General features: G+C 42.8%; 2 protein-coding genes across 7 annotated transcripts; both read right to left on the bottom strand.

The window, feature by feature from the left end:
- Positions 1-277: 277 nt before the first annotated feature.
- On the bottom strand, positions 278-53,296 carry LOC116939861 (uncharacterized). Of its 6 annotated transcripts, none has more exons than XM_032948787.2 (14): positions 50,954-53,296; positions 40,693-40,735; positions 33,122-33,247; positions 24,426-24,578; positions 22,341-22,434; positions 19,353-19,435; positions 17,624-17,764; positions 12,006-12,099; positions 10,639-10,787; positions 9,982-10,050; positions 7,619-7,711; positions 6,741-6,769; positions 5,081-5,474; positions 278-3,264 (listed from the first exon to the last, which is right to left on the bottom strand). In XM_032948787.2, exons 1-14 carry the CDS (start codon positions 51,107-51,109, stop codon positions 2,885-2,887), a joined length of 2,004 nt encoding a protein of 667 aa, XP_032804678.2. In that variant the 5' UTR covers positions 51,110-53,296; the 3' UTR covers positions 278-2,884. The 6 variants fall into 6 exon arrangements, with proteins under 6 accessions (XP_032804678.2, XP_032804677.2, XP_032804679.2 ...); XM_032948786.2 differs by having other exon boundaries at positions 5,081-5,477; positions 50,954-53,294; XM_032948788.2 differs by lacking the exon at positions 50,954-53,296 and adding an exon at positions 50,825-50,896 and having other exon boundaries at positions 5,081-5,477.
- Positions 53,297-99,328: 46,032 nt separating this feature from the next.
- LOC142924016 (uncharacterized) lies at positions 99,329-114,917 on the bottom strand. Its single transcript, XM_076065268.1, has 2 exons — positions 113,798-114,917; positions 99,329-107,475 (listed from the first exon to the last, which is right to left on the bottom strand). The coding sequence occupies exons 1-2, from the start codon at positions 113,825-113,827 to the stop codon at positions 106,228-106,230; spliced, it is 1,278 nt and encodes a 425-aa protein (XP_075921383.1). The 5' UTR covers positions 113,828-114,917; the 3' UTR covers positions 99,329-106,227.
- Positions 114,918-121,896: the final 6,979 nt, after the last annotated feature.

Genomic DNA, 121,896 nt, shown 5'->3' with positions numbered 1-121,896 from the left:
TTGCCATAAATGCAAACCAATATAAAACGCTTGTATAACCTCATTACAAATCTGAAACAATTGTTTGTATATTTCTTAAATGATAAAATGTATATATTCCTCACCAGAAAAAAAATGTTTTACGAACTACACTTTGAAAAAACTTTACAATAATTTCCATAGCATATAAACATAGCAGTTATACCACAATTAAATTCTGGCAGTTGGTCAATTGCATTTTTAAATGCTTGCAATCAGTGGTAGTGTAAATGTTTTGCACACTTCACAATTCTCATGCTTCTCGGTCTCAATTCAATTCAACGATTCTTTTTTTTTTACCATTTGTGGTGAATGTAGCACCTCCAGTGGCTGTAAAAATGACATAAAACCAATTGAATAAAAAAGGTAAAGACGCAGCCCTGCAATTGCTTGCTCACACCACTGCGGACAGAAGAGCCCTCCACCAGAAGGCGCTCTCGAGAGCTGCGCTCATGGATATGTTGGTCTGTTGGTCTACTCTTCCACCCTGCCAGACGTTTTCGAGGTGGGAATGCCCACACTTTACTCCACTGCACACGACCTAGACGGTCGACTAACTTACAACTTGTGTGAATCTAAATCCATCGTATGAACTACGCAATATAAGAAGCATTCGTTACGTACAAAAGTATATTCTGCACTACGTCTTTCACGAAAAGTTCACAAGTGCGGAGGGTGAACCCTACCTCACAAATCAGGGACATACATGGAGGCCATGCCACATGTCTCATGGAATATTTGCTGTGGATGTGTCCACAGATTTGGCAGTGAGATCTCCTCACCATCCATTGATCGCTAGGGCAACCCTTGTGTGAAAAAATATTGACTCTGTTACAGACAAGGAGACACTGTAGCCGAGGGGGTAGGATGTAAAGTGGCCTAGCTTAACATCTGCAGAGTACAACTTTCAATCCGCTGGCTCATGTTATAATGTGCTTTTTTATGACTCAGACACAATTTAATTTGTAATCAATTACAATTAATTATTGTTCAATGTGTTGTTGTTTCACAGCTCAAATTAAGTCGAATGTCTTGCCCAAACCATGTACCGATTTGATATATTTTACATGTCGAGCAAAATTCCCTCTTGTCCCACCTCCTTGGCTATGACATTGCAGGTGTGATCAACACTGTCCAACAGCTGGCCTTGGTATCCCACGGCTCTGAGCAAGTGTGTTGAAGGCAAGCGTTGATAGATCATATATTCCCAAAGCTGCTGGACTGGTATATAGAGGTGATGCAGGCGGAGCGTGATTTTGAAACCGGTATATAGAGCTGGCCTTCGGCTGTGATCCTCCTGTAAGCAAGGTGGGGTTTTTGTATCCAGCTACTGCAGTTTAGTGCCATCCCTCATTTAGTAATTTGGTGATGTTGCGCTGACAGTTGTGCACAAACACAGATAAAAAAAACTCAACACATTCTTCAGTAACACTGCCTTAGAAGGAACACTATATGGCGTGACGTTTCGGGCAATGTCCCTACTTTATGGCACATAGTTCAGAGATGGCGTGAATGATAGGAGTTGGGGATGGCAGTTTACATCATAGGAGCTGATTAAAATATTTTTTTTCATCTGGGAAAAAAAACTTCAGAAGCCATTTTTTATATTTTCAGGAAACATTAAAAACATTTTTAATCTGGCCCCGTGGTATAAAGTGCAGTCTCCCAATTGTCATCCATCATACCTCTCTGGCCTCTCAATTTATGTGCTACAAAGAAGGGCCATTGTGCAAAACGCCACCGATTAAATAGTTTTATTTTAAGACCACACGAAGTTATATATATTCTTAGTTCTTTCGGTAAAGTCACGTTGCAGGGAAACAACAAAATAAGAATATGAATTACTGCAGTCACGAAAGCTTTAAATCAAAAATACCACACGAAGTTATTGACAAACTTGTTGAGATTTCGTAATTTTAATACAGGTGTTGATCTAATATCCCAATGCAAGACACTCCTGAAAAAATAATGTTGACACTCAGTGAAACTCTCGGATAAAATGCCCAAGTGTAATTATTACCAGCAAGATAATACAAACAAAATTAATAAACGTTAAGTTGACTCAAAGCAAGTGGTTTAAAATTATGAGTATAAAATACATTTCTTATCAATTAAACTGGAATTATAAAAATTCTAAATAATTTCACTTAAAATAACCAAAATAAAGATTATTTACACTTTTGAGAAGTACATTTTTTGAATGTATAATCCTAAAACTTACATGTAACTAAATATGAAAATGTAATGGTAAAATTGACGGTTATTAAAATGTAGTCATTTAAATTTATCCTAATTTTTTTAATAAAAACCCAAAATTGTGGCTAAAACATCCATACATTTTAAACATGACATTTTGAATCACAATCCAAGTCGTGACAAAACAGCTACTGTATATCCAAGTGCTAACACCGAAGTGCGGGCAACTTATATTTTAATATATCATGATTCAGCTTTTACAGTGACCTATAGGTCCACCCTTTGTATGTAACTCATGCTCAAGCATATCGTTCAGATGGAGGGTTTCTTCCATTTATATTTCATGATAATCAGGATTGTAGAATATTTTTCCCAGAAATCCTCACCGAGTCTTCACTCTCTTCATCAGGAGTCGCATATTACAACATTCGACTAATCATTTCTTCCTGAGAATTTGAATATCAGTAGAAACTAGATTACATGAATGAGACCCAAAAGTATGTGGGTTAACATCCAAAACCTGGTAGCCCATTTTCTGCACTGCCATCACCCGGCCACTTCTCTTCCCAGCTGGTCGGGGGTCTCACAGCACATGATGAGATCCATGCGACGATTCCACCTCCTGGATTGCAGGTAGCCGCCACAACGCTTGGCTTCGTCGCATCTACGGCTACACGACGCACGTCGCCCACTCGTGTTCGCAGGGCGACTCGGACTCCACGGGGTGATTCCGCACCAGCCCAGCTCCCGCTCTCAAGAGATCGCCCTCCTGGGCACCGCCTGCCGGAGCCAAATTATTCTCGCACAGTAGCAGAGGGCCGCTCTGAGTCACCGGGGAAGTGGGCGATGGTGGCGGTGGCCGGTACTCTGAGGCTGTGACCAACTTGCCGGAGACATGCGGACTCTGCTCTGGCAGTGGTGTGGTCATGACGGCTTCGGTCCCGTCGCCAGGGCTCTCGTGGGGCCTCAGCGCCAGGCTGCTCTCCACCAGGTTGCGCTCCACGAAGACCGGTCCGTTGATGGTCACCGTGATGAGCGGCCCATTCGGTGCTGAACAGGTGGAGGGGAGGGATGTGGGAGACGGAGTAGAAGGTGAGGCAGCATTGTTTATACTGAATATGCCAAACTCCATCATCATGCACCACTACAGTCTGCCATTCTGTTTGCCGATCTTTTTTGAAGTGCAAATCAATTAATTATATGATATAGCTTATAAAAGATGCTATTTAAACCTGCATTGCAATGTTGCATGACTTGGTATTGGAAAATAATACATTGCAAGTGAATTATATGCACAAAGAGATTAGTAGTATTTAATTACGTGCTTTTATGCTAAAGTAAATTAAATGCTGTATTCACAGAATGTATCGTATTAGGACAATACTGGTCCCCACCATATGAATGTGGAATTTCCATCACTGGCTCAAATTTTTGAATGGAGGTGAACACTACCCTTCTTTCAAATACTATATATAAATGTACTGTGATAAATGTAACTTTAAAAAATTGTGCTCATCACACAGAAAAGTCCGAATGTCTCTCTATTTAAACGAGCAAGGGCGATGGTCGAGGTTAATTTGGTTGAATTACCATTGGTACCTTGTACACAGCGCTGCCCGTTCTATGGATACCAAATTGAATTAAAAACCGCAATGACAAAGTGTGAACAATGAAGGTCACACACGTGGCTCAGTGTTTCCATCCATGAACCCATGTCATGTTGCCACGGTCAATTATTGCATTAAAAAGTATGCATGTAACATTATCGAATAAAATAACATTTAAAATTGTGATAAATTGGTGAAGAACATTTTTATAATTACAACATACACATTAAACATACCAACATTGAAATCACGAATTTCTATTCTCGTGTCCCAAAGTAATTTACGTAATTTTACAGGATCTTTGTCTTCTGTTACATTATGATGTTTGCATAAACATGGCATAATTAGTCCCAATCTTGGTCCAATGACATGCATCATTTTCATATTTTTTTGTGTAATTGGAGGCAAAGCAGTAATTATAAAATAGAGGTTTTAACAAGTATTGCAAACATAGATTTGGCAACAGCCAGGAGATTATACTATCAAAATAATGTAATTGCAAGTGGAAATGTAAAATAAAATATATGCAAGACAAGACATTGGATACCTTAAATAAGCATGAATTCCATGTCAATGTCAATAACGCAAATAATTTAAAAAGTGACGCAGGGTGTCTGTATCAGGTTAAAAAAAAGATTGTATATCGATGATAAATCTTAGTTCGGTGTCAACTCAGCCCATCATTCTTCCAGGGTCATTAAATTAGTACCAGTTTATTGAAAATCAATGGCAGTTATCCTATGTGTAGTGATGTATATTGAGTTACTACGGCGTCTAGCGCCAGCCACTGGAAGAAGAGTGGTACTGCCCAAGTTAGCGTCTCTGGCACCAGAGTGTGTATGGCATAGAAGCAGGCCCTGGGGGGCATGCTTCTGGTGACGGCCAGAGAGAGGGCACTTCAGGACATGACAGTCTGGGTGAACCCGAGAGGGCACGTGACCAGGAGAGGGTAGCAAGGGGGACCAAGGGGTGGCGAGAGGGACACGTGACATAAGACCCAGAACCTTCTAGTAGGATATAGAAGGGGGCGTGGCCTAGTGCGGATCCAGGCCACGCTCAGGGGCATAAAAGGGAAGTCCCGAGCGCCGATCCGGGCTGTCTTCTGGAATCAACTCGCCCTGCTACATCTCCTCGATCTTCGCTCTTCAGTCGTCACGTTCAGCATCGTGGGTCAGGCAGTACAACTATGCCATCACGCAAGTTTGTTGTTCTTCCCCCGCACCTCCGATTCAACAGACACACTCACACGATGTGCTCACCTGCAAAGACATCGTTCTCAATGCTGCTTTGTTTCATTGGGGGAAAGTTATTCTCCTTTTGGTCGAGCGGCGACGACGACGACGCCGTCCGACCGCTGCCACCCGACAGGTTGTTGTAGCAGCTGCTGTGCGTGTCCTCGTCCACTAATCCACCATTCATAATGCCGCTGCCCAGGCCACTGTCTCTCCGATCCTTCTCGTATGTGGACATTACCCGGGGCTCCTCCGCCGCCACCGGCGGCAGGGGGGGGAGAGGGGGGCGGCCGTCGTCGCTTCTGAGCGCCACGTTACGCTCGATGCGCGGGGGCTCCTCCCCCGGCCATCGGGCCACCACCGCGTACCCCTCGTCGCCCACGTTCCGAAAGTGTTGCTGCTCCATGGGAATCCTGGGCCTCTGCTGAAAGAGGATTGAGATGTCTGTGACGAGGCGTCCGGCACGATGACTGGCTGTTTTGATTCACCGTCACAGAATAAGCGGTCGTAGGGGGGCTTCGACTAAGGCATGACAGGCGATCGTTCCCGTCACTTGTATCCTCTTTTGGGTTCTTTCCCGACACCTCCCCTACCTTTCCCACTTTAACCACCAATCATTGGGTCCTTCCTGTTGAAATAAATTCAATCTAATTATAAAAAGCTAAAAGTTACACGAACTGCCCTCAACCAACACACTCTCCCTCTTTGAGTTTTGGCGGTCTTTGCCCTCAAAATACTCTCGGCCAATTACCATTGAACACCCCTGTGCTTCCACTAATCAGTCGAAAGCTCCACAGCCGGCCAATTGGTATGGGCAGTGTGAGGCTCGCTTTGACAGGGTCTCAGCATGAGATGAATGGCGGCTTTCCTATCCATTTTGCATTTCAAACAATGGAGCCATCAAGCTGCTGTTTGGACATGGAGTAATTTAGTAAATAACAAGATACGCCTGTCAGCGATCCTATAAATGTATGTGAGATTCTGCTGTCAACAAGTCATCATGGCCATCATGACTTTCTTTTCCATCTACCGTAAACATGACTATTTTGTCATCGATACCATGTCTGCCTCCTTTGTCTTAAAACATGTAAAAAACTACAACACTTTTTGATTGTCAAAATCAAAATGTCTCCCTGCTCAAATGAGGAATGGGGATGTGCCCTGTTATAACTCAGTCCGGAGCCAGTTGTGAATGTTCTTTACAGGACAACCACTGATGGCTTCACCCAAAGTCACACTCATGTCATCAATCTCAGAGGTATGACAGATCAGTCAACCGATTGCCAGGATTTTATTTTACACATGCAACTGTAATGTTGTGTGGTTAGGGCATAAATGTATATTATTGCCATTGGTTGCAATAATTCGCAGGTGATTGCCATCATATTTACTCAGCTCGTCCGTATTGCTGAATTACTTGTGCACTTTTTAGAAGTGCCATTAAATATTACACAGGCGTTGCTTGCATTTCTTTGTGCATTGGGAAATAAACATACTATTAAATACATGCACCAAATGTACACTATCAATAATAATATTTAATATATTACTGTCACAAAAGTAAAATGTTCCTTTCCAGCAGTTAATCAGATGTTGTGCAAAGAAATGTACACGTTTGATGCTTATAATACTGCGTGAAAAAAATTGCAGTTACACGTCTGTTTGTACTCTTTGCAACTTTACGTACCATTTCCATGGCGATGTATATTCCATTTTCTAAAAGTGAAAAAAACCCATGTTAACAAATGGTTAGCATTTCATTAGTTCATGCATGAATTTAGCGATCTGAACACAAATTGCCTAGCGTTAGAATATGCACCCTTTTGAAAGCTTTCCAAACTAAGGCTGTACATCTGAATTATATTAGCTCTGGGTGTCTGTCCGTCTGGTCTGTTCGTCTGTCTGCAGCATGGGGGTCACGGTAACGTTCCATTCAAGGATTTACCCAATAGAAAGCCAGCCATAAGGATCAAAGGGTTGCCTACATCCAGTGACATCTAAAAAATGTAAAAAGGAATTTGTAAATGTGTGCAATTTTTGCCCTGAATGCTGCCCTTCGACGTCTATGCTGCATATTTGAACACGTTACATAATCCATGGGTGGCCATGTATTAGGATAACTTTTCAATATCTTACTGGCACAAGCCTGGCTGCCGCCACAGGCTTTGATTACCTGAGGCAGCACCTCCAGGCCAAGGCAAATGCATTCTGTCCTTGGTGTTCACACTGATTACAATAGAAATTTCAAAACAAAAATACTCGCACCATCGTTTCAACTCCTGCAGTGATAGATCAAACCAATAACGTCGAGGTTGCAATTCCATGGTGCGAACCAATCCACCTGGGCTGCAGCATCCTCTTCGTGCAACTTTTCAAGTACGAATGTCATATATAGTACACAAGTGTGTGTATATATATACAGCCGCTCATGTCAATAACTTGCTATCCAAGTGTTGTACTCTCTCGTCAGACGATTTTTAATCAAATTCAAACAGAAGGGTAGGGTAGGGACAGGGTGTTGGCGGTTGTGAAATGAGTTCAAGTGTGCACACATGGGTAGCTCACTTTCATTATCCATTCGTTTCTTGAAGAACTTGTAGATCAGTATGCCGACGACAATGATCACAAAAACACCTCCTCCAATTGCGATTGTTTCGGCTGAGAAGAGAACAAGTGTGGATGGAGTAGCAGCCCATTGAGACGCCGGCATTACACGGTGTTTCCGACGTGCGAACACCCGAGTGAAATCTAGTCGTTAGCGTACACGTCAAACAAGACGCAAGAGACAGATGGTTTAATTCATAGCAGTGGCAGCAACTAACCCCAGGCATATATGCCAAAGCCTCCGCATCAAGCATACACCCACACACATCACTCTGGCTGCACGGCTTAGCTGGCTTTACTACATGGCCCTGGTCACACGAGCACAAATCATAAAATAATAAAAGAGTTGCCTCGCACAAGTGCAGCACTTTGTCTCAAATTCACTAAATCGAGATTAAGGCCGAAATCGACATCCAATGGCTCCTTGCTCATATGAGCGCGTGGTAGTGCTCATCTCCATTGGGTGCCATGGTGGCGAGATGGTACCTGCCTTGCCTGCTATGTAAGGAGGTCGTGGGTTCGATCCCGACCCCGATGTCTAGATATTTGGAGTTTGCATGTTCTCCCCCATGGTCACGTGGATTTTTCTCCAGGTCCTCCAATTTTTACCTCCTCATTTTGAAACGCGCGTTTAGAGTATATGGCTGCACCACTTCGCTGAGCTATAATTTGTGGCCAGGTCACTTCTGAAAAATAACTATATAGCTCAGTGGGCCTTACCATTTTAAAATTAAACATAGTTTATAGTTGTATTTTATATCCCTGAGCCTGTGCTGGAAATTCCACACTCACTTGGCAGAGACAGTCTTGCAGGAGTGCACCATAAAAGAGTACTCATTGTATTGACCCCAGCTGAGTTTTCCCCCTGACTCGTTAAAACTCATAACCTTTCAGATGTTAATCTGCAATAGAAACACCTGGCCAGATATTATATATGGTTGAACACATCTGAAATCAAGTTACGTAAGTTAAAGACTCACACTTTACACTTCATTGTTGTACCCTTAACATGAATTGACCCTTCATACTGTATGAATTGTAGATGCAGATGGAATTTGAAATATTAGTCTGCCGGATAATTGTGACCCAATACAGTATACCATTCTCATAAATGTTTGCTTGCTCCTCCTGTATTTATATGAGATACATAGCGACACAATGTAAACAGCAAAGGTATTTTGACTTGAAATATCTTACATAATAAAACCCAATTAAAATGTAGATACTACTGCATTACCGATATCATTTACTTATATTTCTTCACTGTCGCATCACTGTCACTTGAGTGCACAACATTGGCTATCTCCACTGTGTGCCATTGCTTGTGTCTTGGTTAAAAAAAAAAAAACACTGTATTGCTATTCCAAAGCCAATCGGTTAGTTGGTGGTGTACATTTTGATTGCACGGGAGGTTAAACGACCTCTTTGTAGCCAACGATCAGCCCGAATTCACAGCACGTGCACTGCTATCACATTGAATCTGCACTGAACTGGAGAGCGGCGAGCCCAAGCGCTGCAACTTTTCTTGGACCGTGGTGCAACTTTGCCAGACCGTGGTGCACGCAGACCCACTCGTGGCAAAATTGATGAGAAACAGCTGCTATGAAGCCGAGCGTAAAATAAGATGTTTTTCATCATGAGTTGTTCACTTCAATGGACTGTGCACGTAGCATTCAGGACACTCGTTCCCCCTGTCACACTACAGGCATTGACAAATTGGCGCCAATAAGTGGCGCCATAACATAAGGGAGAAGCCCTGCATAGTGTCAGAGGACGTGAGGCAAAATTGTATTTAAATACTGTACATTATATATGAAAAGTACGTGAAGCATATATTTGCAAAAAAACATAGTCTTCAAATTACATTAAGCGAATCGTCTTCATTGTCCAACTGGTCTCTCGTTCGGGAGGAGTAAAACTATTGCAGATAAAATTGCAAGATATTTGAAATCTACATCATAGCTACTTCCGTGCCTAGTTACATGCTAATTTCTCACTTTAACATCACTAGACCCAGCCACTCCTTTATAACCCTTAGGCCACAACCATTTCAAACCTTTAAACAGTCTGCATCAGCAGCAGGCCACGCCTTCCCACCTGATGATGGACGCTTGTGTTGCGCCCGAAACGTCGTGTGATTTATTTTAATTTCATACCGACGCGACCTTACCGCCAGCATCCAAAGAGTACGAAGAAGGCTTGTAAAAAGAATCCAACAAACGGACGCACAAAAACGGAATACGCGTCAAAAATAACAACGGAGCACAGAGGGGTGGCTGCGGGTGCACAGAGTGTGAACTACGGGGGCCACCGGCACTCATTACCTGCCACACTTGGAGGTTTCGCTGGCACCGCTCCACCGGTGGTGGGAACGAAAGCCGTACCCGGTGCGGCTGAGCAGAGAGGGGCACAGGCGGCGGTCAGTTGTTGACGGTGCAGAGTGTGAAGGGGCACAAAATGCAACTCGCGGGGCCCACAACAAGTTTGAAACAAAGGTAAGGGTGCGGCGCCGCAATTGCTCGCTCACATCACTGCTGGCAGAAGATCGAAAACTAATTTTTTGAAAACTGAATTATTTCGAATCGCTTTTTGTGTTTAGTTTGTTGTCCTTCCCCCGCACCTCCGATTAGCACACTTGGCCACATACGGTGCGAAAGAAGTTCAACATACATACAAAATACAAAAGGGCCTCCACAAGAGACAGTTGTAGACAGTCCTTCTCAAACATATTTTTCTTCCACCCCAGAAAAGAAGGCAAACACACGACACGCTTTACACCACCACATGCTGTGACCTGCAGATTGACTAACTGGCATTAACCATTTATTATAAGGCTGGGTGGACAGAGGCAGGGGGGGTTTAAAAAACGCGCACCGTTGTTTCAACTGCATGAATACATAGGATGAATGGTCGAATTTCCAGATTCCTAGTCCAGTGTGCTAACCGTTACACTGCGACAGCATCGCAAACCACACTCGTACCTGGCGCATTTGAAGGCTGCCCTGGCACTGCTCCACCACTGATGGTCGGAATTAAATCTGTCCTCCCGGTGGTTGAAAAGAAATCGGCACAGGTGACATCAGTGGTTGTGGTTCCTTGGATAAGAAGATCCCTTCCTAGGCTGGAGCAGCTGGGGAACATGAATGCAATGATCAGCACAGAGAGTAACGCACATCGTTTTCCCAGCGGGGAGCATACACACTTTCAAAGTTCCTGTGAGAACTCCTTGTTTTTTCTTCTTCTGAAGTCCTGTTGCTCACATTGACTAGCTCATTAAGTACAGTAATTTACAATGAAAATATGCTCGTTTAGGTCGCCTTTATTTTCTTTATGTCATGTGTGTTTTGGTTATACCCTTCTGTCTCCCTCCTTGTCAACCCTTCCGGCTTACTTAAAAAAAAAAGTAACCCTTTCCTCTTTGAGTGGGACCCCATATGGTTTGGGGCAGCGAGCCCGTTCCCCATCTTTTTATCCCATGATTTTTATAACCGGTTTGGCTAATGTTGACAGTGTGTACGTGCGTCACAACGTGTTGTAACGGGCCCGCAATATGCCTCAATAAATAAAAAAACATTAAAAAGTACGGTAATTTCCAAACCTGTTGCAAGTAAGTAAAATCAGAGTGTGTTTCTCCTCGTTCAAATACACGTGGGAAGGCCAAGCCCTAACACAGTTTTGGAAATTCCACATTCTCATGGTGGGCGTGGGGGGGGGTTTTAGTTTTTCCATTGGACCTAGCAAGTACGCTTGTGATGAAGACCCATTGTGCACACTTTGTGAATGATAAATTCAAATTTTTTTAATACTTTTATATCGTAGCATTACTGCAAGGTGGCCAGATAAAACTGTCCTAGCACAATATAAATCATTCTACAGAATTTGATACTCACTTAAGAAGTATAACAGTTCTTATTAGATAATACAATCAAAATGTTTTCTACATCTGATTATTTATTAAAGTAGTTATTAACTTATTTCCCCGTTTTACACTCGAGCCATACCTCAGCAATATAAGGTCATGTGTCGTTAAATTTGCTTTGTGTCTTATTCATTGTATTTTTTTTTTAAATAACCCATTATGATAATTGATTTGATGGGCATTGTCGCCAATCTGCATAGGTGCTCGCTAATGACAGGCGTCCCCACAGTCTGTCTCGGCTATATGGGGATCGTTGTCTTTGTTGATGCAGGTTGTGTTACTGGTGTTTGTGATGCTGGTGGTACAGACGCTGATGCTGATATGGCTGGGAGCTGAACTCATGATTGGGAGCCTGCTGCCTATGAAATAAGAAAAAACCCATACACCATGTTATGGTATGACTTGTTCTTTGAAAGGTGATAGGCTTACTTTGTGTGAGGGATGCATGTCTCCACTGAGGACGTGGTGTTGGAAAAGGTCCCAGATGGACAGGGCCTGCACTGTGCATCTGAAGACTCTGTTCCTGTAGAAAGACATCAGATGGTAGTAAATTACTTCCGTATAAAAGTGTCAGTCAAGAAATATGTATTTTACAAATTCATTATTTATGTAACATTCCATTGTGGATCAAACACATACTCGTGAAAACTGTTTCATATGATTGTATTTATTAGGTTAAATAAAAATATATAAAAGCTGCATATTTCTCAGTCCGAGAGAAAATGAAAACAACGATATTTCTGCCATTTTTTTCTCACTATTTCGGTCACAGTAACACAAGCCTGTAAGCCAGAGATCTAGACACAGGGCCGCAATATAAAGCGGTTTACTTAATTGGGTAACACCACACAGCTACATCAGCCGCTACTAGCAGGCTATTTCTTTCTGTAGCACAGGACCTTTGTGATAGCCTTGGAATAAGAGAGGCAGGAATACCAAATGAACTAAATTATGATTATTATTTCATCAAGCATTCTGAAATTCCCAATAAGCTCAACTGTGCAGTGACCATGTCAGGAAGTAGGTTCATAACCTGCCTCTGCAGACCTGTATGTATGCATGTTGAACCTATTTCGCACAATATGTAGCCATCCGTGCTAATCGGCAGTGCGGAGAAGGACATCATTGTCACATTACATAAGTAGCTCTCAAACATTATTCGGATAATTGCAAAACACTCACTAAAAAGGATATGGCCAAGTATCTCAAAGCAGGACACTCCTGAAACTAAATAAATCGTAACATCCTTGGGCGATAGTATATCTACACACACGAAACAACAGAATTAAAGGACTAACGAAGTTATGTACAACTCGTGGACTTGTGCACGCCACACCTATGCAGACGTGCCTTCCGATAACACAAAAAACTGTCTCTTTACATTTCATTAATTTTTATTCATTTACTACTTATCTTTATTATGCTGTTCGTTGTGCACGGTTGCACTTTATTTTCACGCGGTTGTAATTTACTTTGCTCAGGCGGTGTTAGCCGCTTAGGGCGTGACGCGTTTCTTTTATAATTCTTGTTGCTCTCTGCCCCCCTGCACCGTTCCCGTTCTGCTGTAATGTGCACTGATGCCTACTCTTTAGAGGGCGATATTGGCACATAAATCTGAAAATTGATCGATTGAAGTCAAGTAAATACATTTTTTTTGCTTACACACCAGCGCCTTTCTGGCACAAAGTGCTATCGTCGTATTAATACTCAAATATAAAAATAGAACATTCTATACAATGACAAACATCTATACTATAGTCGTTTAAATTAACAAAAAAGGTAATCACAAGTTGTGGCTGTTGTTGTATGCAAGTGCTAAGAGATGTGTTGTTGTTGCTGTTGAGTTGTGACGTGAATGTCGTGATGATGGAGTCGAGCGTGCGGATTGCTTCGAGGAGGTTGTTCCAGAGGTGTGGTGCTGCAAATGAGAAAAATCTGTCCAACCACGTGGTTTGTGTGTTTGTGTTTTGGTGGTTGGAAGGGTGTTGGGAATGAGGGACGACGCGTTTGGTTGTTTTGCCTGACCTGTATAAGGTGTCTGATGTAAGGTGGAGCTTGGTTGTGTATTTCTTTGTATGTTAATGGGATTATTTTGAAGCGTATTCTGTATATGATTTAGAGCCAGTTTAAGTTTTTTTTAGAGTTTTGTGTGATGTGGGATGATTTCTGGAGGTTGAAAACTGTAGCTGTGTTTGAGGTACGCTGAAAAGTAGGGAGTTGCAGTAATCTAGCCGTGAGGTTATGAATGCACGTTCAAGGAATTACCTCTCCTTCATGTAGATGTTTGGGGCGATCTGTTTGACATTGTGCAGATGGTCGTGTGCAGTTTTGTGATTTACAGTTACGGCTGTATTCTTGAGACAACGATTTATTTATAACTGCATTGGTCAAAAGAATAGTGGTCAGCAGTTAACCACCACTGAGCCAGTGGCAATTACATAACGCTTGACAGTTTAGTTATCACAACAGTCTTGTAACTGAAAGGCATCAGCAAAGAAAATGAAATCTAACATTTGCTGTAGAGAGGACAATGAACACTGTGATGTTTCACAAGAATCTGACTGCTTTGTGCCAATGTCAGAACTGCATTTTAAAATACCCCCCCCAACACACACAAATTATGAATAATTAATGACTGTTCATCTGTAGAGAGGACAATGAACGCTGTGATGATTCACAAGCGTCTGACTGCTTTGTGCCAATGTCACAACTGATGTTTCAAATAAACCCCCACAAATTATGAATAATTAATGACTGTTCATCTGCCCTTTTCTTTACTCAAAGCTCTGCTGAAGACAAAAGACCAGATCTCAATTGGTTCCCATCTCATTTAAAGCATTTTTTGTAAATAAGTAATTTGCTTTGACTTCACACTCATCATGTAATGTATCAAGCATAATGCTTGTACCTGACCATACAAGGTATTAAATTACATGCTATTGCATTGTATTCCAGGGGATATAATTTTTGAATACGGTTTGTCTGCAACAGATGTCACACACTACGTGTCATGGAAAGCTCATAGTTGCGTGTGTCTTCATATTGGCACACCTGATGCAAGTTGGAAAAGGTGTTGTAATGTGAGCACCCACTTATAGTCAGTCATCTTTCTCCTTAACCTTTCCAACATGCATGACACACCGAGACCACTCAGCTCCGGATAAGCCTTCTCACGGAATAAATTAATGCCACTTTCATCTCAGCGTGGCCTAAGTCCAGTGTCTAGGCAAAGTGAAAGCTGCTGAAAAGAAATGCTCCAGTCCGTTCGGATAACAGGAGCTGCTCAGTTTCACTCTTGACTGGCAAACACGTATTTTTTTTCTCCGCAGAGATGACACACTCGATCTGCGCAGCATAGTGTCTCGGCTCATTTATAAGAGACCTTGCATTGCATGCTTGAGAATCAAACCCATTATTGCAGCGATTGTGAATTCGCTGGCTCAAGGAAAGCGATATTGACTTTGTCAGATCAATGAGTCGCAATGATGAGATTTTAGACGAGCCTTAGATAGCAGCCCACTACAAGGCCGATTCGCGTGTGCATTGAGTTTGATGTTCTTAATTAAAACAAAGGACCTCAGCTTAATTGGATCAGTACTTTGACACAAAATTTGGCCAGTGTTGGAGAGTAATGTATTAATAGTAACGTGCTACTTTAATCAGAATACAGTACTGAAGAAGGCAAGTACTGGTTATTTCATATTATACATTTGTGTAATAAGATTAGAAAATGTTCTTACATATTGTATTCCAATTGTCCTATTGCTATCAAGTCACGAGACCACGTGGCTAAATGTAATTTTGCAAAGCACTGGATAACCTCGATTTAAAGCTTTCGTGACTGCAATGATTCATCTTCTTTGGTTCTTTCGGTAAAGTCACGTAGAATGAGAATAAAATAATAAATTGATAAAATAAAATAACACAATAATATTCTCACGACGTTTCGGCCACAACACAAGCGGCCTTCATCAGGTGAAGGGAGCGAGACTGTCTGGTAGGACAGCGCTGGAGTGAGAGAGCCACGTTCAGATCACGGCTTTTAAGCTGTGTGAGAGGAACAAAGAGCCCTCAAATTTCCGTACCACGGAAATTTGGAACAAAGAGCCCTCAAATTTCCGTACCACGGAAATTTGAGGGCTCTTTGTTCCTCTCACACAGCTTAAAAGCCGTGATCTGAACGTGGCTCTCTCACTCCAGCGCTGTCCTACCAGACAGTCTCGCTCCCTTCACCTGATGAAGGCCGCTTGTGTTGTGGCCGAAACGTCGTGAGAATATTATTGTGTTATTTTATTTTATCAATTTATTATTTTATTCTCATTCTACGTGACTTTACCGAAAGAACCAAAGAAGACTGGATAACCTGTGTTAGAGAAGAGCCCGTGGAAGCAGATACTATAGAAGTGCTTTTGAAACTCCATTCAAGTGACATGTTTTGTATTCACACACGAGAGGAAGCACCTTCACACACACACCTTATTCTGGAAAAATGTTATGTCTAATTGTTAAATCTAGAATCTAGTCAAACTAAGTGAAAGCATACTCTTTGGTTCTTTCGGTAAAGTCACGTAGGTGAAAAAAAAGTGAAACCTCAACTTGTTTGTGTGTGAATTGGTGACTGCGCTGGTTGGCTAAAATACTGCAAGTGGGCACAGTAGGGGGTACAGCTGGTGTGCATCTACCAATCATCTCAGTCAGCCAAACCGATGGCTCCTGGGTCTGTCCCAAGACCTCCTGTCAGCGAGGCCTTCGACACTTCACGTGGCCTCAAAGTGCACCTGGCCTGGCACAGGCGCCGTGGTGACGTCACCACCACTTAGTGGCGAATGGTGGGTATTAGTATTGAGCTGGGACTATCAACTCACTACACTTCAGAATCCAGGTTAATCACAGGTGGCTACCCAGATTCGAACCCAGGATCTGTATTGCCACCTGGTCTCCTCCATTGGCCTTGTTTGTAATATTACTATGTTTTTTTTTTTACAAATATGAAAACGTAATAATAGAGAGATTCGTCTATTTGCTGACTGGATTAATTTGAGAATAGCAACTCATGAGTATAGACCATGCTTATGACCTATTAAGTGTCATTCTAACACACCAGGGTTGATTGCTATTACAGATGCTTTCCACCTCGATCATGTCACAAAGCCAACAGCTTTAGTGCCGTGCTATTATTACCAAGGCTACATCAAAGTAAGACCATATTTGTTAATTTGAAGAAAGTGATCATACAAGTTATTAAGTCAGCAAATTATATCGATTTTGAAACCGCATGCATGTGATCACGTTACTACTGCTAAAAACTGCAAGTTGTCAGTAATAAAACCAATTTTAATGGCAACATTTGTGATACTGCATTTGCAGTGTTGCACAATTACAATAAAAAAAACTCAACACATTCGTTAATATCACACTGCCTTAAATGGAAAAGGCAATGTCCCTGTAGCGGACATTCTCCATGTGCTATGCCGAAAGGGCCATTGCCCAAAACGTTGCCTGTTATACATGTGTAGTGTTATAGCGCCGACTGGTGGACAGCAGCGGCAACTGTGATGGACAGACAGTACACACACCGGTGAGGGTGTGTACGGTGTGTGGGCAGAGAGGAGGGCAAGGGTCACGAAGGACCCCATGTGGAGGCCCCTGGAACCTGCTAGCGGGTTCGAGAAAGGAGGCGTGGTCAGGGGCGGAGCCAGGCCACGCTGGGAGTGGACTCGTCTCGTCGTTGCTGTCGTCTCGTCGCCGTCGTCGCTAAACGTCTCCGCCAGACATTGCGCTACGAAGGAGAGCAGTTGGCTATCTCGGTCAGCGCCGTCAGTGTTAGACGGCTAGTGTTGTGTACAGGCTAGGCTAAGTGACCGTGGAGAGTGTGTGGACGAGACCGTGAAGTTGTTAATAAAGAAGGAGCCTCCCAGAAACTCTTGTCTCTGAATCGTTGACGCTACATATATATTCTTTAAGGGCCACAATGTGTTTTTTTGGTTATCTGTAAAAAAAAGTAGCCCACTGCGAGCACAGTTCTAGGGCATGGAGCCGCATCTCACCATGACCGGAGACCTCAAAGCCAGGGCCACAGACGCTGTATTCCTGACAGCGCAGACAGCTGCCATGCACAGCGCCACTCTCCACACAAAACGACCCTTCCCGACAAATCACTGGATTGTCACCAGCGTCTTGAGTTACATCTGTAAAACCACATGCAAAATATACGGAATTATTAATGTGGCAATGACATCATCTCAATATAAAAAAAAATCGTCAAATTGCAATGAGCTTCGGGAAGTACTCAATACCATTGATAGCCATACATTAGTGGTGATGGAAATTCCACATTCCTATGGTGGAAGACAGTCTCTCCATAACTATGATGCTTTAGGGCACTTCACTTCCCAATGCAAAAGTAATTTTGTTGGCCCTGGAGGATAATGGTATGAGTCGACTTCCGATTTTCAACCCACGACTATTTTGTCGGTCGAGTGCTTGTCACTGTCACCTGGTTAGACAACTGTCCGTGTGCTCACAATAAATCTCGAATCTGCATGTATGTTTTCTTGCAATATGAAATTATGCAAACATTGTCTTGCATGAAAAGTTAAACATTTGCCAAATGGTGGCATTTAGCACCCATATAACGCTGATAAGCATGAACACGCATGGCAAATGGACATTTAACAACACGATAAGGTGGTGAAACAAGCACCACATCCATCCATGATGTGGCCACACTGCTCCGTATATCTGTTTTGACCAAGGTAATGCCTAACTCAGCCTAATGTCTTGGCTCATATATGAAATGACACTGATATTCCTATCACTGGAATGTGAAATAATTGCAGACATCTAGAATAAAATGACTCGCTAAGCACGTCCCAGTTGTTGCTGAAGCAAAATAAACAAAGTGGAAATGGGCAACGCACACCATAAGAAAAGCTGAATAGAGAGAAATAGATAACATTAACCAGGGAGTGGAGACTGAGAGAAGGCAAGAGACGCAGAGGAATCAGGAAGAGATAGCAACACCTATATCCAGCAGAAGCTGGGAAGCAATGGTGTGATATGTTGGCATCAATGGCCTAGACGAAGGTCACATCTTTATCTCTCGATCTGAAATATAAATAAAGCAGTCACCAAAATAAAAATTAACATTTGCTGTCGTTATAAGAGAGTACTTTGCAACGTGACTCTTACTACAGGTATTTATTTCGATTTAAAGCTTTCGTGACTGCAGGGATTCATCTTCTGGGTTCTTTTGGTAAAGTCACGCAGAATGGAGGTAAAATAATAATACAAAAATAATAACAGAATAAAATTCTCACGACGTTTCGGCCACAACACAAGTAGCCTTCCTCAGGTGAAGAAACAGGACTGTCCGGAAGACAGCGCTTTAGTGAACACTGCCAAGCTTGGCAGCGTCTTTTAAGCTGTCGGAGGAACATAATTTTATTCTGTTATTTTTTATTATTATTTTATCTCCATTCTACGTGACTTTACCGAAAGAACCCAGAAGATTCCTACAGTATTTCAATGCCTACCACAAGGCACGATTGGTTAGCCATCATATAAGGTGAGATGTTCGAAAACCTCAACTCGAATTAAGCTTCACGTAAATGAGAGTTAGACAGTGCTATTTATAGTACACCTCTTGGAGGTGAAGTCTACTCGAAGCCATACGACCGTTGATTGGGAACAGACATCAACGCGTGACATTTTTAAGTAAATGTACATTGTCGCATATTGTCAGTCGCTATCGGCTAAATACTTGGGATTCCTTACTTTCTGGGACTCCTGTCGTGTTTGAACTTGCACAAATGACGTCGGCCTTGCTTGTCCCAGCTTGCTGCACACCTGCTTCACATCTGCCACGAAACATACGCAGCATGTAGCTTTTTATTCATTCATTTAAAGCTTTCGTGACGGCAGGGATTCGTATTCTTGGTTCTTTCTACGTGACTTTACCGAAATAACCAAGAGCATGTAGCTTGTTATATTTTAGGTACAGAACACGATTGTCATCCTTCCGAATATATGCATTGATTGGTCAGTATACTCTTTGGTTCTATTCGGTAAAGTCACGTAGGTAAAAAAATAAAACAACAAAAATCACGACGTTTCGGCCACAACACAAGCGGCCTTCATCAGGTGAAGGGACGAGACTGTCTCGAGGACAGCGCTTGTGTTGTGGCAGTCTCGTCCCTTCAGCTGATGAAGGCCGCTTGTGTTGTGGCCGAAACGTCGTGATTTTTGTTGTTTTATTTTTTACCTACGTGACTTTACCGAATAGAACCAAAGAGTTTGGATCCTTGCAGTCACGAAAGCTTTAAACCACCTGATTGGTCAGTGCCTAAAATTGTTCCAGAATTTGTATATATGTAAAAAAAATTATACCATCACATTTATATATCATTTTATTGACAAACACGAGAAACAGATGAAAGTAATTATTACAGTCACATGATTTTAATAATAAAAATGTGTGAATGCATATGTTGCCTTTCATATGTCTGCCCACGTTGAGATATTAAATAATTATTTACACAACCACGTTGACTCCAGATCCTTCTGGGACATTAATCATATCAGGCGCATTCATTCAGGACATGCACACTCTGGATCGGTTTTGACACTCAGTGTTCTCATCAGCAGGGTTAGGCTTGGTTGAATCAATGCTGGTGAACCGCCAGACGTTAAATGTAAGGTCCCTCGCTTCAAGAAATCGGTCCTTGTTCAACGTACAATTACATAAAATATGACTCAAAATAATAATTAGCATCAGAATTGTGATAGATTGCTCAGAAATAGACCTCTTGTGCAATTATATATCCCATTCAGAAGGGTGGTTGAGTGAATCAGTGCGCTAATGCCTTCGCAATCCGATGTCTTTGCCTGTGAGATAAGAATGCAGAGCACAATTTCCAATCCCCTCTACAGTATTATGGTGCATCCAGAATGCCCGCCTCCACACCATTCCCACCATCTCCTTAAGGCGAATAATTTAAGCAAGATCCCATGGGTATCTCACTCTGCTGTTGCTCAATATTTGGCATTTGGAAGGAGCAGTAGGGCACTGCATGCGATGTGTAGTCACTATATTGGCCTGCGGGGTGTTAATGGATAATCCCTATTCTCTATTCACTGAAGCATTTTTCATGACAAGAATAAGGTGTAAATAATCCTGACAGAATTTGCGTTTGAAACATGGCATTGTCCCTTTACTAAAGGCATTGCATAGGTCCAACTAATGAGCCACATAGGCTCAGTATTTCAAATACCCTACCTCAGCATTTAATAAAGGACCACACATAGCATTTCCTCTGCCACTGCATTAGTTACACGTTAAATATTTGTGCAGAACTAATATGGCACAGTACTCATCCCACAACTAAAATATAATGAGTTCAAATCCCAGTTCGGGGTTGACAGTCTCTTGTCCCTACCAGGTCGATTAAATATATACCAATATATGGCAAGTTATGAGTGGTCAGACCGAGAGAATGCCTTCTGCCATAAAAAAGTGGAACGTCCAATGGTAGTTTATGGCCACGAGCTCAACCCATTACCCAACTGAGTGTGGAAACACTTTTATTTTGACTGTTTTGGACAACTTCAGAGGCCATAATTAAGCTTGAAGTGGTAGCAGCCCATGTGTAAAGCCTGCAGTGGGCCTCACCAAAGATGATTAACCTGCAGTCTTGAGCAATCACCCACGTGTATTTATCACAACCTACCAGAAAATAAATGTGTACCTTGTTTATTAATCTGCATAGAAATGTAGGTCAGAGGAATACATTAATATTCTACTTTTGCTGCTCACACCACACCGAGCTGTGATGATCCCAAATACCTGGAGGTCACTCGCAGTGCTGTGGATAGGATGGACATGTACCCTGAACCAAGTGGCTGTATTTATTTACATAGTTATTGCTGCACAGCTACATGCAAACTGTCAAATCACACCTGGCACATGAACATCACTACTGGCAAAATATACACTCAGGATAAAAATGCAGTAGTGGGGCATTCCCAGACATCTGAAACTGTTTAACCTTATGCAAAATGTGTCAGCTTGCACCATGTAAATAAAGCGGGTTCTGGTAGTAGTTAAATGTTTTGATTGTAAAAAAATGTGGTGTTAATGTGCTTTACGCTGAGGGTGTGTATTGCCAAATATTTGGCAGTTGAATACCAACTTTGTACCATATAATGGTGAATGGTTTAAAATATATATTTAAAAGTCTTCACTATTACAACATAATTAATCAGATTTATGGCCCAAATTCCCAGCAGTCATATCATATAACATATGATAAAGTGATCAGAGCCTTATGATATCACAGGGTTGTGAGAGATAGTGCTGGATTGGAGAGGCATTTATCCAGCAGTTAATTGACCATGGTTGATTGATGATGATGGCCACAGCCAGCTTTCTAAAGCCGGTTTCTTGGTAATTAATCTTTGCTCATATGAATGCCCCTTTTAGAGCTTGAACAAAAAAAACACATCGCAACAAAATATCCATGTCATACTTTTTTGGGATTACATCATTTTGTGTAATCAATAAGTGTTGCACAGACGAATTATTCTTCACACGAGCCTGTGCTGTACGAGCCGCAATCAAGAGGATGCTACTGCTCTCGAACAAACACGGGCTCCACGTTTGCCAATGCAGTTTGTGTTTCTTCAAGGCCTTTGTAACACGGGAGGCTGAGGCACAGACATTTGTAGCCTCAGCCTTGGGGTTAGCGAAGCGTTCGTTATACCCACCGGGAGTGTGGTTGGCATGGCTCCGTCTTTGAATTCTTGTTGGAGAAGCTGCCTTTCGGACATTTCTTGCAAGTTGTATTCATTATCCGGGTCCCTGAGAGATTGTGAGAAAGTGTAAAAGATCCCTATTGAGAATCTTACCACTTAAGTTAACATCACTATAATTGCAAGTGCCTCTATAAGGATGCAATAGGCAATGCTTGACTAGTGTCTTGTTATTAATGGGTGAAATTGCTATTCTTGTTACAATCACCTCGGGCACTTTGTATCAGGGCATTACAAATCCTGTATTTAATTCCCATGCTACAGGTTAACGTGATGTATTGCATTGTGCATGTATTATAATTGTTGCAGGGCGGTGGTGCAGGGGCTGTGAGCCCGTGACCCGAGATTGAGTCCTAGGCGTGACGAGCATCAATGGTCCACATCCCTTCCCCAACCCACACTAACCCCAATGACTGTCACGGTGTGGGCAGACCTTCATCCAGGACGGGGCTGGCAAAGGGTCATACATTATTACTTTACTTATTTTTACCTTTTCATGTAACTATTTTGTTTTCATCAGGTAAGCCCCACTGAGCTATATAGCTCTTTTTCATAAGCAACCTCTCCACAAATGATAGCCCAATGAAGTGGCTCATCATGTGGAAATGTATAACAGCCAAATACTCTAAACGCATTTTTTAAAAATGAACAAGATGTAACATTTATATATATTTTTATACAAAAGTCCTGATAACCCAGAACATTGATATTTTCACTGTATTGTATATTCCAAATTGCATATGTCCTGGTTAAATTAAAAACATTGCTCACGTCACATTATGGAAGCAGATGCATTTTATTTACTTGTCTTACTTCACTTGTCCTCTTTTGGTTTCTTTCCATGAAGCCTCACGCAAATGAATAGCTATTAGGAGATGGATTCTGGCTTAGCAATCATTGGAAGTATTTGATACACGATTTCAGGTCTTAATTGATTGTTCACGCTTATGGTGGCTTTCAGACCGCATCCATTATTTTCGGCTCCCCCCTCCTCTTTTCTGAACATAGATGGACTCGTCCATCTGAACAAACTGTCAAATTGCTCTCCGTGGTGCTAACGTTAAAAAAACGCCACTTTTTTCAAATTTTCTTGCTGTGGTTTTCACACCTGATGATGATTGCTTGTGTTGCAGTCGAAACGTCGTGAGAATTTTATTGTTTTATATATTTATTATTTTATTGTTTCCCTTCTATGTGACTTTACCGAAAGAACCAAGAATATGAATCCCTGCAGTCACGAAAGCTTTAAACGATGTAAATCTGTCAAATTAACCCATGTGACCCTGTTACCAAGCAACCACACTGTTTTCTCTATCCTTATTATAACTACTACTACCCACTTTCAACATGTAGGTGTACCCGATTACAGATGAATCAGAAAATCAGGGCTGGACATGAAATATCGACCTGGTATTGTGACGTCAGAGAAAATAACGTCGCCCATCAGTTCCGTGCTTTTTCTGACAACGCGTGCCATCGGGTGACAGCACCTTCGTGCCCGTCAAACTGTTGCATGATGTGCACGGTCTGAGAGGCTTGAAAATAAATACATCTGGAAGTCTCCATGAAATGGAAAAAATATTCTTTTACCACTCTTTAAGTGGTTACGTTTGGTTTCTGGTTTAAGCTATTATACTGTACTGGACATCTATGAAAAACATGCTTTATAGCTCATCGGATTCCTCCAGTATGAATACATATTCGGATTCAGTGCTCAGCACTGGATGACTACTGTATTATACCAGGTTACAGCTGACTGTGGAAGCACCACACACGAGTCCAGCAAGGGCAACCGAGTTTAATTTCGGCTGCAGCAGGACCCCATGAATGAGATTTGGGAACTGTTAATTTTTTTAAATAAAAGTTACACGGGTAGTGACCTCTTAATAACAGTAGAGGACCTTGGTTGTATTTACAATGTGTATTTATTTTTCGCAACATGAGGCTATGTTCCACAAATGTGCATTTTGTTTTGTGTTCAGTTAAAATGAATGTTGAACTTTCATGCATTCAATGCAATTGTTTCCCTGACACACTTACCTCGACTGACAACGCCCTCTCCACTCGGGCAGTTTTTATGGGGAGAACACTGTTTGCAGCTGTTCTCGGAAGAATATGTGCAGTACATTCCATCCTTGCACTCACAAATGGTATTTCCTTCAGGACTACATTGCCTCTTGACTCTCAGGGAGGCTGTACCACGACACACAGCAAGAGAAAAAAGGCGAGCATTGGGCATATCAGGAAACCATTTATGTGCAAGTGGCATTCATTTGCATGCATATCGACCCCGGGTACATGTGGTTGTCACACCTGATGATGATTGCTTGTGTTGCAATCGAAACGTCGCGATTTAATTTATTTTATTTTTTCACCCACGTGACTTTACCAAAAGAACCAAAGAATATGGATCCTTGCAGTCACGAAAACTTCAAATCTAGAATGGCATTCGTTTGCATGCATATCAGACCCTGGTACATAGAGACAAGAGAAACAGATATAGAATGCTGAATAAAGCAAGCAGCCAAACCAGCCCAAGACAACTTTAATTTCTTGTTAAAGTCAAAGTCTCCCCCTTCCCATAACGGGCAGCACACGGTAGTCACCTGTTTTGTTGGTCATGAACCATTGCTGTAAATTACACATTCAAGATTTATTTAAATCAGGCCGAGCCTCCTGTGAATCACGTGACTTGTGCGTGGCCCTCAGACTCAAAATCCCTCCCCTATCCCCACGCCCTGTGCAAATACACGCTCCCCCCTGTATCTTACTTCATGCTCGCTCCTAATCTCTCCATCTCTTCCCTCTCATCACCTTCTCTTCCCCCAACATCTTGGCCGAGTCATTCCTTCTCCCACTCCCATGCCCAGTGCTCCTTCTCTCTTCCTGCTGGTCACCTTAAACCGTGTCCTCTCTGTCCCGGCATCCCTTCCCATTTGCCGGTCCTCTTGCCCTTTCTGCCCTTTTGCACAGCTGATTCCACTTCCCTTCCCATGGTGTGCCACGGGTAAAATGTATTTTACAATGCAATTTTCACTGATCTTTACATTGGCCAAAGCGTATCACCTAGTCTGACTTAAATGCAATTTTAATGTGGCATTTCAATTTTGAAATCATGTAAAATAATAAATATATTCATGCCTTGCTTCGTGCTTTTATTTCTACTGAGTCTTGTACAAGTGAATTGGCGATACTAAGGCATACATGAAAATGGATAAAACATTACCCATCTCAAATTTGCTGATGACATGGTCATTGTAACACCAATGGCAAGGAATTAGAGGAAATGTAAAAACTTTTTTTACGAAGCATACAAAGTTGGATTCCAGATTTTTGTACATATATATGAGCAAAAGACAAAATCGCATGCGACAAATACACTAATCGATTGGAAATAACTGAGAGAGACAAGTGGAAAACATGGCAAAAGATTTATACATAGGGAAGTTATTCAATGCTTATTGAGATCAAGATGTATATAAAGATGAGGATGAGAGAAAAGGTTGGAGCTCTTTTGGAAATCTGAATTTAATCATGAAAAATAATCCACCAATATCCATAAGAAGAAAGTTGTTTAATCAACGTCGACTACCTCCTATGACATATTGTTCACAAACATGTCCATTAATGGAGAGCATGAAATGAAAATAACTGAAAAGTGTACAAAGAGGCATGGTGAGATGCTTGCACTGGCAGAAAAACTTATCTTCCCTCCTAAACAACAATTGATTTCCCATCATACCTGGCCGGCTAATTAGATAATCAGTAATTAGATAATCAGTAAACTTGCCACTGTTCAATAGGAAGCACTCAAAAGATGGCTCAGGGGTAAATTGTCAGAAGACCTTGTGCGAAGAACCAGCACGGCTAAAATCCTGGCTTCTTCGGTGGTCACCAGCGATAAAACATTCAACTGTAGTTAAAATTCAGGTCTGCCGCCAGTTGCTGAAGAAAAAATCCATTGCACAGATTATTAATTTTAACTTCACCAACCTAACCCAGCTCAAAAATGGAACATGCCACACAATCCACTCTTAAAGAAGCGTGACGTGGAGCAGCATCTGGCGGCTCAATGAACGCGATCCAATGATGAAACCTCATTTTGTAAGGTGACAATTTTGGAATGGTAAGTTTTAGTCAAAAGGCCGTGGTATGGTAAGTAAAATAAAGGCTATTAAATCGGGTGGCATGGTCCCCCCCCCACTACCACCCAACCTTAAAGCAACCCCCACCCCATGTTTCACAACTTAAAAAAGGATTGTGTTCATGTATCCCCTTATCTCGGTGTTGCTATCTCTGTGTCTGTGCGTGTATCTCTGCGGACTGATTGGCAGGGCTGGTTTTTTTCCACAGGTATAATCCTGGAAGCACCTTATCTCGCGTGTTTCATCAGCCAATGTTTCACTTCAGACTTTCTAATTCACGATTTACATGGCCAGAGTGACCTCCGTGACCAATTTATAGCCTTAAGTCATTGAGTCAATATTGTTCTGTGGATTTCAAACATCGCACATCCACGAAGTGCATACATGCAAATTCTAAACACGTGACTTCATGTTCTATCATCCAATATTTAATCAGTTCTAGACATTAATAACTGTACGGTAATCAAAAGTGGCGTTGCATTTAAGCAGGTTTTCATACGGAAAGCTTCAAATTGCATACATATAAACTGACAATTGCACACATGCAGTTTAAATTCAGGCAAATCCTTGAGATGTTTACATAAAACATTAATCTATGAATACATGCACGTTTGTATAAAATACAATAACTTAGTGTGACATTATACACTATCTTTTTAATACGTATATACACACAGTATGTAAGTGATTATTTCAAACGTGTATAATGAAACGTCAGTGAAATTGTGAAATTGAATTTAAATGCTCTGCAAACAGAATATTATTTGGTTATATTTAAAGGTCATGGTACAGTGAACGCCAAGTCAGTGTTAGAATCTGGCCAAGCATTTCATTATGGAAATGTCAGCCCAGCATTGTACACAGCAACAACCAAGCAGAGAAAGGGTCAGCCACAACATTTTACTTTGAATGTCAATTTCCCAAATGTCAATCACTGTGGGTGAGGCCTCTGTGCCAAGGTTTTTCAGCTGTTGGCACTTCATTAAAAGTCATCATCGAGCAACTTGTGAATTCGTCAGTAAAGCTATCAATCGTGAGCATGACACTCAAGCTGCTCACTCACGTGTGCAATCCTTTTGTGCTATTATTTGATGTTCATAAAAAGGCAACGTCTCTAATGCTGAAGAGCACATGCAAATATTAGAATGCAAGTAGCACTTTATCGGAGGTGGTTGAAATAAACACAGTTGTTTCGTGCTAACTAGAACGGGGCATTCTAACGCTGGCTCAGGCTCACCAATCAATCAGAATCTTTATTTATCTTGGAGGAATCCGATGAGCTATGAAGCTCTTTTTTACAGATGTCCAGTAAGTTACGATGAAGACTGGCACCACCAACCAATTGGCCATGGATATACGGGCATACTGCAGCAAATACACAGTCTCCATCCACACAGATATCGTGTCCTTAAATTAATGTAATGACTATACCTGGGATAATCTTCTAATATTGAATCATTAGTTATTCACGTTAAAAATAGGAATAACTACATAGCAACATCGCCCCTTACTGGCAGACTATTTTGCATCTGCTGTCCCACACAGGGACAGTTGACACTGGGATCCCCTTGGCTAGACTGCAGCCGGGCATTGGAATGGTTAAGGTCAGATGTGATGTAAGGCAATTGGCATCGCTGAGGCATTCAAACTCTCCGTAACAGAAACCTTCCCACTGTTCCAACTGCCCCGCTGGGAGCTTGAACCAGCGGCTTCTGGATTGCAAGTCCGCTGTGCTGATCATTAACACCACGGCAGCCTCTTAGTATTAATATCATATGTTAAACTGTTGTTAGTTTTGAGGATGAGACTTTTTTTACTTTAAATGGCAAACAGATATGGAATAATCAGTGACTTTCTTCATGTAACTGAGGTTTCCTACTACAAGGATGTGTTTGAAAACAATTCCATAACACATTAGCATGTTGTTATTTAACCAATAAACACGTCAACTGTGTACGTATGCCCTTAATAGTTTACATTATTGAAACACGTACATGTGAATTTCCAATTGCGTCACATCTCACCATTCATGTATTGTGGAAACGTCCATAACTCAAAGTCATGTAGCAAGGTGACATTTGCATGATGTGTAGGCTTCCACACGCAAATGGAAAGTTCATGCTTCGTTAATCACGTCCAACCCACCCGTCACACCTCTATGCTTACTGCCTACGCACGTTGCCAAACGATTCGCTGATAAGAAATGCCATGCGACCATAAGCACTGTAACACTCATTTATATCGTGTGACGCTTGTGTGAGTGACAATTTGGCCATAGGCAATATCAGAGAGCTGAATGTCACTCAATCGTAGGTCCATGCCACATTCCTCCAATATGTAATCCAAACATCAATTGCCACTGTATTTTGTTTATTGTAATGGAGTGGTGCTGTGATTTCCAATCCTTCGATGAATACTTTTCTTTTTCACAAAAGTATTTTTTTCTTAACAAAACGACTCAAGTACACAACACAGACGATATGAAAGCAGGTTGACACCAGCACAAACACACCACGGGTTACAGTGTAATGGAAACCTGTCTAAACCGTGTGTTTCAACTAACTGGTTTTCGATTTATACAATTAAAACTAGCTCCAGGACAACTATATTAAATACATTATTATGCATACATTCTATGACTTTTAAAATTATATTATTATAAAGCAACGGAGTATACATTTACATTTTTATCCTGTATATAAAAAATAACGAAATGCTTTCCCACTCAGGGTGTCAGTCATCTCAAGTTTCCAGCTGTGAAACAGGGGTAGAAATTCCACATTACTCTGATGGGGAGGGTAAGAGCTGCGGCTTATGTCCTGCACAATGAACCCAGCCGTCTGAGTTCGATTCTCAGTCAAGGATAACATCAGTGGTACTTCACCATCTGCAGTGGTGGTCTTCAGCTTATGGAAATTCCAAGTTCCTATTTGGAGGGCCGTAATTCCACAGGAAACCGTTATTGTTGTTCACAATGGTCTCTTCTCTAATTGGCCGCCTGCAATATTCGTGGGCTGCTAATGTGAAACCAAAGTGTTTTCCACTGAATTGCGGTTTTGTGACCTCTCCACACACCAGCAGCGTGCTTCACCCGCCACAGTTTGACGTCACATCAGCTCGTTGATAAGGCATCACAAATCAGCACTTGGATTCTGAATGCAGTTTAAATGAGGCAGCCTTGGGCGAGGCCTGCGGAAGGAATTTTCCCCCTACGTTTACAGTTGTATTTGCCTCGTGGTAATGGCGTTAATATTCATCACAGTGTGCGCATTACATCACGAATATTAGTGAGCGGCACGGGTGCAGCCCTAATGGGCGTTATTGACCTGTCTTGCATGGCTTACAAAGAAGCGGCATGGCAGGCACACGTCCATGAGTGTGTCAACCGTTCATTATTCACATGGCCTGCTGCATGTATGTTGAACTTCTCTCGCCAACCGTGCTCATCGGAGGCGCGGGGGAAGGACAACCCGTGGTAGCGAGGATTTGTCTCCAGGTCCTCCAGGTTTTCCCCTCCCACATTTAGAAACACGCGTTTCGAGTGTTTGGCTGCTATAAATGGCCACATTATAAGCCACTTCATTGGGCTATTATTTGTGGCCAGGTTGCTTCAGAAAAAAGAGCTATATAGCTTAGTGGGCCTTACCTGGTCAAATAAAACAAAAAAATGTTTAGTTTAATATGAGAAACTGTGTACGGCCACCCTTAAGTGCTTTCCTATTACGGTTGGTATGCTTGAAGATAAAACACCAACGACCCCCACCTCTGAATTCGCTCTGGCGGCTTACAGCATGACTTCAGTCCTGGGGGAAGCGTTTGCACTCGTGGGTAATCCGTGGAGCCTCTCCGAGTGACACAGAGCGAGTGCCTGAGCGATCGCGTTTGTCTGTACCTCGTTAAAACAGGTGACGGTGATCATTTGTCTCCCATTAATGCGCCTACACCATCTGAGGTTTTGTCACACTGTGGCCTCTGTGACGTTTCCGCACACGGTGTTGACTGTTAGTGCCACACCGCAGACGATGCTTACACGGGGTGGGGCTACTGTTGAGCTGTCCACAATTACATCTCAATACGGGTATCAACACTTGCAGCCTCCCACCCCCAACCTCCTGACTCTGCACATATGTTTCGAGTCTGAGTAAGCATTCAGGAAGAGGCAATTTGATGAATCAGTAATTACGAGTAATTCTACTATTCGGCCATGACACTGGCACATAAATGGTGTGCTGTTACTAACAACATCATGGTATTTGTTAATGTCCTGCACATTATACATCAAATGTTGGTCTTGCTTGATACATTTCCTGATATGCATTCTCGGGGTCGTGATATTTCATACGAATCTATGCCTGAGCTTTGAACTCAAAAGCCAAATGCACTGACCATTGAGCTGCCATGACTAGGTTTGAAAAAGGAAAACGTAAGCGTCAAAATTCAAATGTACTGAGTCATTGGAAAGAAAACCATGGCTTTATTTGAATGGGGTTGGTTGAAAAAAAATTCATTCCATAATCGCAGGGAATTATGTTTGCTGAATGGTCCGATGCATGACGCAGCAATAGGCAGCGGCAGAACATGGTCACTGCAAACTGAACATATGCTTCTGTATCGTATGGGGATACAATTCAAAGTTAAACATTTTGGCGCCTGCTTAATGCGCTTCAGCTCCATATTTTAAAAGCAAACGGTATCAGTGCGAGATTTAAATTTCACATTTGACTTATCAAATACTCCTCCATTACAAAACACGCGTGTGTATGTATATTGGACTTCTTTTGCACCGTACGTCGCCAACCATGCTAATCAGAGGTGCAGGGGAAGGACATCAAACTAAACAAACTAAAAAAATCTGTTCTAAAGAAATGCGTTTTCATTCTAGATTTAAAAGTGCATAGCTCCAGTGTCTTCCTAATAATAACTTCATTACATACCGTAATTTTAAGAGTGAGCGAGAATACATTTGGCTCTGCTATTTATCTCCTCCTAAGACCCAGCATTTCTGGGAACGCACTCTCATTGCCAGTGGCCCCGTGTGGGGGGCTGGGCTTTGGGGGAGCCTTGCGCTCAGATTGTGTCATAACGCAGATTTCTATTCACACGTGGTTATCGACATTGGTGTAATAATAACAAATGTGTCTCGACTTGGCGTTTTTTCCAATGATTTAAATTCCATTTGCATTTACGCGGTTGGTAAGCGATCCTAACTGTGCACCACATTTACATTGAAATTAGATTTTCACTCCAGTGTGTGTGTGCGTAAGACTCTGCGGGGCATGAGATATTGAGCGTGTTGGTTTAGTAGACTTGTGCAGCTGTCAACGTGGAGTAATTCCATTTCGGGACACCGAGCAGCACTTGTAAGTAATGCAATCCACTGTGATCTGCGCTCACGTGATAGTGTGTGCACGAACGTTAATGATCATAATTGTATTCAACAGCTAGTAATTAGTACACTTCGTTTGGCTTTGTTTTATATACGTGTTACGAAAAGTAAAAATGCCTCTGATAAATAATGAAAAACCATTCAATGGGATAATTTTCCATTTAACTGCAGGTAACATATTGTCGAGCAAAATTGATTTCATTCGTACAGTTTTCCATTTGAAACCTTATTGTATTTTTAATGGCATACATATAAATAAATGTTGTAATTTATTTCTTATACGTAACTTTATGGTAAACAACCATTTCACTTAAAACTATAAAATCAATCATGAATCTCAAAGGTGCTGATTTAATATTATTAGCACTGGCATAGGCTTTTATTCATATGCATTTGTATTTAACACATTTGCGTCTCTTCTGTGCGAAAGGCGTTAAGTCACGAAGTGAATAAAAACATTCCTTCTGAGCCTTAACTCAGCAGAGCCACACATCGCCTCTAGGAATCGCCGTGGATGATGAAGCCACAAAACAAATTTTAAATGTGTTTCTCTTACTCACAGCCACACGATGCTCATTCCTGCTCTTTTAATAGTGGACACATCCCATTATCACAAAAAATATACCGAATAAAGGGCATAACAAAATGACTGTGATTTTTTTTTAAAGGATAGGATCAATGTTGCATGTGAGAATTAATTTTATTCACAAGTGGCTATGCTGGTTTGAATTCTTTAATTTAGCCTGTGCAATGAAACAGATATTCCCTCTTATCAACAGGCCAGTCATTTCCAACTTAATTTGTATAATGGGCGAGCTGGGTTAGTGCGTGGTGCAGTGATAGATTGGTGTCTTGCATTCAGAAAAATACGGATTCATATCCTTGCAAATTTTCGACAACCCTTCATCCATCTGGGGTCCATAAAATGAGTACCACTTTTTTGGGGAGGCCAACATTAGTTGTCCTATGGATATACTCACTGCCCACCATAGGAATGTGGAATTTCCACCACTGGCTCTTGGGCATAAAGACGAGATGAGAACCACCCAACCCTTAATTCTGCAGGAGAGCAGTTTAATAGTTGTTGTACGTCCTTTAGACTAACGTGGCATGCTAACATTACAATAAGAGTTACCAACATATGAATGTGTGAGTGTGAGCACGAGAGATTGAAGCAATTGAGTGTAGCCACAAAGCACGCTCACCATTGTTGCATGATGTGCAGAGCCAGCATTTCGTCTCTGAATTTTCGTATGGTAGATAGTGGTTTGGTGGACAAGGCAAGCACTTGACGTTTGAGGTTGTCGTGCAGCGACTTTGTAAAACGTAGCCTGGGTGAAAAAGAAAACACATGTCAAAACACATTGACAGATAATTATATGTTTATCTGTTATCAGTTTAATGGCGAAAACAATTAAAAGTGTAAACATTCTGATTTCAGCATGTATTTCATTGTATTGCTTATATAAGGTAAAGGTGCAGCCCTAAAATTCATTTCTCACCCACTACTGACGGAAGGGAATCAACCAGAGGGAGCTTTAAAGGGCTGCACTCCAGAGAGAAATGTAGCCGACACTTCCATGAGAGCCAGACATCTTGGAAGAGGTGAGAGTATCCACACTTTATCCCACCACACACGCAACCAGCCTTAGATTAATTCTGGTGTACCCATTTATATTGCTGGGTGGACAGCGACAGGGGGATTTCAATGGTTCCAATGGCGAGCCAGGAGTTCGAACTGGTGACCTCTGGATTGCAAGTCGAGTGTACTAAACATTACACCATGGCAGATTATGTATAGTTCATAATTTGAGCTCCACCACTCACAGCAGTTTTGATACTTTCAGATGCACAATTGAGCCCAAACTCATTCGAGCGACACAAATTAACACAAACCTCCCCTCTTGTAATGTTATTTGCCTGTGAGTGAAGGACACAACTGAAAGTGAATCACAAGCAGGGTTTGAAAAAAAATATGAGTGTGGACATTGCAATGTTTATTTTTGTCATTAAGGGTAAAAAATAAATGTGTATGATATGTCAATGCATTGCTGTGGGTAGGCAGGAAACACTGGTGTTTTCATGAAGAAGAAAAAAACCTGGACAGAATGTTTGACCCTAGGCTTGTTTGTGCACATTTGCATGTCTGTGGAATACAATCAAACCAAGTGGCATTTCCTTGACGTGTACCTTGATACAGATCGGCATATACCCAGAAACTGGTGGCACAAATAGCCCCCGAACCAGTTGACGTACATTTTATAAACATGCAATAATTTTTTTTCAGTGTTTTTTCATAAATGTTTTTGTATTTTTCTTAACTTTATCCCGATTATGCCACCAGCATCTTCAGGAGACAACTGATCAATGTGGATCTCTCACGGACTGGTATAAATAACCCTTTGTGACAGCAAACGGCCTGCAAAAGTGGACATGACAGAGCTACCACTGAAATCCCTTCAAGTGACCCACGTGGCACATAGCGGGGATGCAGCGCTTCCCAGTTGGCTATTTAACTTCGTCGCATCACAATTCAAGCAAACAGTTTACATTCTTAGGGCCAGAATTTTGCCAAATTAAGTGGAGAACAACATTTAATGTGGTGAGTATATTTTTTGTTTGTGCAGTAATTGGTGCCTGAGATCAATCAACTAAGAACACTTGAGAATCCGGTTTAATCGCAGGCAGTTTCCTGGCTTCGAACCCAGCATTTAACCAGGACCAGATCAGTGGTCTGACCTCTGATCCACCTGGCACTCTCAATGTCAGGCATTATTTGCATGATATTTATTAAATACAGGCACATTTTAAAGTCATACAATCATTCATCCTGTAAGGCTAACCATAATATACGCATAACAAATATACGATTCCAACTATTTACCCATGATAGCCTCATCGAGTCTCTTTTCTGTTTTGCAAAAAGTACTACATTGGGATGTTTGGTCAATACCATTTGGCATTGTCAGCGTATAAAGATGGGGCATCTAAATATGCCAAACATTTGGCCAATGCAACTTTGTTTTCCATTGATTTTGATGTGATTGTGGATCTATCTGAATATTTCACCTGATTTTTAGGAATGCTCTTTAATACGAGTACAATACTCCCCCTCTATACGCGACCATTGATCACATTGCAATGCGTCAAGCTAAAACGCCTTCGATCGTTTGAAAATTATGCCCCTATTAAAGTGGTTAATTTCTGAACAAATCCAAGGTAGTTATTATACGGTGTGTGATTGTAAATAAAAATGTTTAGTGCACTTAAATTACGATAAGTACACCATAATTTACGAGGCTTTAATAGCACACAAATGAATATCATGTTTCTTGAGTCATTTCAAATTGTATCTTGCAGAGAGCAACTCTTATTTTACATGATATATTTTGCATGACTTTTCAACCCTGCATTGGGGTTTTTTAAAATTCATAATTTAGTCAAAAGAGGTGATTATTATTGTTGCTGTAAATGTCTCCAATGACATGGACACATGCTGAGTAATGCTGCAGTGTGTTTGATGTCTCATCTACAGAAAGATGCATATTTCAGCAGTACCTAATGACATTATCAGGATGACAGTGTGCCAACCACAATGAAACTCAGAAGTTCAAATTGAAAATATACACATCTTCGAGATAAACCTTCATATAAAAGTGTAACTTTACTCACTCCACTGCAACACATTATCATGATATCAGGTACAGAGTAGGCAAGCCTTTCCAAAAGCCAATATTCATGAATGTATTATTATTATTGCACAGAGTAGCTATGTGATAGCAGACTGAGCCATATGCACATTAATGTGTTTAGAACAGGATCACTCGCAGATCCGTGTTGTGTTTGTGGGTTGTGCTGCGGACCTTCTTCACGAGTTCCCAAGACACACACCGAAGGGCTAAGCTGCACAACCGCAATAACCAAAATAAGAGGGCGGCGTCTAGACAGAATGTTTTGGAGAACATGACTAGCCTCCTACCTTTGATAGTCATAGTGCCACACACTGACTGACATTCTCTGCATAGCATGAGGGTATTTGTGTTACAATATTTCACACGTTGCCTTGATAAAGCATTATTTTATGTCAGTGTTCTTCCCAGGCAGTCCTTAGCTAGTTCTGTAGAATTTACGATCCCATGGGGGGAACAAGTCGCTCCACATGATGATCTTCACTCTATCACAATTGGATAAATGAGAGGCTGATTTAACCATGGCCGACTCATGGCTATTGATTCATTGCTGCTGTACAATCTTCCGACGTAGTAATGTACTGTATATATGTCTTCTCGTGATATCACAAGACAGTTTAACATCATCCTAATTAAAATCTTCCTGTAATAGTACTGCGGTAGAATTAAAATTCTAAATTAGTTAATTGTGTTGATTTGTGATGTTCTTATTATCCTGTACACATATATTTTTTAAATCAAATTCAATTGGCCAAATTAACCTTTATGTTCCATTAAACATTGTACTGAGTGATAAAAATCAGAACACCCCCATATGGTAAGGCAGGCAAGCCCGCGAATGAAAAACCACCCCATCCATTATTGGTACATTCTTGAGCGCTACCCTTCAAGTCACTCGAAGTGAATTTCCCCACGTATCTTGCCATCCTTCTCGCCCCGTGCAACTTGACATGTTTTACGTCCCAGATGAGTTCACCCCTTAAATGTCCCTGCTACTCACTCACAGTATTTATGATTGGGGTCAGGGCAATTTCTGTGTTTGGCCAACTGTATGGAATGCACTAAGTCTTTTATAGTGCTCTACTAGGTACTATTGGTAACTAGATGCATATAGAGCATATTTTGTCATGGTCATTTAAGATGAGCTAATTTTTCTAGTTTCATTATTAAGTAGTATTTTTTTGTTTATATCGACACTTATGAACGTTACTATTTTTATTTTACCAGGTAAGGCCCACTTAGCTATATAGGTCCTTTTCAGAAGAGACCGGGCCACAAATGATAGCCCAATGAAGTGGCTAATCATGTGGAAATTTATAGCAGCCAAATTCTCGAAACAGATGTTTATAAATGTGGAGGGAAAACCCAGTGGACCAGCAAAAAAATCCACACGACCACGGGGAGAACATCCAAACTTCAAATATACAGGCGTCAGTGTTGGGATCGAACCCATGACCTCGTGTATACCAGGCAAGGTAGTCGACATCGAGATATTAACACCTTTTTAGTATCACCATGAATGCAGTCGTCTTGCCAATGACATCTGATACACCAGCAGCATATATTTAACAAGCCTGACTGCTGATGATACTGTTAATGAGGTTTAGACTCCTCCAGAGTTTGCTTCTGGATATTTGTCTGGAGAGCCAATAGGTCGATGAAGTTCTGCTCAGATAAAAATGCCTGTGCTTGTTATTCAATCGGTGCTTATGTTTGAGAGATTAACTTTGACATTCATATAAAACTGATTAAATGCTTGTTATTTATTCAGTGGTATGCAAAAGTGCTTTAAGTTATATTCATATGATAAACGTTTGTGTCCTAGATGTTGGATATTTAATAGGCATGGTTCAAACCGATGATAAAAAAATATAGAATCTGTATTTATCCTGGAGGAATCCGATGAGCTATGAAGCTCTTTTTGTTACAAAGAACCCAATAAGGCTGAACTCCAGAAGATGCGTGGATAATTATATATTGGTTAGAGTGCTAATCCTGCTAAGTTTGAATGTTTTACTCGCTGTGCTTTTTTCTGTGCTCATGCATCATTAATAAAGGTGATTTATTTTTTACAATTTACCAGACGATTCAATTGTGGCGGAGGAAACTGTGTAGCGAGTATGTTCCATACAATATGATGGTCTAAATTTCGATTTAAAGCTTTCGTGACTGCAAGGATTCATCTTCTTTGGTTCTTTCGGAAAAGTCACGTAGAAGGAGAATAAAATAATAAAATAACATTGAGGGAGCTTATATTTTTTTATTGGTTTACTATATGGTATTCATTATATAGTGTAATGTATACACAGTTGCTTTGTGATTAATAGCTCAGCTTAATGAAGAATATATAAAGTACATTTATTATATTGATGTAATATAGATTTCGTTTTTTCACATCGGTTTACTTTATGATAGTTGGTAGTTGGAGGCCTTTAGCGTCCATATACTAAATGCCTCTGTTGATATGTAAACTTTGACTTTAACACAGCTATTTCTGTCACAAGCTAATCCCTCAGCTATTTCAATGCTAAATTATCCTGCTTTGATAGGTAAACTCCTTTGTCAAGGCTCTCCACGCCTCTCACCGAGCTTAAAAGACGCTACGAATCTTAACAGCGTTCATTCAAGCTCTGTCGTCCCGACAGTTCTGTTCTTTCACCTAAAGAAGGCTACTTGTTGTTTTTTTTCGGTAAAGTCACGTATGTAGAAATACAACAAAATTATATTAAAACAAATGTTTTAATAATTTTTTGTTTTAATATAATTTTATTGTATTTCTACATACAATAAAATTATATTAAAACAAATGTTTTAATATTTTTTTGTTTTAATATAATTTTATTGTATTTCTACATACGTGACATACCGAAAAAAACAATGAGTAATTTTATGCAGTCACGAAAGCTTTAATACTTTATTAAGGCTACTTGTGTTGTGGCCGAAACGTCGTGAGAATTGTATTCTTATTTTATTTTATTATTTTATTCTCATTCTATGTGACTTTACCGAAAGAACCAAAGACGATGAATATGATGGTCCTTTGTTAATCTGAAAATGATTTAGATACCGCATTACTCATGTGAAGCTTGACTTCCTCTGTAACGTCAGCAAAATTTACAGAACCTCATAATATTCTCAACGGCTAAACACTTGGCTCGAAATTCTGCGTGAAGTATAGTACGGTACTGTGGCTGTCATCGACAATGGAGAACTCCAAACGACTAAAAACCAGAATCCCCTGTGTCACACACCAGTGAGTAACTGTGTGCCAATTCGGTGATTGTGCAGATTGTTGGGGAATTTTTTTTTTTACAAGGTTTAGTCATTGCCTCTGAGTAAAAATAGACAATGGCACCACGTTGAGCGTTATTTTTTTATATTAGAGCAGATGTATTGCTTACGGATACAATACTATTTTTCACGTGTAACAGCAATCGTGTGAATATTACCATGGTGGAATAGTCAGCATACCGGACTTGCAAACCGGAGGTCACCCGTTCAAATTGATCTCCCGGCATAATCAGATGAAACAACGGTACAGCTTAAATTCCCTCCTTCCTCTGTCCTACCCAGCAGTGCAAATGAGCACAAGCACAGTTCGTCGATTGGCTAGCCGCATGTGGTCGGGCAAAGTCTTGGTTTTCCCCCTTTTCCAAGACCTCTGGGCAGTGTGGAAGAGTAGGCCAAATACCCGATAGACGGTGGCTTTCTACAGCTTACTTCAAGTTGTAAATATTTCGTGTAATGTTGCCAGAATCTATTATAATCAATGACTTAACGCATTGTCAAGCGCCTATTAATACCATTTTGCATGGCGTCGCACACTTTGCGATGCAGTAAATTGAAGGACAGGTTGATTGATCATTTGGAGATGAGTCGTGGGATTCTTGAGACACCACCCCTGCTGGACATTGAGGTCCCTTCAGGACACAGTACAGCAAGTCACTTTATGACCACCCGTATCTTGTGCGCAATTTGAGTATTTCCAGCAATGCAGGGTTTTTTTACCCCACTGGCAAAAATACAGAGAGAAAAGGGCCCAATGTCTCAAAGCAGGTATTTCCTCAAAGAGTCCCTGGAGGCTTGGTGAGGCTTTTCTGGACAACTCCCCCTCCCGCCCACCCCAAATATATTTACAGTAAAACCTTGGATTGCGAGTAACTTGGTCTGCGAGTGTTTTGCAAGACGAGCAAAATTTTTAAATAAATATTAATTTGATAAACGAGCGAGGTCTTGCAATACGAGTAGTAGTGCGTATACGCTTTGTACTGCCGAGCGTCACGTGATCACAACTGATATACGAGTGCTTTGGATTACAAACACGTTTCCGGAACGAATTATGCTCGCAATCCAAGGTTTTACTGTACTTGTGTTACTATGACACTCTCTCTCCCAACCACCATGGTGTGCTGAAGTCCATCTGTGTTCTTCAGCATGATAGTCACAACCTGACATAAACGTGTGTCTTCTTGTCTCTCTGAGTCACCTCAAAGTACAGGTATTCTATGCCCCGCCGTGCGTAGTTTTAACCTTCATGGATAGCCGTTGAAGCCATTCGCTATAAGATGGAAAAACAATTTACATTCGCATGACTCTCTTTGGGTTTTCTGAAATGCATTGATCCTACATTTATTTTATTTAATATGCGGTCAAAATGCAATAACTCAATGCATCACTCATTGGTTTTTCCGGTAGTCACGTATGTAGAAATACAATAAAATAATATTAAAACAGCTCAATGCATTCCAATTAACCTTGGGTACACATGTGCCAATATCCAGCTTTCGGTTAAAACTTATGAAGAACATTTAATTTACTCTATATAAATTTTGTGTTACCTATATCTACCAAATTATTTGGTAATGCTACTGCATTGGCAGTGGTGCACACGCACAATAAACAAAACCAAACTCAACACGTCCATCAATTCCAAAGAGAAAAATATAATAGGCGATATTTCAGAATTACAGGTATTGCCTTTGGTATTTTGAATACAACACCACATACCGCATCACCAATTACTTCCCACCACTGGATACACATCAAAAGACGTTTCAATTCACAAAGTACTCGAAATAATACTGTACCTTTTGGACATTTATCTTTGATGGGATCACACCTTTTAGCCATCTTGAAAAAACACACAGAAAAAAACAGAATAACGTTAATTTGACACAGTGCAGAAGATACGCACAAAGTTACAGTTTTATTCCCTGCAGGCAAATCCCCAGACGTCACGTAGAGTCACGCTAATACTTGTACTGATGACACTCAGTTAAACTATACTCTAACCTGCGATCAGGGCCCACTCAGCCCTGCCAATTGTACATCGACCTTACAGCCCTGGTGGTAAAATGACCTTCTACATGTCAAACAATCAGCGTCATTAACTATTTTTCATTCTTCCCTAAAAACGCACTTATTTAACCCTTGCTAATCCAACCTCCCCCCCCCCTTCCCCCTCCCTTTCCCAGCACGAACACTATGATCCCTCTTCCCAACTTTCCGACCCATTCACCACACTCGCTCAACAGCAACCACTCATTATCACTCTCACCATCGTTTATTTCACCCATGATCATCATATTCATCATGCACTACCATCCTTGTCATCAACTCATCTCATCACGCCGTTTCAATGTAAAATTGCTAAATTCTCTATTCAGTGCCTTTGGTTAAGGTGCCTATATATAAATGAAAATAAGATAAACCCCGAAAAATCCGTAGCTTTTTCCCAAGGCACAAGGGAGCAGCTTACTACGGCGTCGCTCCTTCAAAACCGACTCACCCCTGGCTCCACCATTAGTCCCTCAAGTCATTTGAAAATGCTCGGCATCACCTTGGATTCCACATTCTCACTCGACAACCACGTGCTCAGCATAATAAAGATGTGGCAATCACCGTCTCAACAGGGGGCCTTGCGGCAAATCCACCCAACGTTGACGACTGCCGCAGCAAACACTCTGGCTCGCAGCGTTGTTGGCACTCGCCTTGATTAACGCAACGCCATCCTTACACGGACTGAAGTAAAACGCCTCGGCACACCACACAGCGGCTTTAAAAAACAACCTGTCCTGGGCACGAGGCACGGCCGTACGGAGTCCGTGGCTTCACTAAAAAAAAACCTTCCACTTGCATCTACCATCAAATCAAGGACACGGTGCAACATCGCTACCATGTCGCCAGCTCTCTCTCTCAAAGTCTCCCGCCAGCCCTCCCCAACCTTCTCTCGCTCCACTGACCACGGCAAACCGCCACGTCCTGCAGAGTACGTTGAACAACTTAGTCCATCGTACTCAGAACCACGACTGTCCTGCCTTAGCCATCTGGAAGAAATCTACCACTGCACATACTTAGCATCCAGGCATCATTGTCCACCTTCAAGGGGCAGCCCAAGACTCACCTGTTCAGACTCTCGCTCGTTCAGGCTACCTTACGAGGATACTTTAAGAGCCACGTTTCTTCCTTCTCGATCGAAAATTGTGCCCATTTCATGACAATATGCGTGCTATGTCATGATTGTTTCAGTTTACACGTGTGTCACAGGTATGTCAGGGTTTCCGCAGGGAAGGGTGTGTCATTGGGGTGGGTACCTGCTGGTTGGGTTCACCTTTAAACAGCTCTCATTTGTAACCGTGACTAATGCTCCACTTTTATTTCAATCACATTTAGCGATATTCGTGGCCGATGTGTGTGTGGGGGGTGGGGGGAACGATACTCTCGGAAAGATCAGAGAATAAGATGCGCCAGTGACCCCCACATCCTGACTATACGTAGAGCATTTCCGATTAAAAAGAAAGATAATGTGACGCTGCCTTCGTGTGCCTTTTTATGTGTGCATGCTTCTCTGTATTTTCGTGTGTACCTCCGCGTCTTTGTATATCTCTGTGTCTGTGCGAGTAAGCCCATGACCCGTTCTGTATCTCAGTGTCACTCTCTGTATATCTCCGAGCGTCTCTATCTCTCTGTGCATCTCCATGAGTTTTAATGCTCATGGTTTTCATGGCCGGTATAGACGCCAGTCCAAATCTGAAGAAGCCTAGTCTAACGTATCTCAAGTTTTCTGTGATACACCATGACCACCATGACAAACCTGCTGCCTTAAAAGTAAACAGAGAACGTATCGTATTACTTTTCAAAGTTGGTGTGGGAATGAACAAGGATACAGTGCCACAATAATAACAACCGTTGGCTTTTTGATTGTGTAGGCCACACTGTCAGGCCTAGATGTGCCATAAACATGTATTATAAATGTTGCAGAATAAATAAAGCATTCGTAACTCGAATGTATCCCTAACAGAGTCACCCATTGCCAAGGTGATGCGTTTGGCTCATTAAAGTAGTAGAGAAATTCACGCATTCCTTTGGTCAAAGACCGATTATGTCCATGCAATGATCAATTTAAATTGTCAGCAAATATTGTCTGCATGCGGAAACTTCGGGAATTATGTTCACTAAAGATGTTAAACCCATAAAGTGCCGAAATGAAGAGATACAAATATATTTTTGTTACAGTGTCTGTTTGGTAAAAGTTCATGCGCGGTGGGGCGAATTGTGGGTAATCCTGCCTCTGGTCGTCCATACAGCCCTCTCGAGGGGCTCTCCAGAGTTCCCTCTCGTGGAGGAAAAGTCACAAGTAGTGGCGTGGCCAAGCAATGGCAGGGCTGAACTTTACCTTTCTGAGTGTGATATTTCCCAAACTTTTATACAATAAAAATTACTGTACAAAAAATGTATTGTGATTTTACACCAAGCATTTCAGAGCATATATAATAAACTTTCCCATAATACACTGCTCACTTGCGTGAAATTGAGAATGCAGAAGTGATCGAACTCCTGCCATACACACAAAAAGCCCTCCGAACATGACCAGCTATTGCGAAAGATGAGTTTTGTTTGAAGAATGGCTCATATTACTGAACAAAGGGGGGAGGGGGTGGGAGGGTGTCCATTATTTCTAACCAATTTGTCCCCTTTCAACCACGTCAATTTGTTATTTAACAAAAATGCTACTTGAAAAAAATAACCCTGGACACTTCTGGGTAGTAGCATCGTCAGTATACAACCGACCAATTCCTGGTCATCCCGCATAACATACCTCGTTGAAAGTCAAACTTTTCCCCATTCAAATTAGTACTGTATAGGGCAGATATTAATATTCGTCGGCAGTCCTAAAACAGCAAAGAAAATACCACAATCCTATGATGGGGCCCAGTCTCCGCTTAAGACACCCAATTGCTGATGTCCCACAAATGAATGGTACAATTTTAAGATAACGTCATGAATATTTCAATAACTTGACTCGTCTTTTAAATGTATCTGAAACTTACACCACGGGCTCAAGGTCACCACCAGGGTTTGTGTACCGCCTCTTCCACAGTCGGGCGTGGTGACACTCTTTACAAGGCTTTATGATCGTTCATATTAAACGCTGGTAGACTTTTACAATCACCATTTAAACATATGAATGCTGTTCTTAATAAAGGGTTTTTTGAGGTCTGATCGCGTAAATATAAATGTGCCGTTTACCCACCACAACCCGATACAGCCAATTAGGAAGGTTTGCAATGTAAACAAAACGTGCCAATTAGTCACTATTCCAGCACTGCATTTATATGCTATTTAGTATATAACTACGATACAATACATAGATATTTTTGTATGTCTATAAGCTATTTTAGAAAAGCTATCCCTGTTAATTTGAACCCTTTAATTATAATAATTATTTACATATTTGCTTTCATAAGCTGCTCTTTCAGTAACCAAACATTGTTAGTGTTACATTTTATAAGCTGTCATATAGTGATAATAAATATATAAATAATGCCACGGATGCGGTTAAGTCTTTGGACAAAGAGGTTTAAGTATTTATGTTTTCAATACATAGTTCGGGTTATGCTCATGATTGGCTAAAAGTGGTCTTGCCCACACCACTATCAGTCATAAAATAAACAAACCCAGAAGCGGTCATGAACTCATTCTTGCTCACCTCATGATTTCAGGAATTCGGATAAGAAATCCCAAGAATGTATCTCCTCACTTTTGAGAATTTTCAACAATCTCTGAACACAGCCGTAACATGTTAAGCTGCTATCACGTCCCCATAATTCACGATTATGGGCACGTGATGGTATCTTGCCAAAGGGGTGGAGAAGTGGTGCAGTGGTGAGCACAAACGCTACTGAGCACAAGACCTGTCAACCTCAATTTGACTTCTCGCTACGGATAACATCAGAGTCAAACGGCATGTGAACCAGTGTTGGGCCTTCTCCCTTCAACTCAAACAATGACCAGTGCGGTAGTGTATAGTTAAACAATCCCCTTGACCAAAAGCAGTGGTCTGGAAAAGAACTCAAAATAATGGCTGCACTGTCACATTTTACTTTACAAAACTGCTTACACATGATGGTGAAATATTTGTTTTCAGGGAATTTGTATTCAATCGTATTCGCGCGAGTACAGAACATCAGCAATGCACGCTGTAGGATTTACAAATCACATGGCAATCTTGACTATTCAATTGAGTTTTTTTTAAACTATAACTGAGAAATCCAGTAATTGATCAAGGCTACGACTAAGTCACCCTGAATGCGTCCAATCGCGTGAGATTTCCAAACCTAAGCAGGTTTGGGCTTGGGCAGTGCTCAGATGGGTGACCCATCAAGCTTGACAGAGGGGAGTGCGGTAACAGGTCCCTGCAGGGTGGGCTGGTAGGAACATTGGAATTTTTTTTACACCCAACAGCACGATATTTCACTTCGTTAAAGTATTGAAAGGGGACGGACGGACGGACACATTAATCTATTGCAGGCTGGTACACTCAGTTTACAACTTCGTTCCTACCAGTAAAATGTCCCCCGACTATGATCCCCACCTTCATTATCGCACAATGATCAGCATGAAGTATGCCCAAATAACCCCACAAACTGCACAGCGTGGGGAGGGCCTCATCCAGCAGTGGACTGACAAAAGGCTTTCCATATGCATATGTACATGTATGATTGGTATGAAATGCTAATGCCTTATATTGTTGTCACGATTAAGTACATGAACACTTAAATGTGAATGCTAAAAAAAGTGTATTCGGCATAACACGGACAACACCCTAACTATAATTTCCGAAGATGCTTTCCAATCTGCATACAAATGCTGAAATATCAACAATTACAGTAGATTAAATATGAAGTACATATGACCGGAAAGCCATGTTATTCCTGCGAGGCCATATGGGTTATTTGTTAAACTCATGACCCAGCCTTTTAATGAGGTTTTAGATAAATAAACAAACATTTCACAGGAAAAACACTGTAAAACATGTTAACAGACGTTTGCTTGGAACAAACACGCAATATTCTGTGCACAGCTTTAATTTACAAATGTGTTAATTGGATTTTTATTATTCCTCGCAAATGTTTACGGTCAACACACAAGGAAATTTCAAACGCAGTCTTCTTACATGAAGCTTAAAAATGTAATTTTGAAACGATAAAAAAATGATTCTTACCACAATTTCCTTCAAGTCTTCCTTTTCATAAAAAAAAGCAAATATAACACAGTGATACCTTTTTCACTTCGAAGACTGGGTTAAAAACCAAAAGTTTCCTTCGAATGTGGAGCACATGTTTTTCAATTTTGCTAAACTTGACGGCGGAATTCGTTTCGCATGCCACCACTGCCCGCAGCAAATGCTAAAACTGTATGGGGTGTCCTTTCGAATAACTCGACGATGTGTGAAATGCTGTACGAAGCTAATGTCACGCACAAAGTTCGTAATCAGGCTCCAAGCACCCCTACTCTTACCAGAAGCCCACACCTACAAAATGCAGGAAATGCAAATCATATCCTTCCGGGTATGTGCGTCAACTGAGTCACTTACGCATGACATTTGAATCGCAAGTTTGTAGATAACACTCGAGCACCTCCACTGGTGTGAAGCCAACAAAGAGTAAAATATATATGAATGAGGAAAAACCCAAGCTTAGCTGACTGTACAGGTTTTAGACCCTTCAAAAATAATCAATAGGACTTTCAAAGAGTGATTGATAGTGCAACTTCCCGGCTTATACAGAAACCCCTAAAACGTACCACTTGCCAGAAGGAGTACAGTTTAAAGGAACCACACTCTTTGGTTCTTTCGGTAAAGTCACGTTTAAAGGAAGCTTTAAAATAAAGTGTCTACTACAACTAGTTCAATATGTAACAGTCTGAATATGCCTATATGAACGGATGCCTCTGTCAGCAGATTAGCAATTATAATATTTGATCAAACACATATTTAGCATTGCTAAATATATGTGATGAGCAGTGGTGAAGTGGCTCACGATCTGTGCTCTTAACTCAGTGAACCTAAGTTCGACTCCTGCCCACTGCTAACACCAGCAATAAACAATATATTCAGTACATTGATTATATTGATGTAGTTTATATTTAGTTCTTTCACATCGGTTTATTGTATGATAGTTGGGTAGTTGCAGTTATTTAGCGTCAATATAATAAATACATCTGTTGATACGTAAACTCCGACTTTAACATAGCTACTTCCGTGACCAGTTACATGCTGATCCCTCACACTAACATCATGCTAATCTCCCAGTTACATGCTAATTGCTGACTTTAACATCCAGCTAATCTATCACATTAACACAGATACTTCAATGCTAAATTCTTCTGTTTGATATGTAAACGCCTTTGTCAAGGCGCTCTGCTCCTCCCACCCAGCTTAAAAGACGCTGCCAAGCTTAGCAGTGTTCATTGAAGCGCTGTCTTCCCGACAGTTCTGTTTCTTCACCTGAGGAAGGCTACTTGTGTTGTGGCCGAAACGTCGTGAGAATTTTATTTTAATGTTTTATTTTTATTACTTTATTATTTCCCTTCTACGTGACTTTACCGAAAGAACCAAGAAGATGAATATCTTAATCAGTCAAGAGCACCGCCAACCCACACTGACCAATATGAAGTACAGCACTGTACAGTACGTTCAACTAAGCGAATGACCAACACTGCATGGAGATTCTTTCTTCCAGCAGTAACTTGACATCAGGCTTCACATTACTAAGCGTTATAAATGGAAAAAAAATACACGTGACGGTAAAAGAGGTTTGATTTTGTGTTCGGTAACATTTTCAAGATAGCAAGGTCATTGAAAACATATTTTTGAGGCGCAATATGTACCAAGGCAGTTTTGAATCACTTCAATATATTCAACGAGAGGCAACAGGGTCCATCCACACTGGGGCAGATGCTGTGGTGGGCCCCGCACGACCCAATGTCCCTTGGCTAACCCGAGTTGGCTGTCTTTTGTGGAAAAACACTGTTCAGAATCATATCGTAACCAGAATCTTGATTTATACTGGAGGAATCCGATGAGCTATGAAGCTCTTTTTCACAAGATGTCCGGTTGGAGTGGGTCAGAAACTTCCACCAACAAATAAAAAAAACATGATAGAAGAGCAACGCATTGGAAAGGTAAGCAAATCACAAAAAAAACATTGTTTTACCAGGTAAAGCCCACTGAGCTTCTTTTTCAAAAGAGACTTGGCCACAAATGATAGCTCAACGCAGTGGCTCATCATGGTGCCCCCCCCCACCACGCAACAGCTGTGCTGTACCCTCATCCGAGAGGATCTGGAGCCGGGCCCGTGTGGCAATGTCAATCCATGTGCCGACAAGTAAAATGTGTTGCACTCTGTAGCATAACCGTTCAAATGATTGGGTGGCTCAGGGTACTAATGCAATCATGTCTCTCAATTATGTCTCTCTGCGCGCGAATCCAGGCAGCGGCCTGTGAATGTACCCGATTGTTAATTGTAGCGAGTGGATTATCTCAGCCCGTTAACCAATGATTGCACAACTACGATTAAAAAAAAATATTTATAATTTTACGAGGCTTATTCCAGCAATGAGAATTTTTTTTAAAAAAATCAAGTTGAATGGGATGCACCGAACATTAAGTATAGATGAAAAGACATGCTGAGCCTAATGCAGAATTATATCAGTGACATCACCTTCTGGCGTTGTTCACTGACACCGGGTCTTGCACTGGTATCAGTTCCAAAAGCAAATGTATCGCTCTTGGCACATGATGCCAAAAGCACAATTGGAATACCCAGTAAATTTAGAAATGCAAAATATCGACAATTTCACAGACGTCTGATTTAATTCCCTTATTTCCATGCTTGTCAGGACGACTGAAATGCAAAATCGCCACAAACTAATACAATTTTTACCATCTAATGCATGATTACGAGAATGGAATTTTAAGCGGTTGGAAGAGATTGTCAGTGCTCGGTTTCAACTGAGTCAATCTGTTAATGCTAATTAACGAGGTCAGTGTCCATTGAGATTCATTGTCTAATTTGCAGCGGCCACTTGGATAATCATCGCTCATGAAGACCATTATATTTTGCTTCCAGTGCTTTCCAACTGAGCTTGAAAGTATTGAATTATTCACTCTGTCTATCCGTAGTGGGGGTGTGGGCACGGTAATAGTCGTAAAAATGTTTTATCGAGTATGCATAAAAATCCCTAATGGGAGTATGTTGTTGGTGGGTGCAGGGCATGTGAGGAGTGCCAGTGAGTATTTTAGTATGTGTTTGTGTAGGTTTAGCGTATGTTCCCGTGTGATTGCGTGATATGCCATGAGATGGCCCATCATTGCCATGCACGTTGTTAATCCGTGGCGAATGATGGATTAATTAAGCTGATGATGATGGTGAAATGATAGAGCATATAGCTTGATGATGGCGATGATGAAGATGGATTAAATGGTGGTGAAGATGATGGTGATGATCGTGACGATGCCTGTTGCTGGGCCGTGTCCCAATGAGCGTGAATGCGACCTAGAACATGGCCGTGTGTAAGCTTCCCATTCTGCTCTGTCAATTTCGCTTAAAAAAAAAACATCTATGATGGTGGTTGGGATTTCGATGGAATGTCAAAATAATATTATTGGCAAGCAAATATCTCGCCAACAAGATGCTCCTTTTCCAACCGGAGTAATTCCATATCTGGACGTTTCGACAGCCAATCCTGAGACATTTAATCCCTGGCAGTCCACGCGCCAATTCCCGATGGTTAACTGCTGATGAGGTCTGCATCATGCAATGTTGACCTCTCCTGAACTGTTACAGTTAACCTTAGACAACTGGCGGGTGGACTTCTAGAAAATAAAGCTATATTTTATTATTTTATTGTTTCCCTTCAATGTGACTTTACCGAAAGAGCTAATAATACGTAATGCGGTTGTTCGTATGCCCTGCTGGTGTCTGAAAAAAAATGGCCACGAGTTTTATTCTTTTGACTGAGTGATCTAAAGTAAAGCTCATAATATCGATTTTTTTTTAGGTTGGATCACGTAAATATAAATGTGTCGTTACGCGATCTAACCCCAAAAAAAACAATATTATGGATGATATTAGTCACGAAAGCCTATGTGTTCAACTAAAGTAAAGCTGCGTGCATTACACAGCAGTGCGTTAAGGTCAAATTACACGCACGGCATACACGTACACCGATATTAGACACAATCGCGCACCCTTCTCTGATATAAACCACCGTTTGCATTCGTCATTACCTTTACTGACCAACTGGCGTGTTTAAAGGCATTCATATTTTGCTTCACCTCCATATTGGCAAATGATCAGCAGTCATATAAAGCCCTATTGAAAAGAGTCCAAACAACTAGCCTACACAACTGACCAGCGAATGCCCAAAAACAAACTCGCGACACAGTAGTCCAAGTACTGCATCCTAAATATACCATTGCGTTATACTGTGGACTGTTCTAAAAATAGTACTGCTGTGCAAGCGCAATGTTTCACCGCATTCATGTGCAAGCAATTTTTTTTTTAAACGCCGCTTTGGGAAAATGCAGAAGTACAACTGTAATTAACTACATGTAGAATAATGATCAGCATTTTTCCCGTAACAAACCCAAAAAAAAGCTATCAAAGCCAGATATGGACAGTACATACATATACTGTATGCTAATAATCGTCATTATAGTTAGTACTTTAATATAGTAAAGAGTATACGTTTTACAAAACCTGGTATGGCAATTACCCTCCATTAACAGATCACGTAAATATAGCTTTGGCGAGTTAAAGTTCTGCTCACACACTGTGGTTCTCATATTGAAGACTTAATAAAGCACAACTTGTTTATTGTACGTGCTCTAGCCAACATGTGTCCCTGCTTCGTAGAAACTATTACTGAGCTTACCTTTTCATGCGCGCTTAGTAGCCGATGTCCAAGCAGAAGGGCGGATACTATTCCTTTTGTCGATTGTCTTTAAAACTCCCAACACATTTAATTTTGGGAAAACCCTCTTCCCTCTCCCCGCCCACTTACTGTATATTGCAGAACTCGAGGAAGCCTCTTGCTTCCACAAGGAATCGTCGAGAGACGCACGCTGGGAATTACAATGAAAGAAAGAAGAGCACATGAATCAGTCAAACAGCAGAGAAACATCACACTGACTGCTAAAGAAGTGTTATTTGTTTTCATTGACCGTTAGGGAAAGTAATTGGGCTTAGGATGGACACGGTCACTAGAAGGGATATAAATGACCGGATGGGGCGAGACTGGTGACAGAATGGCAGCTAAAGAATGGAACACACTTGAGAGGACAACCACTGTGAAGATGGAGCATTGAATGAGATCAGCTCATGTGCATGAGAGGGATGGATTGTGACGTTTGCAAGACCATGGGACGCCAATATTTAGCACCAATGTCAAAAAATGTGTGGCACTTGAGCACTTGCAGTGGCATCAGCTGTGTCGGTTCTGTTTCTCCACCTCGCCTGAGGATGAAACTAAAGTCAACACGTGATGTCGACGGGGACTTTTCACATGGCAGTTACGTTGACAGAAATTGTGTTCATGGGTCAATGCGGACATAATCCTGTGCTTCATGAGAAGGCAAGAAGACCTTGAATTGACACAGCGATGTATCATAAATGCAGGTGTCATGAGAAATTATTTAATATGAAAATTGTCTAAGCAACATCGGTGTATTGATGGGCCACGTATGGCCCTAAAATTTAAATACAATTTGTTGGAAAATTATAGGAATTGTAAAAGCAGGATTAGCATTTTTTTATGCAATGCAGAGCAAAGGCTGGGGAGTGCTATAGACCACCCTTAACATCTCTGTACAGTAAACCCTCTCTATCCACCAGGGTTACGAATGTAGAATTCGCGAACAGAAACCTTGTTCCAATGGGGAAGATGGGGTTATGTTCCTGGTAGGAGTGAACATGGGGACGGGGTGTGGCAGGGGTGGTAAATGTTTAACAGCAATGAGTACAAAAAATAATAGGTTGTAAAGAATAATTATTTTTAATTACCTTTTTATGATGATGATTTGATGACGATGGAGATGGTGGTGAGGAATTCAGGAGGATGACTCATTGGAAGATGCGGGCGTTTCATAACAATGGAGAGCTGTCTTCATTTTAGCACCCTTTGGAGCATTAGTCACACGACTTTCCCAGATTGCAATTCGCGTTCCTTCCAATGGACAGTCGACTCGTTTATATCAAAATGTATAAACAAGTCGACTCTAAGTACGTACATGGCCTCATATTTTCCATGTTTTTTCTGACGGGGGGTGGGGTTTCCAAGGGGGAAATTCGTAAACAAGATTACGCATTTACGGGGTAAATTAAACTGCATGGGGAAGTAACGGCTAGGCTTGATAAATTAACCACGACTAAAATAGAATGCGTGCAATACATTTAAGTGTCTACTTTGTAGTGGACGTGCGCTTGCTTTACCGCCACAGCATAATCCGTTTCCATAGCTTCCATCCTTTCATTCGTGTTTAGTGCAGGGATGTTATACAAACACGAATGTAGACGACACCATGAATGTGCGGTCAGACACAACAACAAGATGCATTTCTGTTGACTGTGCCTCCATAATTTACTTGCATCTCTTTCACTAGTGAAGCCTTGAAACGTGTTTGACTCTCACAGGTCCATTTGCTTGTGGTTTGTAGTGCAAACTAAAGTAATGTGCGTGTCAAAAAAATGACGAGACAGCTGTTTGTTAACTGAACACCGAGGTTTCCGCAGCCAACGTTTTGTTTCATTGTGGATTTTCGAGGTCATGACACCTCTTTAAAAAGCCGTGTCAGGTGACACGGTTATTCTAACTCCCGGATTTTATCCTGACTTCCTTGATTTTCCTGAAGACGCCTGGTGCAGTTTCAAGTGTAAAACCACATCTAAGTCCAACGTTTTAGTTGTGTGAAGTGTTCTTAAACACACCGGTGAGCCAGAACAATAATATTTGGTACTCGTTAAACACGTGTGCACGCGACAGTTTAATTTATTTGGCTATGTCGGGTGGTGGATGGTCAGTTGACAGACATTTGGTGAGATCATTGCGTGGCCAAACTGAATTTTTTTTATAAGACACCTTATTTGTAGTTGTCACTCGAAAGGGTTTTCGCAGATAATTTGAATATTGCAAAGGGAAGCTGTTCTGAAAGCGATTATTCACGAAGCTCGTAAATGAATTATCACTAACTGCAGTAACACATGTTATTGACGTTATGGGTTTCGAATTAGTAAGGATGTTGAATGTAATGGCATCCCCTGCTTACTTACTGATCTGCACGATATGGCGTGTAAGAATCAAGCAGGAAGTGTCATAACATCACAACAAAGCATGGGATAGAGCACATCTGTGTTGGCATCCTCGAGTTAATGGTACAACTTCAACAATCCTTTGGGGTGGGGGTATACGGGTGGGTGGATGTGGTGGTGGGGGGTAAAGGTCAGGCACTATTTACTTTCCATTGCTATTGTTTAGATCTATTTACCACAAGATCTTTAAATGTGTTTACATGCTGGCATGCCGTATAACAACACGGAAAACTCTAATACACGGTGCAGTGCAAGCTAACGTGTGTCTTCCATTTCCTATAAATGGATAAGGAGCAATGATAACTTCCTACTGGCAGACATGTTCCCGGTCAATCTAGTGAACGAGCCAATCGTAGTAACTTGAGCTGTCACTCGGTGAAACAAAATATACGTGAACTTGGTATTTTATGGGATGGCTGGGATCTCATGTCGGGTGTTGATGATTTCAATTGGTCCATCGACAAATCAAACAAAAATCACGCACAGACTCATTGGTACAGATAAATTAGTGGGATGATGTGGTGCAAAAAGCTATGATTCCTTTCATTTGGTTCAAGGTAAGTGACTAATATTGTCAAGTCCTGAAGTGAAAACAAAGAATCGTCTTCAGCTTACAGGCCGAAATCACATTGGGGAAAAAATTACATTCTAAACTAGAGACAAAGATCTCCAGTATAGCCTTAACAGGGGCAAGTGCTGGTTAGCGAGCACCAATGAAGGCTGGTATGGCACACAAGGGGGCGGGTGGACAGCACCACGCCGCACCAGGTATTTATTTGAGGCTGAGTCGATCTAGGAGAAGCCCTGCAACGTTTCAGAAAATCATCCCCAGTGGTACCCATGAGCGGGAATCGAACCCGGGTCGCCAGGTTCGTAGCACAGTGCGCTAACCACTACACTACGGATCCCACTGCGTCTCAGTCATCATAGAGGGCAGTGCATATTAGTGTAGCTAAATGGGTAGGCATTGGATGGGGGCATCATTCCAATGTGGTTTTGGACTGTCACGCGTGTTGTTTGGCGCGATTTCTCAGGTTTCGCTCCAACACGTGGTACAAGCCAATAACACATGGGAGAGCTTTGATCTTAATTGGATTGAATCGCACGCCTCCATGCACACGGCTGTATAAATACAGCAACGTGGCAGCATTGTGGTCTGCAACATTTAAGAGACGTTCCATACGAACCATCGTGCTGAAAGATTAAAAACTCTAACTGCAGTGTAATTCAATTGGTGATTATAGAGGCCTGCATGACTGATTAGTAGGGTTACCACGATACCCTTTTTCAGAATACGATAGACAATGTAATCATATGATTATCGGCAAAGCAATTTTGGATAATTTTGTAATTGTATTTCACAATTTAGATGTTTTTTTTCCCGTAATTTTATTACGAAGAAAAAAAAGTTACGCGACTGCAGTGGACTCAACATAAGTTTGCCGTAGGTCTTATCATTAAAAACCATAACGCCAGGGCAGAAAAGAGCACGTGCTTTAAATAGGCATGGCATTCACCCTCGATAAAAAAAAACATTGTACCTTAAAATAATGTCCTGGGCCCATATGCCAGCCATTTATTTATAGAAAGTGTTTGTTATATTATACACCTGGAGTACATTGCAGGAACTAAATGTTTAATTATTTGCCTTTCTTGTGAAAGAGACTCATGCTATGTTTCCACGGCAATTGGAGAGCAGACCCCGGCCTCGCTGGAAATTGTCGGACATCGTGCCGAACAACATGTGGTACCGTCGTGATCATTGGCTGTAATAAATCCACTAACGGATGAAGGCCTCCTCTATTACTTCCTAAAGGCAACACTTCATTTTTTAAATTACAGTTTTCATTAAACGCTTGCCTCCAAAAATCTGCTAAGTGTATCAAACAAATTTAAAGTTGTTTGAGCAAATACCAGTCCCATACGAGGTGACTCATTCCTCCACGTAAGCTGACTACCACTTCGTGGGAAGTCAACAATAGTAGTCGTCTGACACAAATTCGCCTCTGGCATGAAACTAGCTTTTTCTTTGACCAGTGGCTCAGGGCCGCGAACTAAAACTGGCACCATCTCAATGCCTGTTGAAGCAGAACGACACATTACCTTTGATATGGCTGTTCAATAACAATATAAAAGTACTGGAGGCAATAATCAAGGCTCTGCATTGTGATGGCAAGATTTGGGGAAATGGCCAATTTGTGTTGTATATAAAGCATTGTAATCTATTGTACATGAAACTGATTCAGTGGTAAAGCCCACTTCTAACCACTATGATATACAAACCCACTTATATCTGAGCCTGCTAACGTTTGCTAGATAATGCAACCATCATGTTCATTATCATGAATACAGCAGGACTCCCAACAATCGCGGATCCTGTAATCCACGGCGCACTACCGAGGTTAGTCCGGAACATCTGTTCGTGCCGGTGGGGTATGTGACAAGTGCCTCCATTAATCTGCTATACATTTACGGATTATAGGATAAACTATTGTCTTAAAAATTGTAATGCTTAAAATGAAACTTAAAGTTAATTAACCAAAATGCGTGCAATTTACAAAACACGAACAACCCTGTAAACGATACCTAACATGTTAAACAAAGTAAAAATCACTCAAAATGTATATATATTTACTGAACCATAAAGACTATGAAAGAAATTACAGGCCACGACATATCTATACGATGTCGTATTCAACGTTTGCTGTGTACTGCAATGTACTAACGCTTATGTGCAGTACTCACTACTGTGCTAATTCAGCCGTGTCCATGCCAAAAACTGAGCGAGAAACGAATGCACTGGGTACAACATGGAGAGAATAGAAAGAATACCCCCCCCCCAAAAAAACGTACATAGGCATTCAGTGAAGTGATTGCTCTGTCCAGGCACGGTTGGATACATACAGTGCGTTAAAGAAGTTCAACATGCATACACACGTAAGTGCAGAGTCCAAGAAACCGGAGTTTCCCAGTATTCACGTGTCCACCAAGTGCATATAGAACTCCCGCAATGATGTGGGACAAACATTGCGAGTCCTGGTATCCGCAAAAGGTAATCTAATTTCGCCTACACTTCACCCAGTGAAGAAAATGGACAGTCGCGGATAATAGGATTAAATTTAAGATGATCTCCATTAATGTGGAAAATTCATGGATAATTGGGAGTAGGGATGGGGATGTATGGACTGAGGTCCATGCTGGAAAAAAAATCCAATTAAGACCCGCAAACAACCCGCATTTAAAATACATGAATATTCATGCACAATGTGCGGATAATGAGAGTTAAAGTTGTGGATAAACACAGATAATCGGAATATTTTTTGGGGGGGGGGGAAGTAATATAATTTGTGATAGAACCTACAGCACTCGTGCATAATAGAAGTCAAGGGTAATATGGTCACAGATCAATACAAATTTGACTGTACTTTTAAAATAAATAAAAAATCCCTCGACTTTGTTCATTTAATCCTAGGAAACAGTTATGTAAATATATATCTGCTACACATGAAGTCCAGATTTACGTTTGGGGGAGGTTGTCTGAAGTTTGGAGGGAATTTCCGTTGTTGTTTTCCGAACACGTGCAGCTCATGCTCGTTACAAGTGTAGTGGAATAATTAGGCGCATGGGGGTAAATGGTGAGCAGGACAGTATGGGTCATATTGGAACAGCCAGGTGCGATGGTTGGGACGATGAGGTAATGATTAGGCCAATTAAGCTAGGGAGCCAGAGACGGCTGTGATTGGCTGGTGTTGTTGTCAGGGCTGAAGTGGCGTCTCAAAGTCTGGAGAAGTAACAGGTGCACGCGGAGCGTCGGTGGGACGCGGGTTAATTAATTGGAGAGTAATGAGAGCGGGGATAAATTGGGGAGACGCGAGGAGAAAGGGGAGTTGGATTCGGGGGCTGGACGAAGTAGGACGTGGAGCAGAGCTGAAGTGAAGGCAGCCAGCAGTGGAGAGAGGAAAGCAGGAGCTGAAGTGGAAGCAGCCAGCAGTGGAAATAACACAGTGATAGTGGAGAGTGGAGAGCAGAGACGAAGCAGTTAGCAGTGGAGAGAGCACAGTGATAGTGGAGAGCAGAGACGAAGCAGCCAGCAGTGGAGAGAGCACCGTGACAGCGGAGCTGACGGAGAAGCAGAGATTGGCGAGACAAAGGCGGCGAGTGAGTAGAGTGAGGCGCGGCGAGCGAGCCGTGGCAAGCAGCATTGACGATAGATAGATAGATCCTTTATTGTCATTGTCACCAGTACAACGAAATTTAAAGTGCTCACCAGTCGGTACATCATTAATAAATTTAAATAAATAAAACGAGAAATAAAAATAAAATAAAAGATTATCAATAAATTTTTTATATAAAAACTACCCAAGTATACCCACATAAAAGTACATTTTATCATTGCACATCCTTATTTTACAGTCAATTCTACACAGTATTACTTAGTAATTAATTAGCAGTATTGAGTGTGGTAATTGCTGGAGGATAAAAGCTGTTTGACTCTTGTTTGTCCTTGTTTTGACTGATCTGAATCGTCTGCCTGATGGCAATAGCTCAAACAGAGAGTGTCCAGGGTGAGAAGAGTCCTTTATAATGTTCTTCGCTTTTTCGATGCAACGGGAATTGTGTAGTTCCAATGTGGGGAGAGAGCACCCGGCGATTTTTTTTTGGGCCGTGTTGATGACCCTCTGCAGTGCTTTCCTCTGAGCCACTGTGCAGCTGGTGTACCATACACAGATGCAGTATGTAAGAATGCTCTCGATGGAAGCTTGGTAGAAGGACACCAGCAGTTTCTGTGTGATGTTATTCTTCCTGAGTATTCTCAGGAAGTAAAGTCTCTGCTGGGCCTTTTTCAGTAGCTCGGAGGTGTTGGCGCTCCAGTTCAGGCCCTCCCCAATGTGGACTCCCAGGAAGCGGAAGTCTGCCACCCTCTCCACACAGTCCCCGTTGATGGTTAGTGGTGGAGTTTCCGTTTTCTTTCTCCTGTAGTCTATTATGAGCTCCTTGGTGTTAAGGAGCAGGTTGTTGCCCCTGCACCACGTTGTCAGCCGCTCCACCTCGTCCCTGTAGGCAGACTCATCCCCCCCAGAGATGAGCCCCCCCACTGTGGTGTCATCAGCAAACTTCACAATGGTGTTGCTATGGTGGACGAGGGCACAGTCATGTGTGTAGAGGGAGTAGAGCAGGGGGCTCAGTACACAGCCCAGGGGGAGCCAGTACTGAGGCTCAGGGCTGTGGATGTATGATGGCCCACTCTGACCGTCTGTCTGCGGCCCGAGAGGAAGCTATGTATCCACATGCAGGTGGAATGTGGAAGCCCCAGGTCGCCCAGTTTTACCACCAGTTTGTGTGGGAGGATGGTGTTGAACGCAGAACTGTAATCCACGAAGAGCATCCGCACATAGCTCCCCTGCTGCTCCAGGTGTGACAGTGCAGCATGTAGTGCTGTGACCACAGCGTCTTCCGTGGATTGGTTCGCTCTGTAGGCAAACTGGTGGGGGTCAAGGCTTCGGGGCAATGTTGCAATGATGTGACTCCGGACTAGTTTTTCAAAGCACTTCATCACCACTGGTGTCAGTGCTACTGGCCGATAGTCGTTGAGGCTGGAAATGTGGGTTTTTTTTGGCAGGGGGACTATGGTGGAGGACTTTAGGCAGGGTGGTACCATGGACTGTTCCAGAGACAGGTTGAAAATCCTTGTGAAGACTCCAGCCAGCTTGTCAGCACAGTCCCTCAGCACATGTCCCGCGACGCCATCAGGTCCCGTAGCCTTCCTCGTGTTGACGGCCCGCAGCGTGCGCCTCACCTCATGCTCCTCTACTGTGAGGTTCAAGCTGCTGTGGACCGTGGGGCTTGGTGATGCTGTCCCTGGTGGTGTCACCTCAAAGCGGGCAAAGAGGTTCAACTCCTCTGCCAGAGCGGTGTCACCATCAGCAGCTCCGAGGTTGGCCCTGTAGTTGGTGAGGTGCTGAACTCCCTGCCACACCTGCCTGCTGTCGTTACTGTCCAGGCGTTCCTCAATCCTCCTCCTGTAGTCTGCTTTGGCCTCACGGATGCCTCTCTTCAGGTTAGCTCGAGCTGTGCTGTAGAGAGACTTTGTCTTGGGATTTGAAGGCGATGTTCCTCTCCTTCAGCAGCTGCTGGACCTCCCGGGTCATCCAGGGCTTCTGGTTGGAGTAGACCAGAATGCGTTTGTCCACAGTGACAGTGTCTATGCAGTTTTTAATGTAGCACAATACACTATCTGTGAACACCTCCAGGTCCTGATGTTCGAAGACCCCCCAGTTGGTCCTATCAAAGCAGTCCTGCAGCTGCTGGGTGGCACCCTCAGGCCAGTGGCGACAGTTTTTGTGATGGTAGGAGCCGTTTTCTTGATGGGGGCGTATGCAGGGATCAAAAGCGGGGACAAATGGTCAGACTGGCCCATGTGTGGTAGTGGTCTAGCCCTGAAGCCTAGTTTGATGTTGGTGTAGACCTTGTCCAGAGTCTTAGTTCCCCTAGTAGCACACTTAACATGCTGGTGGAATTTAGGGAGTGCTGCCTTTAAGTCTGCATGGTTGAAATCCCCTGCTATAATCTGCACAGCGTCAGGATACTTGCTCTGCTGAATGCTCATGCTGCCATGTAAAAGTCCAATAGCTGAGTTAGCATTAGCATCCGGTGGGATGTAAACAGCAGTTATCATGACCACAGTAAACTCTCTTGTGAGGTAAATGGGCCTGCATTTTACAGTCACATACTCCAGATCTGCTGAGCAGTGGCTGTCTACAGTCACTGTGTTAGTACACCAGCTGTTATTCACGTACACACAGAGCCCCCCTCCTCTGCTCTTACCGGAGTCTACTGTTCTGTCATGGCGCTGTGCTGTGTAGCCTGCTAGCTCAATAGCAGAGTCCGGGATGGATGAATGTAGCCAGGTTTCTGTGAAAAGCAAAATGCAGCTGTCCTTCACTACATTGTTCGCTGTAGTCTGTAGCCTCGGTTAATCCATTTTGTTCGCGAGGGATCTGGCCTTCGTGAGAGTAGCGGTGGTTTGAGTGTCTGCCTCTGTAGCCTGGCTAGCGCACCGGCCCTGCAGCCTCGCTTCTGCCTTCTCTCTCTACGCTGCCTTCGCCTCCTCCCCGCCGGGATGATAATCCACGGAGAGCCTTGGCTCCTTGCCAACTCCATCGGAATCTTGTGAAGACGGAGAAACTCGCATGTAACACTCCGTTCGTAACATAGTCCGATCTTAAGGAGATCGTGCCGACTAAAGGTGTTACTCGCCCGACAAAGTGTACACAAAACAAGACATAATGCGCACATAAACAACCATACAAGGCACCGTAAATAAAGTGGTGTTGGAAGGAAGACAACAGTTGTCCGAGTGAAATCAACCATTACACAAGTGCTGTTACCAGCAGTGATGCAGGCGAACGACTGCAACACCTGCAGTGCGTGGAATCACCACGGGCATGGAGACTCGCTCGCGTAACTCGCCTTCAATGAGGCGGGGAATGGTTCAATTCTCAGTATGGCGAATAAAACCTAGGTGATGGAATGTGCACAACTTGTACCGTACAGTGAAGAGCGCCACAACGAGCCTACTCGTCGTCCCATTTAATCTAGCGAGGACATGAGTGAAATATTTCAGGTTCAAATGATTAGGTGGCACTGGCATAGTGAATTAACGAAGAAGAATCAGAAAACCGATGCGAATCTCAAGGCAGCTTTGCCGGAGGGTTTAATTTGTCATGGAGTGTTTTCTGGTACCAGTAACTCCTGATCCCCCGGGAGTGGGACAGGGGGAGGTGATATTGCCTGGAGCTTAGCCCCAGACAGCTCCAGCTGAAATGCAGCAGCACTGAACCTCGCTGTTAGTGTTGAGAGTGAACAAATAATTCAACACATTGTTGGGTTTACCAGGGCCTTCATTATGACTTTGCTCCCGTTAACGAATGAATGGTAAGTGAACTCAATATAATTACATACAGTTCATAACACACTGCTTAATTCTTCATGCACTAGGATCTTACAATCCAAAACCTACATTGTGTACATTTACATTAATATTGTGTTTGTCTTTTGGATAATCTCGTCCCTGCCACATGACGTGGAATGTCTATAACTGGGATGCATTCTCTCAACAACAGTGTGCTTCGTTACATTTAAACACATACATACATCCAATTTACACAGTGTTCCCATCAAACATTAAAACATCACAAAAGGGCAGTGCCAAATAATATTTCACAGCATAGGAAAATAGATATTTCAATTTTATGCAGCCACAATACATAACCAAACACAGTTCTTTTCAAGATAAACTCATTTGATAGATTTTGTAATTCGTTTTAGCATAACTTATATTTGAATCAAGTGTTTGTTTTGATGTAACATGAAAGCCATTCCATAAGCACATCCAAAAAGGATGGAAGGTTAAGCCATTGACAAACATGTTTACCAAATGTGCAAATTTGTATGAAACTGGTTTCAGATAGAGTTGTATATTTAGTTGGTGGTTTCCAAATTTCCAAAGCCCTCGATAAACATTTGAAAAGCTATGAATCATTGCTCATACTTACACCTACGTGTGGCATGGGATGTGCGTTGTTGTGATGGAGGTTTTTCCAAGTTAGTGATGCGATACTTAAATGCGGATTGACAATTAAATGTGGATTGGCATTGGCTGTGCAATGAGATACTAGCATGGCATCAAGTTAATTTTATTCCCATATTGGTGGGAGTTTTAAAGCCCCTTCTTGAATTCTGAGTTTAACTTGTGCATTTTTATGCAGGGTGGTCCAAACCAATTAACTTTACTGAAATAAAATACATGTACAGGCAATCCTCGACTTACGAATGTGTTACGTTCCTGAGACCCGTTCATAAGTCGATTTATTTGTATTTTGGAATTCAATATTTTATTGTATATATGGTCAGTGTTATGAAATGTGTTACGTTTCAACAAAAAAGGGAAGCATTAAATCTTGACTTAAAGCTTTCGTAATTGCAGGAATTCATATACTTGGGTCTTTCGGTAAAGTCACGTAGATAGGTTTTGCTATTTTTGTTATTTTAATTGAACCTATCTAACGTGACTTTACCGAAAGACCCAAGAATATGAATAAGGGAAGCATTGTTAAACTCATAAAAATTGTAGATTTGCATGTAATACTGTATTAAATTCTGTATAGTAAATGAAATATCAAATAAAGTAATATGAAAATTACAGAAAATCTGTTTTATTTTAACTTACCGTGAGTCCTGATGCTGGCTTGCATGTCAGAAGGGGTGTGTAGCGGTTAGCATGCTGCGCTATGAACCCGGCAACACGGGTTCAATTCCCGCTCACGGCCAACACCAGTGACAAATATCTGAACCGGTTCTGGGCCTCCTCTAGGTCGACTCAGCCTCAAATGAGTACCTGGTGTGGTGTGTAAACATCGCCACTGGGGAGACAAAGTTGGCCAGGTGTGGTTGTTGGCCATCCACCCCCTCGTGTGCCGTGCCGGCCTTTACAGGTGCTCGCTAACAGCACTTGCCCCTACAGTCTGTTAAGGCTATATGGGGGATCTTTGTCTCTTTGTCTTTGTATCACGTAGGATGCTGGAACTCGTTACATCTCGTGAAGGATCGCTGCCTCCAATTGAAATAATTCCGCAGTTCGGTTCGTAAGTAATACCGAACGTTCGCAAGTCGGATGGTTAAAAATAATAACATCTTATGGGATTCGTAAGTGCGTACGTTTGTAAATCAGACGTTCATATCTCTGGAACTGCCTGTACATTTGCCAGACCAATGCTGGATGAAGGACTCCCCAATCTTCACCTTGTTAGCACAGGTGTTGATTGAGTATACTTCACCATACTGGTCAAATAATTCTGAAAAGTCCTTGTGACGTCCTATAGCTCTTTGAGATTGTAATACTCGGTTAAAAGTCACTTCCCTCTCTTAGCAACATAGTAGTGGGTTCTAAATAGGCCCACATCGAGTCTTGGAGGCAACACATTTATTTACTTACACAACTCGAGCCGGCTAATATAACAGATAACTGCACAATGCTCCGAGGTTAACGCTGTACATCACGGGTTAATTATGTACATTTCGGGTTAACTACATAGGGTGGTGGCCACTGCTCCTAATCACCTAACCACTTGAACGGGATCACTATATGGTTGGACCAGGACAGCTAACACGCTGCCTGGCCCTCGTGCGCGAAGACCGAAGAGCGAGGATCGAAGAAAGCGGCTTAATTTCTGGGTCGAACAGCCCAGCTCCCTCTCGGGACTGGGCTTTTTTCTGCAGCGGCGTTACCGGGCTCTGCCCCTGGCCACGCCACCTTCTAGATCCTTTGTGGAGGCTCTCGATTCATACCACGTGCCCCCCTTGCCCCCTCGTCTGGTCACGTGCTCTCGCGTGTTCACGCAGGCTGTCATGTCCTGACCCGACCTCCGTGACACCCGGACCCTGCCCTCTAGTGAGCCCCTTAATGCAGTACACACACTGGTGCCATAGAATGGCACCCTGCTACAGTACCACTCTTTGCTCGGTACTGTCACTACACTGTAGTGATACCATTTATGTCACTACAATTCTAAGCGTTAAACTGAATATGTATGTTTTAGATTTGATGCTTTTGTGACTGCAAGGATTCATACTCTTTGGTTTTTCGGTGAAGTCACGTAGGTAACATAAAATGAAAACAACTAAATTAAATCACGACGTTTCAGAGGCAACACAAGCTTACGTCTTCAGGTGGAACAGTCACAGCAGAATAGCTGTATCAAAACTTTATACCATAGGTCTCATTGCATGCCTGACCAACACCACCTGGCCAGTCAATTAAAACATGTACATCTGGCCCTCAAGATGAATGGATACTCTGACCGTACTATCTGCCAACCTGTTTCTCCCACCATACTGAAACAACCACCTGATACTCCGATCAAAATCATCACGTTACCATACATAGCAGGCGTTACCAAAAATATTTCCAAAATTCTAAACAAACACAAGATCCAGGTCCGGTTCAATACAGTACACAAAATCTGTGATCTGATCCCATCCGTAAAGGATGTCATTCCTGACTTACAGTACCCCGGTGTTTACAAATTGAGTTGTACCTGTGGTGACTACTATATCGGGGAGACGAAGCGACATTTCTGACCGAATTCGCGAGCACAAATCAGATTTGAAACACGGCAGAACAAATTCTTCGGCCGTGGCTGATCATTGTTTCAACACAGCGGGTTCTCATGACATTGTTTTCTCCGATACCAAAGTACTATGCAAACGTCCCGGTTATTACCAAAGATTTGCCCATGAAGCCATCCAGATATACAAACATAGACACAACTTCAACCGATAGGATGGTTTTAAATTGAGCAACCATTGGAAAGATGTTATAAACCAAGTCAAACTTTAGTTGCCTTATAATTGTACAGCCATTTACATTTCTACCAGTGGGTTGTACTCGCTTCCGTGCAGCGCGCCATCTCTTCCCCCGAAGCCCCTGCAGCATAACAAAAGGTGGCTTAATTTAGCCCTCCCCCCCACCCACGTCCCTTCCTGGCTCCTCCCCCCCCTTAACCTGTATATAATCTTGGGTGTCTTAGAGCTCTTCACTTGATACAGCTATTCTGCTGTGACTGTTTCACCTGAAGGCAGAAGCTTGTGTTGCCTCCGAAATGTCGTGATTTAATTTAGTTTTCATTTTGTTACCTACATGACTTTACCAAAAAACCAAAGAGTATGAATATGTATGTACTTAAAATACGCTCACATGCACATATATCATTTATTATACATTTCTGGAAAAGCCACACATACAACACATTTGGAATCTATCGCAAGACCGAAAAGAGCACAGCTCTTCCTTTTGGTAGAGGCCAGTCTCAGACTTTCTTTGGCCAGAAGGCCATATGTGGTTATAAAATGCCAAAGTCGATTGGAAGAGACTGCAGCACTAACCAGATAGCCTTAGCTGCAACCAGTTTATGCATCTGTCCATTTCCCTTGGAAAGCTAGTTCCCAGCATCCCCCATCCCAGCCTTCTAGACAAGTGTGAGTGGAGATGGTGACCGTGGGATCCACAAATCAAGCAGGTGACAACATTCAATCTCTAGTCACCAATTGAGGCACTCCCAAGTGAATTGATGCACACACACCGACGCATCATAGTCCACTTGAAATATGTGTAAAGTACTAGATGAAACTCGTGCTCTGACAATTCCTCCTCCTCAGTTTCCTCCTCCACATGATCTGCTGAAGTTGATGTGCTGGTCGGTTCAAGTACAGCCGACCGCAGCTCCCGGATCTCAATAATGAGGTTCTGAATAGAGTGCTATTGTGAAACAGCCAGCTGAGAGGTTGGCCCGCTTCTAGCTGGGATGACGAAGTCCCCGTGGGCATCTTTGGGAGCGATGCTCAGTACCAGTCACGCCAGTTTGTTAGTAAGACTGTTCAGCTAACTCCTGGCCCACAGACTCACGTGGAGCCAGAGTTGGGGCTGCACTGGTTACAGCCTGCCCAAGATGGCCACATCCCACACTTTTTCAGGTGGGTAAAACTGGCACAAAATGGCATGTTGTTCTAATATGTCTTTTGTTTATTTAATTTCAACTCCTTTGCCTAGAAAAGCCACACTGACTCTCAACACTTTTTTCAGGAGGGTGCTGTCACATTTTCACAGTAAGGGAGCGATGTTGCTGTGTTTAATCCAATTATGTAATTTGCAGGTCATTTTCATCATTTGGTTGTTTGATCCAAAGCCAGTTACGTTCGTTTATTTTAGCAGATGTAATTGGTGAGTGTCAGCGTTGACATTCCTTTTACACATGAACAAGTAATACAAAATGGTGGAATGTTCTTTGTCGGGCTGTTGCGACCCCTTAAATTAACAAGCATGATGCACATAACTAATTTGTTGTAGCTGATATAATGTAACAATAGTTGGTTACTGTAATTCTCAGAATCCATTAATTCGCACTTAGTCTGGGGATGTTTTTGTGCGCTTCTTGTAAGCTGGAGCCAGCTTGGTTGGATGTAACATTTCTCTTTGTATTGTATTTACAAACAAAAGTGACAGCCAGGATATCTGTTCTTGTATGTTTCCTCCTATTCCTGGATGTGTACTGCGTATGCATTTATAGGACGCTGGAATGGTGCCCACGTATTCCCCTCTGTGTCCATGCCATATCCTGGAAATTAATGTTTGCTTACGAATTCAGAAATAGTTTTCGGAGTAAAAACAAAGATTTCCACATTCAACCTTAGATGCCCTATGAACACAAATCCGATTAGCATGGTTAGCTACGCAATGTGCGAAAGAAGTTCAACATACATACAAACAGAATAAGGCAAGTGCCATTAATAAGCACCTGTTAAAACTATTGTGTTGTAAGTAGAGGCCCAGTGCAGCAAGAACCATTGTTATTCAATCTGATGCTCTAACATCTATGCTCCTCACCAGCGTGGTGAATTATGGTCGATAGAAAAAGCATGAATCCTATAGAGACACAGAAACACTGAAGCGCGCTGTGTTAAAAGCACAGCAGGGATGTGCTTGCACTCACGTTTGTCCGAGCCAATGTGCACACTGCATCCAGGAAACATGGAGACATAGACACGCAGAGATGGAGACACTCAGAGACGCTCAGAGTGTCTCTGTCTCTTGTCTCTTATGGCTCCGTATCTATCTGTCTCCTCCTCTGTTTGTCTCTGTCTCATTGTCTTTATGTGTCTACGTTTCTCTGTATCCTTGTCATTATATTTGTCTCCCTGTATGGATGTATCAATATCTTTTTGTCTCTCTGCGTGGATCCCTGTGTTCCTGTGTCTCCATGTCTCTGTGTTACTCTTGCAGTTAAGTGGAGTCACACTGAAGATGAATCCAATTACCCGCCGCCCATCTGAAGGCATTGACGGGCTCTTATTCCGAGCATACACTTTGGGAAAGTATGTGATAACTCCATTTATCTGTACATTTTGTGGACAAGAGGAGTTGAGTGGCAAATTATATAATTTGTTGTGATCATCGGAAACTTTACTCACTGATAGGTGGTGTAAATTGGCAGATACCCCGCACGTAATAGAATCCGTGATATTTTACCTTCCGTCACCATGGATATGAGAAGTTCTCCAATATTCATCTTTGGCTGAAAATTACCATGGGAGGCTTAAACAATGTTCATATTCTAATTTTCATTCATATTCCATGTGTATAATAAGCAAACCCTGGATATTGGGATCATAGCTAACAGAGTATAAGTCGTCACACTCGTACAAAGTAAATTACACATGTGACCAATTTTATTATAATTACCCTTGTAAGTTTGGTTACTGTTAAACCAAAGTATCCTTTTGAATTTTTTAGCATATACGTATCCTACGAACAGCAGTTTTCCTCGTAGTATCGTGTTCATAGTTGAGACTAGAATGAGTCGAAACATTGTAGAATTACAGTGATACGCAATCTTTATTGCGCCTGATGAATCATACTTCTGTAGCATTTTGTTCTGTACACAGAATACAATCGTGTATTTGTTTTATTATGTATTCTATTGCCATATCAATATTGTTCTGAGTGTACATTCACAACGGTGTGGAATTCCTGTCTGATTTGTTTCATGAGAATATTAAAAATATAGAAGGTGCCAGACACTTCCATTGAAGAAAATAAAATTCACGTCATTCTGTGTGACGTAGAATTGTTTTATGCAGGCAAAGATTTGTGTCAAAAGAGAGTTACATACAATGCTTACATTACAAAACATATCCCATGAATTAATGGGTTACATTCTGTTTAAAGGGCATTACTTAATTCACTATACCTTGTAAGCTACCAGCATACGTTACAATAATGGTTTGCCATATTTGTTTACTCAGCCAGTTTAGTTTAGTTTTTTTTTTATACAACTACATAACATGTTGATTTGAAGCTTTCGTGACTGCAGGAATCCATACTCTATGGTTCTTTCGTTAAAGTCACCTGATGGCAGACGCTTGTGTTGCGACCGAAATGTCGTGTTTATTATATATATATTTTTATCTACGTGACTTTACCGAAAGAACCAGAGAGTATACATAACATGTTGTAACATAACATGCAAATGAACTTGCTAATGCAAATTACGAACCTATAACATCATGCAGTGACTCAATAACATGATGCAGTCTGTTATTTTGCCATATCGCTTTTCGGTGTGCTTCTATTATTTGATTAAATATATATCAGCATCGGTATACCCATGGCATGTGCATCAAATTATACACATAATCATTAATTATTGTACTTTTGATTTCAACAAATCGTGTTTACACGATTTTTGGGTTTAGATTGTGTAAATATATAAATGTGTCATTAAAACCCGCCATCACCCGACACAGCCAACTAGTAAGGGTTGTCACGTAAACAGAACATGCCATTTCGTCACTAGTACAGCACACCGGTGTGTTGGAGAGCCAAGCCACAACATTTACAATCTGAGTACGACGTTTTGCCAGTAATTAGAACTAGCTTCGTCAGGAGACAGCCAGATTTGTGGAGTCCACCTGTTTCGTTCTTTATATAGAGGCGTAGATGTGGTGCACTTACGTGACAACCCTTACTAGTTGGCTGTGTCGGGTGGTGGCGGGTTTTAACAACACATTTATATGTTTACGCGATCTAACCCAAAAAAAACCTCTATTATGGATGATATTGGTCGCGAAAGCCTACGTGTTAGAACTGACAGCAAAAGCACCACCGATTATCACGGTTGACTATGCACGATGCGAAAGAGGTTCAACAAAAATACATACAATGCACATGAAACACTGTAGACAATAAAAAAAGAGTAAAACTTGAAGTGATTTCTTGCTCATAATGGAATTGCATGAGTGCTCATCTCCGATTTACAGCCCTGAACCAATGGGGGACATTGACATATTGCCATGACATGGGCGAGTTTATCCATATGCAGTGTCGTAGGTCTCTTCTTCCTTCTGCGCGAGGCTTGTGTGTGTGTGTGCGGGTGGCGTGCATCGCACACACACTCTGTCGGAGACGAGGTAGTCGCAGGAGGCACCGTCCTCCCCTTTTATTGTTGTTGTGTTCACGCCACCAACTCAAGCCCCCTCTCTCTCACGACCATGCTGCCGCACGACCCGGCCCAGCTACGACCCTGTCCGCGTTGCACTGACGGCGTCGACAGAGACAGCCAACTACTGTCCGGCCGTGCAATGGTTGGGCGAAGGCAGCAGCGACGAAGACGGCGGCGGGTGAGACGAGTCCACTCCCAGAACCGGCAGCCTGGAGCTCTCGCTCTGCTGCTTTCTCCCCTCGGCGCGGCTTGGCTCCTCCTTAGCCACGCCTCCCTTCTCGAACCCTCCAGAGGGTTCCAGGGGCTTCCCCACGAGGTCTACCGTGACCCTTGTGCACTCATTTGGTTCTCAATCGTAAAAACATGTTAATAAATACATAGGTTTAATTAAACAAAGTACTTACGTGGCCGTGCATAAGTTGTGTTTCAATGCATTACATTCTAAAAAAATCTGGCCATGTCTCGCACCCCCAGAAAGGGCATCTCGCACCTCCAGGGGGTGCGAGCACTCCAGGTTAAGAACCATTGCAATAGAGGGAGACAGTAAACACATACTATAGCCAGGACAAATGAGACATCACAGCTGAAACCGTACAGAGATTACAAGCCAATCCAACAGACACAGTGCAGACCGTACAAATTGTTGTTGATGACATCGACCATATTTACAAATTGAACAAGACAGTATGTACTAGTCAGAACAGTACGGACAGTACAAGAGAGCACATTAATGACAGCACAAACAAGATAAAAAACAATATATTCTCCATTCCAATAGTGACACTAGGTCATGACAATTTATCAAATGATGGGGAAAGAGGGATATGTGGGTGAATTGGCGTACAGTATACCTAATTTCCCTGCAATGCGACAATTAGAATGTGCGTCTTATGATGGCGCGCGTGTGCTTTGCTGAGCCGATGCTAATTGGCGTTCCTGCCAGAGGTTAACACTGCCTTCGAGATTTCACGTGGCCTCAAGGTTCACCTGGCCTGACACAGGCGCCGTGGCGACGACGCCATCACTTCGTGGCGAATGACCGAGTATTTGTTAACACCGCGAACCCGATTCCCATAGAAGGCAAATTGATCTCCGATTGTGATGGAGAGCATTTTGTGATCAACTCGGCCCAATTCTGAGTTTCCACCCCCCTTTGTACTCTGTGTGAACATCGGCAGTGGGGAGACAAAGGCCATTCAGACGTGATGGACACTGGCCCACATCCTCTCCTTGTGTGCCATGCTGCCCTGTGTAGGCGGTCACCCACAGCAATCCGCCAGGCAGTTGGGGACCTTTAACATTCGCATTGTAGTTTGCTCGTTTCTCAGCCCGTTCTTCTGGTGAGGGTCGTAGTGGCGGCGTGTTGAGTAGGGCGGTCCAGACCTCCCTTTCCCTGGCGACAGACTCCAGCACTACTACACTATACACAACTATACACAGACTCTAGCTCTACATAACCATACACTACTACATTATACACGACTAAACGATACACTCCTACACTACTATACATTACTACACTGTATAATACTATACACTCTACGCTACTATACACAGACTCTAGCTCTAAATTACTATACACTACTATTCTCTACAATATTACACTACTATACATTACCACACTATACACTAGCACACACTACTACATTATATACGATGACACTACTAAACACAGACTTCAGCTCTTCCTGGGGAATTCCCAGGCCAGCAGAGCGACATGGTCCCGCCAGCGTGTCCTGGGGCCGGCCACAGGGTCTTGTCACGTGATATTTCTAAAGTACCTAATACAGTATTGTCTTCACGAATAGCTCTGGTTGGTTCCCCATTCCCTGTAACGATAGTACGTTATGAGTATTACATGTCTCACCCAGATTACCTCACTGCAGACATTTTTTTAGCAAGTAAACATTCGAATCCACGTGCATCAATCTACTTGCACGTTCTATGGTGAGGTTTAAACGAGTCTTAGTATATTAAGTAAAACTCTAATCTGTACAATTTCTTTCCACTCGTCTGTGTATATTCAACTAAGAAAACTCATCCACAAGATGCGCTGGGATTGATACCAAATCTTTCTTATTCAAGTTGTTGACTGGATTGGTTTTAGGCTAGCATTCAACAGGATATCCTCAGGATCTCTACAAAATGTGGAACATGCATGGCATTTCCAGAAATTGTTGTTAAGCGAGCTTGTTTGTTGCAATAAGTAGCTCTTTTAAGCAGCAAATTACAATGATAACATTTTCCCCTTATCACAAAATGTATATAACCAGAGTGTTTAAATATGTATTATCTTATTTTAAATGAAGACCTGGATGACTATAGTAAGATCTGAATATTATATATAAATTAATGTATTGTCCTGGCGGACCAGCTGAAACAATGGGCAAAGTCTTTTTGGTTTAAACCATCCCCTCCCCCTGGCTCTGTCCACCCAGCATTATAGATGGGTACACCACGGAGGTCGATCGACAGACAGTTCACGTGTCATAGGGTATAGCGTTGGTACTCCAACCTCTTCCGAGGCATATGGCCAGTGCGGAAAGGTCGCCCAAAATATCATTATCAGAATAAGCATGTATACTGGAGGACTCTGATGAACTATAAAGCTCCTTTTTTACAGATGTCATGTAGGGGCACAGAGTCAGAATGTACGTATCCTCCAGAGTGGCTTCTCTAAAGCTCCCTATGGTGAGACCTCTCCTGCTAGCAATGGGGCGTGAACAAAAAAATTACTAAGGGCTGCACCGTCACCTTTACCTTTTGCTTTCAAATTAGTTCTGGGAAGTTGCGAAAACCATATGTAGATATGAGCTTTGATGCTGGCACAAAATTGCCACCTCTTGCAAATGATGTCACAGGACCTTTGATGTGTACTTTACTGAATGACGCACTTTGGTAAGTCCCCTTTGTAAGATAGTAGGTGACTGCTGGAATCGGAGTATGGGTTTCAAGAAAAACCGTCCAATTTCCCAGCACAATTCCTGCTAGGCCATCGGCTTACCAAAATGCACTTTACCAGATATTGAGTTTCAAATACTGTGCACAGGAAACTTTGTAGTGTGTTCAGATATATTTTAGAACTTGTCATAAACCACTCTTTGGGAACGTTGTATATTGCTCCCAATGTTGAATGTAATGGTTAATATTTTTCTCGTTGCACTTTCCAGTACAAATATGTACCTGCACTTAAACATATAGAACCCAAGTGGGGAAACACTCATTTCCATATGTAACCCTGATGCCACATTTACTTGACAGGGACCAGTCTAGCCATATGATGACCACTGTTGGCTCCCCACAAAGTGGAAATAATAGGCTACGTTGACCCCTTAGAGGGATGTAAACTACTACTACTACTACACTATTTATAAGAGCTGGGCGAACCTCATGGTCACGATCCAAGGGATCGTTGAGCCCCATTCAGACTGAGGGCCGGCCTTATCTCGGATAGTGACCGTGAATTCTTCCAAGCTTGTTTTAGGGAGCCCTAGGAGGGGGTGGGATGGGAAGGGGTGTCCGTGCCTTGACAGCAGTCTCCGTAAAAGGAGCTGCAATCCCGGCCGACGATCTAGCTGAGGATCGCTCGCTATTGAGATCGCTAGGCCTAAAAGTAAAAATATAGAAGATGTTTCCCTAACCTACCTATAAGTGAAAGCGTAATCGGTGCAGCTGGCAAAGGGGCCCTACATTTTACATAAAATATTACTCATAATGAAGCCAGTGTAAGCCGAGCCATGTGTGTGTTTACAACGAGGCCCACAGTCACATGCACAGACGGACATAGGCCTGCTTGGCGCCATGATATGGCAGGATCATTGGGACTGATAGGTAGACTGTGAAGATCGTCAACCATGGAGAGTGAACCCACGGTCCAATGATTTGAGTCCTGGCCAGGATCGCTTAGCTCTTCTGTATACATTCAGAGTATTTGGCTGCTGCTATACATTCCCACGTGATAAGCCACTTCGTTGAGCAACCATTTGTGACCAGGTTGCTTCTGAAAATAGCTATACATCTCAGTGGCCCTTGCCTGGTAAAATAAAAAAAAACCATTTAGTTAAATTTTAGTTCATACGTATGGGGTGAAGTGGTAGTGCAGTGGATAGTGCACTCTGCTATGAACCTGGGCACCTGAGTTTGATTGCCACGCATGGCTAATATCAGTAGAAAATTATAATCGCCATGGATGGGTGACCAGTGAGGTGAAGTATTTTAAAACAACCACAATGGCCGACACAGCATGGGGAGGTCTTCACTCACTTTGGATTGACACATTACTATTTTATCGGGATACCAAGACAAATAAATATCAAGCGTTCATAGCATTTCAAATATTATCACACATTTCACAATAACAAAATAGCAGGCTTTTTAGTTTTTCTGTGAAGGTTTTCAGATTTTTAATGTTTTACATCATTTAACACAAGGCACTGACGTGTGTGTGTGTTCGAGCCGTAATCATACATGGCTAACATTCCCAAGGAACTTCAGTAATTGCACACTTTGCAATGTTGTCATGCACTGATTGGCATGTGTCAGTGCACAGTAATGACCAGAAAATCTGCAATTTCCTATCTTCGTAAATTACTGGTGATTGACAAAAAAAAACCCCACCACACTAATTAAAATAATTTAATTAGCACGCATATTTAGACACATACACGCCAAATTTAACACAAATTACGCGGCTATTACATTATCAAGACGTATAGGTAGTCTGAACGGATTTAATTTGTTACATGGATGGTCCCGTTTAGCCGGCCGACCGGCTATTTTGCAAAGGAGATCCGTGGTGCTATGTAAGCACAGCAGCAACAACAAATACAAAAGACAAACATTGCATAGCACGAGTACAGGGTCCTTCAGGACTATTGCAAGCACTAGCCTCGCAATAAGGATGCAACATTTTCACCACAGAACCACTGATAGAGATGAATGTTAACAAGATATGTTGTGAAAAACATAAAATGTTAGCCGTTATATTTTTAATTCTCAGGATTTTGTTATAATACATCAATGCGCCATTTGTTTTTGTGCAGAACGATAACATGTGACGTTTTTGTTTTGGCAGAGATCATGTGCTGCTTATAGAAAGAGGAAATTGTTAGCTCTTGGATCATTATGGTGTCACGCCACATGACATGATCTGTATTTTTATTTAGCGTGCTGATCTTAAAGGTGCATTGAAAAATGTTGATACTCCGGCTGATGCTCCTGTTGTTGTGGAGTGACTCATGCAGCCAGCTGTGGCTCTAGGGTTTGGTGTTACATGTTATTATTTATGTAGTTTATTGTTAAAAATTCAGTCACAGTCCCTGTGATCACTGTTACATTGCATTTATGGCTTTATTTTGGTGATTTTGAAAAAGTTTTATGGTTTGGCCATGTTTGTTTTGTTGTAGTACGGAGTTAGACTGATGGCCTTAATCTAAGTTGTCTTGTTGTTGTTGTTTGACTTGCATCCCACTGGGATTTTTGCACACAGCGTTGGTGTACGGTGCTATTTCAAGGACTATTTTGCTGTTTTTTCCTGGATTTTCTGTTTGCACAGTCACATAATCACTGTAAGATGTTTTTCTTGTTTGTGTTTTTGTTTGTTGCGGTTGCACCCGATTCAAGAGCCGAATGGTTCACAGGGCTACACCAAATAAATGAAACTGAAAAAAAACCTGAAAACATGATTCTAGTGTGAAACACCCAATTATATTATTATTGTGCCAAGGGGTCTTTTAACATAATCACAAAGCATGCCCAACAACAAAACAGTACAACTGGGGACAAGATTAGTGTATTATCCCCCCCTACAAGTACTCATTTATTTTGTGTAGAAATGAAGCTGACAGCAACATATCCAGCGAACGGCACATGTTATAGCATCGCTCTTGCTGCACACACTCGTTTCGTGCTGCCAATACTCCGTTTTTGAGCGAAATAAAAAATGAGAGCCCTCATATGTTTGGTTTATATCCAACTCAACATGAATATTCAACTGGGTGGAAACTATTCCAGGAAAACGATCGTGTTAAATGTAACGTAAAGAATGTGTCTTGTTGAGTTGTTGAGGAGAAAAGAGACCGACTGAACTGCTGAAGCCACAAAGAGCTTCTTGTTGAACAGTTTCATCCCTGGCAAAGTATTGCATGTCCCTGTATAAAATGTTTACACTGCACGTTAAATGTTTATTTACATTTCGTGACGTTTCTGCAGTGTCTTAATTTTGTTTTTAAAATTCAGGAATAGTATAACAAACAATTACGTGAATTATGACGTGCGACTTGCATCAGACATCACAGTCTGGTAATACATTACAGCAATACCCGGTTACTGCAAGAGTCAAAGCATTCAACCCTGACTTCATTGGAGTGTGGTTGTCAGCGGTGGTGCGAGCCCATTGTGGGTCTTAAGCATTCATGTGTTTTGGGACCCCCCCCACGCCCCATTAAAGCCATACAATCTTAGTGATATGAAAGCAGAGATATAGAAAAGAGACATAAATGTAGTGAAATAGAGGAATATTGACATTTCCTCAATATGCAGCTCATCGCTTATAACTGCAGCTAAATAATACTCATAGATGCATCAAATGGTGAGTGCATCGTTTTTTCCAGATATGAAATTTACTGATTGACAAATAGGACCTGAAGAATAGTTGAATATACTTCAATTTTATCTTTAAAAACACAATAAATGGATCACGTAACAAAGATAAATACTGAATGAGATGTGATGAAGATACTCTTGGAAAGAATGAGAAGTGACAGCCGGTGGAAAAAAATAATAATGTTAAAGGTTTCATGAATGTAATATTTTTAAAAATCAAAACGGACCAAATCAAAGTACATATACTAAATGTAATGCACAACACTATATACAATGGTAGTAAGATGTGTCAGCTTTCATCCTGCAATAGCTGAATAGTGGCCTTTGCTCATGATGTAAACGAATGTATTTACATGGGCACAACATATGTTTTAATACAATGATGTCTGACAATGTGACTAAGATAAATTAAGTCACTGAAATATCTCAATATCATTGTTTATATTCTTGGTTATTTCGGTAAAGTCACGTAGAAGGGAAACAATAAAATAATAAAAATATAAAACAATAAAATTCTCATGACGTTTCGACTGCAACACAAGCAATCATCATCAGGTGTGAACAGCACAGCAAGAAAATTTGAAAAAAGTGGCGTTTTTTTTACATTAGCACCACGGAGAGCGATTTGGCAGTTATTCAAATGGACGAGTCCATCTATGTTCGGAAAAGAGGAGGGGGAGACGAAAATAATGGATGCGGTCTGAAAGCCACCGTAAGCGTGAACAATCAATTAAGACCGGAAATGATTTATCAAATCCCTCCAATGATTGCTAAGCCAGAATCCATCTTCTTGGTTGAAATTGGCTCTATGTTTGTATATGTGGATAGCCTCATGAACGGATCTCTCATGGTAGCCAGATGGCTTGCGGATAACCTCTGTCTTGGAGAAGTCAATGTCATGTGAGCCTACTGAATTATAACAGTGATCTGCCATGGCTGAGGTGTTGGTCCTACCGTGTTTTAGGTCTGCTTTGTGTTCACGAATGCGGTCCGAGACATGTCGTTTGGTTTTTCCAATGTAACTACTACCACAGAAGCAACTTAGTTTGTAGACGCCAGGGTACTGTATGTCCGGAATCACATCTTTTACAGACGGAACCAGATCACGGATTTTATGTAATGTGTTGAATAGAACCTGGATTGTTATTAATCACAGTAGCACCCCGATTTCGGACAATATGAAAACAGTACTGGCTAAAGGACTAAATTTCGCTGTCACCCCAAAACAAATACCAGTAGAGGATATTATCTCTCAGGTCGATGTAGCCCTCAAAGGCATAGGACACATCCAAGCGGACGTTGCGAGAGCTTAAATAGCCACTATTCTTAAGAATGCTAAGAAACCCATTAGCAACATTAGCAAAAGTGAACGCTCAACTCGCGAATTTAAAAAAGAGAGATGATATAGTCATCCTCTCGGCTGACAAAGGCAATGCCACTGTAATTATGGATAAAAATGCATACAACAACAAAATCCAGGACCTACTCAATGATGGGATTTACTCAAAAATTAAAAATGACCCTACTAACAGCCGAACGATGAAAACCAAGATCATCACTGGTTCAACTTCCCTAATTTAACCAACTAAACATCCCTCCCTAAAACCCTCCGCTGCAAGACCTCCCAGATTCTATGGTCTTCCCAAGATCCATAAAGAAGGTACCCCACTACGACCCATCGTGTCCACTATCAACTCCCCTACATACAAGCTGGCACGTTTTCTGTCAGATACTCTGCTTCCCTTCACTGGCAAGACCAGCTCAGCAGTACTTAACTCAACCCAATTGGTCTCTATGGTTAAGGACATTCACTGTCTCCTGATGATATCCTCATCAGCTTTGATGTGGTCTCTCTGTTCACCAAGGTCCCAGTACCTGATACCATCACAATAATCGAAGATTTGGTCCAACATGGACTTGACCCCGATGTACCGGCGTTGATTAAGCACTGCCTCACTAACACCTACGTTATTTGGAATGGTACCTTCTACAAACAAAATGAGGGTACCCCCATTGGTTCTCCCTTATCACCAGTGATAGCCAATGTTTTCATGGAGAAGTTTGAATCAGACGCCATCCAGACATCCACCCTCAGCCCTTCCCTGTGGAAGAGATGTGGATGACACGTTCGTCATTTGGCCACATGGCCTCCCAGCTTTGAACCTTTTCCTAGACCACATCAATTCCAGACACCCTTCCATCAAATTCACCATGGAAGTGGAGAAAGATAGCAAGCTACCATTCTTGGATGTCCTGTTTGAGAGAAGGCCTGATGGCTCTTTGGCACATTGTTTACAGGAAGCCCACCCACACAGACTCCTACTTGAAACCTGATTCCCACCACCACCCGACTCAGAAGAATTCTCTCATCAAAATGTTAATCCATAGGGCTCATTGCATTTCTGGCAAACACCACCTGACCAGTGAATTAAAACATGTACATTTGGCCCTCAATATGAACGGTTACTCTGACCGTACCATCCACCAAGCTGTTTCTCCCACCATACAGAAACAACCACTTGATACTCCGATCAAAATCATCACGTTACCATACACAGCAGGCGTTACTAAAACGATTTCCAAAATTCTAAACAAACACAAGATCCAGGTCCGGTTCAACACAGTGCACAAAATCTGCGATCTGATCCCGTCAGTAAAGGATGTTATTCCTGACTTACAGTACCCCGGTGTTTACAAATTGAGTTGTACCTGCGGGGACTGCTATATCGGGGAGACGAAGCGACATGTCTCTGACCGAATTCGCGAGCGCAAATCAGATTTGAAACACGGCAGAACGAATTCTTCTGCCGTGGCTGATCATTGTTACAACGCTGTGGGTGATCATGATATTGTTTTCTCCGATACCAAGGTGCTCCACAAACCTACCGGTTATTATCAGAGATTTGTCCACGAGGCCATCCAGATTTACAAACACAGACACAACTTCAACCGAGAGGATGGTCTCAAATTGAGCAATCACTGGAAAGATGTTTTAAATCAAGTCAAAAGTTAGGAGCCTCTCAATTTTTTTGTACAGCCATTTCCTTTTCTCAGTGGTTGTATATCAAACTTCAGCTACCTTATAATTGAACAGCCATTTGCACCCGCTTTCAAAATCCCCCCGACCCCCCACGCAGCTTCAGCTGTTTGCACCCGCTTTCAAAATCTCCCCGACCCCACACGCAGCATAACAAAAAGTGTTTTTTTTTACCCACTCCCGTGCAGTGCGAAGTGGTTGTTACCCGCAGCAGCCTATCAAAAGGCTGCTTAACCCAGCCTTCCCACCCACCCACGCCCCCTTACTGACTCCTCCCACCTCCCTTAACCTGTATATAATCCCTGTTGTCTCTGAACTGTGCTCCTGACACAGATATTCTGCGTTGATTTTTCCACCTGAAGACGGAAGCTTGTGTTGCCTCCGAAACATTAATTATTTTGTTTTATTTTGTTTTATTTTATCTACGTGACTTTACCGAATAAAACCAAAGAGTATGAATCCTTGCAGTCACGAAAGCTTCAAATCTAGAATGGCATGCAACAGTCAGAGTGTGTGGCAAAGAGTTATCCCTACCGTGTAAAAAAAGTCACTCAAAGGATATTCAAGGTGTAGTACTCTTCTGCAGCCATTCTTTAACACATGAGGAAAGATATCCGAATTACTTCTGCAACTCATTGCATGATACTGATATCATAAGGCCAACTATAAAATCAGTAAGACTGCATTTCATATTATGGGTTTTTTGTGTGAATGAGTTGAGACCACTAACTTGTTACACTTGAGAATGTGGTATAACATGTGGCTGCCTGGAAGGCAGGATCTCAGTGCTGCTGGCTCAGTGCAATGAATCATGGGGCCACCCCAACAATTGTAAAAATACAAATACAATCCTCTATTTGTACAAATTATCCCCCTCAATTATCAATACATTTACACGACAGGTTCCCGTCATCTCTGAAAACTGCAGTTCCACGACGTTTATATGGGGTTTTTTATACCAAAAAAGTTTAATCAGTTTATATATTTTTGTTGAACAAGTTTAAATGGCACCTTGGAATGTTCTTTTGCAGAGCCTTAGTTTTAGCATCATTGCGTGCTGTGCTTTTTACGGAAATTTTAATCGCGTTAGTGTGGTGAGTTTGTGGTGGGAGGTTGCCACTTATCTGATGCAAGAGAGCTCTAAGGAATCTAATGGGGCTGCGAATATGAGATAAATTGAGGCATGATTCAGGAGCCACAGGAGGTGACGCGCTAAGGCAGCTGCTGCTATTGTGAATGGCATATGTTCTTGGTCCGCTTTTTTTGAGCGTCTTCTCCTGAATAAAGTTATTTCATTAGTTTGTGTCTTCAAACTTGATAAATATATACTCATCAGCTGCATAATTGTTTTCAAGATGTTCTTTTGTTATTTAGATTCATATTCAGTTGATGAAGGGTGATAGTATTAATATTTATTTTATTTACCAGGTAAAGCCCACTGAGTTGGAAGCTTTTTTGAGAGGTAACCTGACCACACATGGAAGCTCATCGAGGTGGCTTATACCATCATAATAATCACGTGTGAGAATTTATTGTAGCCAAATAATCTAAACGCATATTTCTAATGGTGGAGGACAACTCCAACTGGACAGGCATCGTCAGGGCCGAAAGCGAACCAAAAACCTCCTGCCTACCAGGTGAGGGACATAACATTTCGCCAAAGAAGTCATATATACTGCAAAACAGTGTGTTTTCAATGAGCAGACAAATAGTTAGTTTTGATGGGTGTTGAAACCTTGGAGAATCAATGGATCAAGTTGACCATAAATAACACAAATTCAGTCCAGGCAGTTCCTGTGTTCTATGTTATAGCCTCTGATTGTTAAAATGTTGAAATTAACAAGCAAAGTGAATTGGGTTACTCGGTGCAGACATGTCTCATATAAACGCTAACGCTGCCGTATATGCATCAATACATTAAACATGAAGCAACAAATTACGGAATGTTGAAAATCAATGCTCATTAAACATTTTTTTACAATAACATTTATGGTCAGAAAGTTTAAAATACATTTTAAATAAATCATAACTACAGTGACAGTAATTAAATTTGCGGCCAAACCATTGTAGATTTCCATCGCTTTGTCAGAGTATGTTTGGCATTGCACAAGGCTTTACCCATATTTTATTGGATCAAATATGCAATCCACGCTATTTTAAAACGTACAATATTTACTTCCTGTGTGGCATAGATTTGCCTTTGTAAAGCACTGTCGTACACCAACAAGGACACATTGATGTGCTAGCATGAGTAAACGGCGAAGTAAAAATGCGGAAGGAACATAGCCAAATACATTTTTAAATATAGAATTGCCAATATACGTTTGTGAGAGAGTTGAGCAAGAGTGACTGACTACAAATCAACCACAGAGTGGATACCGAGAAAAGGCAAAAGACGCAGAGGAAGAAGACCCAAGAGATGTCAGACAAGGTCATGGAGTTCAGAGGCAGGAGCAATGAGGCAAAGGAAGGAATTGGAGTGAATTGGGGAGCCCTTTACCTAACACTGGGAAGTTACAGACTGACATCAACAGCAGCAGCAACATGTGTTTTTGAAGGTGTCCGTGCATTGAATGCCCTAGAGTGGGTGAAGAAACAGGCTGTATTGGACCTGAAAACACATATGGTGAACATGCCATGGATTTTCTAGAAGATAAAGCCAGATAAGCCACCACCAAAGATTAACGAAGTTTAAGGGCAACAAAACATGCAGTGTACTTGTATACACTGTATTTCCTTTGAAACTTAAGAGAAAAAAATACATTTTAGAATGCCATCTTTTCATCCAAGATAAATATATATGAAAACATTTAATAGATTTCAACATTGAAATCTATAGAAGGTTATTGTAGCTACGCAAACATTGTTTGCCAAAGTAGAAAGTTATAAATTGCAGCCAAAGTTGAATAAACTATTTAGTGAACAAGGTTGACTCGAGACTGAACTTCAAAGGTTATTATTAACTGCAATGAAGTAACATAATTTCCTGATATATATATTTACATGTGCTCTTCCAAATAATAATAAACTCGATAATAGGGTTCTCCCTTTTTTTCTGGCAACAAAACAGGTGTCAAGATGTTAAAACACCAAACTGAAACCTTTTACAAGGAATCATGTCTGCATTAACCACAATGCCTGTGGTCAGAATGCAAACAAAAAACATACTCTCATAATATATACATTGTCCTTGAAACTGATTGGACCACACCAGAGACAGCTTTCTTTTGAGCCTTGTCTCAAACTGTGTTAAACCAGCGGACGCCAAAAGGCGTACAGCCCAAAGACAATGCACTGTCAGAGTAATGAGAGCTCGGGGTGAGCATTACTCTGATAGTGCATTGTTCTGTTTTGTCACACATCGCTGTACCCTGACCCAGAACACTCTCCCGGTCAGCCGACTGGCTGATTTTGCGAAGGCATCGCCTGTGCTGAAGACCTAACTCTTAAGCACACCGGGTAATATATAAGGGGATTACTTGGGTCAGGCCCTAAACACCTTCGAACCACTAATTTTATCCTCTTATAAATAATTTGGCACCACGGTAGCGAGATGTAAACTACTTCGCCTGGTATACAGGAGGTTGTAGGTTCGATCAGAACTTTGACGTCTGTATATTTGGAGTTTGTATATTCTCCCCGTTGTTACGTGGATTTTTCTTCAGGTTCTCCAGTTTTTCCCTCCACATTTAAAAGCATGCGTTTCGAGTATTTGGCTGCTATACATTTCCAAATGATGACAAGCCACTTCGTTGAGCTATCATTTTGTGGCCAGATCGCTTCTGAAAAAGAGCTATTAAGGTCAGTAGCCCTTACCTGGTGAAATAAAAAAAAGTTGGGTTCATTTTTTTCTGAAACTTTCCTCAATCTCCACCAATCCTCTTTGTTTTTCTTCCTAACGGTCTCCCAATCTGACCCCTCATTTGCATTTGTTTTTTTCCCAGGCTCTTTAAAATTACTGTACACTGACTACCAATCTGATTTGAATGGTTCTCCACCTTCCAATCAGATTGTGCACGACCTCTGTCGGTTTCCCGAGTGATAGCTCCTTGCCAATGAGCCGTTAGACCCGGTGAGTTTGAATTTATTTATGAATTTGGCTCGCCTCTCAGTGTACATCACACGAATACTAATTTCAATTAAGAGAATGGAATCGCTCTCAAAAAGAGAAGACGACTCAGAGGCGTGAGGAACCACAGATGGGCAGGAAGGCGCCAACTGTGGTCCTCTATATATTAAGGCCTCATCAGCCAATTAATGAATATTCATATGGAGGAGGAAACATGAGCATTCGGATAAAACCCACGTGTACGAGGGGGGAACACTCTATCCCATATAGAGCGGAACAGGTGGAAGCCATGTTTTTACTGTACGGCCATCTCCTGGAAAGCTAGGGTATGGCTCATCAACACCCACTGGCCGAGAGTTTCGCAACATTTGAGCAATCCACCAACCCTCCGCTGCCAAAGTGTTGGAATATAGGCGTGCGCCACCAGCTCTGTTCTCGCCTCAACTAGGACTAATGCTGTCGTTGGTGTCTGACACTCCAGTGAATCCAAGTGAGAGCCTCAAACCAGGTTCCACCGCTGGTCTTTATTCTTTCCCGGGTCCTCCCATCTCCCTCAAGGGTCCCCGAACCTTCACACCCACTCTGGAATTCAGGCTGCAACAATTCTCTACAATATTATCTCTGGTCTCCGCTGCTCCTTAACTTCAACCGTTTACCACTACAGTATAATTCCCGTCTCCCATTATCCATCCTCAAGCAGTCACTCCATGCGGGTCATTGTGTATATAGCACGTGCTACTAAAATTGCCCTCTAGCCAAGACCTCTTTCTACTGGAGAAGAGTAGGCAAAACACCCCCAGAGGGGTTCTTTATAGCTCTCTCTAGTGCAGGCCTTTCTGCCAGCATTGGCGTCAGTGAGCAATTTAGGGGGCTTTTACTAAAAATTGTAACCCAGAGCAATGATGCTGCATAACTATAAATGACTCTTTGTCAAAGAGTGTTAAAAACAAAGCAATTATCTCTTCGTGCACACTTATAGAGCACCAACACCTCAAAACACGTGAACTATGTGTCTTACTGCAGCGAATTAACTATCCAGCTGGGTGACATTGTGACAGAGCACCTGGCTCACAATCAGTGGGTTTAAATTTCACCATTATGGGGTAGACTCAGACCTTCATCTCCCCTAGTGGATAAACTAAGTCAGTGTTGATTTTTCAATACAGAGACTGGCCCACACGATAAGACTGTGGGTTTCCACCAGTGGCTCAGAGCCAATAATGGAGTTAAACACCACCCAATGTTTGATAACGGGGATATATTTGTATGCGTTTGACCTTAAATATGTTGAACTTCTTTAGCACCGTGCGTAACCAACCGTTGCTAATTTAAGTGGAATAAACATAATGAAGCGTGTTTCAGACCATAACAATTATACATTTTTGTTCGGAATTAAATCACATTACCTACTGAGCGGTGGCACAGTGGATAGTGCACTGTACCACCTGAGATTGGGTTACATCAGTGGCGTGTGATATCAGAACCAGCTCCCAGTGCCAGTGTGGTGAAGTATGGTCAAGCGATCCCCATCACTGACATTGTGGGTAGGCCTTCATCCAGAAGTGGATTGATAAAGGACTGCAGATCATTATTTTCAGCATTATGTGGGTATTTTTGTGATGCAAAACAATGCAATGGAGTATGAAGATATTCAATAAATATAATGGATTTTTGTCTCGATTCGTTTAATCCTTCCTTAATTACTCAGATAAATAATATTATGTATAGGGCTGCATTGGAAGGTTGCTGTTGCATGTGCAATAGCACTATATTTTGTGCTCGTGGCAGTCTTGACCCAGTAATAATTATATTCAAGAAACGAAAACTTCAAGTTGTTTTGAAGAATAATCATGATAAGTGAGCCTTATATAACATAGACATAGATAACAGTGTCAACAAATGAACATCTTGCCATTAAGTTTGTCTTCCCCATGGGATAACAACCTTAAATAAATATCTATATGGACCTTGTAACGTTAATGCTTTTTAAATGACATTTCCACGATGCAACTGATGTATTAAAATTGCACTCAGTGAGACCGAACATTTCCCAGCTGTTAGAATGTGAAGTCGTATAAAGTAACTCTCCGACACGGAGCAGAGCACAGCTTGGCGTCTCAGCACACAACACAGGGAGTGTGCACAATGGGAAAAAAAAACAATACCCATATCTTTTGTGCAACATATCAAAGTAAGAATGCATTTCAAACAGACATTTTCCTCAAATCATAGAGAGCCTACTGAGCCAATTATCTGAGTAAATTTCTTTATTCGTGTTTTACAGCAATGTGGAAGGAATTTCTGTGTCCTCCAGAGATATATATAAAAATAAAATCGTACATTGGCTCCAAAAACTAAGTTTCCAAATTAGAGTGAGGCAATCATAGAGTACATCATTTATATTGGGAATTGAAGTATTAAGATATACTGTAAGTGCACCTCTGCATGATTTATGCTATGGGGAAATTATTATACAATGTGAGTTCCATCACTGCAAGAATTGAAACTAAACAGTTAGGCTTATGAGTTCTAAATAGATAACACACCACTGATTGAAAAACAAGACATCGGCTAATATTGCATCTCAATGATAAATGAAAATAATATGCTGGCAAGAGAGAAACGTTCATGACTCTCAACAGGAAAACACGCGCATGCTCAAGATGATGTTGCAATTCATCATTGCTTTTAAAAGTGTGCAACGTTTGTACTAAATACATTCACAGCTGATAGTAATTTGACTGTGATACCTGTTTTTAATTTATGCTTTTTTGTGATATAGCAAAGTACAGACAATAACTTTTCTCTGGAGTCTGCCCAATTATTCTGCAAGTTGCCAGAAATGGTCAGGTTAACCTTTAAAGGATAAAGTAATCCCATTGGTTATAAATAACTTTTACTGGCCACTAGAGGTAGCTATCGGCTTTTTATTCTGACTCTCCGATTTTATTGCCACAGGTATAAAAAAAAGATTAACTTCAACATGACTGAAGGATTTTTTTTATATTTTGCACCATTTGTTAAGCTTTACTGATTAAAGTGATTTATAGTTTGGGTGGTGCGTGGGCAGGAAGATAAAGTGAACAGAGATATTAACTCTTTCACAAGGCATTTATCATGTATTTATGCAGATGATAGATTGTTAATGTATGCATACATTTTTAACATGATATGACTCACGATAATGACATTTGATAAGCGTTCCAAAATCACATTCTTAGCTTATTGTTAGATGGGTGTAATGGCGCAACCGTAACGGAATATTTTGGTGGGAAGTTGGTGGAACACCCAAAGATCACACACATAAGACACGAACCAATAAGGTGTCTGTAACAACTGCAAAAATAAATCGCTAACCCTGTCTGTGTGGAATACGAATGCCATCCGTGGCTACGGGCATTTATGGGATACTCTCGCCACTTTGATTCATTTCAACAATCAGAACATTCTTAAAAAGGAATTAGTAAAACCTCTCAAGGAAGAGTCGAGTGAAAAAAACCTCGGGATTTGTTGATGTTTATTGTTTTGGGCGGGGTAAAAGTAGAATTATGGCTGTGAGTGCTGTGAATCTCCTCTATTGAGCAAGATGATAATTCATTGGATCATTTTTGCAAAGGATAACTTGAGTGACAGGAGGTATCCACATTTTGACCTGACAGAAGCAAGCCACTAGCCCATGGACTTACTGCAGTAGCACTGGGTGGATGGATGTAAATAATGGATGTAGGTATGTGTTTGCTCACTGTTCATAGTAGTTATCTTTGGAATCGAGCCCAATTAAAACGATGCATTTTTATATTCTTGGTTCTTTCGGTAAAGTCACGTAGAAGGGAAGCAATAAAATAATAAAAATATAAAACAATAAAATTTTCACGACGTTTCGACTGCAACACAAGCAATCATCATCAGATGTGAAAACCACAGCAAGAAAATTTGAAAAAAGGTTGTTTTCACAACTGATGATGATTGCTTGTGTTGCAGTCGAAACGTCGTGGGAATTTTATTGTTTTATAATTTTATGATTTTATTGTTTCCCTTCTACGTGACTTTACCGAAAGAACCAAGAATATGAATCCCTGCAGTCACGAAAGCTTTAAAATTTGATGCATTTTTACTTGATGCTATTTTATGTAAAATTGTCACAAACTGGCATGTTGTTGTGATATGCATTTTATTTGAACTCCTTCACCTAGGAAAGCCTCACTGACTCTCAAGACAATTTTTTCAGTAGGAAGTGATCCATTGAGTAATTTACTGGTATTTTTCAATATTGGGATGTTTGGACAATACAAATTGTATTATATGTGTTGTTATTTATTTAGCTTTAATGTCAACTTCACAGCAAGTACCACCAGTCATAAGTAGTTATTCTGCTCTACCAGCTGCCTTAGTTTGTGGGCTCCACAAACCAGGATCGTGCATTGAGTGATACTATAATTTTGGTCAAAGATTCAGATCATGAACCATAATATGTTGCTGATCTCCTTAAGGAGCATAAACCATCACCTTGATTCCGATCATTCTCACACAGTGGCTTTTGGCTATCCATCGAACAAAGACGGTCACTGCATTGCGCGCTTTCAGATGCGTTTCCGTAACCGTTTGGAATGCTCTTCATTCCAATATTAGGAAGCCAATAAAGCAATTTACTTTTAAAACATGTAGATTGAAAACTAATTTCTTAAGAATCGCTTTGTGTGTTTAGTTTGTTGTCCTTCACCCGCACCTCAAAATAGCATGATAGGCTACGTTGGGTGCGAAATACGTTCAACATACATACATACCACATCGTGACCATTTAAATCGTTATTTTTATCTTTAGATCCACAAGGCAATATTTTATGAATGAATTCAGATTTTTATTTGTGTGAAATAAATAACTTGAGGCTGAGGTAATGGATGTAAGAGCCATAAGACAGAAAGTGAGTGTATTATTTCTGTATATAGATTTGATGTACATCCGTCATACATTTGTTGACACACTGGTTATATTTGATTTGGAATATCCCAACTGTGTAGAAACCCCCCTGTGATTAGACGCTCCGTTGGTTGAACCCATGACGTCACTTCCGGTTTTTACAGTATAAACGGGGGGCTACAAGAATAGCCGAGGGGGAGCGAGTGGATACAGTTTTTTGACCGTGCGACGAGGCGATACAGTACGTGAACAGGCGAAGATATAACCTTAGAAAACGCTCGTTTTTGTGCAACTAAGAAATAAAGAAACAGTTTTATTTAAGACACCTCAAACACGCGTCAGAACTTTTTGCTCCCACAAGTTAAGGCGTAGCTTATTTTTTGGTACAAGAAAGCTGCGCCTACAATGGATGCTGTTTATTAAATGTGCAATGCAAATGGTTTTGATTGTAGGTCTACAAAATACCTTTTGTCTGAAGGCTTGATGAAGTTGCGGTCCCATAATTGATAATTTGATTTGACCGATGTGCATTGTGTAACAGTTATTGCAGTAATGGATCCACATGAGGTGAACAACCAAGTTACATTTACACTGCCGACATGCGGCTGCACGACCAGCTATATACAGTCAATCATTAATGATGCAGTTAATCTCCTGCTTTACAATTAGCTAATGAAGAATTATTACGTGAGGTACTCATGTATTATTCTCATTGAGTAAATTGCTGAAGCATAATGGTCAAGATGATTGCTCAAGCATGACGATGACAATCGTGATTGATTAAATTTTTAATTCTGTGTGGCCAAAGGCTTTGTGGAAATCTGGGCCCATAGAATGCAGCAACGTTGCTAAGTCACCATCTAAAGGGACATATCCCAAACATTTATAACCAAAAGTACTTCATGACTGTGTAACCATTACTCTACTACAAATAATGGGCCCAATTTCCCATTCCCTAGCAAACCTTGCCAACGAAATCTTTGTAGCAATGAATGGGATATAATATAAATTACAATACTACGGAGGTTTGTTCCGCTGCACTCTTGACATTTATTCAGGTCGTAGGACGCACAGTTTGGCACGATATCTGACATTTCGTTATACGGGTTGAGAGATTTTCTGCGTGTGGAGCAAAAATGTCGGGCATTGTGGCAAACAGCATGCCGTGTGAGTCACTGGCAATTGTCTGACTTTGGTTCACCATTCTGGTCAACAAAGGTCACGCAAAAGGGGGCTCAGAAGCAGTTGGGATATCGCTCACCACTGGTGTTAGCTGTGGCCACGACCAGTAATCGAACGCGGGTCCCTGCGTTCAAAGGAAAGTGTGCTAGCCAGTGCGTCACCACTCCACCCCCAATAATGACTGTTTAATGCTGTAGAGTATTTTTCATTCATGGTATTTGTTCAATATAAGTTTTTTTTACTCGGTATTTTATATTCCCTGATATCCCTCATCAGAAAAATTATGGATAGTAAATGAATTGTTTACAACAACAAAAAATGTCTGTCTTCATTAGCAGTTACTGAAATGTAATTTGCCAAATGAACCACGATGCTAAGCACCGTGACTCGCAAGGATATCCTGTCACCTTGTATGCCATTTCACCGTTATTTTTGTGTGATTTCCGTTACCAGTTTGCTGTCAACAAGAGTCATGTTGCAAAAGGTTAAATGGTTTATTTGTTGTTCTTGTCCACCATGAACCCTGAGGCAAACGTCACGGAGGAGACGGTTGAGCAAATTTACATCGTCCGCCGTGTTCCACGAGAGCCGTTCTTTAATCTCTGTGTGCATCTCAAGCTTTAGCCAGCAATTCACATCCGCTCCATTTGAACAAGCTACGGGAGGCTGTCACAGTCGACGGGGCATTAGGTTCGATTCCAAAGGCAAGCACCGTGAACCCTGAACAAACACATACCTACATCCATCATTGCATCCATCCACCCAGTGCCGCAGTCGGTTCACGGGCTAATGGCTTGCTTGTGTCAGGACAAAATGTGGATACCTCCCTTCTATACGACTGCTCTGCACTGCACAGCATAACATATTCAATGTGCATTGGAAGATGGAGGCCGTCTGTACGTGATTTGTGAGGTTTATGTGCAATGCTACTTCTTTGCGTTTTATTCTGTTGGCACAATTTTGCGCTGCAGCACTGACACGGAACTACACACGCCGCCAAATTGTGGAGTGCGTTGCAGTTTGTTCGTGACGACGTACATAGTGTACAAAGGCTCAAGTTTTTCATCTAGCCACAAGAGTGTTGGCACGTGCTGCGTATGTTGCGTGCATTTTCAAATGCCAAATCTGCTGCAAGCAACGAGGCTTCTGTCAGTATTGTTACAGTACTTGCAGTGAGCGCTAGCTATGCTGCCTTAATGGGACTCGCCGTTAGTAAATTCAGCCCACATTAAAACAACTATTAGAAAGTTACATGTGCTGCATTTTCGCACCTCAAATTAGCACGGTTTGCGGCGTACGGTGCGGAAGAAGTTCAACATACATACATTTTTAATTATTGAATTAGCGAGTGTTTGGAGGTAGCTGGGTGGCTAAGAGGTCAGAGTGCGGAGCGGGCACTGCTGAGATCCTTGGTACAAATCCAGGCAGCTGCCTGTGGTAAAAATGCATTCTCAAGTGGAGTAAGTTTGATAGTCTATATTCTGTCACTAATTACTGGGCAACACATACAGTTGCATAAAATGTGGTTCATCAATGTAATATGGCTAAATACCAGCTTGAAAAATACAAATATTGCTTTGATTGTCATGCGATGCACATTACTCTCATATGCATATGGAGTGGAAAAGTGATGCCTGCTATGTGGATGAGAGGTCACTTGAAGGAATGTCTGAGGTAGATCACTAATATCTACTTCTATGGGCTGATCTTTAACACGAAGGGTTGCACTGCACCGTGACAGTTCAAAACATTATACAACACAATGTTTGTATAGCAAAATAATACTATTGTGTTTCATGAGTAAAAGCGGGGGTGTCAATTGACTTTGAAAGGTATGTGCGTTTTAATTATTAGATTAATTTATTAGTGACCAGCAAATGTTTCAAAGGCTAATGTATTATGAAAGCTAACTGAGTTGTTTTGATCTATCATTGGCTTCATCTTTAAACAAGCAGTACAAAGTACAATGTCATATTGTTTATTGATGTGTTTAATGTATGAATGTAGGCCACTGTACTCAGCTCTTTGATAGTCAATGATGGAGAATAATGCATTTAAAAAGTATACAATCACACGTGCTCCAATTTGTAATATTCCTGGATTTGCCTGCAGTTTCATCAATAATGCAAGTTTATAAAATCCCCCTCATACTCTGCCCCCTGGCAGCAATATACATCGGCACACTCAGTTAGTCGAGTGTAGTGACGCAAAGTGTGAGTACTCCCAGGTCGTCCAAGATGTCTTGTCAGCACAGAAGGGTAGGCAGAAAGATAATTTCAGAGGGCCTCTCCAGAGCTCCCTCTAGTGGAGGCCTATTCCACCACCGCTGGCGTGAAAAAACAATTACTGGGATGCATACTCTTTGGTTCTATTCGGTAAAGTCACGTAGGTAAAAAATAAAACAGCAAAAAATCACGAAAGCTTTAAATCTAGTACTGGGATGCACCCATAGTTTTTTTTGCCACCAAACATGTGAATGATACCAGTGCAAGTGCAACTGCCACTTTACGCCCGACCTTATGGAAGAGGTACATGGATGACACTTTTGTCATCTGGCCACATGGCCGGCCTGCTCTAGATCAATTCCTCGACCACATAAATTCCATACACCCAGCCATCAGATTTACCATGGAAGTCGAAAAAGATGGCAAGCTACCCTTTTTGGATGTCCTAATTAAAAGGAGACCTGATGGTTCAATGAGCCATTCTGTCTACAGGAAAGCTACCCATACGGATGCTTGCTTAAAGCCGGATTCCCACCACCATCCATCCCAGAAGAATTCCCTCATCAAGACTATATACCATAGAGCCCAATGCATTTCCGACCAGGAACACATTGCCAGTGAACTCAAGCACGTACACCAAGCTCTCAATGCTAATTGTTACTCCGACTACACAATCTGCAAAGCCATCACTCCAGCCATGAAGAGGATCCTCTTGAGGAGCCATTCAAAACCATCACCTTGCCCTACATTGGGGTAAGGTGACCGCAGTCCATTCGCTGGCACTGCCTCTTAATACCTTTCACACGACGGTGAATGGTATGGTTTATATCATGTTGTATAATAATAAATATTATAACATTGTAATGTTTAACATAATTCATAAGGCAATATACAGTATCGTAATTGTATAGTGAATATACAGCAGTGTGGTATACATAGGCAGTGAACTCAAGCACGTACACCAAGCTCTTAAAGCTAATGGTTACTCCGACTATACAATCCGCAAAGCTATCACTCAAACCATGAAGAAGGACCCTCTTGAGGATCCTTTCAAAACCATCACTTTACCCTACATTGCGGGGATCACAAAAAAGATCTCCAAAATCTTGAATAAACACACGATCCAGGTCCGTTTCAACACATTACATAAAATCCGTGATCTGGTTCTGTCTGTAAAAGATGTGATTCCGGACATACAGTACCCTGGTGTCTACAAACTAAGTTGCCTCTGTGGTAGTAGTTACATTGGAGAAACCAAACGCCATGTCTCGGACCGCATTCGTGAACACAAAGCAGACCTTAAACACGGAAGGACCAACACCTCGGCCGTGGCAGATCATTGTTATAATTCAGTAGGCTCACATGACATTGACTTTTCCAAGACAGAGGTTCTTTGTAAGCCATCTGGCTACCATGAGAGATTCGTTCATGAGGCTATCCACATATACAAGCACAGAGACAATTTCAACCGAGAAGATGGATTCTGGCTTAGCAATCATTGGAAGGATTTGATAAACCATTTCAGGTCTTAATTGATTGTTCACGCTTACGGTGGCTTTCAGACAGCATACATTAATTTTTCGTCTCCCCCCTCCTCTTTTCAGAACATAGATGGACTAGTCCTTCTAAATAAACTGCCAAATCGCTGTGCGTGGCGCTGACGTTTTTTTAATAAATAAATAAATTTATGCAAACCGACATTTCTTTCAAATGTTTCTTGCCGTTGGCTTTCACACCTGATGACGTCCGTTTGTGTTATGGTCGAAACGTCGTGAATTTTTTTTATATTGTTTTATATATATTTTATTGTTTCCCTTCAACGTGACTTTACCGAAAGAGCTAAGAATCTCGTAGATGAGTTAAAAGAAAATAACAAAAATCACAAAAAAACTACGACGTTTCGATCGCAACACAAGCGGTTGTCTTTTCCTTAATAAGGTAATAGGTTCAGACTGATGGTCGTCTTTTCCTGAAGACGACCGCTTGTGTTGCGATCGAAACGTCATAGTTTTTTGTTATTTTCTTTGAACCTATCTACGTGACTTTACCAAAAGACCCAAGAATACAAGTAATACTGTCATATAGGCGAAATTGACATTGTTAATTCAAATCGAGATATGATCAGAAAAGCTAAATGCCCCCAAAAATATCCTTCTAAGGGCTAGAAACCGACCGGACAAGCTGAAGCCCTCTCGTGGCGAGCAGACCTCGACAGTGGCATTAAGCTCCTGAACACATTGCAATGCGATTATTATAGAACAGTCAATATAGGGCCTTCCAATAGAATCAAGCTCACAACCACTGGATTCCATGGCAAGCATTATACATTGAATTCTATGTACAATTTACCACCCAGCATGTTTCATTGTAACTGCTTGCAATTATTTTGGCCTGTACTGTCTGCAGGCTATTTCAGACCTAAATCTTAACTTGAAACAGCCACGCACTTTGTGGTACGTAATGTTCACATGCGATTAGTCTCCTAGCGACTGCTCCACTGCCTTCAATCAGTACCCAATATGCAATTTATGTACGTAATGTAAATTTCAGTAATTTTTTTCTTAAAGATAATCTATTCTCTTTTATACCGTGAACTCCTGACACTATGCTGGAGCCAGTGACATCTGTGAGATGTACGTTTCTTTTTTATTAATCAAAGTGTTTTAATCCGAGATGCTGTCAGTCGAACCAATAAGATAATTGTATAATGTGGTGGATCACATTTTTTGTGTCCCAGTGGTGATTTGAGCGTGGTGTAAAACATTATTTTTTCAAAGGTCATAATTGAGAGGTCGTGAGTTTAAATCCTGATCAAGGGCCCTCGGACCATCATTCTTTCAGACATGAATAAGATGTTTATATCTTTATGAAAGGTCACTAGTTTATTGCCTTATGGATAGACATGCCCCCACTATAGTATAGAAATGTGGCATTGTATCACTGGTTCAGGATCACAAAGAGATGAACATCGCCCCACACGTGTTTCAGCAGGGAGACACTGACTTTTGATACAAAGGTTATATTCCACGGAGACCTGATTAATTGCCGAAGGAACACTGTAATTGTATTTTTTTTGCTTTGGTTAATTGTAAAATTTTAGGTTTGGGTGATGGTATTACCCAATGGCTTCCTCTTGTGCCTTGTGTTACAGGGTCTTGATATGTGAAGACAATTAGTGACAGCATCAATTAGTGACGAAATGCTCATGTTCATTTCCAAATTGTGCCTGCCTTGCCTAGAAAAGTCAAGGTAGGTTTGTTGTATAAGATACCCTAATATGCAGGAGTTATGAATCAGCTTAATGTAAATGTGCTAATTACATTTGCCCACAGCACACAACATTCTCACTCAATATTAAGCTATTCAAAAACGGTGAAGTCACAGCCCTGCAATTGCCTGCTCACACCACTGTTTGCAGAAGGGTCTCCACGAGATGTAGCGCTCGATAGCCCCTCTACTCACCGAAGCTGTCCAGACATCTTAGAAGAGGTGGGAGTACCCACACAGTATCCCATCACACGTGACCTGCCAATCGACAAACTTTTGGCGAACCATCGATAAAGACGTTCACTGCAATGCGCGCTTGCAGATGCGCTTCTGCGGCCGTCTGCAACTCTGTTCCTTCCGATATTAGGAAGCCACTCTAGAGCTATGCACTTTTAAATCATCTAGATTGAAAACTAATTTCTTTAGAACTGACTTTTTGGTTTAGTTTGTCCTTCCCCTGCACCTGTGATTAGCACGGTTAGCTACGTACGGTACGAAGGAAGCTCAACATACATACACATAACTTGGTGTACCCATTTATACTGCTGGGTGGACAGAGGTGGAGGGGATTGAAGAAACGTTCCCCATTGTTCAACTGCTGCACTCGCAAAACAAACAGGCAACCTCTGGATGTAAATGTCAGTGTGCTCACCATTACACCATCGCAGTATCCACATTAAGCTCTTATCGTAAAATATTCCATATTTTATCTTTTGAGACAACCATGTCATATTGAAATGCATAAAGTCGAATGCATACTTAAATTACATGAATGCAAATAATTTGTATCGAGTACATTTTGAAAAAGCATAAAGTTTAATAATTAGAGCACGCGTTAGAGCCTTGTTATTCATCTGAAAAGTTCACAAAATTAAATCCACATGTTCACATAGTTGTGAGGTAAAGCTGAAGGGAGACTGGCTATAGCAAGTGTGTTTAATCAGTTGAAGTAACCTGCTTTAAATTAGGGTAAACAATACTCCGTAAATTATCCATAAGGAAGTTACAGGATATCATTTTTCCTAATTGCAAAAAAAATTCAATTTCATTGGTCACAAGCAAGCCAAGTTAGGGCACTAAAAGCAAAAGTGCAAATTCTTTAGGGGTCATGTGAGAAACATTTTAAGTCTAGTCGTTATGGTGTTACTGTATTTACACTGACGGAATAACTCCACTCCTCCCATGCCCCTTTTAAACCGGCGTGATGTTTGCAATCAATCACGCTATGTGTTTGAAGGCCCCCCCCCCCCCCCCAGCTGCTTGCAGGCCAAAGATTTATTACACAACTCAAGCTTTACACTGTGAAACATTCGCTTGTTATATTTTGGTTTCATTGGCAACAAGAAGTGGGGGGGAGCTGAGTGATAATTCCACTTAAGACAAGAGTCAAGGGCTATGTGGTGTATTGCACGTGATCTCATCATAAAATTACGTCTATGTTTTATCTGCACCGCAGTTCACTTGGAAGGCTTTATGCCCCCCACCCCCTCACGTTATTTGTCAAATCGCCCTGATGCGACTATGCAAAGTGTTAGAACCGCGCCGTCCAATTGCCCAGCAGTCGGGAGAGAGAGCGTCTGGGTGGATGATGAATGTTATCCGTGCTCCTGCCGTGCAATGTGAGTTCACGTTGCCTTTCACGTTTCTGCCAGGTGGCACAGATAAGATACTGGTTGCCATGAAGTGGTTAAGCCACGTCAAGCCCAACCACAGTGGGCTAAATTTAGGCAGGCCTTTTGGGGATTGGCATACTGCAAAATGTACGTTATATTTTTGGTTGCCTGAAAAACCGTGATATTATAGGCTGACTGTAAAAACAATAAACACCTTCAAAATATTACACTTACTTAATCTCTTACTGCTGCCAATGCACATTTTATACCTTTTTAGTGATGTTTGCAAGTGTACAAAGCTGTGTGTGTGGTCACGTGTACACCGTTGGTAGTGGAGGGATATTTTTAGTGCACTGTGCTATGGTTCTATCAATACAGGCTCGATTCCTGGTGATACATCACAGCAGTGGCGATTTCTTTGCGTACACAGTGTGGTGTCCAAACGTGAGCACTGAAAATATAAAGGTGGGCAGGCACATCGTGTTGGCTATGTCATCCCCTTGTGTGCTGTTCCTGCCTAACATGTGCTTGCTATCATCGTCATTATGAAGGTGTAGAGATGTTCATTATGCAAAGTGTTGATAATGATATGTCAACAGTAGACAAAGACCAGACTGATTTATTTTTCAATATTACAACCCTCAATAGTATGCTGTCTTTAAATTAAGATATAAAAACAAGTATTTGCAAAATGAGCTAAACATGACTTTATAATATATTTCTCAAATGTTTTTCTGAAGTTTATAGTTCCCATATTTGCAGTATAAGTGAAAGTATCGCCACACGAGCGTAATTGCACAAAAAAGTGGGAAACTCTTCATCTCTATTTGCAGTTCCGATCCAGTGATGAAAATTCGACATTTAAATGACGGGGACCAGTCCGTCCATATGGTGACCACTGTTGACTTCTCGTCAAGCGGTATTACATTTATAGACCCCGCAGATGTAATGGATTGAGTCGACCCATGACCCGGATTAAAAAAACACAACCTTCTGACCACTCTTGTCAACACATTTTTTTGTATTTTCCAAGCATGAAGCTAATTATATAGGTGCACAGTATATAATAAATTACGTGTAACCCTTTGTTTATCCGCTACTGGATGAAGGCCTTGTCACGTGCTGATTATGGCTAGTTGTTTGACCATAGCGGCTCGGATATTCCTTGCCCTATCCATGGTCGGGACTCAAACTTCCATCGCCGTGTTCATGGCAGAGTGGTGTGCTCACCACTGCTACAATACAACTCCATCCTTATTTTTCTGTGAAGCTGTCTGAATCTGTATTTAATTCACTCTAGGGCTGAGCCAACTTTGGCATTAAATGTGTGACGAAAGATCACAAGGACATCTTGGTTTAAATATTTAACAAATATCTGAAACTGTCACAAATACGCAAACCCTCGGATTGCTGGGATTAATGAGCAGTGCTTTGGCCTCTGTTCCTCCGTTAGTCTCTGGGTTATGCATTTAATTTGTTCAGGTCCCGTCAATTAAATGTCATGACAAGAAGATTGGCGAGGCTGGAGAGGTTTAAATGCCACTGAAAGTAAAATGTTAGTTATAGTTTCTAAAAACAAACTCAGAATATACACTTTTAGAAAGCTGCTTAATAGCTGTACATCGGTCTAGTGATTATCTAAGACAAACGAGACCCAATTTGTCTTTTTTAACTCTTAAAATGTAATTGTATGTTTTTACTTCTTAAGCCTAAATGTAAGACGTGAAAACCTGCACTTTGGAGCATGCTAGGATGTTACTAATGTATTGGGTGTAATTAGATTTGTGTGGTTGCACAAAAAAGGTCAAAGTAAAAAGTACATTGTGTGGAATTCAGGCAACATCTCGGTGTCAGGGCCTATTTGACTGATATATACAATTTGAGCCGCTCACTCAGCTTGGCTATGTATGGTGCGAAAAAGTTCAACATACAAACAAGGCAGCACGGCCCAGTGATTGTTATGGCACCCCCAACAACCACAGCCTGCGGCACACCCCAACAACCACAGCGTGCGGCACCCCCCAACAACCACAGCGTGCGGTACCCCCCAACAAACACAGCGTGCGGTGGGCCTTCATCCAGCAGTGGATTTAAGCACCAAAAAAACTCGAGTACTAATGTAATGGACAGAGCACAGCTCTCCCTCAGGGCAGCAGTGGACAGAGCACGGCTTTGTCTCACTGTCACTCACCCTTCACTCACTGTCACTCACCCGTCTCCTCACTCTCACTCACCTGTCTCCTCACTCTCACTCACCCGTCTCCTCACTCTCACTCACCCGTCTCCTCACTCTCACTCACCCTTCTCCTCACCCTCACTCACCCGTCTCCTCACTCTCACTCACCCTTCTCCTCACTCTCACTCACCCATCTCCTCACTCTCACTCACCCTTCTCCTCACTGTCACTCACCCGTCTCCTCACTCTCACTCACCCTTCTCCTCACTCTCACTCACCCGTCTCCTCACTCTCACTCACCTGTCTCCTCACTCTCACTCACCCGTCTCCTCACTCTCACTCACCCGTCTCCTCACTCTCACTCACCCGTCTCCTCACTCTCACTCACCCGTCTCCTCACTCTCACTCACCCTTCTCCTCACCCTCACTCACCCTTCACTCACTGTCACTCACCCGTCTCCTCACTCTCACTCACCCTTCTCCTCACTCTCACTCACCCGTCTCCTCACTCTCACTCACCCTTCTCCTCACCCTCACTCACCCGTCTCCTCACTCTCACTCACCCATCTCCTCACTCTCACTCACCCTTCTCCTCACTGTCACTCACCCGTCTCCTCACTCTCACTCACCCTTCTCCTCACCCTCACTCACACGTCTCCTCACTGGCACTCACCCTTCACTCACTGTCACTCACCCTTCACCTCACTCTCACTCATCCGTCTCCTCTCACTCACCCTTCTCCTTACTGTCATTCACCCTTCTCCTCACTCTCACTCACCCGTCTCCTCACTCTCACTCACCCTTCTCCTCACTCTCACTCACCCTTCTCCTCACTCTCACTCACCCGTCTCCTCACTCTCACCCTTCTCCTCACTCTCACTCACCCATCTCCTCACTCTCACTCACCCGTCTCCTCACTCTCACTCACCCTTCTCCTCACTCTCACTCACCCGTCTCCTCACAATCACTCACCCTTCTCCTCACTCTCACTCACCCTTCTCCTCACTCTCACTCACCCGTCTCCTCACTCTCACTCACCCTTCTCCTCACTCTCACTCACCCGTCTCCTCACTCTCACTCACCCTTCTCCTCACTCTCACTCACCCGTCTCCTCACTCTCACCCGTCTCCTCACTCTCACTCACCCTTCTCCTCACTCTCACTCACCCTTCTCCTCACTCTCACTCACCCATCTCCTCACTCTCACTCACCCGTCTCCTCACTCTCACTCACGCTTTTTACTCTCACTCACCCATCTCCTCACTCTCACTCACCCTTCTCCTCACTGTCACTCACCCTTCACTCACTGTCACTCACCCGTCTCCTCACTCTCACTCACCCTTCTCACTCTCACTCACCCGTCTCCTCACTCTCACTCACCCTTCTCCTCACTGTCACTCACCCTTCTCCTCACTCTCACTCACCCGTCTCCTCACTCTCACTAACCCTTCTCCTCACTCTCACTCACCCATCTCCTCACTCTCACTTACCCGTCTCCTCACTCTCACTCACCCTTCTCCTCACTGTCACTCACCTGTCTCCTCACTCTCTCTCACCCTTCTCCTCACTGTCACTCACCTGTTTCCTCACTCTCACTCACCCTTCTCCTCACTCTCACTCACCCTTCTCCTCACTGTCACTCACCCGTCTCCTCACTCTCACTCACCTGTCTCCTCACTCTCACTCACCCGTCTCCTCACTGTCACTCACCTGTCTCCTCACACTCACTCAACCTTCTCCTCACTCTCACTCACCCGTCTACTCACTCTCACTCACCCATCTCCTCACTCTCACTCACCCGTCTCCTCACTGTCACTCACCCTTCTCCTCACTCTCACTCACCCGTCTCCTCACTCTCACTCACCCTTCTCCTCACTCTCACTCACCTGTCTCCTCACTCTCACTCACCCTTCTCACTGCCACTCACCTGTTTCCTTACTCTCACTCACCCTTCTCCTCACTCTCACTCACCCTTCTCCTCACTGTCACTCACCTGTCTCCTCACTCTCCCTCACCTGTCTCCTCACTCTCACTCACCCTTCTCCTCACTGTCACTCACCCATCTCCTCACTGTCACTCACCCTTCACTCACTCTCACTCACCCTTCACTCACTCTCACTCACCCGTCTCCTCACTCTCACTAACCCGTCTCCTCACTCTCACTCACCCTTCTCCTCACTCTCACTCACCCATCTCCTCACTCTCACTCACCCTTCTCTTCACTGTCACTCACCCGTCTCCTCACTCTCACTCACCCTTCTCCTCACTCTCACTCACCCGTCTCCTCACTCTCACTCACCCGTCTCCTCACTGTCACTCACCCGTCTCCTCACTCTCACTCACCTGTCTCCTCACTCTCACTCACCCTTCTCCTCACTCTCACTCACCCGTCTCCTCACTCTCACTCACCCTTCTCCTCACTGTCACTCACCCTTTTCCTCACTCTCACTCACCCATCTCCTCACTCTCACTCACCGTCTCCTCACTCTCACTCATCCTTCTCCTCACTGTCACTCACCCGTCTCCTCACTCTCACTCACCCTTCTCCTCACTGTCCCTCACCCTTCTCCTCACTCTCACTCACCCATCTCCTCACTCTCACTCACCCGTCTCCTCACTCTCACTCACCCTTCTCCTCACTGTCACTCACCCGTCTCCTCACTCTCACTCACCCTTCTCCTCACTGTCCCTCACCCTTCTCCTCACTCTCACTCACCCATCTCCTCACTCTCACTCACCCGTCTCCTCACTCTCACTCACCCTTCTCCTCACTGTCACTCACCCGTCTCCTCACTCTCACTCACCCATCTTCTCACTCTCACTCACCCTTCTCCTGTCACTCACCCTTCTCCTCACTGTCACTCACCCTTCTGTCACTCACCCTTCTCCTCACTCTCACTCACCCGTCTCCTCACTGTCACTCACCCTTCTCCTCACTGTCACTCACCCTTCTCCTCACTCTCACTCACCCTTCACTCACTCTCACTCACCCATCTCCTCACTCTCACTCACCCTTCTCTTCACTGTCACTCACCCGTCTCCTCACTCTCACTCACCCTTCTCCTCACTCTCACTCACCCGTCTCCTCACTCTCACTCTCCCTTCTCCTCACTCTCACTCACGCTTCTCACCCTCACTCACCCTTCTCCTCACTCTCACTCACCCGTCTCCTCACTCTCACCCGTCTCCTCACTCTCACTCACCTTTCTCCTCACTCTCACTCACCCTTCTCCTTACTCTCACTCACCCATCCCCTCACTCTCACTCACCCGTCTCCTCACTCTCCCTTCTCCTCACTCTCACTCACGCTTCTCACTCTCACTCACCCGTCTCCCCACTGTCACTCACCCTTCTCCTCACTCTCACTCACCCGTCTCCTCACTGTCACTCACCCTTCACTCACTGTCACTCACCCTTCTCCTCACTCTCACTCACCCTTCTCCTCACTCTCACTCACCCTTCTCCTCACTCTCACTCACCCGTCTCCTCACAATCACTCACCCTTCTCCTCACTCTCACTCATCCTTCTCCTCACTGTCACTCACCCTTCTCCTCACTGTCACTCACCCTTCTCCTCACTCTCACTCACCCGTCTCCTCACTCTCACTCACCCGTCTCCTCACTGTCACTCACCCTTCACTCACTCTCACTCACCCTTCTCCTCACTCTCACTCACCCTTCTCCTCACTCTCACTCACCCGTCTCCTCACAATCACTCACCCTTCTCCTCACTCTCACTCACCCTTCTCCTCACTCTCACTCACCCGTCTCCTCACTCTCACTCACCCTTCTCCTCACTCTCACTCACCCGTCTCCTCACTCTCACTCACCCTTCTCCTCACTCTCACTCACCCGTCTCCTCACTCTCACCCGTCTCCTCACTCTCACTCACCCTTCTCCTCACTCTCACTCACCCTTCTCCTCACTCTCACTCACCCTTCTCCTCACTCTCACTCACCCTTCTCCTCACTCTCACTCACCCGTCTCCTCACAATCACTCACCCTTCTCCTCACTCTCACTCATCCTTCTCCTCACTGTCACTCACCCTTCTCCTCACTGTCACTCACCCTTCTCCTCACTCTCACTCACCCGTCTCCTCACTCTCACTCACCCGTCTCCTCACTGTCACTCACCCTTCACTCACTCTCACTCACCCTTCTCCTCACTCTCACTCACCCTTCTCCTCACTCTCACTCACCCGTCTCCTCACAATCACTCACCCTTCTCCTCACTCTCACTCACCCTTCTCCTCACTCTCACTCACCCGTCTCCTCACTCTCACTCACCCTTCTCCTCACTCTCACTCACCCGTCTCCTCACTCTCACTCACCCTTCTCCTCACTCTCACTCACCCGTCTCCTCACTCTCACCCGTCTCCTCACTCTCACTCACCCTTCTCCTCACTCTCACTCACCCTTCTCCTCACTCTCACTCACCCATCTCCTCACTCTCACTCACCCGTCTCCTCACTCTCACTCACGCTTTTTACTCTCACTCACCCATCTCCTCACTCTCACTCACCCTTCTCCTCACTGTCACTCACCCTTCACTCACTGTCACTCACCCGTCTCCTCACTCTCACTCACCCTTCTCACTCTCACTCACCCGTCTCCTCACTCTCACTCACCCTTCTCCTCACTGTCACTCACCCTTCTCCTCACTCTCACTCAACCGTCTCCTCACTCTCACTAACCCTTCTCCTCACTCTCACTCACCCATCTCCTCACTCTCACTTACCCGTCTCCTCACTCTCACTCACCCTTCTCCTCACTGTCACTCACCTGTCTCCTCACTCTCTCTCACCCTTCTCCTCACTGTCACTCACCTGTTTCCTCACTCTCACTCACCCTTCTCCTCACTCTCACTCACCCTTCTCCTCACTGTCACTCACCTGTCTCCTCACTCTCACTCACCCGTCTCCTCACTGTCACTCACCTGTCTCCTCACACTCACTCAACCTTCTCCTCACTCTCACTCACCCGTCTACTCACTCTCACTCACCCATCTCCTCACTATCACTCACCCGTCTCCTCACTGTCACTCACCCTTCTCCTCACTCTCACTCACCCGTCTCCTCACTCTCACTCACCCTTCTCCTCACTCTCACTCACCTGTCTCCTCACTCTCACTCACCCTTCTCACTGCCACTCACCTGTTTCCTCACTCTCACTCACCCTTCTCCTCACTCTCACTCACCCTTCTCCTCACTGTCACTCACCTGTCTCCTCACTCTCCCTCACCTGTCTCCTCACTCTCACTCACCCTTCTCCTCACTGTCACTCACCCATCTCCTCACTGTCACTCACCCTTCACTCACTCTCACTCACCCTTCACTCACTCTCACTCACCCGTCTCCTCACTCTCACTAACCCGTCTCCTCACTCTCACTCACCCTTCTCCTCACTCTCACTCACCCATCTCCTCACTCTCACTCACCCTTCTCTTCACTGTCACTCACCCGTCTCCTCACTCTCACTCACCCTTCTCCTCACTCTCACTCACCCGTCTCCTCACTCTCACTCACCCGTCTCCTCACTGTCACTCACCCGTCTCCTCACTCTCACTCACCTGTCTCCTCACTCTCACTCACCCTTCTCCTCACTCTCACTCACCCGTCTCCTCACTCTCACTCACCCTTCTCCTCACTGTCACTCACCCTTCTCCTCACTCTCACTCACCCATCTCCTCACTCTCACTCACCGTCTCCTCACTCTCACTCATCCTTCTCCTCACTGTCACTCACCCATCTCCTCACTCTCACTCACCCTTCTCCTCACTGTCCCTCACCCTTCTCCTCACTCTCACTCACCCATCTCCTCACTCTCACTCACCCGTCTCCTCACTCTCACTCACCCGTCTCCTCACTCTCACTCACCCTTCTCCTCACTGTCACTCACCCGTCTCCTCACTCTCACTCACCCTTCTCCTCACTGTCCCTCACCCTTCTCCTCACTCTCACTCACCCATCTCCTCACTCTCACTCACCCGTCTCCTCACTCTCACTCACCCTTCTCCTCACTGTCACTCACCCGTCTCCTCACTCTCACTCACCCATCTTCTCACTCTCACTCACCCTTCTCCTGTCACTCACCCTTCTCCTCACTGTCACTCACCCTTCTGTCACTCACCCTTCTCCTCACTCTCACTCACCCGTCTCCTCACTGTCACTCACCCTTCTCCTCACTGTCACTCACCCTTCTCCTCACTCTCACTCACCCTTCACTCACTCTCACTCACCCATCTCCTCACTCTCACTCACCCTTCTCTTCACTGTCACTCACCCGTCTCCTCACTCTCACTCACCCTTCTCCTCACTCTCACTCACCCGTCTCCTCACTCTCACTCTCCCTTCTCCTCACTCACGCTTCTCACTCTCACTCACCCTTCTCCTCACTCTCACTCACCCGTCTCCTCACTCTCACCCGTCTCCTCACTCTCACTCACCTTTCTCCTCACTCTCACTCACCCTTCTCCTTACTCTCACTCACCCATCCCCTCACTCTCACTCACCCGTCTCCTCACTCTCCCTTCTCCTCACTCTCACTCACGCTTCTCACTCTCACTCACCCGTCTCCCCACTGTCACTCACCCTTCTCCTCACTCTCACTCACCCGTCTCCTCACTCTCACTCACCCGTCTCCTCACTGTCACTCACCCTTCACTCACTGTCACTCACCCTTCTCCTCACTCTCACTCACCCTTCTCCTCACTCTCACTCACCCTTCTCCTCACTCTCACTCACCCGTCTCCTCACAATCACTCACCCTTCTCCTCACTCTCACTCATCCTTCTCCTCACTGTCACTCACCCTTCTCCTCACTGTCACTCACCCTTCTCCTCACTCTCACTCACCCGTCTCCTCACTGTCACTCACCCTTCACTCACTCTCACTCACCCTTCTCCTCACTCTCACTCACCCTTCTCCTCACTCTCACTCACCCGTCTCCTCACAATCACTCACCCTTCTCCTCACTCTCACTCACCCTTCTCCTCACTCTCACTCACCCGTCTCCTCACTCTCACTCACCCTTCTCCTCACTCTCACTCACCCGTCTCCTCACTCTCACTCACCCTTCTCCTCACTCTCACTCACCCTTCACTCACTCTCACTCACCCGTCTCCTCACTCTCACTAACCCGTCTCCTCACTCTCACTCACCCTTCTCCTCACTCTCACTCACCCATCTCCTCACTCTCACTCACCCTTCTCTTCACTGTCACTCACCCGTCTCCTCACTCTCACTCACCCTTCTCCTCACTCTCACTCACCCGTCTCCTCACTCTCACTCACCCGTCTCCTCACTGTCACTCACCCGTCTCCTCACTCTCACTCACCTGTCTCCTCACTCTCACTCACCCTTCTCCTCACTCTCACTCACCCGTCTCCTCACTCTCACTCACCCTTCTCCTCACTGTCACTCACCCTTCTCCTCACTCTCACTCACCCATCTCCTCACTCTCACTCACCGTCTCCTCACTCTCACTCATCCTTCTCCTCACTGTCACTCACCCGTCTCCTCACTCTCACTCACCCTTCTCCTCACTGTCCCTCACCCTTCTCCTCACTCTCACTCACCCATCTCCTCACTCTCACTCACCCGTCTCCTCACTCTCACTCACCCTTCTCCTCACTGTCACTCACCCGTCTCCTCACTCTCACTCACCCATCTTCTCACTCTCACTCACCCTTCTCCTGTCACTCACCCTTCTCCTGTCACTCACCCTTCTCCTCACTCTCACTCACCCGTCTCCTCACTGTCACTCACCCTTCTCCTCACTGTCACTCACCCTTCTCCTCACTCTCACTCACCCTTCACTCACTCTCACTCACCCGTCTCCTCTGAGCTGCATGCGAGTGAGCTGTGTGTATGAGTGAGTGTGAGTGAGCTGTGTGTATGAGTGAGTGTGAGTGAGCTGTGTGTGTGATTGAGTGAGTGAGCTGTGTGTATGAGTGAGTGTGAGTGAGCTGTGTGTATGAGTGAGTGTGAGTGAGCTGTGTGTATGAGTGAGTGTGAGTGAGCTGTGTGTATGAGTGAATGTGAGTGAGCTGTGTGTATGAGTGAGTGAGCTGTGTGTATGAGTGAGTGTGAGTGAGCTGTGTGTGTGAGTGAGTGTCAGTGAGCTGTGTATGTGATTGAGTGAGTGAGCTGTGTGTATGAGTGAGTGTGAGTGAGCTGTGTGTGTGAGTGAGTGTGAGTGAGCTGTGTGTGTGAGTGAGTGTGAGTGAGCTGTGTGTATGAGTGAGTGTGAGTGAGCTGTGTGTATGAGTGAGTGTGAGTGAGCTGTGTGTATGAGTGAGTGTGAGTGAGCTGTGTGTATGAGTGAGTGTGAGTGAGCTGTGTGTATGAGTGAGTGTAAGTGAGCTGTGTGTATGAGTGAGTGTGAGTGAGCTGTGTGTATGAGTGAGTGTGAGTGAGCTGTGTGTATGAGTGAGTGAGCTGTGTGTATGAGTGAGTGTGAGTGAGCTGTGTGTATGAGTGAGTGTGAGTGAGCTGTGTGTGTGAGTGAGTGTGAGTGAGCTGTGTGTGTGAGTGAGTGTGAGTGAGCTGTGTGTATGAGTGAGTGTGAGTGAGCTGTGTGTATGAGTGAGTGTGAGTGAGCTGTGTGTATGAGTGAGTGTGAGTGAGCTGTGTGTATGAGTGAGTGTGAGTGAGCTGTGTGTATGAGTGAGTGTGAGTGAGCTGTGTGTATGAGTGAGTGAGCTGTGTGTATGAGTGAGTGTGAGTGAGCTGTGTGTATGAGTGAGTGTGAGTGAGCTGTGTGAGTGAGCTGTGAGTGAGTGAGCTGTGTGTATGAGTGAGTGTGAGCTGTGTGTATGAGTGAGTGAGTGAGCTGTGTGTATGAGTGAGCTGTGAGTGTGAGTGAGTGAGCTGTGTGTATGAGTGCGTGTGAGTGAGCTGTGTGTATGAGTGAGTGTGAGTGAGTGAGCTGTGTGTATGAGTGAGCTGTGTGTGTGAGTGAGCCGTGTGTGAGTAGATCGACCGTCAGCTTTCCGTGGCTGCGTCTCCGGTGCTGCACACGAAGTGGGCAGCTCTCGGTCACGTGATGCACTTCAACCAATCCGTGCCGTGTTAACTACAGTCACAGAATGACAGAAGGACAGATCTGGGCTATTATATATGTGTATTGAATACGTTGAATACAATGTGGATTATTTTCTGTTTAAATAACGCTTACTTATATTGATTAATTCTAATTATTTTCTGTTATTATACTTTGGGTTTGCATTAATGCTGTATTACTACTGCAGTTCTCTCTCGCCTGGGAAGTTCATTTACCTGGTCCTTGTTACCACTCGCTTAGCATTAGGCGGTGCTACTGTTCAATAGCAATCCTGAGCGATTGGTAGAAATTACATTACTTGGTGACTACATTATCACCATGGGGCAACCAATGTTAAATTCCCACCAGGTGGTGTGGTCTCTCCAAGTGACATTGGTTTAACTCATTCCCAGGAGGCATTAAATAGCGATCCCAGAAATTATCTGAGCAATAATTTTTACTTGAATATATATACGAATGTGAGCCCGGTATTCAGTCAAGTGAGTAAGCCTCATGATTAAAGTTGCGTTTTAAGCACACGGTATGGTGATCATGATGAAGATTGATATAATCGAGTGATTAGGCATGTTATGCTTCAAGCCACTTCCAATTATTAAATCAATAGATTATTGGCAGTACTAATGATTCTCACTAACGATTCTCATTAATACTGTGTCATTCCTTGCATTAGCCTAAACATAACGTTTGTATAAGGTTTATCAATCGGCTATTTCAAATTATATTCCAATTGTCCTATCAGCATGATGTCAAGGGACAAATAAATTACCATTCAGAACTTCGCAGCTAGCACTGCACAACCCTCTGTCAGCGAAATACCTCTGAGGTGACTTCAATAGGCATCTTTAACTACACGGGGGAAAAAAAACACCATTTATTATTGACACAGAGTCTTAGTTGCCTGTCAATCAACCAACAATTAAAGTCTCAAAGCTGAAATTTACCCAAATTAAGTGGAAGAAAAAAAACATTAAACGTAATTTTACCTTTTAATTGGTAACCAGGATGAGACCACGGTTAAGTCAGGGCTATCTGCCTGGATTCAAACCCAGGTTTTGGCAGTGCTGACTCAGTACTCTCATTCCTCAACCACCAGCTCACTTTTAAGTAATTCTTAATTGAGAGTTGCAATTCTTTGCATTATTTAATTTACCCAGCCATTCAGCCACCCTGCCATCTGTTATTAAAATTTATTTTGTAAATGCTTGTGTCAATGAAAGTATCAGTGTCCTATGGACACAACAATTTATTTTCATCCATGAATCATTGCAAGTCTAATGATGATCCTAGGAATGGAAACGACCTCTTCGTTCTATCCTTCTCTCCTACCCACAACCATAATAACCTATAATGATATATTTATTGGAATCTGAGAAATGTGTATACGTTCTGTGGACACACTTCCTTGTTAGGAAAGCCATGACATGTCTCAGATTTTCCAAGCTCTCTCTCTGTTCATGTGTGGCCCTCCCCGTGCAAACAGCAGAGAGGACAGCAGAGTTAAGGGAAATTAATTGCCACCAGGGACTTTCTGGGCACCTGCTCTGCTTGTAAAACATATTGTCCCTTTGCACTGGAGGTTTGGGAAGCGGCGTTTAGCGTTGTAACCAATGTGCTGTGACCTCTTTGAGATGAATCATTTCCCCAATGATTGAATATGTCTCTCTGTCTCCTCAACAAATGTGAAGTCAGTGCTGCCACTGACTCCCACCCATGTGGTCAGGGGTTGAATTCCAACCCTGCACCTGGAGAGGTCTCACTCAAGGTCAACGGAGCCTGAAAGGAAAGTGCATGGCATTGTCAGAATCAGAATATGTATTTAAACTGGAGGAATCCGATGAGCTATAAAGCTCTTTTTCACAGGTGTCCAGCAGGGGCGGGTTAGAAAGTTACAACAACAAACAATACAAAAACACGATAGCAGTGGATATTAAGGACAGGTAAAGTACAGGAAAAGTATTGTTAATGTTGCATGGGGGCCGTCCATAAATGACGTCACGCACCTGGGGGGGGGGGGGGGGAGTAAGACATTTGTGACGATGTGTGACAAGGGGGAGGGGGGTTGAGAAATGTGACGTCACATCAAAATGCGCAACTTTAAATAAATATAGACAACACGTTCTAATTAATTAAATAGACGTTTTAATAAATGTTTTCTCCTACAACAATAGAGTGCAGCGGCACATTTAATACGCACTACAATGACAATAGTTTAAAGCAATTTGAAGCACGTTTTTTTTGGGGGGGGGCAGAGCTTTGTGACGTCATATTTGAGGGGGGGTCTGACTTTTTGTGACGCCGTGTGACGATGGGGGGGGGGGGGTCAAAAATCGTCCAATATCGCGTGACGTAATTTATGGACGTCCCCTAGGAAATACAGAGAACGCTTTGTCTTGCTATATAAAATATTCAAACACAAAGACAAATGTTTACCGATACTCCTGCATAGGTTCACTGATGTGTTTCGAAGTTATACCACGTGTTGTTCGGCATGATGCCTGACGTCTCGCTTCCAGTACGTAAAATGAAACATTGGACATCATACTGAACAACACGCGGTACAACCCGCTAACACATGACCGGTCGCCCTAAAATGCGTTGGACCTCAGGATATCTCAGAAGGTAATTTGGATTAACCCTGTTTAGTACTTGGGTGGGAGACTGGGATTTTCTGGTGCAAATTAGCAATAATATGGCAGTATAACATTGACTTGAACTGTGCAGAGCGTTGCATGTTATCCCCTTCAGGTGAGTAGGGTTATTCTGTGTCCTGCAGCTGTCTCCCACCTGTCAATGAACTCATTAATTTAACGAGCCACACATTCCAATTCGGGACCCTCCCGAAAGTGTAATAACTCTCAGTGACGCTGTTCAGGTCAAGAACGTTATTATTATCTTCACCTTATAATCCACAGGGGTAAGCGAAGTTAGCAAACACATTACGGCCATACCTTCACATACTCACACAAAGATAAAAATACAAATATCCCCCATATAGCCACATATACACTACACTACCGTTCCCCACACATATACACTACACTACCACTCCCCACATAGACACTACACTACCACTCACCACATAGACACTGCACTACCACTCCCCACATATACACTACACTACCACTCCCCACATAGACACTACACTACCACTCCCCACATAGACACTACACTACCACTCCCCACATAGACACTACACTACCACTCCCTACATAGACACTACACTACCGTTCCCCACATATACACTACACTACCACTCCCCACATATACACTACCACTCCCCACATAGACACTACACTACCACTCCCCACACATATACACTACACTACCACTCCCCACATATACACTACACTACCACTCCCCACATAGACACTACACTACCACTCCCCACATAGACACTACACTACCACTCACCACATAGACACTGCACTACCACTCCCCACATAGACACTACACTACCACTCCCCACACATATACACTACACTACCACTCCCCACATAGACACTACCACTCCCCACATAGACACTACACTACCACTCCCCACACATATACACTACACTACCACTCCCCACATAGACACTACCACTCCCCACATAGACACTACACTACCACTCCCCACACATATACACTACACTACCACTCCCCACATAGACACTACCACTCCCCACATAGACACTACACTACCACTCCCCACACAGACACTACACTACCACTCCCCACATAGACACTACACTACCACTCCCCACATAGACACTACACTACCATTCCCCACATATACACTACACTACCACTCCCTACATAGACACTACACTACCACTCCCCACATAGACACTACACTACCACTCCCCACATAGACACTACACTACCACTCCCTACATAGACACTACACTACCACTCCCCACATAGACACTACACTACCACTCCCAACACAGACACTACACTACCACTCCCCACATAGACACTACACTACCACTCCCCACATAGACACTACACTACCACTCCCCACATAGACACTACACTACCACTCCCTACATATACACTACACTACCACTTCCCACATAGACACTACACTACCACTCCCTACATATACACTACACTACCACTCCCCACATAGACACTACACTACCACTCCCCACATAGACACTACACTACCATTCCCCACATAGACACTACACTACCACTCCCCACACATATACACTACACTACCACTCCCCACATAGACACTACCACTCCCCACATAGACACTACACTACCACTCCCCACATAGACACTACACTACCACTCCCCACATATACACTACACTACCACTCCCTACATAGACACTACCACTCCCCACACAGACACTACACTACCACTCCCCACATAGACACTACACTACCACTCCCCACATAGACACTACACTACCACTCCCCACATAGACACTACACTACCACTCCCCACATATACACTACACTACCACTCCCTACATAGACACTACCACTCCCCACACAGACACTACACTACCACTCCCCACATAGACACTACACTACCACTCCCCACACAGACACTACACTACCACTCCCCACATAGACACTACACTACCACTCCCCACATAGACACTACACTACCATTCCCCACATATACACTACACTACCACTCCCTACATAGACACTACCACTCTCCACACAGACACTACACTACCACTCCCCACACATAGACACTACACTACCACTCCCCACACAGACACTACACTACCACTCCCCACATAGACACTACACTACCACTCCCCACATATACACTACACTACCACTCCCCACATAGACACTACACTACCACTCCCCACATATACACTACACTACCACTCCCCACATATACACTACACTACCACTCCCCACATAGACACTACACTACCACTCCCTACATAGACACTACCACTCTCCACACAGACACTACACTACCACTCCCCACATAGACACTACACTACCACTCCCCACATATACACTACACTACCACTCCCCACATATACACTACACTACCACTCCCCACATATACACTACACTACCACTCCCCACATAGACACTACACTACCACTCCCCACATAGACACTACACTACCACTCCCCACATAGACACTACACTACCACTCCCTACATAGACACTACCACTCCCCACATAGACACTACCACTCCCCACATAGACACTACACTACCACTCCCTACATAGACACTACCACTCCCCACATAGACACTACACTACCATTCCCCACACAGACACTACACTACCACTCCCCACATATACACTACACTACCACTCCCCACATAGACACTACACTACCACTCCCCACATAGACACTACACTACCACTCCCCACATAGACACTACACTACCACTCCCCACATAGACACTACACTACCACTCCCCACATAGACACTACACTACCACTCCCCACATAGACACTACACTACCACTCCCCACACAGACACTACACTACCATTCCCCACACAGACACTACACTACCACTCCCCACATAGACACTACACTACCACTCCCCACATATACACTACACTACCACCCCCCACATAGACACTACACTACCACTCCCTACATAGACACTACACTACCACTCCCTACATAGACACTACACTACCACTCTCCACACAGACACTACACTACCACTCCCCACACAGACACTACACTACCACTCCCCACATAGACACTACACTACCACCCCCCACATAGACACTACACTACCACTCCCCACATAGACACTACACTACCACTCCCCACATATACACTACACTACCACCCCCCACATAGACACTACACTACCACTCCCTACATAGACACTACACTACCACCCCCCACATAGACACTACACTACCACTCCCTACATAGACACTACACTACCACTCCCCACACAGACACTACACTACCACTCCCCACATATACACTACACTACCACTCCCCACATAGACACTACACTACCACTCCCTACATAGACACTACACTACCACTCCCTACATAGACACTACACTACCACTCTCCACACAGACACTACACTACCACTCCCCACATAGACACTACACTACCACTCCCTACATAGACACTACCACTCTCCACACAGACACTACACTACCACTCCCCACACAGACACTACACTACCACTCTCCACACAGACACTACACTACCACTCCCCACACAGACACTACACTACCACTCTCCACACAGACACTACACTACCACTCCCCACACATATACTACACTACCGCTCCCCACATACACAAATGTACAACATACACACGAATGCTGGTTTAGTGGCCAAATAGGGCTCACTATCTGTAACCTCCCCATTGCTTTTACCTTCATTTGTGCTCGTCGATGCCATGTCATGAGGAAGCTTTCACTTGCAAACAGGGATGCCGTCACTGCATGTTGGAGAACGCCTCTTGGTGTTGTTACGACCGCTTTCTCAGATTCCGTCACGTTCTTTTTGTTCCCACTGGGAGTGCCGCACTCTTCTCGTCTGCCTTGCTATAGAGGCAGTCATCAGATTGAAGGCAGACCAAGCAATAAAGTCAATTATTTGGTGATGCCACATTGGCAGTAAGCACAATTAATAAATAAAAAAACGGAACACATGTTAATAACACTGCCTTTAATATATATCTATCATAGACAGCGTTGCAGACAATAGTCCTACATAGTACATGTCCATAAAAATACCTATTACATATATGTTTAACGCACAGTTATTGACTAATGTGTCAAGCAATTCATTGATCGAGGTGGAATTTTTAAAATAACTGAAAATCCAACATGAAAGTAATGATTGTTGTGTAGTAATTGTAACTGAGCTAATATCATCCGCCCACATCATTTGACAACCCAGTTTGGTCATAGATGGATGAAACCTGGATTCACACCCCATATTGGTGCTTTTAGAATTCTGCTTAAAGATTACTTCTCAGTTATATTGAACTTAATTGAGAAATTAACTGGTACAATGGATTCCTTTTGTTGCTCAACAGATATCAAGAGCTATATTTTAAAACCACACTCTACAAAGCTTCCAATCTTGTGTACGGAAAGGCAACACAAAATCAACTTCAAGTGGCGAAATGTAAAACATGTATGGCTTTAATTGCTCATCATATATTAATCATGATTAATTGACAATGTGCTGAAATGCTGTTGGCCGGTTGTGTGCCTTTAGTCAACAGAGCAATCTTGGAAAGGCAGTGCATTAACCTGCACTTTATTTTGAAACATAAAGAAAATGTTAACAGTAGCCAAGAAAAGCACATAAAACATACCACGTTTGTTTTAATGTGCTTAAAAAAATGTGCTGTCATCAAATTGGAAACAACAATACCCTGTCATTCAGTAACTTGGATGCATAGTGCACACTTTATTTAAGTTGTAATGGGAATTTTACAACTGTTTCTCATTTTGTTCACTTGACATAATTTACTGCAGCATTTATTTCGTTGTACGTTACTGTATTGAATTTATATTTGAGTGGCCTCTGGCTAACACCGAGACTCAATAATTAATTTTTTTCTTCCAAAATAATTGATAACATGATCGTTAAGACATCGTGAACAATTGGAAGATAACGTGAAGTTGACTACATTAACTGCCGTAGCCTCCAGATGCTCGCCATTTACCGCAGTGGCAAAGGAAATCAGATACAATTTAATTTAATTGCACCCTAACATTACTGGACGTCTTATAATTATCACAAGATTCGGTTCATGGTTGAATGGTTTAAAACTAACCTCACTGCCTTCTCGTAATGCCTTATGAGGACTTGACCACCGTGTGGTATTGTGAGCACCTTTGGCAGCAAGTGTTGGCCCTTGTCACCCGATATCGATATAAATAATCCGTCATCAACAGCCATGATCAATCCACTGTTGGGTGAAGGCATCATCAAACCATCGCCATCTCTCTCGGTCCCGCAATGTAACACGCCGTCCAGCGCCTGTGAAACGACCCGATGTCATCGCTCCTTCTCTGCGGTGGACATCCCCTCTCGGCTGCGTTCCCTCCTTTGGCTGCTACTTCGTCGCTGGTCTCGACCACCGGTCGTCATTGCCTCTAGCGATGTCTTGCCCAGAGCGCACTCCTTGTGTTATATATGTTTTTATTGAACAAGAGCCGGGTACAGAACGCGAGCGGTGAGGGAGGGGAGGCTACAGATATTCCACGGATGAAAGCCTGAGGCCAGGTGCTCACAGTGTAGGAGATGGAAGGGAACAAGGTTGGCTCTCTGTCCTACTCACACAGGGACAACGACCGGCTATTTTTAGGGGAAGAGAAGACGAGGGAAAGGGGCACGGGGAGGCACTACTTGTCTCAATGGTCGTAAATAGTTACTGCTGCACAAACTCGGTCAATAATTTTACATTTCTGAAATTTTACCCTGGCTTTGAACCCCTTTGCTTCTGCTGAATAGGAATATTTGAGCAAGATGATTTTCCATGCCGATTATGGTATTTTGTTTTTAATTAATTTTTATCAATGTTTCCCCCTCTTGAATCTTGCACTTTGAGAGAGTTTTGTCGTTGTGTAAATACTGTGAAGTCATGATTTAATAACAAAACAAGTCATTGCTGAATGATGTCAACACAGATTAACATTATTCATGTTCTAATGCCATTCGGATGTTGTAAAGTGTCTACTGGAACTTTTCCATAGATGTATGTCACGTGAATGATCATGGTCACAATGTGTTTCCCCGTTGTGATGTCACAATTGTCACGTATAGCTCTGCGATGTGTTTTCTGGAGAGTTGCTTGGCATGTTGTCCGACGTTTTGCTCCTGTGCCTGGGGAGCTACTTCCTATGGTTCAGTTCCCTAAGAAGCTCCCCAGCATGTGGAGTGAAACATCAGACATCGTGCGGAACAAGATGTGATTTAAACCCCGGAACACATCAGAGAGCTGTATAGAATACCGTAACCGTGGGAATCTACACAGAAATACAAACACATTTAATCAAATACCACTTGATATTGAGACTGCAAAAATTATACAGCAGTTGCCTTTGTAAGGGTAACATTCATTAAACCAATTTTCAGGTTAATTAAATTTCTGCAATGGACGATCCAGATGCATATTTAGGTATGCGATAGGCAATTACACGACACTTTATCTATGCAATAGTACCCAAGTGCTTTGCACTGGGTTAAACAGTTTAACCGCGCAGATGCTTTAATGTTGACAAATTGCGGTCAGCGCACGCTGCGTCAATGAGATTACATCGGCATTATTATATCATGTATTTAAATCCAGGGAAATTACCTTGAAGTGGATCTTAGACATTTCCGAAAATGCTGCATGAGGAACCGACCCGATCGGGAGCTCACCATAAAGCATAATCTCTCTGCCAATGGTTCCAGCAACGTACCCGGCAACCTTAACCAGATAAATCAGAAAGCGTCTGCGAAATCTCACTGGGTTAGCTGGGGGTGGCTCTGGCAGAGTGTATGTACTTAGGTATGTTGGACTTCTTTCGCACCGTACGTAGCCAACCCTGATAATCGGAGCGTGCGGAGGAAGGACAACAAACTAAACACAAAAAAAGCAGTTTTTAAGAATGTTTTTTTTTTAATCTGGATTTAAAAGTGCATAGTTACAGTGGCTTTCTAATATCGGAAGGAAGGGCGTTCCAGGCAGAAGGGCATCTGAAAGCGCGCGATGCAGTGATCGTCTTTGTTCGACGGTTATCCAACAGCCGCTGCTACGTGAATGACCGGAGTTCATGAGATGGCTTATGCTCCTTAAGGAGATCAGCAAGGTATTGCGCAATGGCACATGCTGGGGAGGAAATTACTTGGAATAACATAACGTTTGTATGTGCCTGGGGTGTGTATTTGTTTCAGATACAGCTGGCTACAAATACAGTACTGTACACTGCTCCATTTTGTGTTACCTTGCAGAGGCGATGGCTTTTCCAGTTTGAGTGTTGCGTGTAATATTTTTTTGTTCCACGCTTTCCAGCAGTCAGGAGCGAACAGCCCCTGTTTTAAGATGCGGTAGACTACATGCATTTCTTAAATTAAGCAAGGTTATAATAACTTGTAATAAGGGACGATGGGAGGGAATTGGTTTATTATCTAAACAACACGAGGACGTTACGAATCGGTATCCCAAAGAAAAACAAAAGCACAATTCAAGTAAAAGATAAGAATAAAATTGCATACTATTTAAATTAATTGTGTGTTTCTTAAATTGTGTAGTAGTAACCAGAGGCCAGCGACCAATGGGAAGAGATAATGCCAAATTGCAGTGGTAATGAAAGCGTTATAGTTATCCTTGAATAATAATACAATTCATAATAAACACAATATTTCACGGACATAAATGACCATGGCTTTGAGGCGCGCAGCCAAGCTCAGTGTCGCTCGAAAGCCCAGGGCACTGAGGTGGGCCCCTTTAAATGTCTCTTAACAATCGGTGTAGATTAAACACTCCAAATGTGCCATTGGGATGGCTTTCCACGTGGAGGGGTTTGCCATGGAGAAACGACGCCTGCCAGCGACGGTCCTGGTCCTTAGTGCAGAGAGGAAGTCTGTGAGTCATGCTGTAGAGAGTTCTTACCGTGAGCTGTAGTGCAGGGCAACAGGAGTGAGGAAAATATAGTGAGTGACCGAAAACAGAACGTTCGGTTTACGACATTTCGTGTTCACGCAATTGATAAAATATGGACACTGGTCGATTAACAGAATTTCACACTCTGCATGTACCATGAGATAACGGTACCCCTGCAGCGCAACAGTAATGCCTCTACATCGCCTCCCCAGTCATTCCAACATGCACATCTTTTGGTGAGTCACTGAAAATGATGAATATTTTTTTGCTTTAAATTAATTATTATTCAATCGTTTTAATATCTACGTCCTTTATCATAACATTTGTATTCTGAAAAGTGATATGAATGTATATGTTTAGGTTATAAGTAGAGTTGGAATACATGTCTGAAACATCAGTAATAGTTTGTATGCCATTAATGGGAAAAGCCATTTCGATTTGTGAAATTTCGTTTTTGAAGATCTTGGGATACCTGTAGACGATAAAATGCCACACTGCACAACAGACATTATTACTGACGACCAGAGAGCCAGATAAAGGCACTTTTACGATGCATTGTTATTGCACGGAGGCTCAGTTTGACCACGATGCCTTTACGGTCCAGTGTTGTTGCACTGAGGCTCACAGATTCACACTGAGGTACCTTTGAGTTTCTTATCGTTCAGTGTTCATGGCCAGCACATACCCCTGATGAACGGTGAACATGTCGTATGCTTAACGAAGTGTTTATTCAAAGTAGGGTAGAGATCAAGATCATGTATATTTGTGTGGGTCCCATGTGATATAGTGCTGAACGGTGATTTGTAATTACAGTCGGCACCCACAGTGCTAACACCGATTTCAAGGCCCACGGGCATTAACAATGACTTTCAATGCAAGCTTGTAATGTAAAAAAAATATTGTTTTGCGTAAAAAATGTATACATTTATTTTAACAGTTTAGGTAAAAGAGCTTTAAAGGTTGTTATAGTGTACTTTATATATTTAATATAAGCAGCTTCCATAATGGAAAGGCTAGCTCATAAAATACCTTAACAAGCATGCAGAACTTACGCTATGGTGAAAGGCTCATGTATCATTGCAATCTCAACAACTAGGAGCAAATGAAGGTATGATGGCATGAAATACAATTCCTGAGAGCCAATTCGCATTGGGTGGTGTGCGAACGGAGTTAGGACAATGAGTACTGTTTGAACGCTCGCCAGAGTTATGATACATATGGAAGTAGCATTTTTTTATGCTGCAGTACATTTTATTAGTGAAACCGTAATGCATATGTCTTTATTTTGGCACACATGCAATGCAATCACATATTACAGACAGCACGAAGAATGTGACTGGCTCTGGATACAGACCACCTTGTAATACGTGTTTTTTTGTGTGGTGGGAACGTCATCAAGCATTTGAGGGAGGCGTTTCTCAGGCAGTGGCGTTAAGATGAAGTCAAGGCCAACACACAACTACACCTGAGGCGACAACAGCTAGTACAAGTTTGAATTTGCCATAAGTAAAACTAATTCCGTGAATGAAGCAGCACAAACATTGTTAACTTTTATTGTTCAAAGAATATGTGCAGATGTTACGTCTCATTCTGTAAAGTGGTATTGCATTGGGAAATAAATACAAACCTCAATAATGAACACGAGCTCTTTCTTCAGCCACTCCCATCGCGTTCAACGTTGATGTTCACAATGACATTATTCCACAATTCGTTTTGGTTGTTTCCGGCCAAACGTGTAACACAGTGATACAAATAAATGTGTAACAATCAACTGCTGGATGAATGCCTCCCCACACCTTGCAGTGATGGGAGTTGTTTCACCGTAGCTCAAGCACGTTGGCTCGTGCAGGCACGTGACCAGGGCCGGTTCAGACATCACTCACCGCCGGTGTTTAGCCATAGCTGGGAATTGAACTCTTGTTACCGGGTTCCTGACGCAGTGCACTAACCACGACGCCATCGCTCCACCACATTTATAAGCATGCAACTTTAATTCACATTGATAGGTTGTTGTAATTTTAAAACGTGTTATTTTTTTATTCCTATTCAGAAATAAACCACCGACACGCCAGTATAGGGAAACTAATTATGGTCTGATTTATTTTTTGAAACTCGCATGACGTATTCGTATTTCTAAAAGCTACGTCATTCCTGTGCTTCATGCTCCCCTTCAACACATTTCCATTGCTGATAGTAGTTACAATTTAAGAATAATTGCATCTCAAGAATGTTTCATTAAAAATCCAATTTGTTCAGCCAAATAAGTGTTAGTCTTCCTGTAATTGATGCGCAGCTTATATAGATGAGTGGCAGTGTCATTATCGACTACACTCGTACACAGTGTGTATCCTCTTTGGGTTAATTTCCTCGGTTGTAATGTGTGTGTGCCTGTTGCAAGAAGACTTAGATGCCTTCTATTATAAATGAGAACAAATCACGGACACTATTGGCCTGTTCAGCACATTGAAAGCCTGATTTTTTGGTACAAAAAAATTGGTTAACCTTTAGACTGCATTTGCAGCATAGATATTGTATTTATTTCCAGGCTTCTGTTCCTTTTCCCAACGAAGGAACCACTTTCATTAATTATCGTAGGTCGAGTTAATTGGGCCATGTGGTGCTGTTAATAGAGCACTCGACTCGGAAGGTTGCGAGTTCAAGTCCCATTTGGGGGTCGACTCAGTGCATCATCTCTTGGGGGTTAATAATAAATAAGTGCTTCAGGGTAAGTTGAAAGTGGTGATAATATTTATGAACTGCTCTTCATTATAGGAATATGGAATGTCAACCATCGGCTCACGACCAGCAATTTAGATAAGCACCACCCCAGTGCGATATGGAGTATGGAGACACTGACCCTGATTTGACGTCGGTGATATTTGCTTGGTTTAATGTTGAACCTGTACACAAACGGTCGTTCTGTCATAGAAGGTTGTAATATTGTTTGCATAGTTCTGCAATTATGGTTATAAATTAGTGTTTAACTATGCACGTTTGCTATGTATGCAAGTCAAAACCTAAGATTGCAGTGTAATTGTTAGAATGTATTGCCATCGAAATAACACTACAACGTCAGGAAATAAAACAAAATAAGGCAATAAAATTCTCACGACGTTTCGGTCACAACACAAGTGGCCTTCTTCAGGTGAAGAAACAGGTCTATCCAGGAGACAGAGCTTGAATGGACGCTGTCACGCAAGGACCGAGTCTTTTTAAAGCTGTATGGGCAGAGTTGGATTAGCAGAGTTGGATTAGCATGTTACCAGCCCACAACCTCTGGGGCGGAGGAGGGAGGGGTGCTGGTAGGAAACAAACAACAATTTAAAAAGGTAAACAAGCAGACAAGGTGCGCTGCTGTGTACTGAGTTGCATTATGACTATGCTATAAACAGGACTACTATGTAATGCAATATTATTCCCTCCAATCTAAACTACATGGTATAACATAGACAAATTCCACCTTTGAATTATACAATGCGTTACTTTACACTACCCTATACTTTAGACTAAATAAAATATTAGACGTTGGCTACAACTGGAGATTGGAGATAAGGGGGAGCCCATTGGGGTGCCATCAGTCTGTTTGTAGAAAGTTCCATTCCAGGTGAAGTATGTGCTGGTTAAGCAGTGTCTCACAAGGGGGGGGTACCTCCGTATGTAGTCCTTGATGAACCAGGTCTTCAATGATTGCGATGGTGTCAGGTGCCAGAACTTTGGTAAATAAGGACACCACATCAAAACTGACAAGCAGGTCGTCTGGGGACAGGGAAATGCCCTTGATTGTCGATACCAGGTGAGTAGAATTTAGTACCGCAGAGGTGGTTTTTCCAGTGAAAGGCCGCAGTATATCAGCCAGAAAAGAAG

This window comes from Petromyzon marinus, chromosome 7 (assembly GCF_048934315.1).
Source record: "Petromyzon marinus isolate PM22_M1 ecotype Great Lakes invasive population chromosome 7, UKy_Petmar_22M1.pri1.0, whole genome shotgun sequence".
In the NCBI taxonomy this organism is placed as follows: domain Eukaryota; kingdom Metazoa; phylum Chordata; class Hyperoartia; order Petromyzontiformes; family Petromyzontidae; genus Petromyzon; species Petromyzon marinus.
Note: the sequence above shows the minus strand (reverse complement) of the source record. Positions and strands in the feature narration are given on the sequence as shown.

Coding starts and splice junctions, on each gene's coding strand:
- LOC116939861 (XM_032948786.2), bottom strand. CDS start 51,109: ATGAAAACAAATAACACTTCTTTAGCAGTCAGTGTGATGTTTCTCTGC. Junction 40,736..50,953: donor CTCGAGTTCTGCAATATACA/GTAAGTGGGCGG, acceptor TGTTTTTTCAAG/ATGGCTAAAAGGTGTGATCC. Junction 3,265..5,080: donor TGAGAACGATGTCTTTGCAG/GTGAGCACATCG, acceptor CCACCTGTTCAG/CACCGAATGGGCCGCTCATC.
- LOC142924016 (XM_076065268.1), bottom strand. CDS start 113,827: ATGACATGGCATCGACGAGCACAAATGAAG. Junction 107,476..113,797: donor ATCGACGAGCACAAATGAAG/GTAAAAGCAATG, acceptor CTGTGACTGTAG/TTAACACGGCACGGATTGGT.